This window comes from Desmodus rotundus, chromosome 9, assembly GCF_022682495.2.
Source record: "Desmodus rotundus isolate HL8 chromosome 9, HLdesRot8A.1, whole genome shotgun sequence".
In the NCBI taxonomy this organism is placed as follows: domain Eukaryota; kingdom Metazoa; phylum Chordata; class Mammalia; order Chiroptera; family Phyllostomidae; genus Desmodus; species Desmodus rotundus.
The window spans coordinates 36,026,506-36,146,007 of NC_071395.1; the positions used below are offsets into that span (position 1 = coordinate 36,026,506).

General features: G+C 41.9%; 3 protein-coding genes and 1 pseudogene across 9 annotated transcripts; 2 read left to right on the forward strand and 2 right to left on the reverse strand.

The window, feature by feature from the left end:
• Positions 1-326: 326 nt before the first annotated feature.
• PBK (PDZ binding kinase) lies at positions 327-23,534 on the forward strand. Of its 4 annotated transcripts, XM_053911855.2 has the most exons (9): positions 327-396; positions 2,742-2,819; positions 6,996-7,089; positions 10,508-10,650; positions 11,374-11,543; positions 12,991-13,120; positions 15,911-16,084; positions 16,571-16,799; positions 23,288-23,534. In XM_053911855.2, the coding sequence occupies exons 2-8, from the start codon at positions 2,762-2,764 to the stop codon at positions 16,768-16,770; spliced, it is 969 nt and encodes a 322-aa protein (XP_053767830.1). In that variant the 5' UTR covers positions 327-396; positions 2,742-2,761; the 3' UTR covers positions 16,771-16,799; positions 23,288-23,534. The 4 variants fall into 4 exon arrangements, with proteins under 4 accessions (XP_053767830.1, XP_045058317.2, XP_045058318.2 ...); XM_045202382.3 differs by lacking the exon at positions 23,288-23,534 and having other exon boundaries at positions 16,571-17,255; XM_045202383.2 differs by lacking the exons at positions 327-396; positions 23,288-23,534 and adding an exon at positions 405-790 and having other exon boundaries at positions 16,571-17,256.
• ESCO2 (establishment of sister chromatid cohesion N-acetyltransferase 2) lies at positions 18,032-42,827 on the reverse strand. 2 transcript variants are annotated; one of them, XM_045202381.3, is made up of 11 exons: positions 42,533-42,599; positions 41,591-41,659; positions 39,986-40,814; positions 37,246-37,336; positions 33,305-33,362; positions 30,436-30,562; positions 29,221-29,352; positions 28,251-28,340; positions 27,220-27,363; positions 25,346-25,521; positions 18,032-21,543 (listed from the first exon to the last, which is right to left on the reverse strand). In XM_045202381.3, exons 2-11 carry the CDS (start codon positions 41,641-41,643, stop codon positions 21,411-21,413), a joined length of 1,833 nt encoding a protein of 610 aa, XP_045058316.2. In that variant the 5' UTR covers positions 41,644-41,659; positions 42,533-42,599; the 3' UTR covers positions 18,032-21,410. The 2 variants fall into 2 exon arrangements, with proteins under 2 accessions (XP_045058316.2, XP_045058315.2); XM_045202380.3 differs by lacking the exon at positions 42,533-42,599 and adding an exon at positions 42,654-42,827 and having other exon boundaries at positions 18,033-21,543.
• A 1,628-nt stretch (positions 42,828-44,455) lies between these two features.
• On the forward strand, positions 44,456-84,114 carry CCDC25 (coiled-coil domain containing 25). 3 transcript variants are annotated; one of them, XM_053910992.2, is made up of 9 exons: positions 44,456-44,579; positions 49,298-49,384; positions 53,797-53,836; positions 59,395-59,446; positions 64,197-64,272; positions 69,588-69,691; positions 69,907-70,109; positions 77,380-77,425; positions 80,836-84,114. In XM_053910992.2, exons 1-9 carry the CDS (start codon positions 44,552-44,554, stop codon positions 80,863-80,865), a joined length of 666 nt encoding a protein of 221 aa, XP_053766967.1. In that variant the 5' UTR covers positions 44,456-44,551; the 3' UTR covers positions 80,866-84,114. The 3 variants fall into 3 exon arrangements, with proteins under 3 accessions (XP_053766967.1, XP_024424596.2, XP_045058313.2); XM_024568828.4 differs by having other exon boundaries at positions 49,298-49,345; positions 80,836-84,107; XM_045202378.3 differs by lacking the exon at positions 59,395-59,446 and having other exon boundaries at positions 44,465-44,579; positions 49,298-49,345.
• Positions 84,115-113,880: 29,766 nt separating this feature from the next.
• On the reverse strand, positions 113,881-115,109 carry LOC112312299 (tubulin-specific chaperone E pseudogene; annotated as a pseudogene).
• Between the last annotated feature and the right edge of the window lie 4,393 nt (positions 115,110-119,502).

Here is a 119,502-nt window from a genome sequence, read left to right on the forward strand (position 1 = left end):
ACTCTAGGCTAATGCATTTTTAATTATGTTTCAAAGCCAAATAAATTTGTAATAAAAATTTATATAATAATCATTACACATTCTTAGTAGAGTATTTGTAATTGAGGAAGAATTTCACCCTTAAATACAGGCACATTCTTTTAAACCAGATTTCTCCTCTAAAGGGCTGGCAGCGGCTATAAAAAGTCTTATTCTTTCCTGCGCTTCTCTTCCTTCCATTCGTCTTCAAAGCATCCCTGTTTGGTGATAATATAGAACAGATAAGAAGAAAGAGCAAAAAGAAAAAGGGCGAATACGACCAGTTTTGACCTTCGCGCCACCCCGTAGTTCGCGGCCGCTGCGGGGGCGTGCGCGCGCGTTTGAAAGTGAAAAGGATCCCTGTAGCAACGACTGTTGGTGAGTGTTTTGATTTGCAGGCCGGACTGGGTTCTTGTTGGGCTACTCGGGACCAATTTGAAGACATTCTTGGCCTGGACCTCTGGCCAGCCGGATCTTTTTCTATCTGGAGTGTGACCGCCGCGCCCTGCGGCGCTGGTAAGGGGAGCTTTCTCCGGCCCCCGACTGCGCGCCGGCCCGGGTGCGGGGTCGAGCCGAGGACACGCCGCCGCTTCCCCGCTCCCCGCCTTCCTCCGCCCCCGACCCCCGGCCGCGGTCTCTGCGTGTGCTTTCGTAAAAGCTCGAGGCCTCGGAGGAAAGTTGAAGACGTTGGAAATAAGGCGTTAAACTGGGAATTGTCTGAGGGCCGCCGTTGCGACCCAAACTCGAGTGCGCATCTGAATCACGGGGAAAGGTGGGGATTTCATGAAAGAAATTGCCCTTTCTCTAAGCGAAGCCTGGCAGTCTCTGTATTTTTTACGGACGCTCCATAGGCGAATACGTTGGTTAGACAAGTTTGGGGAACCCCTGATCTAGCAAGTACCATTGTTTTATTGCACAAATGGCGTTACTGATACCGGGGGCCCGGGCGAGACCTCGGGCTGCGGGCGTATCTTAGTTGTGCCCCAGCTCCGGGCATGGGGGCTTGTGCCTGGTGGAAACAGTTCATTACTTCAGCCGAGTGAGTCTCAGTTACAATCTTCTGGGAGGCTAGAACTGGTGAAAGATTTCTGGTGGGAATGGAGGCGGTTGGGGGTTGAGAAAGGAGCGCGAAGCAGTTCCCTACTTTGCAGCCCTCAGCTAATGTTGCTTCCAGTCTTCAGATGAGCTGACTGCGCAGGTGGAGGAAGGATTGTAACAACCAGCCCTCTATAAACTCCTGGGTTAGGGATTAGGGAATGAACAGCCTGTGCCTCTACCCCCCAGGAAGCCTATTGAGGGGGGCAAGCGTAAAGGACCTTAGAAATAATCTGGTCAGAACTTTCCCTTTCTGTGATTCTGTGTTTTTCCTCTATTTTGTGTCTCTTTTCTCAGTTATCTTTTTCTCTCGTTCTTTTGTCTTTCCTTTTTTCTACTGGCTATCTTATCTACACGTTAGCTTTGCCAGTAGTATCTGTGTATTTGTTTAGTCCTAAGGTGGCTTAGAAGTTCATGAAAAGGGGACCTTCTTTTGTAAATTAAGGCAAATCTGAAGACAGTGGTGATTGTAGCTACATTTTTAAAAAAATGAACAAACTTCTTATTGGAAAATTACAGCTGGGCCTTTGAGATGATTTCTTTGTTCTTGGCCCAGAGTTTTTAAAGATGTTATTTATTAAGGGCTCTATAAAAAATTACAGTAAACGTTCTCTGCTTCCAAATTTTCCATAGACAAACCAAACGAGCTTACAGACATGTCAGAACAGTTTGCTCTACAATAAATACCTTACTGTGAAACCTAATATTTTTTAAAAAGTGGTGAGAAATATTTTTGTAAATTAAGAACTGTGCTACAGAAGAAATAAAAAGCTTGCATGTTATGTGCAGTATGTGCATTTTATTTGCATAGACAACTTTTATAATAGCTTATTGAGATACAATTCACATAGCGTACCTTTGAAGTATATAATTCAGTGAAATATTCAAGTCTAGATTTGAAGATATTAAACCACTACCTAATTTAGAACACTTTCATCACCCCGAAAAGAAGCCCCACACCCACTGGCTGCCACTGCACATCCTCCTTTTCCCCCAGCCCCTCGCAGCTGCTGATCTGTTTTCTGTCTGGATTGGCCCATTCTGGACATTTCATGTAAAAGGAATGAAATATGTGGCTTCTTGTGTCTGGCCACTTCCACTTAGCACAATGTTTTCAGGAGTCATTTATTGTATATACCAGAAGTTTATTCTTTTATTTCCTTTTATGACTGAATAATAATTATATTGTATAGAATATGTATTTTGTTGAATAATATTCTGTCATCACCTGGTGGACATTTCTTTTTCCTCCTTTTGGCTATTAAGACTAACGCTGCTTGCATAGACCATCTCTTTAAAGGGTACAAAAGACCTGTTAACTATTTCCAGGAAGTGTGAGGAGGAGACTTACTCTTTACCTTTTTGTTCTAGGTGATTTTTTCAAACCAAGTGCATGCATTTTTAGTTAAGACCCTAAAAATCCCAATTACTAATAGTATGGTCTTGGGTAAGTAGTTGTACCTCTGGGTTTCAGTTTTCTTGTAACATTGGACTAAATATTTGCCATGGTCTTTTTCAGTTCTCAAATTTTATGTTTATATGACAAAGTGAGTGATAGTATTTTTTTCATGAATAAGTGTTGTATTCTTTATTACTGCACTATGACTTTCCATTTCTTTTTGTGTTAGGGCCTACAGTGATTATTACGATGGAAGAAATCAATAATTTCAAGACACCTAGCAAATTATCTGAAAAAAGGAAATCTGGTGAGATATAAGAACTTTTATTGTTATAGCTATTAGAACTGTCTTATTGTAGTTTGATGCTTTATCGTACACAGTTTTAGAGTAAGTGCTCTTTATAATGTTGATCTTAACAGATTAGGTTTATTTTAGAGGCCAGGATATGGTTATCTGTGAGCTAATTTTTTTGACGTTGTAACAAATTTGGAGGTTCTGTCTAGTGAAGAATCAACTTACCCTGAACCATTAAGGAACTCCTTAGGTTTTCATCCTCTCAAACGGGCATTGCTCTTGTGAGGGAAACATATTTTTAAGGCAGTTCAAAGGACAATCTTGTTAACAAACAAGAACAATTGGATATTGATATGCAAATCAACCCTTACCTCACCTATACACAAAAATGGTCAACATTATAAAAGTTCTTGGAGATAACAGGAGAAAATCTTGTCACTCATTTCTAATACATAGATTTTTGTGTACGGACCTGGTGTGCTGCAAACGTGCCAAGCTCACTTATCTGGGAGCTTTTTTATCGATCACTTAGGGTATTGTCGGTTGTCCGTAGTTGGTAATGTTGTAGATACAGACAGTTTTACTTCTGTTTCCTCATCTATGTTATTTTCATTTCTCTTTTCATTCCTGATGGCACTGGATCCAGCATCTTTTTTAATAGGAGAGGTGTGAGTAGATCTCCTTGCCTTGTTCACATGAAGCACAATATTGTATTAGCTGCAGGGTTTTTGTTTTGTTCTTTGTAAGAGGCTGTTTTTAGAGTAGTTAGCGTCCTAGCGACAGTGAGTGGAGAGTATGGAGATTTCCCAGACTCCCCTCCTGCCCACAGGTGGAGCCCCTCCCAACCCCGATTTTCACAGATGCCCTTCATCAGGGTGATAATCAGGGACTTGTCTCTAATTCCTGACTATTATCATCATGAATGTGACTTGGACTTTCACAGAGTTTTTTCAGAATCTATTGGGATAGTTTTTTTCAGTTTGTAGGTATGTTGAAATAAATTTTGTTAATTTTCAAATGTTAAACCAGCCTTTCACTCCTGGGGTAAAGCAAATTTAGTCGTGATGTATTTTATATATTGCTTGATTCAGTTTGCTAGTATTTTCTGTGTGCATGAGGGATATTTGACTGTAGCTGGGGTTTTGTTTTGGTTGTTTTTTTTTTTGAATGGCTGTCTAGTTTTGGTATCAGGGTATTGTATATTCATAAAGTAAGATGGGAACTGTTTCCGCTTCCTGAAGAGTGTAGGTGGAATTGATGGTATTTCTTCCCTACCTGGTAGAGTTCACCAGGAAAGCGTGTGGTCCTGGAGTTGTCTCAGTAGGAAGACTGAGCTGTGACTTGACAGTTAGTAGAGACTGGGCTACTCAAGTTATTTCTTGCCGTGTGAGCTTTGTTAGTGTTTTTTCAGTGAATTTGTCCATTTCTTCTAAGTTGTCGAATTTATTGGCATGAAGTTATTTATGATGTACTCTGATTTCCCTTCGACTGTCAGCAGGGTCTGTGGTGAAATCTCGTTTTGATTTCTGGTGCAGATATTTTATGTTTTGTGCCTTGGTCAGTCAGATGTGGTCGGTTTATCTATCTTGGTGAATGTTTGTTTCTTGCACTTGAAAGGTATTTTCTGTGGTTGCCGGTGTGCTGTTCCATAAATACAGTCGCGTGGGTCTGGTTGACTTTTCTATGTGTTTTGTTCACGTCATCTGTATCCCTGCCGGTCTTCTGTCTGTTCTGTTACTGAGGGAGGTGTGTCTCCAGCTGCAACTGTGGATTTGTCTATTTTTTTTCTTTCCATTCTATCCCTTGTTGCTGTGTGTATTTTGAAGCTTGTTATTACCAATGTATACATTTGGGAAGGTTATTTCTTTGATGAATTTATCCCTTTACTATTATGAATTATTTTTTATCTGGTATTGTACTCTCTCTTTGAAGTTCACTTTATGTGATATTAATTCAGCCACTCCAGTTTGATTTGTGTTTGAATATTATGTTTCACAACTCTTTGCTTTTAACCTATTTGTGTCTTTATATTTAAAGTGGGTTTATTATACAGCAAGCGCTTATGTCTTTTATCTATTCAGGCAACTTTTGCCTGTAAGTGGACTGCGTAGCCACTGTCCACATGTGATGACTTAAGTTTAGGTTGAAATGAATTAAAACTAAATACAATTATAAACTTAGTTTCTCAGTTGTACTAGCCATATTTCGAGTGCTCAATAACCACGTGTGGCTAGTGGCAGCGGTACTGGACAGCAGAAGTAGAACTTGCCCATCGTGATAGAAAGTTCTCTTGGACAACACTGTACAGACCGTTTACATTTAATGTAATTCTCTGTGGTTGGATTTGAATCTATTATTCTTCCATTGCCTCATAGCAAATTGGTGATTTCCTTATTTTTTCCTAATATTTTCTCTGTGTTTCATTTTTGGTACTTTTTGTTGCTTTGTCTTAAAATTTTAGTGATCTTTTGCTCTATGATGGTGTTATTCTTATCCCTTGTATTTTTCCATTTCTTTAAGTACCATTATGATCTTTTTTTACTTCTCTGTCTTAACGTGTTATGCTCACATTTTCCTTTACATTATTGAGAATGTTTCTAAAGATTTATATCGTAAGGCTTTTACCTTCTGCTTCTACATCACTGTCATTTTGTGGTATGTTTCTCTTGACTTATTTTTCTCCTGGAGTGGGTTATATTTTCTTGCTTCTTTCATACCTGGTAATTTTTTTTATCGGTAGTGAGACATTCTACATTGTTGAGTGCTGAACTTTGTTAAATTCCTTTGAAGGGTGTGTGATTTTGTTGTGCTCCACCTACAGTTAAGTTTTCTGTACGTTAACTTGTTTCTTTTGAGGCTTGGCTTTTAGGCTTTGTTCTAAACTTTTTCCTTGGGCTGAAACTTAGCTGCAATAAATACTAAGTCATGACCCTTTAGAGGACTTTACTCAGTGCCCAGTGTGTTACAGAGTTACCACACTCTGGCGGGTGGTGACTATTCCTAGCCCTGTGTGATCTCCATAATGAGTTAACCTACTGCTGGGGTTTGGTGGTCTCCCCTGTCCTGGGGAGCGTCATGTCCCTTCCATGTGCAGAAAGTACGTAGATGCTTAAAGGAAGACCTCTTTTCAGATCTCTGAGACTTTCTCCCCTCTTTTGTGGCTCCCTCTTTAGTTCTGTGCTCCATAAACTCTAGCTAAGAAGGTCTTCTTGACCTCCGGTCTGTCTCCTCAGTTGACAAGACCTTTGAGCTGTGTTTCTTTGTGCCGTGGCCTGGAAACTGCCTTTAAGCAGTAAGTTAGGGCGGTGATAGGGCTCACCTCAGTTGTTTCCTTCTCTCAAAGATCGCAGTCCTTCTCTGCCTATTGTCCGGTGTATAAAGATGTTCTTTTTTGTCAAGTTTTCTAGGTGGAAATTCCAGGAGCAGTTAGTTATCCATTAGCAAAAGTAGGGCTCCTCCGTCTTGTATTTTATGACTGTATAATGGTCTTTAATGTAGATATAATTGTGACTAATGATGATTATTTAGGATTTATTTGTTTTCTGCAGCCACAAAAGTGAATCCCGATATTCAAATATATATGCTTGCGTGCATGTGCGTGTAGGTCGTCTTTGGGCGATGCTGTGCTTACTGTAGGCCTCAGCAAACTCTTTGTAAAGGGCCAGAGAGTAAGTAGTTTAGGCTTTGTGGGCCACGTAGGGACACTATTAAATATTCTTTTTTACCTTTTTTTCCCCCCTAATTTTTAGAGAGAGGGAGAGAAACATCAATGTGTGGTTACCTCTCACATGCCCCTGAACTGGGGACCCAGGCTGCAACCCAGGCATGTGCCCTGACTGGGAATCGAACTGGCGACCCTTTGGTTTGCAGGCTTGTACTCAATCCACTGAGCCACACCAGCCAGGCGTTTTACCTGTTTTTTTCAATCCATTAAAAAGCAATTTTTAATTTGTGGGCCATATAAAAACAAGCTATTTGCTGACCCGTGCTTCAGTGTCACTGTAAGACAGAGCTCCAAAAGTAGACTTGGCCAAGGGGTCTCCATTTAAAATTAGGATGCAGAGTGTCACATTGCTCTCCAAAAGATTATGCCAGTTAACACTCTTAACAATAGTATGTTGCAAATGTTAGGATGCATTTGTAGAGGTCTTTTCAAGTACTTATTTTTTATTTCTTTCTGGCACTTAGCATTATGTTCAACTCCATGTATAAGTATCCCTGCCTCCCCGTTTATGCAGAAGCTTGGCTACGGCACAGGAGTAAATGTCTACCTTATGAAAAGGTGAGTAGAAGATTGGAGATGAACCTTTTTACATGAAACCGTAGTTCCCCTGCACTTGGAGACAAAGGAGTGTGAACATTCAAATACTTAGATTTGAGATATGTTCCTGATCCTATCTGACTGCTGTATTCCAGTCTTAGAACCTTTTATAGCTTTATCAGCACTCTGCCTGGAGTACTTTTCGTCTAGCTTTCTCCTGATGGATTATTAAAGGAGCAGTAATTCTCCTTACAGTTTTTCCTTGGTTTGTATGGGAAGGGAAGGGGAATCAGCCTGACGAACACAGCATGTTTTTAGGTTTATATTGTTTCTGTTGTAGATAGAAATGCTTTCTCTAATAAAAAGCTGGGGAATTGAGAGTAATGGCAATATTATGGAAGTGGGTATTCTTGAAGCACTTGTTCAGTTTAAACACCCCTTTGTGTTTGAACAGTCTTTTTGTGTGTGTGCCTAAAAACTCTTGTCTAAGTTATTTTGAAAAAAAAATTCTCATAGGTTTATGGCTAGTCTCTTTTTTTTTTTTTTTTTTTTTTTTTAGAAAAGTGTCTTTAAATGTAAAGTATGTTGTTAACAAAGTTATACTATATGTAACTTAATCAAACAGCTTCACATGGCTGATAATTGAGAATCAGCAGCCCTGCCTGGTCCTACCTCTCCTCGTGATGTGTCTGTCCGCGGGGGACTTTCGGCTCCCAGTGACCTGGAGGCTCCCTTTGCGTCTCTGCTAAATCAGGCCCTCTGTTTTCCTGTGTCCCGTGTCTTACTATTTCTTGGTTTGTATCTTGTTTTGTTTGAGGACATGTACCCTGTGAAAAAGTATACAGGAGCTACATTTTTGACAATTTGCATTTCTGAAAATGTTTTCATTTTACCCTCATAACTTGAATGGCCTTTTTTGTTTTTCTGGGCCAGAATTCTCATTTGGCAGGTCTGAATTGCCCTGTTCCTGTACGGTTCACAGGGATTCAGCTGTGCCAGTAAACCTCAAGCTAAGGACCCTCTGCTTTAGTGCCTTTCAAAGTTAGTTTTCAGTCTTGAAAAGCAGGGGGGATAGGGAATGAGCACCTGCCTGGTGATACGGAATCAGGGAGGTGTCTAGGTAGGAATCCACCTGCTTTTGGAGTAACTTTCAAGAAGTTCATTGGGCCTGTTAAATCATTTACTGTCATCTGCCTCCCAGCTTCCAAAAGTGTGTTGCTGCTGTCTCTTTGCTTGTTATTCCCACTCTTGTTGGTGGGTATATGTCTTAAAATACCCCTTTGCTTTTATTATAGTGAGGCTTAAGAGGGCTCAAAATTATATGTGTATGTTTAAGCTATCATTTCTGAAAGTATAATTTTAGTGTTAAATCAAGTTTGTATCCCTAGAGTAAATCCAATATACTGCAATAGTTTTGATGTATTATTTTTAAATATACTGATAGAGGCAGTTTGCTATGTTTAGACTTTTTGCATCTATGATATAACTGAAATTGGCCTGTGAATTTCCTTTTACTGCTGTTTCTGTCTGTTTTTTTAAATTAAGGTTATACTAGACTTTTAGCTCATTTCCTTTCTGTTCCTTGGAACATGGTGAATGATAGGTTCCTTGAAAGTTTAGTAAACTCACCATGAAGGCTTTGTATATTCACTTATATTGTTAAATCTCTACTCTCTGCCTAGTGATGTCTCTATTTTTTTATTGTAATATTATTTTAACTTCTTTTTTTTTTCCTTGTGCAATCTGATCAGAAATCTGTCTGCTTTATTAGCCTTTTCAGTAACCTAACTTTTAGCTTGGCAAAGTGTTTTATTCAGATTTCATAAATATGTTTTTTTGCCATTCTGTAGATTAGGATATGTTATGGAAAAGGTGAAGATGTACTTGATCACTGTTGACTCTAAACATTCAAAGGTTATGAGTACCCCTTGATAATTGAAAAAAATATATTTTTTAATAAAATGACATGAAAGAGGTTGTCCCCAAATGCTGCTGTTATCTAAAACTGGAGGTGTAAGAATAGTTTAGATAAATCTGTAGATGACAGATGTATATCTATTAAGAAATCTAGTGATCCTTTGAGTACATTTTTTTTTAAAGATTTTATTTATTTTTAGAGAGAGAGGAAGGGAGGGAAAAAGAGAGGGAGAGAAATATCAGCATGTGGTTGCCTCTCACATGCCCCAACTGGGGAACTGGCCCCAGTTGTGCCCTGATTGGGAATCGAACCGGCGACCCTTTGGTTTGCAATCCACGTTCAGTCCACTGAGCTATACCAGTCAGGGCCATGTTTTTTGTTTTTTTTTTTTAATTTTTTTAAAAAGGGTCCTGCAGTCATGGAGCTATGTTTATGAGGTAATACAAAGCTAAATGGATTTTTGGTTCAATCTATTACGTTCTTATAGATTGACTTTAACTTTTGAGGCTGTTTACTAACTTTTGTGCTTATATGCTTTGTACACTTTGCTTTCATAATTCACTGTCCTCATAAATAAATGGCTACCTTGTCAGGTAAACCTTTCTCCAACTTTGTTATACCTGTTTGTTTATTTAGGTCTCAAAACATTTGCACTTCGAATATTAGAATGGCCAATCTTCCTAGAAAATAGACAGCTTACATTCATTTTCTTTTTTGTATCTTTATTATTATTGCTTTAACTCTTGTTTTTGAGCATGCAGTGAAAGGTATGTAGTGAATTAGTTAGTGGCAAGGCACAATATTCGTTGAAGAACAGTTTGCTGTTCTTTGGATGACTACATATGTGCCAAATATTTCTTGTATGTCTCTTCTTTAAATTATTTCTTAGAGCCCTGACTGGTCTAGCTCAGTGATTGAGTGCTGGCCTGTGAACCAAAGGGTTGCTGGTTCGATTCCCAGTCAGGGCACATGCCTGGGTTGCAGGCCAGGTCCCCAGAAGGGGGTGCGTGAGAGGCAACCACTCACTGATGTTTCTCTCCCTTTCTTTCTCCCTCTCTCCCCTTCTCTAAAAAAATAAATAAAATCTTTAAAATAAATAAATAGTTTCTTAGAGATTAGTGTTTATTACTTTAGTATTCTAGAACTTGTCTCAGGTACATATAGTTAAGTGTTTGATAAGTAGTTGGTAGTGCAGTATGCCTTAATAAAAAAATTTAAAAAGAGTAATCTTGAAGTTTAAAATTTATAACATTCCATCTTTTTCTTTCTTATTCTCTTTTTATCCCCTCCTTTCCAGCAAATAGATATTGAGACTATTCTTATAATCAATAGATATGTCAGCTATTTATCTCCATTAAAAAGGAAATGTAGCAGAGGTGTTGATAGTATAGAATTTGTAAATATTTTTTTTAAAAACAACAAATCATTATCAAGTCCTTTTCAAAATTTGGAGGTTCTTGTTAGTCCCTTGAAATATATTATAATTATTAATCTTTATACATTATGATTATTTTTTTTAAGATCTCCAAGAGGTTTGTCTTATTCTCCTTGGGCTGTGAAAAAGATTAATTCTAAATGTAATGGTCATTATCAAACTATGTATCAGAAGAGGCTAACTGATGAAGCTAAGATTTTGAAAAGCCTTCATCATCCAAACATTATAGGTAAGTTTAAATTTATTCGGTAGCAGTATCTGGTTTATTACTCTATCAGAAACAGTTTATATAATTTCTTAACCAGTTTTAGTAATAAAAGTGAAGAGGATGGTGGTAGAGTTTGGTAAGAATCAAATTAATCTGAACATTCTAAAATAAAAATTATATAATATTCTTAGATACTTAAGTATATACTGTATTTTTTGGACTATAAGATGCTCCCCCCCCAAATTTGGGAGGAAAATGGGGGTGCATCTTATAGTCCAAATGTAGCTTACCTGGCGGGGCAGGGGGCAGTGTTGGAGCAGGGGGTTTTTTCCTATTTTCCTCTTCTAAAACCTAGGTGTGTCTTATGGTCCGGTGCATCTTATAGCCTGAAAAATACAGGACTTAATGGGAATAAATAGTCATGCTGGTACTGTGCAGAATTTGGGAATATAAAATGATCTCCATTCGGATAATTTCCTTGTGTGCATTTTTAATATAAGTAGGGCTCGTGAACCATTATATTTAGGAAAGCATAAAATATTTCAAATTTTTAATTTATGATACTATTTGCAAATGCTGATGGCATTTTAAATTAGATCTATTGAATTGGTTTTGTAAATAATAACTGTTTCACTGTATATTTGTCAGTGTTAATCCAGGTCCATTTTCAGTCACAGCTTTATATAAAACGTAAGAACGGTTGTTCTTCCCTATTCTAGTAAGAAAATGTTGTGTTTCTTAAAGGTTATCGTGCTTTCACCGAAGCCAGTGATGGTAGTCTCTGTCTGGCGATGGAATACGGGGGTGAAAAGTCTCTAAATGACTTAATAGAAGAACGACATAAAGACAGCCAAGGTCCTTTTCCAGCAGCCATAATTTTAAAAGTTGCTTTGAACATGGCAAGAGGGTTAAAGGTAACTATGCCATTACATTTTATGTGACTTTTATGGAACAGTAATAAGCTAAGTACTTTATATACCTAATTACATGGTAGGATTCCCCCCCCACCGCCTCCCAAAAAGGGGCTGCCTTCAGTGAAAGTTGCCTTATGGAATCTTTTATATTGCAGACTGCACTATTTTCTCAGTCAACAGAGCTGATTGTTTGAGCCTTTGCATAGCCTGAAATAGCCCGAGTCAGGTAGTTTTGCTTACAGAAGATCGCATGTTAGATTTAGTTAAAAAAGGATTAAATTTAACATAAATGTACTGATTATGCCTGAGGATGTAGCCTAAGCCCCTATTGATGTAAACAAGTCTCTTAAAGATTGCTTTATGGGTTAAGTTTTGAGCATGTAGTCATCTACAAGTCAGATGAAAAAAAAGCTCTCACTTCCATGCAAATAAATTATTGTGCCTTTAGATGGACACAGTGTTAGAAATTTTTGATTCTATACCCCAACTAACTTAAACAGAAAGTACTAATGTTCCCAGAAAACCGTTGAATGATTCAAAAGCAGACCATATGACGTTACTGATGTCAAAGTTACGGGTTAAGAGTTCAAATAAAATTGATTCATGAAACATGAAACTAGAGAATGGCAGTATTTCTAAATATGTATCTATTTTAATATGTGTATAAAGAATCTTCAGTAGATAGGATAAATGAAATCAACCATTTAAATTATTTAATAAATAATTAAAAATGTATAATATGGAATTAATAAATTATGTTATAAATGTATTCAAGCATATTCTCTTTTTAGGCAGCATTTAAATTAAGCACAATGAGTGTTTTGGGTTATATTCCAAGAATTGCCTCTACATCATTTTCAGACCCAGTCACAGTAGATGCCCAAATGCTGATGAATGAACAAATAACTGTTCCGTAGGATATTTTGATTATGGATGAGTATCATTAGCAATTCTCAGAAAGGGTTAATGTGTAAAACAAAATAGTCTTAGGTTATATTTCTGCTTCCTCTGTTGTGAATTATGTGGAGCCCTGAGTCATCTGTTGTTGTACGTTACCTCCGTTTGTTTGAAGAAAGTATGCCTCAATGTGAAGATTTCAAAATTATTCCTGAAAATTTCCAACCTCAAGTAAAGTTGCAGTATATTTTGATATTTGCTGTAGCATCTTTTGATATGAAAGTATGTAAGATGGGTTCGTAAATAAAAAGCTTATCTTTAAATAGGCATCCATTCCAAACAAGTCTTTTTAGATTTCTGGTCGGTATGGCAGACCAACATGGGGTGTTTCCTTCTCGAGCTTCAAATAATTTGAAGTGATGGACAAGTATAATCCTGTAGTTTAGGAAGGGAATTCAAATTATATTTGTTTGAAGGCCATTTTGTTTATACAAATATAAATATATAATTGTATTTTTGCTCAGATGTGTTACATTTTTCACTATTTTAGTATCTGCACCAAGATAAGAAATTGCTTCATGGAGATATAAAGTCTTCAAATGTTGTAATTAAAGGCGATTTTGAAACAATTAAAATCTGTGACGTAGGAGTCTCACTACCACTGGATGAAAATATGACAGGTGAGTATTCTAACTTTTTAAATTCGTTTTTATATAATTTTAAAGTTTCTAATTTTTACATATTTAAATAGATAAGTTCACATTCTTTAAAAGTCAAAAACTATTAATTAAAAAAAGTAGAATAAAAAGTATTTCTCCTGTTTCAGCCTCCAGCCTCCTCTCTTGCTGTATATACAATATAAATTATTGTTTTGTTACTAATGTATATTTTAACTGAAGATAACTTTAGGAACTATTTCTAACCTAGATTGGGGTTTTTAAGTGGTAGAAGATCTGGGAATAGAAAATAAAATTTTAATAAGGTTTCATAAAGGAATTTATTTAATACCAGCACAGTGACAAGGTTTGGGAAAAGGAGAGGACGCTGGAGTGGAAATAGGAGGGCGGTGCAGGTAAAGGCCAGTCTCGTGCTTGTTGCTCCCCGTCCCACCCCACTCATCCTTCCACTTTACTGTAGACACCGATCGTTCTCTTCTTAGGGAGTGTAAGATACGTTCTTAGGGAGAACCAAGGGACAGTCTTAAAAAGAAAGCTTTTGCTTTCAGTTATTTAATAAATAATATTTAAATTTTCCTCTTTATTTGAATGTTGTTTAGAACATATGTACACCTTAATTTCTAGCTAAAGTTAACGTTTACAAGTTGAATTAAAGGAAAAAGTAGTCATGAACCCTCAGGCTCAATAACTGCTACAAATTTGAAACTAGAAAATAAAAGAATTTGTTGAAAAGAATAAAAATAAGATTTTTAGCATAATTTTCTCAATCCTTAATACATTAAATAGATAAAACTGAGATGTAGAAGATTGAGTAGGTAATAAGGTCAGTCTCTGCAATAGAATATTTATTAAAATTGACCATATATATTAGGTTACAAAAGAAAACTTCACATTACAAAAAGTGGAAATAGCTTAATGGTTGACATTCATTGTCCTCAGTGCTATACATCCAGATATTATAATATAATTGGAAACAAAGAAACCCAAATGTGTTAGGAGATTAAAATACTTGTAATTGAGTCTTAGTTGGGCTGCTCAAGAAAAAAAGACCACAAATCACAATATTAGGAATGAGAAGTTATTGCCACAGATTTTGCACACATTCAAAGATCTGTATATTGTTACAGAGAGCTCCGTGCCAACAAATTTGACAACTCAGATGAAAAGAACAATTTCCTTGAAAAATACAATTTACTGAAATTGATATGGGAAGAAATAGGAAATCCAAATATTGCAATGTGAAAGAAACATTCCCCCAAAGAAAACCCAAAACCCAGATGCTTTTCACGTGAATTTCTATCAAACATCCAAGGAAGAAATGGCAATGATTTTAGTTTTTTTCAGAAAATAAGAGGAGTAGGGACCACTGCCTAATTTCTTCTGAGACCAGCCGAACTCATCAAAACCTGACAAATACATTATGAAAAAAAATCATAGTCCAATGTCCTTCACAAACATAGTTACAAAAATCCTTAACAAAATATTAGCAAATTGAATCTAACAGTATGTAAAAAGGATAGATAGTACATCTGACCGACGAGGTTTTAACCCCAGGAAAGAAAAGTGAACATTCAGTGGTCAACACAATTTACCATATTAACAGATTCGAAAACTACATGGTCATCTCAACAGATGCAGAAAAACCATTTGACAAAATCGATATTCCACTCATGATTAAAAAAAAAACTTGCTAAATAGAGAAAGGAACTTCAGAAAGGGTGGCTACAGGAAAACCTGCAGGCAACATTGTACTTCCGTAGAGGACAAAGGCAGCATGCCTGCTCTGGTCAGTGTGAATTAACACTGTCCTCCGGTCCTGATAAAATCAAGAAAAAAATAAAGGCCATCAAGATTGGAAAGGAAATGAAATTGTTCATATTTACAGTTGATATGATTGTTGACATAGAAAAATCTCAATCTACAAAAGAACTATTAGAATTAATAAGTGGTCTGTTATATGTCTACATATAGTACCAAAAAGCATAAAATATTTAAGAATAAATCTAACAAAAAAGTCAACCAGGTACAGAACACCGTAAAACATCACTAAGAGAACTGAATGAGGTATAAGTAAATGGAGAAAGATCATGACTGTGGGTTGGCAGATGCAGTACTGTTTACGATGTTAATTCTTCCCAGACTGATCTGGAGATTCCATCCAATCCCAACCAGAATTTTAGCTGGCCTTTTCATTGAAATTAAAAAGTTGGCTGAAGCTTAGATGGAAATGAGAGTGCATCTGTATCATTGCGGGGCAGAAGCCAATATGTGATTAGACCCTTCCCCTTCCCCTGAGTTAGCAATCATAGAAGCATAGAAATGGTACTTTGCTCAGCCAATAATATTGAATAGCATAGTGTGAAAACTGAAGCAGCAGACACAGAGATTAAATGACCTGCCTGCTTATAAGGTAACACAGCTTGCAAATGTCTTTGAACCCAGGCAAGACAACCTGGCTCCGGAGTCTGTACTCTTGACATCCACGATCTCTTCATATTCCTGCCACTTTCTAAGAGAATTGCTGTTTCTGTACACCCTCGCCAACCATCCAGCTTTTTGAATATTTATCAGTCTGATAGGGATAAAGTAATTCTTATTAATGAGTGTATTTTTTTCATGTTTATTGGCTATATTTAATAACTTTTAAATTACACGTCAAATCATTTTCCCTGTATTATTATTATTATTATTATTTTTTTGGTGGCGGGGTAGGGGGAGTGGTTTGCTTGCCTTTCTCGGTGATTTCTAGTGCTTGCCCTTGAGACAATTTCACCTGTGTTTCACTTGTTTCAGTAACTGGCCCTGAGGCTTGCTATATCGGCACTGAGCCTTGGAAACCCAAGGAGGCTTTGGAGGAGAATGGCATTGTCACTGACAAGGCAGACATATTTGCCTTTGGCCTTACTCTGTGGGAAATGATGACTCTATCTATTCCACACATTACTCTTTTGGACGACGATGACGACGGTATGATTATATTTTTAATGTAAATCCTAATCTGTTTGGTTTGAAGTAAGATTAGTGTATATAATTATATTTTATTTTTCTATTAAGTTTTAAAATGAGCAAAGTGTTTGATTTAGTGGCATGAGGTATAGATTATATTAATACTGATGACTAATTTGGTGCCGCCTTGGTTTAATCTTATACAGTTGAGATATAGATTAGTTCAGAACAGGGAGATAAACTGAGAAAATTCAGAGGAGCAAAAAGTTACTTTAAAAACTCCCCTTGCCTGAGATTAGAAAGCTGTCCTAGTAAGGGGCTGATGACCATGGATTAAATCCATGACAGTAGCTAATCTGCACCGTGGCCGAACAATTGAAGAGACTGTGGTTGTAATGAAAAGCATATTGGGTGATAAGTTCTTGTTTCAAAAGGGTGAGTTTGAGCAGTTGGTAAGTTTTTTCCGTGATTTAAAAGTGATTTTGTTTCAAACTCCTTCATGAGCAGATAAAACTTTTGATGAAAGTGACTTCGATGACGAAGCATACTATGCGGCTTTGGGAACTAGGCCACCTATTAATATGGAAGAACTGGATGAAACATACCAGAAAGTAATTGAGCTCTTCTCTGTGTGCACTAATGAAGATCCTAAAGACCGTCCTTCCGCTGCACACATCGTTGAAGCATTGGAAATGGATGTGCAGTGAGCTCATATTCGTAACTGCCTGAGCTTCAAGTATGGCTTACGCATAAAATTGTTCTGTTTATTATAATATATTTATGTAGTTACTATGATAATCCATAATTATTACTCTTTGAAAGTGGCCTATTTTAGAACCATAGCACCTTGTTAACATTTGAAAACTCTCTCTATTATAAAGGTATTTCATGTGATCAGCATTTGATATCATAGTGGGTTTTCTATAAAGTTTGAGAAACTATTTTGAATTTTAGAAGTATTACAACTTCCTCATAGAGATTTAAAACAATAGCAATATTTGTCTAACGTTAATATGGGTAGAGTGACCAATAATTTTATTAATCTTAAATATTCTATTTTAATGGCTCTATTTAAATTAGCACTTTGCAGTACAGAATGTGTCTACATTTGCTTGTCTTTTAAAACATTAAACTTTGCTGTTCTTTCTGGGCTGGTGTGCTTATTAAATATGGTTTCTGGGAGCTGAGAGACTGTGGCTCAGAAGAGTAGCCCCTTGGGTGTTTCCAGACACTCTTGGTGAAGGCTTGTCTTGCCCTCCTGGTTCTCCCCAGATCTTTGGTCTTTGCTTTCATTTATTTAGTGTATTCTGTACTGAGATCCCTTTTTTATTTACTTAATCTAAAGCTTAAATTAAGCGTGTCACAGTTCTGGTGTGTAAAAATAATTATAGTATGATAGAAAAAAAGGACACTTTAGTTACCAGAACAGTATTATCTATTTCATCTCCATTGATCTGAGTGCGGTCATTAGAGTTGCTGAGTGAGTGAGTGGGTTTCTCTCTTGGCCTTATTTTGTTAATCTGTAAAATGAGGGTGATTTGGATCAGTAGTTCCCATCTGTCAATCACAGCTGCCCCTGGGAAATTCTCAGTTATTGAATTGTGCTTGGCAGTCTAGCCGGGCATACCGCTGAGCCACCTCTGTCAGGGCTACAGGGTTCCTATTATGTGAGATTGTACCGAGCAATGGTACACAGATCATTAATAAGCATACCTTCTATCAAAATATTAATGTGACAGCCCTGGCTGGTATAGCTCAGTGGATTGAGCCTCAAAAGGCTGCTGGTTCAATTCCCGGTCAGGGCACATGCCTTGGTTGCCGGTCTGTCTGGTCCCCAGTTGGGGGCATGCAAGAGATGACCAGTCAGTGTTTGATGTTTCTCTCCCTTTCTCCCTCCTTCCCCTCTCTAAAAATAAATAAAATCTTTAAGACCTACAAGGTGAAATTTTAAAACAATAACATGACACAAAAGTAATGATCAAAATGAAATTAGAAAAGATTTTTAATGAAAAATATATATTTTTGTGGGATGTGGCTAAAGATGTGCTTACTGAAATCTGTAGTCTTAATATTAGAAAAGTCTGAAGGCCCTGGGGTTTTCACTGCCAGGTCACAAAGCAAGACTTACCTTGTCCTTAAAAGCCTTGAAACCTGGCATTGACTTGGCCTCTTTATGGATGAAAGTCCTTTGCAGAATAAGGAGAGTTCAGAGTTCATCCGTATTGAATTTTGGCTATGTCATGTAAATTTCCTCCACAATCATCATATCTAGTTTCTAAAAATTCTTCAGCTGCTTTCACATCAGTACCTGCAGACTCATCACTCACTTTTACATTATGTAATGGATAACAATTTTTTTTTAACTGTGCATTTAATGTCATGTTTTGAGGAATCATGATATGTGGAAATATTCACAGTATAAGTAAAAAAATATATAGACATGAAAGTCAATAGCCAATGTGAGTATAATTTTGGAAGGAGGAAAGAAAAGAGGGAATCGGAAATGAAAAACAATATATTGATAGACATGCAGCAAAAGGTTAACAGTAGTTATCTCTGTTTACACTGTCAGCACTGTCAACAGCCTCCCATACACACACAACAAAGAATTATATGTCCCAAAACAATTCTTTAATCATTTAAACCACCCAGAGCTAGCAGTAAATTCAACATTGTGGTCGGGTCCAGCCTTTCAACACCTCAAGCAGAGTTTTTGCTTTCCAGTGATCATCCTGGGGCTGGGCGGCTCATGCCTGTCTGGTCTTCAAGCCAGGCTTAGAAGTTTCCCCAGCTTTTGTTAGTATTGCCTTCAGTGAAGATTCCTTAACAGCTTCCATCATTTTGTTCTTGTTCTTCAAGAATGTGGCTTTGGTGGAGTGGGACATATCTGGCTAGTGAGCAGTAGCGATCATTGATTTTCCACCTTTGTAGTCCTTCCTTAATCACTTTAAATTCGTTTCCAAGTCAGTCACTCAAGGTGGCCTCTTATTAGCAGTGGATTTGAGATGCTTAAGGACCGTGATGAACAGAACAACATGAGATTAAATCAAGAGAAAAAGACACAATTGAGAAATGCGTTTAAACACAAGATTATGTGAGGCTGCTACTGGAGGAACAGCATACTACTTTATAGTATACTTTTTAAAATAAGAGTACACTGAAATAGTGGTAAAGTGTAGTAATACACAAATCAGTAACAGTCACTTACTATTCTTATGTACTGCACATAATTCTACGTGCTATTCGTTTATACTATTAGCAACTCGGTAGTATTTTTTATACCAGGATCACCACAAAAACATGAGTAACGTGTTACGCTGTGATGTTATGCGATGTTGCTAGCTAGGCAATGGGGATTTTTCAGCTCCACTGTAATCTTGTGGGACCACCATCATATATTCATTGTGGTGTTGATTGAAATGTCAGGTGGCACATGACTATGACTATGTACTTGTATTATATTTTCACTGCCCTAAAAATCCTGTGCTCCTCCTACGCATCTCTCCCTCAGCCACACACATTTTTACTCTCCAGTTTTGCCTGTCCAGAATGTCATGTACTTGGAATCATACAGAAGGTAGCCTCAGATTGGCTTTCATGTGGTAATAGTCATTTATGGCTCCTCCATGCCTTTTTATGGCTTTTTTAGTGCCGAATAGTAATCCATTTTCTCGATGTAGCTGTTTATTCATCCACTGAAGAATATCTGGGTTGTTTCCAAGTTTTGACAGTTATGAATGAAGCTGCTATAAATAATTGTGTAGGTTTTTGTGTGGATGGATATGTTTTCAATGATTTTTTTTTTTACAAAGAGCATGTACTGCTCTTTTTATAGCCACAAAAAAAAGAAATTAGTATATTCAATTGTATGAAAATAGATGAAGAGAGTATTGAAAAGAATTTTAATTGATCCATCACAAAAGCATTGAACAAATAATGTTAATAAAATTTTTAAAATAAAATTTAAAACAAAAAACTGCAGAAAATAACATAAAAATGTTCGCATAATTACATTTTAACACTTCCACATTCTTTTGGAACTCAGGCTTTTAACTTTTGGTACCATGTTAGCTTACAGGCAAATAAAAGAACATAAATGAACATACTCTAAAGTTATAACCTGGAAAACTACTTCCATAGAGAATTATTGCCAGATAGCAGTCAAATGTTTTTTAGATTCAACAATCTGAATAATTCTTTGCTTTTCAAAGTAGCCACAAATTGTAATAGCAAACTTATTCTTAAAAAGATTAAAAACATTTAGCTGTATTTACATAAGATCACGTTCTCTGGCCCATCGGCCTAGGTATACAGGGTCCGGCACAAATAACACCCTCTTTTTATTAGAGTCATAAGCATGTATTTGCAAAACATACTATCACACTCAAGCACACCATATGACATTTTAGGTGAAATGTTCAAATTAAAACTAAATTATCACACCCATATTATTACCCTCCCAGTCACACTCAAGCAGGCATTACTTCTGCTAGACCCTGTATTTACTCACTAACCTTGGTACTGACACAATACATTTTGTTAGGTGTCGCAGGACAAGTGAGATGTATTGCAGACATGCAAAACTATTTTAAGTGTAACCAACCTTGTGAGTCATCTAATCCCCACTGGGGCATCCATTTTGTTGTGAATTTTAATTCCCAGTAATAACTTCACTAAGGATAAGTAGCACAATTAGCATACACCAAAAATTAAATTACAATAGTGCAATTACTAAGTTTAGTTTTAATTAAATCTGGTGAGAACTGCTTTTGATTAATGATTTTTAAAGAGATTAAAACAAACTATAGAATTCTTTTGTACATAAAAGCATATGGAAGTCTTTACCCTCTAACCCCATTAGAAATTATAAATTTAAAACTTTATAAATATATTCAAACTGAGCTACCTATAAGGTGAGGATTCTGGGTACAGAATTCAGGAACTACCTTTAAACACTGGGCATGAAAATTATGTCTTTAAATTTGCCTGTTTGCTTCTGACTGAGCATGAGATAATCCTGGTTCAAAAGTGCTCCAGAAAAGGTAAGCAGTCAGTCACATTTCTGTTGAAAACCACCTTGTTTGTCAGTGTTCTTATGTAAGAAGTAATTTCCCAGATATGTCTGCTGAGTTTCATAATTAAGGATTCAGAGTGCTACTAGTATACATCATCCAAAGATTTCTCCTCTGAATCTCCAGATACTTTTTAACAAAGCCCTGACTTTTCAATTCATAAGGAACAGCAGATTGTGTGTGTGTGAACCTCGGTATTTTTAACATTTGCTAAATAGTTATATAAGTTGTCCGAACTCATCCATATAGTAACTCTTCCATAGTTGAAACCAGCTTTAACTATTAAAGTTGTATACAAGGAAATTAGGGGTGTTGCAGTACTTGGTTGCAAATAACTTGCCATCCGGTGTTGGGTCAGAAAATGCTATTTCATCAGTGCTGAGAAAACAGCCAAACATGAAGCGATTCCTAAAAAAGAGGAAAAGACAAAACAATGGAACCAAATTAAATTTTGGTTAAACATTAGCACAATTTATTTTAAAGCAATCCAAATATAAAAATTAAATCTCTTTAAATAAATACTTAATTGAACGTTTTAGCCCGGCCAGTGTGGCTCAGTTGGTTGGAGTGCCATTCTATAAACCGAAAGGTCACCAGTTCAATACTGGTCGGGGGTACATACCTGGGTTGCAGGTTCAGTCCCCTGTTGGGGAACATACGAGAGGCAACATTGATGTTTCCTTCCCTTTCCCTCTCAAAAAATAATTTATACCTTATTAAATGATCAGATCACTTAGTGCTTTATTATTTTTTTAACCCTCACCCGAAGACAGAAGCATCGACCTGCTGCCTCTTGTATGCACACTTGATCCCTGCAGCCTAGGTATGTGCCCTGACTGGGGATCGAACCCACAAACTTTTGGTGTACAGGATGACGCTCCAACCAACTAAGCCACTCGGCCAGAGCATGAATTAATGCTTTAGATTTGAGATGGAAGTCTAATATTTCACAGAACAGAAAACTGAGGTCCAGAAAAATTCTGCTAAGACAAAGGGAATCATACAAACCATCCAGCTGACTAGGTGATCCACAGTAGCAAGCAACTACTCAGAGGCAATATTGCTGATTAAAAGCCATAGATAATAAAAACCAAAGAAACCCACCACTGATTTTAACCAATAACTGTATTCTTTTCAATTATACCACATAACTCAGAGCTTTAAGAGGATAAAAACTAATCTGCACTTTGACTACAACTCTCCTTGATCCAGAGCTCAGTTAGGATTAAAAGAAATAAAATGAAATGGTTGAAAGAATTCAACAAAATTGAGGGATAGTGTATAAAGTAACTGGCCTGTACTCTTCAATGTCATAAAAGACAAAGGCCAAAAAACTGGTCCAGGTTAAGGGAAACGAGGACTAAAGAGAGATGACGACTGAGTGCATTATGCGATGCTGGACAGGGGAAAGAAAAGGCTATAAAGGACATTTGAGACAAAGGCCCAAATTGAAATATGAACTATACATTAGACAAAAGCATTACATCAATATTAAATGTCCTGAATTTGATCGTTGAACTGTGCTTATGTAAGAGAATATCCTTGTTCTTAAGAAATAATTATACACTGAAGTACAAAGTAAATGTTAAAACTGGATGAACCTGGGCAAAGGTATATGGGGGTTCTTTTTACTATTCTTGCTTTTTTTTTTTTTTTTTTTTTTGAAACCACTTCAAAATAAAAACTGAAAGGATTGGATTCAATTAAAAGTAAAGCTTCTGGTATCCTTACTATATAAATGAATAGTGTTTATTGCTGAATGTCCACAGCGAAATATTGGCTTGATTAAATAGTTCTTACTGTCTTTATTAGTGATATCAGCTGTAGAATACACTACATCTGTGGTTGAGTCCTAACTGTCCTTTTACTAGCTAGCTTATCAGCGTAAGTTTGTACTTAATAATCCCACCTGAGCCTCCCGTGATTCTTATGTAAAATCACTAGGAATAATATTCTACCCTTGTGAGGATTTAAACATACATTGCCTGTACAGACAAGGGAAAATCCAGCCTAAGGCTCCTCATATACAGGCTAGCTGTCAATTGTTACCTGTATCTTCAACTCGGACATGTCAGAAAAGGTATGTTCTCAAACGAATGTATTTTATATTCCTCTGTCGAGGGCAACTTAACTTTTATTCATTATGGCTTAGAGATAACCTGCTGCCTTAGTACTCAAAGTATGATCTACAGACCAGCAACACTCATCATCACCGGAGAGCTTACTAGGAGTCTCAGGCCCTACCCTGACCTGCGGAGCGCACCTGCATTCTAACAAGACCCCCAGGTGATCCATACGCACTTTCAAGTTTGAGAAGCACTAGACCACTTCCTGGTGGAACTAGGTAAGATACTGGCATTCTACATATAAAGTTATGTATTTCTTCATATCAAATATAGGAAATGAGATTTCATAACTATCCAATAAAAATCTCTGTAGACACCAATTTTTCTCACTGCCCTGCTTTATAAAGTGTATGTGGGTGAGTAGGATTATGACCAAAGATGGGATCCCCCCAGTGGTCCTTGGTGTTCTTTCTTAAAACGTGTATAGAACTCAAAAGGCTAGAATGGTGCTACTCAAAGTGTGGTTCTTGTTCTGGTCAAAGTGTGCTCCCTCACTGGTTTGTAATCTGTTACCAAGTACAGAAGTTGAGAGAGTAAGTGTCGTGAAACTCACCCATCCAGTCTAGATTAGGTAAATTAACATGAGCAAGAAATAAGCTCATTTGTCACATTAGAAACTTTTAAATATTAATATACAGTGTTAATGCACAGGAGTTTAAAATGGAGAATTGCTATTTGAGATATAGTTCATATACTGTAAAGCTCAATCCTTCAAGGTGTACAATTCAGCGGCTTTTTAGTAATAGTACAAAACTGTGCCACCATCACCAATATCTACTTCCAGAACCCTTTCATTACCCCCAAAGCAACCCTGTACCCAGCAGTCATCACACTCCCATCACCCTTCCCTCAGGCCCTGGAAACTACTAATTTACATTCTGTCTATGGATCTGCCTATCTGGACATTTTCTCTAGGTGGAATCATTCAATATGGGGTCTTTTGTGACTGGCTTATTTCAACTAGCATAATGTTTTCAAGGTTGATACACCACATTGTGTATGTCCATTAATCATGAACTTGGTTTTCATGCGTTTTTGGCTCTTAAGAATAATGCTGTCATGAACATTCACATACCAGTTTTTATGTGGATTTATGCTTTCACTTCTTTTGCATATACAGGTAGGAGTACAATTGCTGGGTCATATCGTAACAGTCTGTTTCTGAGAAACTGCCAGACTGTTTCCACAGCATTCCTATAGCAAAGCAGAGGAGTCTAATTTCCTCTTCATCCTCACCAACACTTGCTATTTTCCCGTTTTTTGATTAGTCATCCTAGTGGGTGTGAAGTGGTGTGAAGTGGTGTCTCACTGTGGTTTTGATTCATGATTTAGTTCGGATAACTCGTTATGTTGAGCAGGTTTTCATGTGTTTACAAGCCATTTGTATTTCTTTGGAGAAATGTCTGTTGAAATCCTGCCTGTCTTTAAATTAGGTTGTATGTCTTTTTATTATTGTGTTAAAAGAGTTCTTTTATTCTAGATATAATAGACCTTTATTAGATAAATGTTTGCAAATATTTTCTCCCACTCTGTGGATTGTCTTACTAATTCATTTTTTCATTAGTTACACTTAAAAGAGTTATAATAAGTCTCTATTAATTGCTTACTATCAATGGACATGTACAATTTCTGTAATTCTCTTTTTAAACTTTCATTTTCTTTTATATTTAATCATTAAATATTTATTGAAATGTTAATTTTACATCTGTTGAAACTGAATAAAATTAGGGCTTGTATTTTCCTTTGTTTTGTTTTCCTATTTTATTTTCTAGAAATTCATCTTTATTTTCTTTTATTAAAGTGTTGGTCTGTAACAAATTAAACTATTCCTTCACCACAGGTAGTTTGAAAAGCACTGGGTTATTATGTTTCAGACCTGGGAAAGGGAATGCTGTGTCCTAAACTGAGTAAATTTAGTTTCGTTTTGTGGGGTTTTTTTCAGTGCCAACACTTGCCTTACTTAGCCTGACTTTGATAGAATTTATCTAGAAGTGTCTTATCAACATCATTCCCTTTGGGTCATGAGCTGGGAATGGTTCTGGGAAAACCAATCTGGGTCCATTTTATTTTATTATATTTCTTACCTAAGAGTGTCAACCAGTCGTCTTGCAATGCGCTTTCTTCTCTTCAGTCTGAAGACCCAGATTCTACTTATCCCACAGACTGCAGGTACCGGTATATCTGAACATTGCCAAGCCCTGTGACATTCTTTAGAGTTTGGGGATTCTGGACCAGTTGGTTCAGACAGGACACGGAAGGCCTGCAACGATACATAGAAGCATCTAGAGTTAACGATACAAGTAAGTTCACGTTTCTTTTTAAAAACCATCCCTTAAACAAAACTTAAGAGTCTAAAATTAATCTTATTATCCCTTCACCAAAAATGTTAAAATTCTTTCATATTTATTGAATTTATTCTTTTATAGTCACACAATGCTTGAAAAAAATACTAGTGGTGTTGAGATAGTCCCAACATGCCGGTGTACTACATACCATTATGAAACTTCCCCCTTTTATTAAAAAGAGAAAAAACTGTAAAAAAAAAAAAATCAGACTGATTTTTAGTACATAAAATACATAACTTCTCTTATTCTCTCCAACCTAAAATGTATATGATATTTTTAAAAAACTGAAAACACTAAAGAAGATTTTTACATGTTAACTACAAAATTTGGTTGGCATCTATGGTTTTTTTAAGAAAATATTTTATTTTGAAATAATTACAGATTCACAGGAAGTAGAAAACTACTATAGAGAGGGCCCAGTTTCCCCCAAGGGTTACATCCTCCATAACTATGGTACAATATCACAACCAAGAAGTCAACGTGTACAATGTATGTGTATAATCTCATGACAGTTCATTATGCCAGTATTCAGTACTCATTTCACCACCACTCACTCAAAGTACAGAGGTACTAACTGTATCATCACAAAAATCTTCCCCTTGCTACTACCTCTTTAAAATCACACCAACCTTTCCCCCTCCACAAAAAAGTATAAAATAAATTTATGCTAGCTTCATTTCATGACACATATAAGTATTTTAAAAGGAAGGAGACCTAAGTGTTGAATATGATACAGATAGAAAGAACACATTTGAACTATAAATCTCTAGCTAAAGATTACCCTGTAAAGTCCTTGAAGGCAAAAACTACATCTCTCTATTGTAGAACAAGGTCTGGCAACTTTTTCTGTTAAGAGGCCAAATTATAACGATTTGGGGTCTTTGAGCCATGTGGTCTGGGTTGCACCCACTCTAACTTGCCACTGTAGCACAAAAGCAACCGCATGTGACACAGAAGTGAATGAGCATGGCCATGTTCCAGTCAGACTTCATTTACAGAGACAGGTGGTGGCCACATTTGGCCCACAGGCTATAGTTTGCTAACTCCTTTTCTAGAACATTGAATAATTAGTACCTAAAGTAGATTCTAATTAAGGAACAAGTAACAATTTTGGCAAATATACAGGGGTGAGCAAAAGTCAGTTAAATTACCAGTCATTATTACCCAAAAGATATAAAGATACAAAATAACAACAATAATAGGAAAAAAAGAAGACTAATAGGACAAATAAATAATACAATAATAAGTAATAATACAAAAATTGTGTACTTACGACTATAAACCTAGTTTTGCCCACCCCTGTATTAACCTGCACTAAGCTACATATTCATTACCTGGGATCTACAGATTTGCTTATTTTAAACCACTATACTTTGTAGGCCAGGTACAGAAATGACTGCATGAACATGAGACTGACTTAAGTTACCTTGCTTTTATAGTGCAAAATACAAATATTAACAGAAATAAATAACTTCAGTTATTCATATGGTCAAGGATGTTTCAGCAGGAAAAAAGTCACTTATGGTAGTAGTCTTAAATGCTGTTGAGACTTCTCCCAACTGATTTATTTTGCTCACAAATTATGCCAGTAATTTAAAAGACTTACAACATACCTGTGTGATAGGCTCTGCAATTAAACACCCAACTACTCTCCTTTCATCAGATACGAAGAGAAAAGTTTTGGTTTTGTTTGGACATCTGGGAACAACTTGTTGGAAGCCCAATTCACTATCGACAAGTTCTTGGACATCTTCTACCTAATGATTTTAAAAACCAAAAGAGATGAATTTGTTTTAAAAAGTATAAGAGAAACTATAATTATATACACAAAATTTATGATCACTATCATTTTAGCCTCTTTTATCACTATTTCCTAAATCTACATAACCTTCCCTGCTCCCAATTATTTCACTATTGATGCACGTACCTGCCACTTTGCAAACCGGGTTTAAGAACCTGTTTTAAAGATTCCTTTCAGCAGAAAGAAATTCAGACCCCTGGGAGGGAGAAGGAGTATGAATGCCAAAACAGGTTTTGTTTCAGCTTTATTCTTTGTTTACTGGGGCTAAACACCCAGCCAAATACATGCAGGCAACACTAACACAAGAAGTAGACTCTGGAGCCACTCATCTCTCAACACTGAAAAGTTTAGTTTATCTTTCACAAGTGGAAGGTAAAGGTAAAGGATAAGCTGTTGTCTTTTTTTTTTTTTTTTTTAAGATTTTATTTATTTTTAGAGAGAGAGGGGGGAAGGGAGAGAGAGAAATAGAGAGGGAGAGAAACATTGATTGGTTGCCTCTCATAAGTACCTCAACCAGCCGGGGACTGAACCTGCAACCCAGGCTTGTGCCCTCACCTGGAATCATAATCCAACCAGCGACCTTTCTTTCTGTGAGACAAGGCCTGAACAGCTGAGCCCCACCAGTCAGGGAACAAGCTGTTGTCTTTAAACTCCAACAGCCATTCCTTTACTTGTCTTATAATTCTGAGTTCAGTTTTGTATGAGCTACTGTGAAAACCATCCTTACGTGTGTACCAGAGTGGACTGCATCAGCAAAGGCGTTTCACTTTTCAGCACTGGTGATTTCTTGGTGGGGGAGGGGAAGCAGGAGGAGAACGAGGACTAAAAAGCTAGTGTTCGTACCTTTTTGATAGCATAACTTGGATCGTGTGGCAGGACCAACACAATTTTCCCATCCCAAAACTCTGCTACTACACGTTCTTTTTTCCAGCCCTGCCAAAGGGTAAAAAAGTCACAGTTTTAATTTGAAGAGGAAAAAAACTTAAAACATTAAATAAATAATTTAGTTTGGAGGACAAAAAGAACAGCGAATGATTAAAAAAAACAAAACAAAACAAAATCCAATTAAAAAATGGGGACGGGAAAATAAAAGATGCCTAAAACAAAGTGCCCGTCCTCAAGTGGCTGGCGCTCTGTGGGGAGATGTGTGCATACATAACCTATTCTAAAACGAGGCAAATGAATGCTCTTCATGGGAATATGTAGGATCCATCGTACCTACTAACTTGGAAAAAAATAAATTATTAGGAGTGGGAAAGGGGGGGATGGGTAGAATAATAAACAGGCTGAAAATATTATGAAGCTATGAGCCACAGCAATAAAAACAGTGGGGGGTGGGGAGAGAATGCACTTGAGTAGCAGGTACAATCATAAAGATAAGGGCAACAATAGGATGTATTTGGACCAGAAAGTTGCTTGATAAAGAGACCTCTCAGAAAAGAAAAAGCCTGGAGAAGTCATAGAAAAGCTGTTCCCTAAGGCTGTCTCTAAAGAAGATGATCAAGTGAGGACGAGGCGGGCATCCTCATATTTGAATTTTGTATCTTTGTTCTGCTCTGCTCAGAAAGCTGGAGGTAAGAATGCAGGGTATTCACTTAACCTAGAACAATTCTTCTATTATATTGGGATAGACAGTTTAAAATGGCACTTTTTAACTTTTAAATACTGTTAGCCTCAAATATTAAGGACAGTAAAACTGCAGATGGTGAAATATTTATGGATACGTAAGTCTTTCAATATTTAAGCAAAAGGCGTGTATCTTTTCAAGCAGCTTTACTTTTAGGACAAACTGAAAGACTGGTTTCTGACTCACTGTGTATTTGATGCCCTCCATAAACCTGTGGTGGTACTGGGCGTGCTGCAGCTCATCCTCAGGGTTGGAGGCGGTGTAGATCATGCCACAGGACTTACACATGGTGGCTCCGAAATGCTTCTGGCCTGCGTCCTATTACGGGGAGGGAGGAGCCGTCCAAACATATCACAAATAGCTCTGCATTTAGTTCACATAACCATTCCTTCACATTTGTCCTTATTTTTCTTCTATGCTGGCACAAGTGAGATACTAAATGAAAGTCTGGGTCGTATATCTCTTCCTTCCCTGCCCCCCAAATAAAATGAAAAAGAAAAAAGCTAAAAATGCAATAAATTAATAAAAGAAACAGAACTATCTCTGGAATGGACATGTAAAAAAGGAAAAAATCAAGATTCTTTACCTAGATAGACCCATAGTTCTAAGAAGGAATAGATTAAATTAAAGTTTATAGCTAAGATGAACAATGGAAGCTTCTTTATTAAGCTCTTAAATAGAAACCTAAAAAAGCCTGTTTCAAAGACAAAGGGCAAAAGTCTTAGGACTTTTATATTCATTATATAGTATTTTTCCCTTGAGTATTTAGAAATATTAAGATTCTTTGCCCCAAGAGTTGATAAAAATAAATATGATACATAACAAAAATTAAGGGAAAGCACAGATAAATTAACAGGGAAAGTCAGGAATATTTGATGTCACGGCTTACTAATGAACCCCATTCTATCCCATAAGGCCTTGCTCAGTGTTACTGGAAATACCAGGTTCTGAACAGTCTCAGGGCCAGAGTGAATACTTTATGCTTTGCAGACCACACGTGATTTGTCACACTTTCTTCTCCTTTTTCCCAACCTTTACAAAATGTAAGCCATTTTAAGCTTACAGACCGTGGTCTATACTTGGCTCATGGCCAAAATTTGCTAAACCCAAGTCTAATATAATGTAGCTATTCTCATTAAATCTTTTGCTGATCAACAATAATCTTCCTTATTTGAAGACAACTTATTCATCAGCTTTCTGCTAAATTACTAGCATCACCCAACACTATCAATTTGAAAATTCACTTGACTACCTTTAAATGCTGCCATTACAACAAAGCTGGCATTTACAAAACTCACAATATCTATAACCCATGTTAACGATGCTAAGACAGCATGGCTGGTTTCGTGTTCTCTATGTGAGAGCCACGTACAGGAGGAGCGTTGTTTTGAATCTACTCACAATAACAAGCTGGTCTTTTGTTTCTTTATTTGTATCTCTGGCATTAGTATTCTTCTGTGTATTGATCTGTTTCAGGAAGTTAGTAGGTGTGACGGATCCCACAGGAGACTGTTCTTCAACTACAGGTCTTGAAACAGAAAGTTGATAAATGTTATTTAATAATTTAAAATGTTTAGAGAATTACAATGAAAAGAAAACCTATACGTATATGACATTTGTAGAGCACCTGACAATTTTAGTGCTTTCTAGAGACAATAACTTGATAAAGCAATAGGACTAGGAACAATGAGAAGCCTCAGGCCCACTCAGGATCAGTCATTTACTGAAGGTAAAGTAACGACTAGAGAATGGCGCCAAGACTCAAATCCCCGTCTTTATAACTCCAGTTCCCAGGGACTTTCATCTGTGGTATCAGACGCGCATGTGCAGGATCTCTCTGTAATTTGACTCACTCATAAAAAATGATCTTTTGTTGGCTTTACACCTCTTAGGACAATGTTTACCCATGTAGGTATACAGAAATTCCTGGAATACCACAACAAGTGAGTAGACTCGAATATTAAAGCCCACAGATCCGTAGGAAGTCAGCCACCAGCATATATGACCCAACAACTTTTTACCTGGGCAGTGGTTGAAGCTAACACATGCACTGGTCCTCATACCTAAAGCAGCACCCTACTATTCTCAAATTCTTAGGAAAAAATGTTTTTGGCCGATAGATGTTGTCAAGGCAACCTTTTCCCATTAGGAAAGAATGTAAGGATTATCTTATAGAGGTTGCAGATTGAAGTCCTCCAGCCCAAATTCAGCTAGCAGATAAGTTTTGAATGACACACAGTGTTTAAGACTTTGGATTAGTTTCTAGTATTTTAAAAATGTAGGGATTTCACTTAAAAATGTGTATTTCCAATATAGCAAGAGAAACCATAAGATCACTAGACCTCTATTTCTTCAAAGAACCTACTAGATGAAGCTAAACAGCCCATGCCCTTTTACATGGGGCATGCATTCTCCAGCTGGCTCCACTCTCCACCCAGTTTTGCTGCTCTGTGGGCACTGAGTTTGTAACCCTTGCCTTGTCATAAAAAGGACCTTGGTTTTCCAAGGAACAAAGGAATAGATATCTCTGAGAGTAGAGGTAAAGAGAAAAATAGACAAGGAAACAAACCTAGTGCCTAAAGCACGAAATTCAAAAAGAAAAAAACCTGACAATAAGAAAACACTAGGTGGGAAAAACTATCTAAGGCTTGAAGCTAAGCCAAGCTGTCTTGTCCTGTGATCATTTAATTAGAATGGCTTTCAAACTGACTTCACTAACCTAGGGTAAGAAATGTATTTTGCATCATGACCAATGGAGATACACACATATAACTTTAAAAAAATGTGAGATGCATTATTCCATTTAAAAAATGCTGGATATAATGCCCTTAAACTGCTTGGACCAGCTGCTGATGGTAATTACTTAACACCTGTAATATAGAAAACACGCGTCTAGGTTGCTGACCCCGGTCTCTATGCAACCTTTGCTACGTGACTCAGCTCATGCCCACAACCGCTTTACTTCTGTCTTAGCAATTTTAACACCTTACTATATGTATTTGTTTACATGCCTGTCTTCCTCTAACCATAACTTCCTAGATAGCACGACCATATGTTATTCATCTTCACATAACTAAAAACTCAGTATAGTTCAGTACCACATAATGCTCTATAAATGTTTGCCAAATGAAGGAATAAACCAAAAAATGAACATGAGACTGTAAATCCAGAGACTCTAGTCTACCTAAAGTAAAACAGATTAAACCACAAGAAATCTATTGTCGGACCTTTTGGGTTCTTCTACATACATAGCAATTTCAAATGATTCAACCAATAGTATCCTAATATCTCCTTATGCTAGATTAAATTAGTTTACAACCTTTATCAGCTAACTGTGATAGATTTCAACCCTTAATAAACAGGCATGAAAGAAGAGAGATGAGAAGAGGGAAGAATGAAAAAAATAGGACTGCAGCCTTTGAAGGGGGAAAGTTGCCCACCCAACCCAGCCTCTGAGGTGGCTTTAAGGTGAGGAACACCTACGAGTAGGAGAACTTGGCTAGGAAGTTCCTTGCTCAGTGCCTGTAGTCATTTACCATTAAACGGGGAGAGAAGCAGTAAAGCTGCTTAGGAAGGTGTTCAGACTCTAAGAAACTTCTTTTTCAGAACTTTCCACCCATCAAGCTCACATTCACCCAGGCCTCCCCACACCCTACTCGTAGCTTTGACCAGGATAGTGGTAGCTTCTGCTGGGACTTACAATAGCATCAAAATGCTGCAAGTTACTAACTCCTCTGGACAGAGTTTTCTTATCTATAAAATGGGGTTAATAGTGGTACCTACATCTAAGTCTGTAAATGCTCATTAAACATCAATTTTTACTAACACATTACCACCCAGGGTAAACAATACTGCCTAATGCGCTTTGATTCAAATACGGATTCTAGTCTTGGCTCTGCCACCTAATAGTTCACAACTGTGGCTGAATTACTAAGTTTCCTCAGCTAAAAACGGAATTGATAAGAGTATCTTCCTTTTAGGTTGTTGCGAGGATTAAGTAGGATAAAGAATATAAACTACTTATTATGGGCCAGGTTCTACAGAAATATGTTAGCAATTATTACTCAAGCCCAGAAAGATCTTTCTCTTCTCCCAACTCTTAAGTTCTTAGGAAGTTGCTATGAAAGGGTATGATTTCATCTTCTATTCTTAATATCCTCTTGCTAGAGAAGGAAAAACTGTTCTCCAAATTAAGAAGTTTAAGAAAGAAAAAGAGACCCATTGGACTCATAATTAAATAGTCATGGAACATTAAAAGAGCAATTCCTACCTTTTTGTACTGACTGGAGATGCACTGAAGATGGGATAGACAGTGAACTCAGAAGAAACTGGTAGGGGAAAAAGTGACAATAATTTGCATTACAAAATAAACTCAAAGTTTTCTAGCTTAAGATTTTAAAGTCTAATATGACCGAAATACATTATTTGATTTCAAGATTTAACAGTAATCAAAACAGTATGGTATTGGCAAAAAGACAGACAGATCAATGGAATACAACAGAGAGCCTAGAAACAGACCCTGCAATATAGTTAACTGATGTTTGACTAAAAGTCAAAGGTAATTCAATGGAGAAAAGACAGTCAACAAATGGTGCTGGAACAGCTGGACATCCATATGCAAAAAATGAAAACACACACGTTAGCTCAAAATGGATCACACATCTAAATGTAAAATGTGAAGCAATAAAACTTCTAGAAGAAAATATAAAAAAGAAAAATCCGCACAAACTTGGATTTGGTGCTAAGTTTTTACATAAAACACAAAAAGCACAATACATGAAAGAAAAATTAAGCTGGACTTTATCAAATTAAAACTTTTTGCTCTGCAAAAAAACTTAAAGGATAAGCCACAGACTGGGAGTAAAAACTTGCGATCGTATTTCTAATCAAGGACTTGTACCCAGCACACAGAAAGGCATCTTAAAACTCAGCAATAAAAAAAAAAACAATTAAAAATGAGCAAAAGATCTGAATAGACAGTTCACCAGGCATACATACAGATGGCAAATAAACACATGGAAAGATGCTCTGCATCATTTGTCCAGTGAAAAGCACAATGAGGTATCACCACACACTATTAGAATGGCTAACATCAAAACACTGACAGAGACAAGTGGTGGCAAGAACAATGAGTCACAGGAACTCGTACTCATTACAGGTGGAAATGCAAAATGGCATAGTTGTTGTGGGACAGTAGTTTGGCAGGTTTTTATAAAGTGAAAACTTAGATTTGCACACAACCCAGTAATCATGATTCTGGGTATTCACCCAGGTGCTTTGAAATCGTACGTCCACAGAAAGACACGCACACAAATGTTTATAGTAGCTTTGTTCGTAACTGCTACAAACAGGCAGCAACCAAGATGTCCCTCAGAGGGGAGATAGATAAACAGACTGTGTGGTATATCCATAGTTTAGCAAAAAAGGCACTGGACTATTGATGTACACAACAACGCAGAGGAATCTTAAATGCGTTTTACTAAGCAAAAGAAGTCAGAATTGAAAGGCTACAGGTTGCACAATTCCATTGGTGGTAAAACCGTAGGGACAGAAAATAAATTAGTGGTTGCCAGGGGAATGGGAGAAGAGGCGGTGGCGACCACAGAGGGTACACACAGGGGAAACTGCGGGGTGAGAGACTGTTTTGTGGAGAACTAGAGTGGTTGACACACGGCTCTATGCACTGGACAAAATCCACAGAACTGTACGTAACAAGAAGGGAAGTGTCCTGCATGTAAAAACCAAAACCAGGCGTCGAGGGCTCCTGAGATGCACTGCAGACCGTGACAGATGAAGCTGACTGTATTAGAACTGTGCGGCACAGCTACTCTGCAGGCGGTAGGGAAAGAAAGGGAAGCTGACCTACGTAACTTTACAAAACGCTGTTTTGACTAGAAATTGTAAGACTAAAGACAAAAGAACCATACTTTATTTCTGTAGTTGGTACATTTGTTTCTCATAGATTGTGAATTAACCATTTTAAAGCTGTTCTGCAGGTATGGGAATGAAGAACGAAGTAGGTGGAGAGTAAATGGTGAGAACTAGGTTTTTCACTGTCTGAGGGAGGTTACAGATAAACAGGAAAGGGATAAACCCTGTGGTACTGGATTAGAGTCAGAACATCAAATGTGAACTTACGTTTCTTTAGTACATATACAGATGGAGAGATACAGAAACAAAGATAGCTGTGTGTACATACATGGGCTAGGATACACACATGTATTTCCTGACTGTCTGCTGAGGGGGCCCAGAAACAATGGCATGCCAGTAGCAATGAGCATACTGAGCCCAGGTATTGGTTTCTACATATTATTCCCCATAGAAGAAACCCCGATTCCTTGGAGAAATGGTTAATTCTAGGACTGGGACAAGGAAAATACAAGGAGCCTGGAGCATCTTACTAATGCCAAATAGTAAGGAAGTGCTCAAAAAACCAAAGGATGGTACATGCCAAAGAGAATGACCTGAAGAGATCTCCCAATGGTCTGAGCATTAGAATAAATAATGTAGTATTATATTATAACCCAAAATATAAAATAAATACTCATGAGTCCATACTGATAAGAATCCATGAGTCCATTCATTTATCTAAAGATTAATAAATGAGAACAAAGAGACAACTCTTCCCTTCAGAAGAATTCCAAATAAAAAATAAATATTTCCCCCCTCCAGGAGAGGGAGCTCAATCCCCAACCCTCCCTGAAAGGGTGGGCTAGACTTACTGGCTTGCTTCCCAAGACTGGAGTATGGAACGGGAAGAGTAACTCACAGTGGGAACCTGGCAAACCTCAGCCCAACCAAACGCTGGAGGTTAACATCCTCTGTCATGTCACAGGGACACCAGCAACCCCAGTCCTATGTGATGGGAAGGGTACTTCACCTCAGTGGCATTCTTCCCCAAAACTCATTACTCCAAGTTTAATCACAATAAAGACATCAGACAAAACCAGATTCAGGGACATTCTGCTCAAAAATGTCAAGGTCGAAAATGTAACCCACCCCACCATTCTGTTGACATTGTGTCTGTAAGTGCTGACTCTGACTAACACGTAGCTTCTACATAAACAGCATGTTTGTATAAGAATCATAGGAACTAACTTCAAAAGATACAGACTCCGGCCTTTAGGCATCCCAGCTCTGGGAGATTTGCTGACCTTAAACTGTAATACCAAGAAGATGCACTCCAGACCGCCACTTGACCAGTTTCAAGGTCCTTCTCAGAATGGACTGTGCTGGGCTGTGCTGGTCTGCACATAGAGAACTTTTCAACCCCCTCCCCTTGATCTCTTTGTTGTTTTCCCTCTCCCTCCTTAAAAAACCTCTGCCTGTGCTGAGATGTTAAGATGGGCTTTGGGACGAGTGTCCCCCATCTCCACAGGCTGCCAGCTGTCGAATCAGCCATTTGTCCGAACACCAGTACCTGCCTCTCTAGTATTGGCTTTTGAAGTGGCAGGCAGCCAAACCTGTGTTCAGTATCAAAAAACAAACAAACAATGAACAAATAAACATGGAAACAAGGAAAAGACAGAGAAAATGTCACAGAGAAGAGACTAAGGAGACGTGAAAAGTAAATGCAGTGTGGTGTCCTGGACTGGATCCTAGAACAGAAAGAGGGCATTCATGGAAAAACTGGTGAACTCAAAGTCTAGAGCTTAGTTAATAGTCATGTACTAATGCGAGTTTCTTGGTTTTGACAAAGGTTCCATGGTAATGTAAGGTGGTAACATTGGAGGAAATAGGGTGAAGGATATATACAGGAATTATCTGAACTATCTTTACAACTTTTCTATAAATCTAAAATTATTGCAAAATAAAGCTTATTTTTAAAAAGATTAAAATTAAAATAGTAGTTGATTAGAGAAAAAAAACACATTGAAAGTGGGCAAACGTTTAACTTTGCACTGAAAAAATAATTAGAGCTCACTGTCTACAAACAAGGCCACGACAGGTGAGAGTCTGATCTGCTCTGGCTGGTCATGTAGCCCAAGTCTGTCTCCTCACCTATAAAACATGCACGCAAATCTGCTCCCTGGGGTGGTTGTGAGCATTAAACGATAAACTACAGTTACTAAGTAATGAACTTTCATCATTTGTACACTACCTTCATGGATTTTGCCATATGCTTTTGCCAAATTATCCTATATAATTTCATATTGATACATGTAATGAAGCATTGTCATAATAAACTTATTTTGAGAACTTTTCTCTTACCTGCCTTGTTCTCACTGTGAGAATCTTCCAAAGGAGAACACTTATTTTCATCAGGTTTATGTACCCTTGAAGAAACTACTCCACTTGAATCCTGGTGATAATGAATAGGTAAAATTTTAAAAAACCTGAAATTCTTAAATCATTTTCCATTTAGTGAATAAATTCCAATAAATGTTTCTAAAACTAAATATCTAGTTTATCATGAATTATTTTATAACATGATTTTAAATCCTCAATTTTCAGCCTATTTTAAGGATAATTTCCTCTGTTTACTAAATGTACATAACCTTTTAAAAGACAAAGAATGCATATTTAAGTGTGTAATTTGTCATCCTATCAAAAATGTATTTATAATTCCTGACAAAGATTGCAGAATGGAGATCATAGAACATCCTTTCTATAATAAATTGAACAAGGAAAATGAGTGAAAATGGCAAAAATTTCCCCAGTAGCCACCATACTAGAAAGGGCCAACCTTTTGTCATAAGGTTTAAAAACAGGCAGCCAAGGAAAGAAAAAGAACATTCTTAAGTATTTGGAGAGAGTTCTAACTCCCCCTTTTGGGTAGTAGCTGGGAAGTGGGAAAAGCAAAGTAGAAAAAAATTCTGACAAATTTCACTAACATTACTAATTTGGTGAGACTTAGGGAATATATAGCTTGGGGAAAAGTTCTTTTGATTAAAGTACAACTATTCCAGACCATATCTCAGTAGAGATGGGACAAACCATCACTTTGCCATTTCTTAAGGCTCCATCATGAGTTGAGGAAAGGCTATGCACCCAGTAATGAAAACAGGATTCACCCCTCACTAGTAGAGATGAATACAAGTAGTGGGTATTTAACAAAATCTTGAGAGCTTCATTCCACAAATTTAAGATGCACAAAAGCACAGCTTCTCAAACTAATGATAACTAGACAGAATCCAAGACCCAGCCCCTTAAAATGAAGCTCAGAAAATAAGGCAGAAAAGAGCATTGCAGATAATTCGTCATGTCACTGTATTAAACAGACATGGAGATAAAGGGTTTTTGTGTTGTTATTGTTTGTTTGTTTTGGCAGAAACCGTATGAAGAACTAGTAGAATTAGACTGACATTGCTTAGCCAGCAAGAACATGTTCCATTGAACAATAATACAGAATTGGCAATACTTGATAGACAGGAAGAAACATTTACAGTGGGAACTGCAAACTTCCATGCCTACAAGGGCAGCAGGTAAGTAAGATTAATAGCAAAACTGATCTAATTCGGTACACAGGTGCTGATGTAGTGAGGAAAATGAAGAACTCATACCTGTCAAAATGGTAGGTAGCCTGATACTCTGTTCTGAGAGATTATTGCTATGCAGGAATCAGGGCTTAGCTTTGCCAGACCTCAGTTTTTCATGATACACTAGAAATCTGTTATCTTACATTTAAATAAAGAATGCTGGCTCAAAATTTTTCATGTATAGACACAGCAAAACATTCATGGCTGGATCTGGTTCACTGGCCACCAATTTACAATGTTTGTCCTTGAGACTGGAAATTTAGGTGACTAGAAGAGGTATGATGTGGGGCTGAATTTGAAAGGAGGCAATGAAGAGAAGAATGAGAGAAGGTAAGTGAGGAGATAAAGAGTTTGAACTGCTCAATGTATAAGCCTCGGTGTGAAAGCCTATCATTTCTCCAGCTGCAAGGACTGTGATGAGGATAAATCATCACAGACATGCAAGCCCCAAACTGGAAGACAGCCTTTCTTAAAGCCTGTTGCCTCCATTGCTTTCTGTCCCTAGCTACCTGAGAACAAACCAAAAGTGCTTTCTCTGATGAGACTACTGATAGGAAGTCAACAGAAGGGGAAGACCTGTACTGCCTATTATGGTAGCCACCAGCCACAAGTGGCTAATGAGAATTTGCAAGAATAATTCGCTAGACCCAATTCAAATGTGCTGCAAGAGAAAATAAACATTGATTTCAAGGACTTAGTCCATCAAAATGTAAAATATTGGATTAATGACTTTTTATATTAGTTACACTGAAAGGGTAACAAAATATATTGAGCTAAACTTTTTTTAAAAACTTAATATGGCCACTAGAAAATCTTAAATTAATGCAGTTGGTATTCTATTTCTGTCTGACAGCACTAGTCTGGGCTAGCTGTGTTAAATTTCTGAGCAAGATTGAAAAAGCATAGAATGGCAACAATGAAAACATACTACATAAAGTAAACAAAAAACCCAACTGTACATTAACAGTGATCATCTCCAAGTACTGGGTTTGCAGACAATATATTTTTTTATACTTCTGTATTCTCTAGATTTTCTAGAATATTCCAGTACTTTAAATAATAAGCAGAAACAACAACAACAAAAAACAATCAATCTGCTTATTCTCTGGAAACCTACTACATGAATTTTGTGATTTCTACTTTCTAAAAACACTGACTACCAAATAAAAGTTGTTAAGCTTCTCTGGACTTTAGTTTAGTCCTGAGGGGTTTTAATAAAACGTAAACCTCAATGCCAAAGAAATCATGATAGGCTCCGTTAAGCCAAAAAAGGGAGAAAAGTCCCATCTTTCCACCCTGCCTCTGAATTCTTTATAGTGATTAAACTATACTATTTGGATTCATAACAGCAGTCCTCTAGACCGCAAAGAAAATAAAATTTTGTTCAATTATGTTACATGTATAGCATGTATATTGAAGTTTTGTTATATAGCCAACTTAGTTTTTTAAATGATACATTTAGCTTTCTTTACCTTTATTAGTCTCTCATTTTTACTTCTTGTACCCAGCAGCTCCATGTTCAGTTCCTTTTCTACTAACAAGGACTTTGGCTCTTGTTTTGTCTCAAAACCTTTTCTTTCACCGACAGTCTCCGCATCAGAATCTTTAATCACTTCTGACTTATTCTCTTGAGTGAGTCCCAGGATCGGCTTATTTCCCAGAGACGGTTTTCTAAGAGAGGATTTTTTCCTAACAAAAAATGCTGCTCCACCCTGAAGTGTGACTTGTGGTTTGACTTTTCGGCTTAGAACTCTAGGAGCGGGCAGATTAGTCTCAGCTGAGTAACAGTTGTTCTCTTTCTCCGCACTTGGTTTGTAGGCCACTCGATTTTGCACGGAATTTTTAGAATTCTTTGATACAGGCCTGACGCACTTATAACCTGGTTGACCCTTAGCAGTTAAGCTCTTCCGTGGTTTTTTGTTCATCTTCTTGGAGCGAACCGGTTTTCCCTGCATTTTTTCTGTCACACTGGCAAAAGACTTAGCTTCATTATTAGTTTTTAGACAAGTGGATCTACTCTCTTTTATCATCTTTCTCTCCAATGGATTGAGGTAACACCTATTTTTGTTGTAAAAGGATACAGCAGACACAGAAGATTTAAAAGGTGAGCCTTGATTTGCAGATGGTGACCTATTTTTTTTAGGTGTTTGGAGCAGACTTGAAATGACATGGCCTTGTTGAGAATAAGGCACCTTTTCTTCATTTTTATCACTGCTTTGGCAAATGTGTTGTTTATTAGGTGATGAAAATACATTTTCGGTAATGTCCAAAATTAAGTTCTTTGATGGAATGTCCAATAGGCTATAAAAAAAAAAGAAAAAAAAACAAGGTCCATTGATAAGAATTATTATTTTGCTTCAGTTTTTGTCAATTTACTGCTAAGTAAGAAACAACTGTACCTATAGGTCACACTGAAAACATTACATCTTCTTCACCAAACATCCATCCCTACACATTACCTATTAGTTTAACAGTAGGATTTCTCAAATTGTTTTCACCAAGCAAAGCATTCAAATAGTTTTCAAAAGATAGTATTTGTGAAAACACTGTTTACAAAGAAATTTTCATATACGTGTGTATGTGTATGTTTTAAAACTATTTTAAAGTCCTGGCCATATACAAACTATAGCTCGTATACTTTCTTGAGTGGTTCCAAGTCTTCTAAAATGGTTAATTCTATGTAACTAGGGCCCGTTCTGTGGGGAGTGATCCGCATCTGGTCTGACAGACAGAAAGTGCCGAGTGCCCAGCCCTTCTAGACTGGCTTACTGACCAGCATGTGCTCTATGGGAAACACTGTGGTAAGAATCACCTAAGAGAGCAGAAAGGAGAAGGAAATGGAAGACTCGACATACATTTTGAAGCCACAGTAAACAGCTCTTTCTGTGATTCCCTACAAAAGCAGTAAATAATTAATTTTGAAAGCTTACAGTATCTCCAGACTAAAATTAGAACATGAAATATTACTATAGCCAGTGGAAGAATGGAAATTTTAAGAAAGAGAAGAGAGAAGGTAAGAAAGACAGGAAGGTGCATTTTTCTTTTTTAAGAGTTTCTACCCATAAGATGAGACTCACTTGTCACAATTCAAAGAATTCTGCTTCCTTTTCCTTGGAGTAAAAGCTGACATCTTCTTAATTGAACTCCTAAAAGCAACAGGACAATTATAATAACCAAATTCATCCAATGTGCATAGAAATCACTATATCAAAATTATACCTTAAAAGTCTGAATTACTTTTTGTATGGGTGATGGTCCATAAAGATCCAAGAAAAGGGTTTCTTTTTTAAGCAAATCACTGTAATAAAAATTTAAACGATGAAGGTAAAAAAAATAAAAGGAAAACACTACATTACAGTAGTGATTAGAACAGGAAATAAGTTTCAAGCTGGAAAATGATCTTACCAAGAAGGAAATATTTTTTACCCTATTTCAAGGCACACTGTCCCCTTTAATTAGCCCGCTTAGTTCACACCAAATTTAAACATTCACCTTCTGCAACGACTCCCTTGCCATTGTCCTCCCCCCACCCCACCCCCGCCACTGCTGTCCTATGCCTCCATTCCATCTATGCTTCCTTAATATTCTCCGTTTAACAGATTTTCTTGTTGGTGTATCGGCAATGAAACCATTCCAACTTTCATCACGAGTCCAGCAAAAAATACTCTCCAGTTTTACGAGCTGAGGAACCCCAACCAAGCCGCTAGTTTCCTTTTACAAAATACCCTGACCTCCTTAGGCTACTGCCAATAAACAATCTTGCACCTTAACTCGAGCAGATGGCATGTTGCTCGGCAAAGTTTCCCCTTCCCCTTCCTTCGGACCGGGTCTGTTTTGTAAAATGACACATGCGTGACTTCAAAGTTAAACAAACAGAAAGACCAGGGTCTCTGGGAATTAATGTCAGCTGCGGCTTAAGGGAAGACCCTTCTAAGGCTGAAAGAGGAAGTTTCCTCTTTCAGCCTTAGAAAACTCAAGACAGGAAAACACTGGCGTCAGGAAGATAGGAACCAGGTGACCTGGAAGCGCGGAGAACCGGTCGGTGGCTTCGGTCCTTGACATTCACCCTCACCACGTTCTATAGAATCCCCCGTCCTCCTCAGGCTCCCAACCCACGCCTCGGCCCCCAGCAGCAATTACCTGCACCGCGGAGCCCGCGACCTCTCCTCAGTCAAGCCAGTTGCTCCGCCACTGTATTCAAATTATCGCGCGCCATGCAGGGTTGCAGCTGCTGTGTTCTGATTCGCCACTTCTCAGCGCTTCCAGAAACTGGCTCGATGATTGGTCGCTTGCCAGTTATTGCCCCGCCTACTCTCCAAGACTCTCCCGCCCTTGGGAGGCGAAACTCACTCTCCGAACCATGCCATCCACAATCCCTTGCGGTCGGGCCGGGTTCCACTCCCCGGGTCTTGTTTAGGTGTGTTCTGGGAATTGGAGTTTTCCGTAGAATAAAGACGCCCTCTTTAATATTCTGGGGTCACTTGGTGTAGGATGTTTTTGTAAAGTAGCCTCTCGAGATTCTCGAGGCAGTTATATTTCAAATTTGAAGCGTTAGCGTTCAACTTTTTTTTTATTAGTAGGATGTTAGGCTTCTAGCTCATTTTATTTTTGAAGTTAAATTCAAAAAATTAAATCATAGCACTATTATCTGCTATGTGCATTCTTGCATGCTTTATGTGTTTTAATTCATTTACTCCACACCACAACCTATGAGGTATGTATTATCATTCCAATTTTACAGAGAATAAAACCGAGAGCCTGAAAACAATCACTTACGTATAGGCCATAACTAGGTTCTTGCTTTGGGGAGCTGGAACGTTCCTAAAGTACCCATTGGTTGTTAGCTATTGCTTTTATCTGTGTGTAACCAGCTCCTGATACACTTTCCCCTTTTATTAGACTAAATCATACCAAGTGTAAGCATTTATCTTCTGCGACGGAACACCTTTAATTCTAAATAAGTTTAAGTGATGCACTTAACTTCCTAGAATGCAGTCAGAATGAAATAAAAACAATAGGTCAAAGCGAAGTGCTGTGTGAGCTTCAGCGAAGTGAGGTTATTACCACTTTACGGCAGGAAGATCTCAGGTTCACAGGTTTGAAATTTGCTCAATCTCACATTAACAATTGGCAGATCATAAAGGCAAAACAGTCCTAGTCGAAATCCCAGAGGCATGTTGCCTCTGGGGAGTATCACTAACAATTCATTTGAGTTGAGTGGTATGTCCTATCCCTTTCCTCCTGTTATTTTATGTAACGCTAGCAAAATAATCTGTAAATTAGCTGCTCTACTCATCTTTATCTTGCACATGAGGGAGGTGAAGCACAGAATGAACCCAAGTGTGGGCCTTCCAAGTGGTGGAGCTAAAATGAGAATTGCGGAGGAATTTGGGTTCATTAAAAATTTAATGAACTACCGAAGTATCAAGTACCGCGATTGGCTCGGTAAATATCCAGCTGTGAAAAAGGCACACAGTTTAGGCTCTCTGGGAGCGCTTGCGGGGGTGTGGGGAAGCAGATAACACCAACAAATAAGCCTCAGGACTTAACCACCCACTGGCCATGGCATTTTTCTTTTAGGACAGAGTTTCATGCAGGGTGGGGGGAGTTGGTAGAGGGGGCATAAATGGTGATGCAAGGAGACTTTGCTGGGTTGTGAACACACGGTACAATATACAGATGATGTATTACATGATCATGCACCTGAAAACGGTATAATTTTATAAACCAATGTTACCCCAGTAAGTTCAATAAAAAAGAAAAAAGGACGATGGTGTACCCCTTACCTCCCCGCCCTGTTTCCCAACCACCAGCTGTCCCGGCCCCTCTAGGGCCTTGAAACACCCTCGCCCGCCAACACCCCCTCCCCGCGGAGATCAAAAATGGCACTGACCAGCCGGCGTTGTGACGCGGCCCGACACCCGCCGGAAGTGCGCGCAGGACTCCAGGAAACCGGCGGCCTCCGCGTCCGGTCTCCTGCTCTCCCCGAGTTGGGCGCTGCTGCTCCTCGCCGGGGTCGCTGCGCCGTCGCCGGGATCATGGTGTTCTACTTCACCAGCAGCAGCGGTGAGTGGGCGCCACGGCCCCGGGGTCCCCGCTCCGCGGTGCGTTTCCTAAGCCGGGACGCCCCGGGCCGCCGCCGAGCTCGGACCTCATCTTAACGCGCCTCGCCTCCTCCGCGTTGGGCTCCTCTTCCCGCTCCCACTCGGTCCTCTGCCTCCTTCAGCCCGGTGGTCTCCGAGTGTCCCCTTGTCAGGGCCCGCGGGGTTGGGGGTGGGGTGGGCGGAGGGACTGTCCCCTCTGAGGTCTTCGCATCTGGGAGCGTTCTCTGGCCTCAGTCGGGAAAACTGTCGTTGCCTGGAATGGGGCAGTTTGTGGGCTTCTTCACACCCCATGTCGCGCCCCCCACCACCCTTGACTTTTATTCTGGCTGTGCCCTAGTGATTCTGCACTTGATAAACAAAGGAGACAGCTGTCAACAGCTCTGCCGTTTGGGACGTACGCCTTACCCTCCTAGGAAAGGGTTGTAGGGTCTCCAGCGTAAAATACCTTAGAATGGTAAGCAAGCCACTCACTGGGTAGACTTGATGTCTCAGATCTTGAAAAGTGACATATGATGATGTTTCTGATTTGTCGTTGGCAGTCAAAGAAAGCGTGCTTTTAGTTCCCAGGAAGTAAATACTGTGTGTAGGCTTGGTTTCTCTGCTTGTGTTCTCTGTGCTAGAATCAACCCCCAGTTCACTGCTACACCCTTAAGACAGCTCTGGCTTACCTTTTTCAAATGCCTTTCCCAATCTAGCTTCCACCCAGGGATTGCTTAGGGATACCTTTTCGGGGACCCCCTTAACATTCCGTGTATACCTTTGGTATCCGCGCTTAATGGTAATAAACGCTGTCTTCTTGAGAGTGTAAACCCTTGGAAGGCAGGGACAGGATCTCCTTACCTTGTTTCCCCTAGTATAGTGCCTGGCTCATAATAGACACTCAGTAGATGATTGTTGAGTAAACGAATGTTTTTTTTTTAATTTAGTCATAAGACACTATTCTATTGCGGTTGTCTTTGCTTGCTTGTTAAAGGCGAGCTCCATGTTGTTTGTGTGGGGTTGAGTAGAGTGGTACCTTCTCTTTAGAGTTGAGAACATTAAGGCCCAGAGATGTTGTAAGTCACGGTCCCCACCCCCCATCCCCTCCTACTCAGTCACACTGTCACATCTCATTTTTTTCTCAGTAGTTTAGACTTCCACAGTGTGCCGGATGCTAATATTTCTCTGCCTCTGTAGATTTGGTTTGTCTTACCCATATCATTAAAATTACTAGGAACAAAATTCACACTAGCCTGAAAAATCATTTTAGGCCCCCGATAGCCGGCCTAAAAGGACTTTTCAGTCCTTCCTCTGTACTGTTTTGCTCCTGCGAAGCCTGTCATAACTTCAGCATCTCTTTGTGGCCTCTCTACTCATGAAACTCCCCAACAACATGGATATCTGTATGAGCTCAAAAGGAAATAAAAAGTATGGGGGGTATAAGAACTAAATGTATTTTATGCTAGTTGCTTTAAAGCTATTCTAAATTCTTTGAGCCCCAGTCATATATGTACAGGTGCCCTTAGTAGGACAAAGTGCAACTTTTCTCACTGGCTGCCATTATGGTGTCAGAACGGTTTCCTGGTGGAAAAATATGTAGCCTCTAAGTGTAATAAAACCGCCCCCTTGTGCGGCAAATCTCTTAAAATTGCAAAGTTAATGGAAAAATATATAACTTTTCCAGTAAAATAGTAGAAAAGCTACACTTCCCAGTACAGAAACAACCTGAAATGCAGCATCTTCGGAACTGACTTCGCATAGATAGCCAAGCTTCAACCAAGTGGTTAGGGCCTAAAACCTTTTTTATAAAATGGGGAGAAAATTTCAATAGAAAGTTTTGCCTTTCCTTTTGTTTTAAGATTAGTATCTCTGGCTAAAATCTGTTCAATTCTATTCTTTCGTGTTTTCTCATAATGACATAATGAAACATTAGCTTTATTATATTTCCAGTGTCCAATTCAAGACCATCTGTGTTATGGACCCACAAAATACCTGCACTTTGCTCATTAAGAGGTACTTAGTCTTAGTACCTCTTAATAGCATCTGTCTTAGGATAGATTGTCCTGTGTTATGAAATGATCACACGGCCTCTAAAGTTGGGTTGGTAGCCATGCCTCAGTCCTCTATCTTCAAGATAACTAGTCCCCATACTAATGAACCCTGTTGTTTGGGTGAGAATAACAAAAGTACCAAAATAATTCAGTTTATTTTTTTTTCTGTATCTCTTTAACGTGGACAGGAGCTTAATTCCGAATACTTGCTCAGCAACCATGCTCTTTTTAGTTTTGACATAATTTCAGTCTTTCGGAAAAGTAAAAGCTTTCCTTTATATCCTTCTCTTAGATTCCTCAGATTCGAACATTTTACCTCCTTAACCACATTCTAACAGTTGCATTATTTAAATTTTCCCTTATATTTTCAGTTTTCTCCCTCTCTCCCCTTCTCCCTCCCTCTCCCCATACACGCACAATATTTTTTCCTGAACTGTTTGTTAGTAAGTTGCATTTTACCTCCAGATACTTAAGTATTTTTTTCTTAAAATCAAGGATATTCTCCTATTAAAAACATTCTTCGTTATCAAAATTAGAAAATTAATTTTGCAAACAATACTATTTAATTAGCTTTTACGCAGTGTCCTAATGTATTTATAACAAAGGAAAATGACAAATTGTTAGAAGGGACTCTTTAGTCTCTTCTAACCTAGAGCATTTGCTCAGTCTTTGTCTTCCATGCCACCTGCTAGTTGAAGAATTGTTCCGTAGAATGCCCCTGGGTTGGGTTTGTAGCAGTTATGTTCTTAATCGCCTCTTTCTGTAGGTCAGCCATCCAAACAGTTGTCTGCCATTCTCTCGGCTGTAAGTTAGATAACTCGGCCCACACAGGGACAGCTTTGTTTTATTTTAATCATTTTAAAGTCACTTTTGTTCTATAAAACCACCTGTATATTTTGTGAGCAAGCTAGCTAAGGTAACTATTGTTAACAGATGTATATCTTTCCACACATATAAGAAAATGGATGCATAGACTGAAAATATATATGTGAACATAAATATGCATAGTTAATTACACTTTCATTTATTTTTTACAAATTGAATCTTATTGTATATGGATATACAAGAATACTGTGGCCCTTTCTTTTTAATGGGTATGTAGCATTTTGTTTATGGATGTACTGTAATGTGTTTAACCAGTCTTGATTAGTGTTTAGCTTGTGAAAAGAACATCATTGCTGGCTGGAGTGTTTAATTAGCAGGATATACTCCTAGCGGTCCCTTTTGACCCTATAATGGGATATACTCCAGGATATGCTCCCATTTCAGGATCAAAAGGGCATACACATATAACATTGCCGTGTTGTGCACAGAGAATCTGAAACCCTGTTTAGTGTTGTTTCTGCCGTTCTGGCATTTTTTATATGCTATGCTAATGCCTTATGAAGCTAATAACATGCTCAACTATAGATAAGTATCTCTGTCAACTAGGCAATGCAAACATTCCCTTCGAGATTTCTCTCAACTACTTCCAAGTGATTATGGACTGTAGTCATTATAACTGCTAAGGAAGGAATTAGGAGTTTTCCCTCCCCAAGAGAGGCAGCTACAATCGATAACTTAAGGAATGTCTCATTACTGAACGTCCAGGCCATCCCGAGTTTAGCATTTGTAATGAAAGAGTGCCTGCTCCCTGGCCTTCGGAGTCCCGCTCCTGTGTTCTGTGCCCTGGAGTGACAGTCAGCAGACCGCCCAGACCAGCCTTGCACCCGTCTGCTGGGTCTTTCAGACCGAGCCCCCAGTGACTGTTAACTCAGGAGAGTACATTCAGATGGCATCCCATAAGTTTGTTAGACGAGCTTGGAAACCCATTACCCAGTTAGCATTTCAGTCAGGAAACTTAACTTTTTGTTTGACTCCAGATGGCGCATGCCCATGTTAAAACACACCGTCAGTAAAGTAAATTCCTAACGTAAGCCATACCAGAACATTGGGTTTGATTTAGGATAGTGGTTCCTAACCCTGACTCAACATCAGAATCACTTGGAGGTCTTTTAGAGGATACCAGTGCCTGCCCTCCAGAGATTAGGATTTGGTCAGTCTAAGTGGAGCTGGTGCGTAATTAGGGGATTCTAGTATGTGATCAGGGTTCAGAGCCAACGACTTAGAAGTTTAAGAGGCATATTACTCCCGAATGGGACAGGCAGCCCATTATAACTTGCAGCATACCTGAAATAGAATGTAATATTGGCCTAATTAAATTATGACAGCTAAAACTTGGCTAAGTCTAGGAGCCTATTTTTAAATGATTGAGGTGAAGGTTGGATTTTTCTTTTTTGAAAATTCTTTTGAAGAAGGCAAAATATAAGACTGAACAGGAATTGCATTGAACTTTACCCAGGAAATTAGGAAAGTAGCAATTTTTTTTTATAAGGGTCAGAAAACGTTTTCTGTTTGGGCCCGATAGTAAATATTTTAGACTTGTGAGCCACACTCCATAGTTTGTTCTTCCTTTTTTGCTTTTTTTCAGCCTGCTGAAAATTAAAAGTCATTCTTAGCTCCGGGGCTGTCCACACTCAGGGCTCGCTTTGGCCGATGGGCCATCCTTTTTTTGCCAACCCCAAATCTAAGCATTTGTCCCTCGTTTTTCCCATGAAACACTTTTGGTGATGAAATTATCTAACTACTTTTTATTCTTGTTTTGTTTTAGTTAACTCATCTGCGTACACTATTTACATGGGAAAGGACAAATATGAAAGTAAGTTTTCTAAAGCATTTGGCTTTGAAATTTCCAGAGGTAAGTGTTAATTGCCTTTTCCCTCTGTGGTTTGTTGAGTATGAGTTTTCAACTTACTACTGCTAACTACCCCATTACAAAGAACTCCAGGGGATTAACTTGCCTAGAATTTGGTTATATCAGGTAATATTTGAGCTAATTGGACCACCTGTTGTTGCTCATTAGAAACTTTATGAAAGTTTTGTCGTATCATTTGATTTAGGTTGATATGAATCGGAGGTTAACCTTTGCCAGTTTGGATCAAATAAAAATATTCTGTGACTTGGAAGCTGAAAAAGATCATTTCCTGCCATTTTCGCCACCTTTAAGATTAGTGGAAACATACCTATTGGTTTTCTGAGACTGAAGGTGGCTCTTTTAAGTCATGGAACGTTAACAGTTTTTGTCTAACTTTGTCGACCATTGTCTTCGGAATGAAATACCTTATTTCATACTGTATACACAATCATGTAATAAATGGTATACACTTTCATAAAGAGAAAACAAAAATACCCATGTTGTTTGCTATGCCCTCTATTTTCTGTTTCATTTCATTTTTTAAAAGCTAGTCTCAGCCTGCTAACCTAAGTTTTTAACCCACTAAAGAATTTGAACTAAATTTAAAAATAAAAACATCACTTTTTGACTGCGGGAGCGAGGAGGGCGACGGAAGTGAGGTTCAGCTTTCTTGAGCAGGAGAGCAGCGAGCTGAGAGCAGCGAGCTAGCAGCTCTGACCTCAGGCTGTGGAGCGCGGAGGTGAGGGAGAAAAGAATGGCAGTAGTACGAGCTCTTGGAGAAAGTGCCAGAATTACTCTTCTTCAGGCTTGGAAAACATAGCTGCTTACCTCATGGGCTAGTGTAACATTTTGGAAGAGACAGCTCCTAAATCAGTCCAGTCTGGGTTAAAATTCCAGCTCTTTAGCAAACTAGCTGTAGTGACTTAACCTCTTTGAACCTCGGATTTCTTAGATGTCAGAAGAAGACCATGGATGGTATTTACCGTGCAGGTCGTGAAGGTTATGAAAGAGCCTGGGGGAGGTGTCTGGGCCCTGGAGGGCACTCAGTAAGTAGCAGTTACCATACTGGAGCTTCTTTAGCTGCCCAAGCGGCCCCTCCCCGTAGCGGGAACACTCCAGGCTGGACGACTCTGCCTCCATAGTCGGACAGCTGGGTGATCACTACAGTCACCTTTCAATCCCAGGTATTTCGTTTTCTTTCCTTTTCTAAAACCACCAGTGTCTGTCCCAGGTGCACTTTGAAACTGACGACAGTTTAAACTTGATCCTTTAAAAGAGGCAAGCATAACATTCTTCAGTATGAGACATTTGACATTAATGACATAAATAAGGCCAAAAATTAAAAGATGTCAAAGAGTGGTGATATAATTATATAGTTAATATATGTATATTATATATAAAATACTTCCTATGCATATAATAAATGTGCATATAGTATATAGCATATATGACACCAATAACATGATATGTAGTTATATGTAGTTATAATCCAGATCTATATAAACAGCTTAGAACTTTGCTGTAACATGGTTACCATAAAGCAGAATCAGTATAAGCAAGATTGTTGCATCCTAGCCAAGAGAAGAAAACAGAATGGAATAATGTAACTCATTTGTAAAGTTTTTCCTTTGAATGAATTTATGACATTGATTCTAGATGTGACTTAATGGAGAAGCTGTTTGCAATATATCGGTTCTGGAATTTCATGTTTCTCCTAGTAACCCGTGTGTTGGCATAGGTAATGCGTATTCTCCCCAGAGCCCCCTCCTGATGAGTGCAGCTGAAGAGGGGGCGCTACCTTCCTGTACCCCATTGAACAGTAGGCACAGTTATGAGCCGTCATTGCATTTACAGCAGATACGGGTCCAAACCTGACCACATCTGCTTTTCTCTGTACCGCATCACGTGTGCGAATCCAACATTGAGGTCACTGAGAGGCTGCTAAAGCAGAGCTGCTTTGCGAGGTTGTGCGGTTTGGCACTCTGCAGCCCTGGGTGTGGGCGGGGGCGGGGCCGGGGGAGTGGGCTTTGTGTATTTCTTACAGGGAAGGGCTGCCTCCGTTCTGGCTCACGCTGACCGGCTACCAGTGGAGCCAACCGACCTGAGGCAGCTGTGCAGGGACTCTCGCACCTTGTCTCTTGGCCCTTCCGTTTTAGTTACTGTTCGCTGGGTCTCTTCGTGCCCGCCTCTGTGAGTGTCCAAACAGGGAGATTTAGTCTCGCGTTTTCACAGTATTCGGGTGGAGGCACGCACCGAAGCAAGTGCGGGCCAGTTTGGCTCTGAACCTAAATTGCTTTAAAAAATAAAGGTTATAAAAAAGTATGGGCAAAATGCATTCATATTAATAGCAAATACTGTGGAAATGGAGGAGGCAGAGAAAACTGGATTAGGGAAGGCTGAGAAGGCTTTGTGGGGGAGTAGATTAGGATGGGCTAGACTGCAAGCCTTTATGTTTTGTTGTTTTCTAATTTTTGTTTTTTGGAATCCTTTAAATGTCTTTTGGAGGAATTTGTATCTACAAATATGAATCTAGATATAGAATCTGTGTCTACATATGTAAATCTAGGTTCTATCTAGAGTCCGCTGGAGTGGTGTCTCGTTGTCCTTAAAATATGTGTAGGAAAAACCTATGTATAGTACACTTTTCCCGAGAATTCTTGGAGTCATTTGGAGGCATCAACTTCCATAGCTGCTTTGTAAGAAAGGTGTAGCATTTTTTAAGCACTCTGTCCCCTGGTGCTCCTAGCGCATCACAGATACCTCTAAGAGCCTTGATGACTTCAGACTAAGGGCCGGGTGGCATATAAATGAATTTCTAATTGAATTATTTACTTTCACTAAAAAGCTTCTGGTGTGTTCCTTTTACTAGTCAGCAGGTGTCAGCAGGGAGCCGAACATCACCTGTGGAAGAGGTTTTTAGATTTCCCTTTACTTGTTCTGGTTACCTGGTGGCTATTTGCTCAGCTTCCCACTTGAGCTCATAGAAAGCCCCTCAGAAACTCCTGGTGTCTGCAGTTGCTAAGGGGACCCTCATCCAAGGTTTATCTTCCTTTTGCTTTTCTGGGGAGTAAATACCCCGTTAAAGTCAGAGAGATTACCCTTTCTTGGGTACATTTAAAATCATCATATATGTATTATTTTGTGTACTTTACAATTTTTAACTTTATGTCTAATACTTTAAATAATGCTTCTGTATTCAGCAGTTAGTTACTAATTATTCATATGGCTTCTAGAAGTATAGGGCGGGGCAGAAGTAGGTTTACAGTTGTAAGCAGGCAAAACACAGTTTATTCTTCCATTATTTACTAGTTGTTGTATTATTTTCCATACAAACAACTGTGAACCTACTTTTGTCCCACTCTGTATATGTGAATATAAACTTTCTGTGGTGATACAGATCGTTAGTTTTAAAAATGTGCATAAATTTTGAATACTTGCCTTTTAGAAATACACCTTAAAGAAATAATCAGGGATATGGACATATTTATTTAAAAGTATTTATTGAAACATTTATAATTGGAAACAACCCAAGTGTCAACATTAGTGAGTTTATCCGTATGATAGAATTAAGTTGTCATTGTTTCCAGAGAACTTTTTAAAATCTTGTTTTATTTCTACCTGTCATACATAGTTTAAAAACTCTAACAGTGCCCTGGCCGGGTAGCTCAGTTGGTTAGAGCATTGACCTGATGCGCCATGGTTGCGGGTTTGATCCCCGGTCGGGGCACATACAAGAATCAGTTAGTGAATGCAGACGTTAGTGGAACATCAAACAGTGTTTCTCTCTCTCCCTTCCACTCTAGTCAATTTTTAAAAGTTTAAAAATTCAACAGAATGCTTGTAATAAAAACATGAGTTCCCTACCCCATCCTTTCCAATACCTATGTTCCACTCTTCTATTTTATTTTAGGCGATTTTTATTTTCTTTTTTATATATTTCTGGTGTTTGTTTAATTCCCTAATTTTCTACAGTTTTAAAAGTCAGGTTTTTTTTTTTTTTAAAGAAGTGAAATGCAGTCCATTGGCTTTAAAATTTTAACAAAACAATTTTAACATACAGATATTATTACAGTGAATGAATTTTCTAAGACAGCATCCATCCTCAGCTGCTCTGTTTTGTCAGCTTTATTTGTCAGCTTTAAATAGAAATATGTTTGAACTTTAGATTACAAGTATGATTATAAAAGATTATCACAGTTATAACTGTCCACTTGTAAAAACTATTTTTACAGAATTTTCAAGCATCAAAGCCTCTCTGAATTGCTCTTCATTAAGGGAGGGAAAAAGGTTGTGGAGAGGGTTGTGGTTCTCTCCTTTTCCGATAAACTCTGGCATATCTTCATTTGAAGGGGTTTTTTTTGTTTTTTGGGTGTTTTTTTTTAACCTTTTCCTTGTTCTCTTGTATCTCCCTATAGATGAAGATCTAATAAAGTATGGCTGGCCTGAAGATATTTGGTAAGTAACAATTTTGGCTCTGCTTTCAGTGGATCATTATTTACGTTTTTAGACGTGGTCTGCCACCTGACTCCTGTGATAAAAACTAGCACTCCCGCTTTGTATGTTTGTTAGGGATGTGCAGTGGTGAGTAGCTGCCTGCCAGTTCCCTTCGTTTATAATTACCATCTAAACCGGAAATGGTGTCGCAGGGTTAGAGCTCAGACCTGTGAAGGCCTCCAGAACATAGGCTTTCTCTTTGTCTTCCGTGTGTCTCTTATAGCCAAAAAGTTCATTTAGCTTTTTCCATACCATGGTGCTAGTAGTGCTCAGTTGTCTTTTAACTTCATTTGAAACAATTTTGTTAGATTGTGTGGTGACAGCTGTTATATCAGCGTGCATTAAAAAAAAACCATCAAAATTGGTAAATTTTTGTGCAGTCATTTTAATATTGAAGATGGAAGAAGATATACAACATTTTCAGCATATTGTGGTTTCTTATTTCAAGAAAGGTAAAAGCACAACCAAAACACAAAAAAGACTTGTGCAGTGTATGGAGAAGGTGCTGTGACTGATGGAACATGTGGAGAGTGGTTTGCGAAGTTTCTTGGAACTATTGGCATTTTGGCCAAATAATTCTTCGCTGTGGGGCTGTCTTGTGCATTGGAAGATGTTTAGCAGCAGCCGTGGCCTCTACCCATTAGAAGCCAATAGCAGGAGATGGCCAACATACTCAAAATATCCAAATCAATAGTTATTGGTGAAAATGAAAAATGTGTCTTTTATTTTACGGAAAAAACTACACGGACTTTTTGGCCAGTGCAGTAAGTTACTGAGGCCACGTCAGTCACACACATTCAGGCCGCTCTTGCCGAGTGGATGCACGAAGGCTGCACAAGAAGCACTGAAGAAAGTAGACACACTCTGCCAGGCAGGCGGACAGCAGAGCGTCTGGCTAGACCGAGCTCTAGAGAAAAACAGACTGGGTTCCCTTTGTAACTCCCTCGAGAGTTTACACCTGTCTTGGTCCAGCCCCCACCCTCTTTCTAAAATAATTTGTGGAAATTTAAATAATACGTACTTTCTCAGCCTCTTTCCAAGATAGTTGTGCTGCTCTCAAAACATAGTCCAAAACACAGCAAAGTAAATGAACGAAAAAAGACCTCTTTATTCTAGTTGAGTTCTACTCTTTTACTGACTGCCTTAGAACACCATGTGGGTTTTTCTGCCGCTCAGACCCAGGGCCTTTCGGGGGTGCGCGGACTGCTGGCTTTGTGTTTCTTTCTTGGAACACTCTCAGACTCAGTTTACCTACTCGCTCTGCCTTCAGCGCCCACCACTCATTCTGACCCCTGTGATGTCGCTCTCCTGGAGCCTAATTCTGCCCGTAGAGTGGGATATGGTCTCCACAGCCCCTAACACCCTGCCACATGCTCGCCCTGAAGATATGCTCATGGACCCTGTTGCTTTAATGAGAGTAACAGTGACATTTATTGAGCACTTAACTCTGTGCCAAATCCTTACGTGTTTACCTCCATTAATAATACATTGAGTCCACAGCAGCCCTGTGAAACAGTTACTGACAGCATGCCCGTTTTTCAGATGAGGAGACGAAGGCTGAAAGAAACTGAACGAGCCTGCTCTGGGTGTCGCTGGCCCCTCCAGCTGGCTGTGGTTCTAAATCAGCGCTTCTCCATCCCTCCAGGCTGCTGCCCTTTGGCTGCAGGTCATCTCTTTCTTCCCTCAAGCTGTGGCTGTGGCTCTCTCTGGACCCCTTTTCTCCAATTGTGGGCCCAGGCCGTTCACTTAAGTCCCTACAGAGGGTAGGCTGCCACTTTTTAGAAGAGTGGTTGATTTTCAGTGAGGTGCACAGCATCGAACATTCAGTAGGAAAAATACGACAGAACGTAACTGAGGCTACCCCTAGACTCTGTTTGCGTCCTTTTTCTATCCCCAGCCCTGTCTGCAGGCCCCGCTGAAGGGCGCCGCCTCTCCTGCTCCAGCCTACCCCATATGAAGGGGCTACTCCATGACCCCAATGGAAATGCTGTCCTAGCTATCGCCCTCTCAAGTCCACATACCAGGAACCAAGAGGCACTAGGAACCTGAGGAATTTTAAAGTTTTTTTTTTTTTTATCTGCCCCTGTCCCAGCACAATGGCCCGTCATCTGAACTCGAATACGCCGTCATGGTGGACAGTTTGCACTGCTGAGGGCTTCTGGACTGGGTGCAACTCACCTTCCTAGGGCCCTAGACTATGAGCTCCAGGAGGACAATGGTCTGTTTCGTTTACTACTGTATTCCCAGTACCTAGCACGGGACCTGGCACATAGGCATTCTGTGACTGTTGGCTGACTTCCTAATCGACTAGCTCTCTGCCTGTCTCGAAATGGTCTCCACTGGACATTTCTTCACAACAACTGCTGGTTCTCGCCATTCTGAGCACCTGTTACCCCCATCTGGACTCTTTCACCTGTCCTGAAAGCCCAAAGATCTCTAGGCTCTGTCAAGGGGGATCAGAATGGCTGTACCTGTTATGTAGTTACCTTTTATACATTTTTAACATGTCAGGTTTGAGGCAGAAATACCTGCATAGAAAAGGTTATATATTCAGATGCACCCTGAAAGTCAATTTACCTGACATTTAGGAAAAAAATAAGTGGAAGAGAAATTTCCAGTTTATAACGCACACCCCATGTATTATGATTTGGGTTTTTTCATTGCACGGGCGCTGACTCCTGGAATACTACTTAACCAAAGCGGTGTCCACTGACACCTAGACACCCTTTACCCTCTGGCGCTCTTTAACAGTCTTGAGATCAGTGACTGTTGCGGAAAGTGACTGACTGACTTCCAGAAGCTATTTGAGGTTTGATCAGTTTAGGGCGGAAGAGCCCTAAATTGAGACCTGTTCTGGTGTACTGGTGCGTAGACTCTGAATCTTGGGAACGTTCCAGGGCATGGTGGGAAGGATGCAGTTGGTCTACATTCCAGGGCAGGTTTTCCTGGCTCCCTGCCTCGCTCTGGTGCCTCACCTCTGAATGTCAGCATCTGAGGTTATACCGGGAAACCTCCTGAGGTGCCTTTAGGCAAAGGATTTTTCTAGCATTAAGTGAGCATGAAACTAAATTCATCTTTAAACAAAGGAAAATCGAAATTGTGTTTATTGGCTCCAGCCTCCCCGATGAGTAATATTTCCAGCGATTCTACTTGAGGAAGTTAAACAACCCAGCTTCTGGGGCCCTGCGTCTCTCCATCCCTAGGTCATTGATTCTTCCATTGAAGTTTGTAGTCTCTGCCCTCGGTAAAGGTAATAGTGATTAAGCAGGAAGAGAAAGATGACACAGAAGATGGAACTAGTGGGCATAATTTGAACTTCGAGTAAGCATTTTGGGACGTTTGGGAAAGTTTTTTTTAAGGAAACTTAATCAAAACAGTTTATTTACAGAGCTTTTTTGGTTGTTTTACATTTCAACCGAAGACACATACTTTGACACACCCCCCAGCCCTTCAGGTGGGTGGGGGCGTGCGTACGAGCCTGATGTTTCTGTGCGTATTTCAGTACTCCCACTACTTATGTGTGAATCCATTAGATATATATTGAATTATCTGTGTGTTTCTTTCTGTAACATTTTACATCAAAGACCTTTAAGGAAAATCAGAATACAATCGGGCCCTTATGGGTACACAGGAGAGTTGTAAATAGAGAAGAGGTTTCAGGCAAGTTGGAATGGGAGAAGTCGCTTCTCATCGAGCTTGCTTACTAATGGGGTATTTTCCTAAGATCCCGAGAGAGGGTAATGAGATACATAATTTCTAGATTTGAAAAAAAAAAAAAACCCGAAACATTTTCGGGGGGGAAAATGCCTAGCTTAAGATGATAATCTGTAGGAATCTCTTACATGGGAATGCAAATGAGTCAGTGAAGCAGTTGGAAAAAAATAAACTGAGATGTTATACTCATGTCTGGTTATCAGTAATGGTTACGAATAAAACCTGGGGTCGTCATAGGCTGCCAAAAATGCATAATATGTTTAAGTATTCAGAGTGACTAGCAAGATGCTCATCCTCTTTAAAGAGGACTTTAGAAACAGCCTAATCTTAACCTTTATATGGAACCACACTGTGAATGTGTGACCATTGCACTTCTATAAAAATACATTAATGCTAAGGAAATGCCTACAGAGGTGTATGATGGTAGGTAATGGTGCCTCCTAGAGTTTGGCCACACGGTCTTCAGTCTGGTAAGGTCCAGACTAAGGAGGACATGGCTAAAGTTAACAGAATGTGTTATTGTTGTTTGGTGCTGGGGTTCTGGGGCATCTCTGGGTGTTGCAAAGAGAAAGTCAACTTCATCTGGTCCATTGCAAATATGAAAAACTTAATATCCCAACTGTTCAACCAAGTGGGAAAGAAAGTACATTTAAAAAGATTTATGAAATTTGTGGATGATAGTCTTTTTTTAATATATTTATTGATTATGCTATTACAGTTGTCCCATTTCCCCCCCCTTCACTCCACTCCATCATACCCACCCCCTCCCTCCCACATTCCCCCCCTGTAGTTCATGTCCGTGGGTCATATATATAAGTTCTTTGGCTTCTACATTTCCTATACTATTCTTACCCTCCCCCTGTCTGTTTTCTACCTACCATTTATGCTTCTTATTCTCTGTACCTTTCCCCTCTCTCTCCCCCTCCCACTCCCCTGTTGATAACCCTCCATGTGATCTCCATATCTGTGGTTCTGTTCCTGTTCTAGTTGTTTGCTTACTTTGCTTTTGTTTTTGTTTTAGGTGTGGTTGTTAGATGATAGAGTCTTAATGAAAGGTAAATTTAGGACATCAGGGCGAGCAGGCATTCAGAATGTTTTAGGGCTGTGTCATAAAGGACAGTCACCGTGCTGTCCCAGGAGACATATGTTAGCACCATCGCTGCGTTTAAGGCCGGGTGCAGTGTTGGACTGACCCCTTTTATGATGTGTCTGTTTACTGCCTTCGCTGCTCACCTATTCTTCCAACTCTGCTTGACATTCTCTTTGCTTTGCCATCACTTGGAACTCAGGATGTCCCATCTCTTTCTCTAAACTGGTGCCGTCTCCAGCCGGGGGGTGTTTCTGTCAGTGGTCCAGCAAGCCTCCCAGGACTGCGGCCTTGGAGTCTTGCGGGCTGCTCTCCTTCCCCTCTCTTCTCAACTGAGATTCCTTTCCCTGTTTTCTCTAAGTCCTGCGCTTCAGTCAGGGACCCACCAAGTCTCAGATTGCCAGTGAAGCCTTTGGTGCCTGGCAGGGCGGTCTCACTTAAAATAGCACCCGTCCCAGGGCTGTAACATTCACTGTCTCCTGCCCTCGTCTGGACACTTAGTCCCACCTTAGTCCCACCCAGCCTCAGGACTCTCCGTGTGCGTCTTATGTCTCCCAGTTGGTAGTGAGCCCTGCGGAGGCAGTGACTGTGTTCTATACTCCCCATGGTGCTTAGGCCCTGAGTTAGTACTTTCGGGACAGGAATGCTTTAGATGCAAATGGCCCGAGGAGATGGCTGTCTTGTACCTCTTGCTAAAAGTGGTTTTCATTCTTTGTAGGTTTCATGTGGACAAAATCTCTTCGGCTCATGTATACCTTCGATTACATAAGGTAACTGGACTTAAACGTGGATTCATGACTTTCCCTTTAGTGACGAGCGTCACATCTCGTCCCCTCCTTTTTTCTGCAACCGATTGCTTAAAGTAGTGTGTACAGAAGGCTGAAGTTAGCAAGTAAAGAGCTGTCTTCCCCTGACCCAGATCATCACCCAGGGAAAGTCCGCTGATTGTTGAGACTTGGACATAGTACGAACTTCCCAGGTAGAAGCACTGCCTTGTCCTGCCAGGTCACGTGTGTTCTCTGTCACCTCTGCTTTCTCTCCCTTTCATTTCAGTTGACACTACTGCACTTACTGTCTTCTCCATTGGAGATCATGCTGTGGTTCCTGTTTTTCAAGCTCATGTGATTTTCCTGCCTCACCAAGGGCAGATGATCCCAGTTATCAGGGGCTTGGGGAGGTTTCAAACAGCGTTATAATAGTAAAGGAAAAAAATGTTATCTTCCCTAGTAATGTAAAACCACTACTTTTCTAATGTGTCTTTACATCCATCTTATTTTTTTAATTATTTTTTTAAGATTGTATTTATTTATTTTTAGAGAGGGGAAGGGAAGGAGAGAGAGAGAAAAACATCAATGTGTGGTTGCCTCTTGCACGCCCCCTACTGGGGACCTGGCCCACAACCCAGGCATGTGCCCTGACAGGGAATTGAACCGGCTGGCCACCCTTTGGTTCACAGGCAGGCACTTGATCCACTGAGCCACACTAGCCAGGGCATATGTTATATTTTATGTAGTTGAAATACAGGGTATATGTACTTGTTATATGTGTTGCTTTATAAAAGGTTTTATTTTGGAATGATTTGAGATTTACAGAAAAGTTGCGAAGAGAATACAGAATCGCCACGTGCCACACACCCAGTTTCCCTCATTGTTAACAGCTTACTTTACTGTGGTAGGTTTATCAGAACCTAGAAACCAACACTGGTGCATTACTTTGAACTAAACTATTCTGAGTTCATCAGTTTTCCATTCACTCTCTTTCTGTTCTAGGATCCAGTCCAGGGTCCCACGTTGCATCTAGTTGCCATGTCTGTCTGGTCTTTGGTCTGTGACAGTTTCCCACTCTTTCTCTGTTGTTCGTGACAGTTTGAGAAGCATTGATCCATATTTCCTACTGGGTTTATCTGATGTTTTTGCCAGGCACAGACTGGAGTTTTGGGTTTGGGGGCAAGAATAGCACCGAGGCTCTCACCTGACACAGAGCAGGGAGACACGTGTGTGTACCAGCCCGTGCATCCACATGTATCTCTCCATCTGAATCCCCACCGAGCTAAACACGAGCTCATACAAATGCATCTGACAAATCCATTCCAACCTTTCTGCCTCGCTTGTCTGTCATTCCTTCTCAGACAGTGAGCAAACCTGGCTCCCCCACCGTTTATGTGCTTATTTGTTTGACTCCAGTATACATGCAAGTGGTTTCAGATCTGTTAACCCATATTCCCATATGAAACAACTTTATCAACTCATGTACAGTGTTTGTATGCAGTTGTGGGGTTTTTTTCTTTTTTGCCTTATAGTTTCCAGTCAGAACAGTTTTTCAAAGTTACTGAGAGGCTCCCCCGCCCCCAGACTCCTTCGGTGGTGGTGTGTCCTACACTCCTAATAAGACGGCTCTCTGTCTCCGTCGGCATTCCATCCTGGCTTCCCCTGGTTGATTGCATCACTTTTTAAAGTGACCGTTTATAAACTTTTTCACGTTACTTTTATTATTTTCATGTTTATTTTTGTGGCTGACCGCTCTGAGTTGGCAGTGTGCCACAGTTAATGACCGCGTATACCAACATCCAGGTTATCTACGGTTTCTAGCGTTATGACTCCAGCAAGAAATGCCTTTTTATGAACTGCTGTCTGCTTGTCTTTTGAATTAGTTTTTAGAGTAACTCTCAGAAGTGGAATTACTGGGTCAAAAGATCTAAACAATTTGGTAGCTCTTTTTATGCCGGATTGCCCTCTGAAAGTATTCTGCTAATTTAAAATGCTACCTGATAATTACAGGTTTTCCAAACACTTTAGGGAATTCTATAATTAAAAAAAAACCTTTTGATCATCTTAGTAAATACCTGACACTCTTTCATTGTGGTCATAATATTCCTTCCTTAATTTGCCAGCAAGGTGAAGCACACTTTTGGTTTGAGGCCTGCGCTGCAAAGGGAAAGACGAAGACTGTGAACTCTGCGCTGGCATGAAGTTCTGAACTCTCCTACGCTGCTTCTTGCCACTTTGGAACTATTTTAAGTTTAGAAGAAATAGAGTGTGGTGTTACCACCTTCCCCGTTAAAGTTTTTCCTTTGGGTTCTGCTGTGTTAGAAAATGGAAGTAATGGTGGTTATCCCAAGGTCATATTACCACCAGTTGTTACCGTATTTTGCCATGTACAACGCACACTGACATTTTGGCGTGCATTAGACATGGGATTATTATACCCATTATTATGCCCATGGTATGGAATCATCATACCCACGTATAATGCGCATCCTTATTTTTCCTTCAAAAATGTGGGCAAAGTGTGCATTATACACAGCGAGATACGGTACTTGTCTGAGTAGAAGTTTCAATGTCATTTTCTTTTGGAAGCACACAATGTGCTCGGTAAAAATATATTCTCTTTAAGGAACTCTTACCTGGGTCATCTCCTGCAGTAAATGGCATAGCCCTTTATACCTTGTAGGGGCCAAGTAAGTGTTGGAGATGCAGTAGGACTAAGCGGTTCAGAGCCCAGACTCTGGGTTTGAACCCTGGCTCTGCCCCTTGCTGTGTGACTTCAAACAAATTACTTAACTGGGCCCGTTTTGCCGTCTGTACAAAGAAGCTAACCGTGCCTACCTTGTTGGGGCCCCGTGAGGACGAAGTGAGCTCGCCTATCTCACGCACTTGGAATAATGCCTGATACATGCTAAGCGCTTATATGTGTTCATTCTTTTTTACTGAATTCAGTTGGATTCAACCCAAACCTTGAAGATCATAGGTGTTCAGTTGTGCTCTTTCCTAGGCTTTTTGATTTTTGAAAACCCATAGAAAATATCTCACTTATCTAGAGGTTTCTTATCTTATTAACATAGATGGCACAAAGCCCACAGTTCAAATCCTGACCTTTACATTTTGAGAGTACCTTAGCCTGTCTCCACTCAGTTTGTTTACTCTGATTTTGTGCATGATGCTAAGCTGAACGAGTTTTTTCCCTGCTCACATTGTATCAGAAGTTGCAAAACAGGAAGTGGAGAGTGCTTCAGGAATGGTGACTGCCTCGGGTAGTAAGGGGGGGTATTGGGACAGAGCCTGACATCAAGGCCAAGAAACTGTTTTCACAAGAACTCCGTAAGCACCGTACCCTGGGCCCAGTGCTTAGAGCATGGTTCTGGCCCTGGGCTTATCTCCCAGCCCTGTCACTTAACCAGATATATGGGACCTTGGCCCACTTACTTAACCTCATTAGGCTTCATTTTCTTCATAGGTAAAGTGAAGATAATAATTACTATCCATTTCATATGTCTATTCACGTAGTACCTGGCGTGTGGTAGGTACTCAAGAACTGGTAGCTATTGTTTTGTTTTTTAATTATTCATTCTGATTTATTTAGCATAGGGTCAGTCAGCTCCTGTGTATTGTAAAAAGCCCCTGAAGGCATCACTATTACCATATTATAGCCTAGTGTAGTGGCTGATATTCATAATGATGACATTGTGTTCTTCAGACACTAAACTCAGGATCCTCTCTGTGGTTAGGGAATTGCACAGGACGGGATATACCCCTTTTTCTTTTTTAATTTTTAAAAATGTATTGATTTGAGAGGAGAGAGAAACATCTGTTGTTCCATTCATTTATGCATTGATAGGTTGATTTTTGTATGTGCCCTGACCAGGCATTGAACCCACAACCTTGGCATATTGGGATGATACTCTAACCAACTGAACTGCCCAGTCAGGGCTCAAGATACATCTTTAAAGTAGGGACACATTTTAATCACGTAGTTTTGGGTCAACATTTATGTATTTGAGAGATTCCCATTTAAAACATTTAATATAAACAAAAAAAACCACATGTAGAAACATAATGGAATACCCTTAATTTACCTAAAATATTTATGTAGGTAGAACATTTCTTTCCCAGACAGAAGTGCTTCTGTAATCCCTTGCCTAGTAAGAGTCACTACCGAGTTGATTTCCATTTGCTCTTGCCTCAAATATTTTTGTTCTTCTGGAAGGGCTTTGCTTATTCAGCTTTGACTTTGATACAGTATCTGTAGAGGAAAGAATCAATATTATTTCTCCCTTATGGTGGATGGTTTTATTTATCGCACCGAGAGCTTGCTTCCTGATTAGGGCTGAGGATAGATATTTGAGATTCAAAACTATGTCTGTTTGGGAGGAAGGTCATAAGGGACCTCATCTAAGAAGGCATCCAGTTGTCTAGAAACCTTCCCCACAAGGTTTCCAGAAGTAACAATGAGAAGAAGAAAGTGGGAGAAATTACTGAGTTAATATTACAGTGAATATTTTGGTAGTTTTCTTTCATACCCTCTGTTGGTATTTTTCACTTACGTATCAATATTTTCTGTATTGCTGCCTTCTTAGTTTAAAACATTCCTGTAACAGACTTCATTTTTCAATGCTCTGAAATACAATTGTAGAGCCCCTGCTTTTAGTAAAATTGTGCCTGGTGAGGCAGCAAAGCCCAGTGAGCGCTCCAGCGTCGATCAGTAACAAAGTCCTGGACCATTTGGTTTACTTTTGTGTTTCAGGGGGAGAAGATAGAAGACATTCCAAAGGAAGTATTAATGGATTGTGCCCATCTTGTGAAGGCCAATAGCATTCAAGGTCAGTTTTCCCAGAAGTGTTTTCAGAATTAGCACTGATTTCTCTGTGTCTGGAATGGATTACATTTTAGGGAGCACGTTCCTGACTTTGGCTGGAGCAAAGGACTGGCGTGTTCTTTAAGGCGGCAGTCGTGCTACCTAATACGGAACTAAAGACTAATCTCCCCGTCCCTCGATGTTTATGGCCCTCTCTCAGCTCCTTCTTACCTTGTTTTTCTTACCTCGAATAGTAGGTTGTCTATACCTGCCTACCCTTAAGGTTATTTGTAGAGAGACTTTTGGAAATAAGGTTATGTTAATAGCTAAGGAAGAAATGTGTCTCATAGCTTTATTTTTAATGTTGTTTGATGTTTTCATTTCCACTATTTGTCATTAGATACTAGAACTCAAATCTCCAAATCACTCTTTCCTGCTTTTTCTTCTTCCTTTCTCCCTTGCTTTTGTCTCCCTGTAAACTGTGAAGGTATCAGCTCAGTTGACCTTTATCTCCTGGAGAGTCTCATTTCACCGATCTGGGGTAATCCGGGAGTATCAGCTGCTGCCAGTGTTCTGGGGTGATTCTGATGTGCAGAGGGCTTGAGAACAATTGGCGTTAAGTGTTTTAGGAAGGGCCTGTGATGCTGGGCGTGGTGCTTCACCTCTGCTGTACGAGATTTAATCTGTCAGTAGTGTGAGTTAGAAGGACAGTTATTAAGGTGGAGGTGGGAGTTAAAAAGGGGAGCCAGGAGATGGTGTTCTGCTAAGAATGTTTGTGTTAGTGGATTGGATTTTAGGTATAGGACATAGGCCTGGGTAGTGTAGAGGTAAGTTTGGTTTGACAGGAAGTTGGAGGAAGATCCAGAGGGTTGGAAAGAAAGAAGGTTTGGATAAAAGATAGCATGGGGCAGACACATAGCCAATAGCAGGTGCCGGGGTTGGTGGTGACAGAACAGGAACTGGGGGTGTAGCCTCTTCTCCATTGCGTAGACTGCGTTTTCTGAGTCTAACTCGAGCAGCTTTAATGTTTCAGGTACCAAGTCAAAGAAAGAGGAAGTCTTGTCTTGTAGAGCCACTGACTTTTAACTCTATAAATTAAGTCGCAGTTAGTGTTAGGACATTCCTGTTTTAAAATTTTTTGATCCTCACTGAGGATATGTTTATTGATTTTAGAGAGAGAGGAAGGGGGAGAGAGAGAAACATTGATGTGAGATAGAAACGTCTATCTGTTATGTTACCTCCCATACGCCCTGACCAGGGATCAAACCCTCAACCTAGGTATGTTCCCCAACCAGAAATTGAACCCACAACCTTTTGGTGTACAGGAAAACGCTCCAACCAACTGAGCCACTTGGCCAGGGCAGGACATTCCATTTTCTTGCGGAGAACAGTGTCTAAGATTTCCAGTTAAGATACTCAGTTATTGACATTAAAAATGGTGTAAATTAAAACCATCATTATCTTCTTTCCTTGTGTGTTGCAACCTCTCCTGCCCTGGCTAGCAGACGTGACTTTCTTAAAGGGGCTTCTTGGCCCGGCCTTTCTTCTTAATCTCTTTATAGATTACTAGTTTTAGAGAAAACGGGGAAAGAAGAAGAGACTTGACATAGAATTCTCTTCTCCCCTCGTCCCCCTTTCACAGCCGCAGCTCACTTAGCAGAAAAAGGAGCGGGGCCTAAGAGTCTCGCTGTGGTGAGTGAGTAGCAGAGGGCACTGAGGAGTGAAGAAGAGTGTCTTTGCCGTGAGATTTGCTAAGCACACTCCATTTGTGTCACTGTGGAGTTAAAATATTTTCCTCCACGGTTGACCACCTTTGGCGTTCAGGATCAAGGAAGCTGGTTCAGCTCGTTTGTCTTCATAGAATCCGGTGACCTGTTTTCTATCCATCTTCTACTCTCTTTCCAGATTAAACCTTCTAAAAGCTTAGAGACTTTTCATGACACCCCACCTTGTCTATACAATGAAGTCCAAACTTCTTACGCTGGCATTTTAAGCATCTTGGATCTGACTACAGAACTCTTTTTCCCCTCACATATGTCACACTCCAGCCAAAGCAAATATTTGCTGTTCTTCTACCCTGTGCCTTTGCTTTTACAGTCATGTGTCGCTTAACGATGGGGATACGTTCTGAGAAGTGCATCATTAGGCGGTCTTGTTGTATAAACACCAGACAGTGAATTTATACAAACCTAGACGGTGTAGCCTCCTGCACATGTAGCCTGTTGCTCCTGGGCTGCAAACCTGTCCAACATGTGAATGTAGTGAATAGTGTAGGCAGCTGTAACACAGCCGCAAGCATTTGTGTATCTAAACACAGAAAAGGTGCAGTAAAAAGTGTGGTATAAAAGATAAAAAGTGGTAAACCTGTGTAGGGCACTCAGCATGAATGGAGCTTTCAGGCCTGGAAGTTGCCCTCGAGTGAATCACTGGGTGAGTGGAGGCCTAGAATGCCACTTACACCACTGTAGCTTTTATAAGTGCTGTGCCCTTATGCTGCACCAAGTTCATGAAAAAATATTTTTCTTCAGTGTAACCTTAGCTTACTGTAACTTTAACTTCTAACTTTGTAATAATAGCTCAGAATACACACTGTACAGCTGTACAAAAATATTTTCTATTTTTATAACCTTATTCTATAAGCTTTTTTCCATTTTTAATTTATTAAAGACTTTTTATTTTTTTACTTTTTAAACTTTTTGTTAAAAATGAGGACGGTAATACACACATTAGTCTAGGCCTGCACAGGGTCAGGATCACGTCTGGTCCCACAGGGGGGTCTTCGGGTTCAGTAACACGCACAGAACTGTCGGCCCCTATGATAACACTGCCTTCCCCTGGACCACCTCCTGGAGGACCCGCCTGAGGCTCTTCTTCAGGAGGTGTCACTCTTTTCAGGAAAAGGTCCATGGTGTTTGCTTGGGTTTTTTTTTTTTTTTTACAACACAGATTTGCTTATAAGCAGATAACGCACCATAAATATCCTTCTCTGTTAATGAAATATTTCCATGGTTGGGGTCCATATTTTCTAACTTTTTAAGGCTCTTATTGAAGTTTGCAAAGCTTCTGCTACAACCTCCTTCGTTGTGAATTTTCTTGGAGGTTCTTCATTTTCTTGTTCTGAAGTTTCCTGTTCTCTTGCCTCTTCAGCTCTGCATTCCTATTCCAGTTCCAATAACTCCTCATTAGTCAATTTCTCAGGAGCCACCTCTAGGAGCTCCTCAGTGTCATCCTCATCCACACCCACGTTAAAGTTGGCCGATCTCAACCATGGCCTTGCGGGTTTTTTGCAACCTCCTCGTCCTTGGCAAACTCTTGGAAGTCACGGATGAACCTCTTGAGCGTCTTATTCAGGATGCCGTTTGTACATCAGTAGGCGATAGAAGTTTTTCAGCTCCGTTACAGTCTTGTGGGGCAAACTGTCTGGGGCAATCGCAGATAGTTTGTCATTGACCAAATCATTGTAATGTGGCGTGAGATTGTATCGTTCCCTCTGCTCTCAATTTTGTACTTCTTGTCAGTCATTACAAGTCCAGATCCAACCTCAGGTTCAAGGTCCACATAATAGTTGTAGTAATAGCTAACATTGAGTATTAATTATGTGCCTGGCACTTTACAAACTGTTCCATTTATCAACCCAGATAAATTAGAGATTATGATTGTCATTTTATAGATGGGAAGCAGAGCTTAAAGAGAATGAAGGAACTTAGCCCAAGGTGTCAGAGCTCTGACATGTAGTAGAGGCTGCATCTGGAGTCAGTCTGGCTTTAGAAGTCTTCTGTCTTACCCGCTAAGCTGTATTAACCTCTCACGGGCCTTTCCCTTCCTCCCTTTGAGTGCCCACTGCCCCTCTGTATCACCTTAGCGCTTTACCTGTGCCTTTCCAATGCTTGCGACTGCTACTTCTAATTGCAGTTGTTTGTGTACTTTTCTGCCCGCCTTTAGTCTTAGAGGGCAGGGTCCCTTGTCTAATCCATGATTGGATCCCCCTTGCACGTTGGAGATTTGTTAAAAACTCAATTTTGAAAAACCTACAGAAAAGTTGCAAGAAAAACACAGCTCTCATATACTCTTCACTTAGATTCAACAATTTTTCCATATTTATTTCCTTTCTCTCTGTAACACTCTCATGATTAACTTTTTTAGCTGAATCATATAAAAGAAAACTGTAGATCATACTCATCATTTCTGTCCCGAGGACAGGATATTTGCTGAAGGAACTGCATTACAGTGATCAATGAAGGAAATTTAACATGGATCAAATACTGTTACCTGATATGCAGTCTGTACGTACGTTTTCCCAGTGTCCCACTGCTGTCCCTTTGTAGCGTTTTTCTGATTCAGGATCACCTGTTGCGTTTCCTTGTGGTGTCTCTAGTCTCCTTTTATCTGGAGGCTCTCTTTGTCTTTCAGCACGTGGGCACTGTTAGAGTGGAGGCCAGCTGTAGGATATCCCACCATACGGATTAGTCCAGTACTTCCTGTTAAGTAGGATAACGTCATTTGTCAATTTTCAGGCAGGAATGCTTTATAAGCAACTAAGGTAGTGGTCATCAGATTTCTCCCATGTATGGAGTCATTTAATAAACTAGAAAATAAATTGCCATCTAATTTCAAAGGGTTTTAAAGAGTGTCGGACCAGCAATCAAACTGTGATTCTTTGAGCTGCCCGGAGGCTGTTGGTGTAGAAGGGCGATGGGAGGTGGGGTTGGGGAGGGGAGGGGAGGAGGAGCAAACAGGGGACCTGGCATCCCTTTCATCTGGAGCATCTCTGTTTTGATCACCTTGATCCGTTTTTTTAGTAAAAGAAGTTCCACTGCTAAAAGAAACAACAACAAAAACCCCAAATTTTACTGCACTGTTGAGTTTTCTCATGTTTCAGATGAGATGAGAGCCATGAGGACTTGCCCGAAGTGACACAGCTGGTGTGTGGTAGGGCCAGGACAGAGCGTGGTCTCCTGAATCCCAGGCCGTGACTTTTCGCTTTGTCTTGCTGCTTAGCCTTCATTGGACCAAGGACTCCTCTGAGGATCTGAGCAAACCTGTGTGGGCATTTTCTCTGTAACTTGCATATAATAAACTTGCATTCAATTTTAGTGAGCCTCAGAAGTCCCTGAAGCAAACCCTGGACCCCACTGTAATACTTCTGCTTGAATTGTGTTTGTCAACTTTACCATTTGCCTTTTGTGGGGTTTTTTAAGTATTTTGTGGTTTGAAACACTTGATGCCTTGTTCAGGCTAAGCTGCTTCCTTCACTGGATTTCCATAACTGGCCAGTGGGTAAATTTGACACTTTGCTCAGTGTCATCCTGCCTGCATGTTGAAGACCGTCTCTCTCGGCAGGCTGCAAGATGAACAACGTTAGCGTGGTGTATACACCGTGGTCTAACCTGAAGAAGACAGCCGACATGGACGTGGGACAGATCGGCTTCCACAGGCAGAAGGATGTAAGTGTTCTGCGCCACCGAGGGAGGCGGGGTCCTACCACCGAGTGGAGCAGCATCTTTTCTGTCTGACGTCTCTGTTGTGAGTTCTCAGCATGTGATGTATGTTTTCTAAAGGGAATTGAGCTGGGTTGCTAAGCCCCTGGAAAGGCTCTCCTCCGTTCTGGGGGATAACCATGTAGTAAAGATTCACTGTTACTCCCCTCTCTCCTTCAAAGGTAAAAATTGTGACAGTGGAGAAGAAAGTGAATGAGATCTTGAACCGATTAGAAAAGACTAAAACAGAGCGGTTCCCAGATCTAGCAGCAGAGAAGGAATGCAGAGACCGTGAGGAGAGGAATGAGAAAAAAGCCCAAATTCAGGAAATGAAGAAGAGAGAAAAGGAAGAGATGAAGAAGAAGAGGGAAATGGACGAACTCAGGTATGTTGGACCTGTGGAATTGGTATTGACCTTGAAGAGGCTTCACTGTGACTTTAATCAGAGATTAGCCTGTGAGAACGATATACTGAAGAAAAACCAAAAAAAGAATGATGCACTCCTGGAGGAAGGGACATAGAACGAGCTCAGAGCTCTAAGTGACTTAAAGAGACATTCATACGAATGTGTTGGTCAAGTGAATTGCCCTTCTGTAGCAGCAAGATAGGAGAGTGTGCAAAATAAAATAGCCTATTTTATTCTTGGATAGACAATCGTAAGTAATCTTCAAAGTGCGGCCTGTAAACACCTTCAGGAAAAGGGTGCTGCACTGTGTTCAACGTTGACAAGCTGTGATAGCTAAAGAAAGTTGTTTCAGCTCTGAAGGCCAGTGCTAGTAACTCTGAAAGGTGGTTTTTAAAACCTCTTTTTTACATTTTCAAAGTATAAAGTAATGAATGCAGTGAGGTCTGCTCCACAACACTGCATTTTAAAATGATAAATAGTAGTTAAGATATAGTTTGGGTCTTGAAGTATAAGGCCATGAGAACACTTGACTATATTAGTTTTCTATTGCTATTATAACAAATCACCACAAATTTAGTGGCTTAAAACAATATAGGTCTATTATTTTATAGTCCTGTATGTTAGAAGTTTGATGTGGTTCTCACTGGGCTCAAATCCAAGCGTCGGCTGGGCTGTGTTCCTCTCTGGAGCTCGAGGGGAGACTCCATTTTCTCTCCCAGCCCTTAGAGGCCGCCCGCAGTTCTTGGCTGTTCACCTCATCTTCCATCTGCGAAGCCAGCAGCGCTGCATCTCTGGCCTTTCTTCCACAGTCTTGCCCCCTCTTCCATAGTAGCTTCTTTGCTTTTGAGTTCCAACGTGGTGACCTTGCGTTCACCCAGGTAATCCATGATAGTATCTCCTCGTCTAAGATCCTGGATCACATCTGCAGCTAGTCCCTTCGCAGTAAGCGGCAATGTATTCATGGGCCCTGGGGATTAGCCTGTGGACATCTTTGGGGAAGATCACTATTCTGCCTGCCACACTGAACTGTGTGGGTGGTGTATATGGTTCTCTACCTGAAGAGGCCCCTTGTTTTTCTGGTGAAAGAAGGAAGTGGATCCTGTGACTTCTAGTCACAGAATTCCTAGGTTTTCCCACAGTTGTCCAAGTTATCTTGTGTTAAGTATACCAAAAAGAAAAAGAGGTTTCGGTGTCTTACTCCCTTTGGGGATGGTGCAGTATCAAAATGAGCTATCCCGCCGTGTTCTGACCCAGTTTCCTTGAAACCCGGATTATTCATCATTCCCATTTTCTAAGCTGCATCTAGACACTTGTAGTTTTTCACTTTGTTTCTTTAGGCAAATTTTTACATCACTCCGGTGCATGTATATGAAAAGGAAAATGTAAGTGGGATAAACTGAAGTCACTTTTCTAGTCCATGTTTTCCTATGCAGTTTTATCCCTTCTGCTTCATTTTTAATAAATTATCATGGGCCTCAGAAAATCAAAAACAGTCGGTGTGTTTATTTCTGTGGAACATGTGCCACAGATATGACTTCCACATGCTGTCCAAAGTAGGAGAGCGTGAAGCAGGGCTACAGCATGAGGAGCCGAGTCCCTCACGCACCGAAGGCCTGCTTGGCATGGGCAGAGCTGCGGTCGGCATGCCGTATTCTGCAGCTTTTGTGAGATTCCAGCTACACGTTCAGGCTTCTGATGTTGTTTAATCCGTGTTCGCATTCCTGGTGCTGGCATCACTTTAATTTCTGTCTTTGACTCTTCCACCCAAGAGATCAAATGCCATGCCTATAAAATCTTCCCATCCTAAAGTCTTTGGCTTGGCTTTTTGACAGTGAAAATACCATTGAATTTCACCAACTATTGATTCTTTTATTTGGACCATCTGGTAAGGAATGTCCACTTTAGTTGCTGTGATTGCTTAAGAAATTGACTTTAGAATCTTTGGGGGATTCCACAGATAAATCAAGAAAATATTCTTATCCCAGGCAGTATCCCCAGTGTTTCCATATGATTTCAGTGAAAAAGTACTTAGCCCAGTATTTTGAAGAGCTACATTCCAACTTCTTTCCAAGTCTAAAACTATTATTTACACTCTGGACCCCGTTCTAACTTTCTGAACAAGAATTACAGAAAGCTTTGTATTTCTAGTTTCTACGAGGGGCAAAAATGGATGGAAGTGTCCTTGTCCCTGTCTAGTCCGGGTTCTTTGACCTCTAGTCAGGATCACATCCATCAGCCCTCTGCCCAGACGTGAACAGAGCAAAACCTGCAGCAAAGAGACTGCTGCCTTCCTTCTCTGCTTAAAAGAGCAGTAGCCCCTGGAGCTCCATCGCGTCCTCGCAAACAAGCGCTTTGCTCCTTGTCCTCAGCGTGCAGAAATTGTAACGATCTGTTCGTGTAAACAGGTCTACATATTGCTCGTCCTTTTTTAGGTAGTTTTTATAAATATTTGGGTTGTTGGAAGGTTAGGTAGTGGCAGTATATTAACACCTTCTGTTAATCATTTCACTCATTTAAACAATAATGAAAATTGTCCCCTCCTTAGACTTCACATTCTCACTTACCCATATTGTTCGTTAGCTCTTTAGCTCATATTTGCCCTGTCAGCCTAAGAGCCAGTGGGGTTTTAGTTTAGAGAATCCGTGCACAGGGCTGGGGGTAGGGAGGGAATGCCTGTTACGCTGGAAGCCATCCATAGAGTTCAGAGAAAGTAGAAGAGACTCAACATAGATTTTGGAAGTCTTTGGAGTCCTGGAAGTGATCTTTCCTGGAGAGTTAGAGAAGCAGGACATCTTCCCTTCAGTCTGCGTCTGGTTTACGACAGCAAGCTTTGGGAGAAGTCCTTTAGGCTGGTGCCTGTCCATCTCCCGTAGACAAAGTCAGCGTGGTGTTTGTCCGTGTTTGGTTTGGGAGTGATTGTTTTGTTGTTCGCTCGTGTAAGTTGACAGTCAGCTCAGGATCAAATCACTCCAAGTGTGGCAAGAATACCGCTGGCGGCACATGAGACGCGTTTAGGCGGCAGGTCCGTGGACGTCTGTTAAGAGTTACATGATTATTTTAATGGGTACTAGAAAAAAGCAGCACAGCATCCCTGTGATTTAATGGATGGTGTTGCTTAGAGCTAGGCCAAGTGTGAACAAGGAGTGGAAATAAAGTCGGCATAAAGATAACGTTAACACTAGTGCAGGGGACACACAGACACGGCAAACCAAACATGCAGAGGACACCGTCTCCTCCTGGCATGCTGGGGAAGAGAGCGCACAGCTCCCCCAGTGAGCCGGGGGACGTTGTGTCAGCTGAGGAGTTGAATTTGTACAGTACACAAAAGTCCAGAGGATGCTTTTGAGAAATGTAAAAATTATATTCAGTTAATGATTTGCAAACCAGGGAACATAGCCCTCAGTATGAACCGGGAATTCACTCCAAAATGGGATGGAGAGGGGAGGGGAGTGGCGTGTGGATAGGGCAAGATTTCTAAAGACAGACGCTACAAGGGGCCGATGGTTGAAGAGATGGTTTGCTACGGGAGAGGAGACCCCAAACTTATATCACTTATTTTCTGATTGGTGGGGGCAACTGGACTTTCACTGGTTGGCTGACTCAGCGGTCAGGCAAGTGGGGCTGTGTGATAAGAATAATGGGTGATACATGGTGAACCATTTCTGAACACCCTAGTTTCAGCCCAGGTGTGTTGAACAAAAAGGGTTTTTTGGTCACACAGTCACAGTACAGGGAGTGTTATTTACTGACAGTGCAAAGAGTCTGACTTCTCCGACAGTACAGTTAGCACGGGGGCACTTGCTTGCTCTGCAGGTGGTGTAGGAACCCAGCGAGCTGTGATGTCAAAGTTCTTGTAAGTCCTCAGTGGTTACACTCGGTGATGTAATCCATGAAAGCTTACCTGCCCTATTTTAATTTTGTGTTCTCCTACTGGGCTTTTGTGGCATCGTGGCACACTTCATTAGCATCAGAATCAAGCTCACCGTGTGGATACTGCGATAAGAGTCAGGGAAGTGTAGGTGGTAGAGGACAAGTGAGGAACAGATCAGAAGAGACGGGTGGGGTACTGGCTCCCGAGGTAGGGGGGTTAAAGTGGGAGGCCAGGAGACCTGCACTGGGATCTCAGGCTCCGGGGATTGGAGTCCGAGAAGGACGAGACCCAGGTGAGATGGCAAGTCACACAGGTTCACGTGTCATCAGTTTGAATGTCGACGTGAACTTGATTTGGGGGCAAAGATCACTTCTGCAGGGAGGTTAATGTGTGACAAATAAAAGGTTATAGTTGATAAAGGGCAAAGTAGGAATTCAAACGCAAGTCTGTGATTCGGAAGTCCATACCCTGCTATACCATGCTGCCGGTAAGGCAAGGAATGAACAAGTTGGCAAGGCCAGCGTCAAGGTCATGCACAGGGAAATAAAAAGAGTGAAAGGTTTTGTTCAGTCCAAAGTTTCACGTTTTAAGTGGTGAGGAGCCATTATTGGTTTCTTGAGCTGTCAGGAAGAAGTAGGCTTGTAAGGATGGTGAGTTCAGTGGCAACACGTAGGGAGAGGTAATGGTGAGACCATGGGTTAAAAGGATGACATAGTCTGATGTGGAAATGACCGTTTTAATGGTGCCTCCTTTTGTTCTCTGGCACACTACTACTGCTGCCTTCCATAAACAATGCTGGGTACCACAGCTCTTCATCTAATGATAAGCCCCTTCAAAGAACACTTATATGCATCCTGTGTCCCCTTATATGTGACCCAGTGCTTGCGTGTGCAGTGAGTTGCGTAGTCAGCATCTTATGGACAAATAAGTAACGGAGATTAGCTTCCCTGACGCAGTCGGTGGTTCTTGAGCTGAGTCGACACTGCTAGTTAAAGGGTGTGGGGTGGGATGGGGCGCTCGAAGCAAAGGGAACTCCATGTGCAGAGACCCTGTGTGGGAGGGGGCAAGGCACGCAGGACTGAAAGCAGGCCCACATGGCTGGAGCAGCTGGCCTGCGGGGTCGCTGAGTCGAGGTGCCAGTCCGTGAAAGGCCTCATTGACCGTGTTCGTCTTCATCCTGAGAGTTTTGTGAGGTCATTAAGTAAGGGGGACCATGATAAGGGTTGGGTTTGGAAAGGTTACTTTTCTGACCTGAATGGAATGGGAGCCAGGTGGGTCTGGCTAGGCCAGTTAGGAAGCTATTGCTGTTGTCCACGTGAAAGGCAGTGCTACCTTGGACTGTGGTGGCCACGTGGACGTGGAGTGATGTGGATTGATGACAAGTAATTCTGTAGATAAAAGGACAGGATTTGAATGAAGAAAGATCGGATCGAGGGGAGGGCAGAGGAGGGATGACTCCTGCGTCTCTGGTTTGTGATGTGGAATGGAAAGCAATGCGATTCTTTGAGCTGGCGGGGCGGGGTGGGCGATACTGGAAAGAACCCAATCATCCTTGGTAGTGGGGAAGACCACGAATCGGGTGTGGGTATGTGCATCTGAAAATAGCTTGGAGGCATCCAGAAAATGTCAGACAGGCACTTGGATTGATGGGATAGATGGAGCTCAGAGGAAATGCATGGCCTAAAGAAGGGTAAATTGTGTGTTGCCTTCAGGAAGTGGGAATTTAGACCCAGCGGTTCTTGAACCTAGGTTGTAGACGCCCACAGTGGGGCACCTGAATCTATTTTAATCTTCGCAGGTGATTTTAAAGTGCAGCCAGTGTTGGGACTTTCTATTCTAACCTCTTTTTAGTCAACATGTCTTTCTCTTTCCGCTCATGCAGCTTATTGATCTTTCCGTTTGCGTATTTCTTATAGATTCCACTTCCTGTTACTGATATCTCCCTCTGCATGCTTTCTGCCAGCTTGTCATCTGTCTCTAACTGTGACAATTCTCCTTCCCTCTAGTCCTCAATTTTCAGTTTTTATAGTTCATACTTGCATGTCTCACCATTACTTCAAAAGTAACATGTCCCAAACCAAGCACATCTTCTTTGCAACATTTTCTCATTCCTCTCAGTTGTAGCATTATTTCACCCAGGCTAGAAACCTTGATGTCACGGTCAGTTCCTCTCAGATCTGTCCCTTCTCATCAGCAAGGCTGTTAACGCTGCGGACTCGCTCCCTCGGGTTGGGAGATTGCAGTAGACTGAGTGAACCATGAGGGCAAGAGTGTCAGCGACCTGGGAGGCAGACCTGGGTTCACAACCAAGCTTTTCCACTTGTTAGCTGTGGGACCTTGGATAACTTCCTGAACTTCCCTGCCTCTGCCTCCTGGGCGTACAGTGGACATGATGCACTGTCTGAGAGGGTGGTTGTGGGGGTTAGCAGTAGCTTATGAAACACATAACACAGGTCCTGGCAAATAAAGGATACTTAGTAAATGGTAAATACTGTAATTATTAACTGATCTTTGCTTTAATCTCCCTTCCTCTCTCCTGTCTGCTACAGGTTATTCTTTTTTAAAACACTGGTATTATATGTCTCTTTTGTTTCTTTGTGTATTTCTAATAGAAACTTTTTGCATATCTATTGTTGAATAGATCTTATTTCCCCTCCTGGTAAATTCTCTGGGGGTTAGGCTTTGTTTTATTCATCCTTTTCTTCCCATCCCATCCTCCACCCAGGCTCAGCACAGAGTCTTATGTATTGTGGATATTTAATCCTTATCAAATCTCACATGTCTCTCTTCTCCTCCACTGTGTATTGTGTCAACTCACACAGTTAGGACAATATAATCTGGCCGACACATCCAGCCCAATTTCCCACTACTTTGCTCTCAGACCCCACTTGAGTTGGTTTGAAATGTCCTTATGGATACGATCTACTTACCTTTGTTCCTGCCATCCTCTGGATCTCCCCCCTCACTCATCCCCACCTACTGGGCTCAGTTTCGCTCCCACCTCCTCTGAGAAGAGTGCCCCCACAATCGTGCCCACTTGGATGCATCTCCCCCTTTGAGCTCCTGCACCCACAGTTTGGGCAGTATGCTTCAGCTGTGAACCATACCTGCTCTTGGCCGTGGAAGAATTTCCTCATTTGAATAATGCCACACAGTTGTTGCGGAGGTGACCTGAAATGAGCGTTAGTGAGCGGTTCATAGCCAGTGCAGTGCAGTGCACCTCCTGGTGTTCATAGATATTTTTCTGTTCTATATTGCAGTCTCCCTGAGGTCAGGGATCCCCCCTCCCCAAAAGACCCTCAGCGGTGCTGGGTACATGTAATGCTCACCTAATACTTGCCAGCTGTATAACTTTATTTAATTTTTTTTTTCTTCCAGGAGCTATTCTTCACTAATGAAAGTTGAGAATATGTCTTCAAATCAGGTATGCTCAAGTTATTTGCTCTTATATTGTACCTCGAAATAATTCACTGGGAGTTTTTGGCAACTGCGTTCCTAGCCAATCCTGACTGACACGTTGCACGTGGTCGAAGCGCGTCAGCAGCGATAGGGCCCTCGGGTGCCCTAGGCCTTGCGCCTCCTTCCTTGTGGGCTTCCTCGTGTTTGTTTTTAAGTAGGTCCCCTGGTGTCATGCGCTGTCTGCTGTGAAGTGTGGGTCTGTTAGTCCTCACAGGACTTTCCCAGGCCTCATTTCCCTCTGTGCTTGCTGCAGACAGGCCAGAGTGCCTGTAAGGATTGGTGTTCTATATTGATGCGACTGTGGAGTCTGTATCACAACTGAGTGGCAACACACTTAACCGCCTTCGACTAAAAAACAAAACGGAAGTATTAACCCTTAGATCTTACCTGTAGTCTAGCGACTGCCTCGGTGGTGTCCGTGTCCCCGGGACCTGGGGAAAAGAGAAACGACAGTCTGTGCTGTAGTGCTGAAAGGTCTGGGCGTCAGCCCCTGGTTATTCTAGACAGTTCTCCGTGCAGAACTGAAACTGAGTGGGTCCGTGTGCTACACTGAATGTTTTGTAGTGTAGTTTACAAGTATGTGCTGTAGATCTGTTTTCCAGTGCACCGGGCACTGGTTGCATGTGGCTATTTAAATTTAAGTTCATTAAAATTAATGACTCAGTTTCTTACTCATATAACTGCTTGTGGCCAGGGACTACTGTGTTAGTGCAGAAATAGAACATTTCCGTCATCGCGGAAAGTACTATTAAACAGCACTGCTTTGACACTCGGAAATAATTGACAGAATTTAAGGTCCCTTAAAGGTCATCTAGTCAAACCCCATATTTAAATAGTGCATGAATCGGAATTGTTAATAGGACTTTATATCTTGTTCATATCTATATATCCTTCTAAATTTAATTAGAACAATATATTTCTGTCTCTGTGAAGAACTAAATTTAACGAGGCTTCTTTATGGTCAGAGATGTATCTTTATAATTTATGCCTGAAAAGTTCCAGAGTAGCATTATGTAATTAAGTACAGCCTTGAATTTGAAGTTTAGTGACTTAAGCTGTCATTTACTAACTGAGTGAGCCTAGCGAAGTTATTTAACCTCCGAGGGCGTGTCCAGCCGCAGTGAAAAGGAGACACACTGCCCAATGGGGCCGCTACAGGCTCAGGCACGGCACGCAGAGAGCGCTTCTTGACTTGGCCACTCACTGCGAGTGTAAACGGTCGTCGTTATTTCCTATTCCTATCGCCCACCGGATACCAGCATTACAATAGACGTATTTAATCTCTTCTGGGAACCATTAGTAGTAGTTTAACAGTGAGACAGAAGTCTTCGCCACGCCCCAAGTCCCATGTCCTTGCCGTGACAGTCGTGGCTTGCGGAGGGTCTCTGTTACTCAGCGGCCACTTTCCAGCAGAAACCTGGCACCTGTGTTGTGTTATGATTTTAAGCATTTTCATTCATGTCGTTATGGATTCTCCAAGTTTTAATGTTCTAGAATTGTGGAGTCAACACACAGCACACACACCTGTGAACATACATATACATGCAAACACCATGTGATTATCGACAGATGTTAAAAGTGCCGGGATTAGGAAATCAGATGTGTGGACCAAAGGATCACTAATCCTTGTGCTTTCCCTCTCCCGCCTTTGCTTGCTACCCTGCTCCTGACCCCCCGTTTGGACCTGGTTCGAGTTTCCCAGGGAGTTTCGCACTGGGTGCTTTGATCCTTTCTTGCGTTGGAAGGGCTCCTCGAGCTTTTTCCCACACTGCAAAAGCTTTAATTCTCCTTGGAGCTGTCTTTGGCAGCGTGATCAGTGGGTTTTTTCAGCTAAATGCTGGCATTTATGTAAGATAATTTTAAATTCAGCTTTACCAGTGGGAAAACTGTTAGTCTTCCAGTCTGAAGCTGGTTTGAATTTTGTTTGTGCTCTCCTATTTAGATTAGTTCTCTTCAATCTGCAATTTCTTTCTAGTCTTTCTAAATCTGGTATCAGGAACCATAAGCAACTACTTTTAACATTTTATTTGCTTATCATTTTATAAGTGGATGACAAGAAACCTATTTTTGCTATATTGAAAAACATAGCGACTCCTAAAGGGAATATGAAATATAAAAATTGTCCTAATAAAGTCTCGGATCTCAGATGTATATTTAAAAGTTACTGTAATCCCAAATTACAGATTCTCGGACACACAGGAACTCTCCGCGAATGTATCGCACCACCTTTATAGGGAGTGATGCGTTTTCGTTGTCCCAGGCTAGGTTATCTTGGTGAGTTTTTCACTCCAAGCGTGCGGGATCTAAGGCTACACGGGAAGGCTCGGCCTCGCTCATGCTCTTCAGTTCCGCGCTCTAGGGCAGTCGCAGGTTTAGTGCTTGCATGGGAGTCAAACGCTGGTGTGCTGTGGCCTCAGTTTATCGTGCTCATCGAAGAGCCTCTCACAGAAAACTGCTGAATGAAACTGGAGATTAAGCCAGACTTCACAGAAACCACTGTTTTCTGCCTGGATCTCATGTTTGCCTACACACCTCACATAAGGCTCAGATAAGAAGGAGAAAAGCATGTCTGCCCATAAACCCACGTCCTCTCTTTCTCTAACAACTGAGCGGTCATGCAGTGGGAAAGCGAGAGAAACTGAAACGAGTGACGTGTTCCAGTCGTGACGTTTTCAGTCAGTTGTACCGGAACGTATACTACCAGCGAGTGTTGGCCTTCGGAGCAGCTTTCTTAGCGTGTGCAGTATCTCAGAGAGCGTTCTGGGCACTACTTTTATACTCGTTCTTCAGGACTTGTTTAACAGGCACACAATCAAATCAGTCCATTTAAGCTGTGGAAGGATTTTTGTCAAAACCTTGGCAAGCCAGGTAACTTAGCAACTAGTCTGTGGCTTCCTAACGACTTTCCCTAGTTTAAAAAAATAGAAGCCATCTGTGAAGTCACAAACATCACAGATATGTGACAGCCTTTGCAGCTCAACGTAGTGGAATTTAGGACAAAGTATTTTCGCACGTCAGCATGGTTGGCGTTCGGTGCGACGCGGCATATCTGGTGAAGGGCACTCGAGTTACCTCGTCACGCCCTGTGTTCGGCCGGCCGGGCCTTTGTCCATAGTTTGGACGTCGCTGGCCGCCTGTCGTGTGATCTGGGCCACGTAACGGCGCCCTAGGGCACGTAGCTGCTCACCGTCTATTCCGAACAACTAGCAGTTTGAGATAGAAAAGTCACGAGTGAATTTATTTATTTTACTCTTTTCTTTCTCAACTTGACAACTAGGCATAAGGAGGCTTGTTACTTAGCACTTAATTATAAATTTTACAAATTGAGTTATTTGTTTTGAAGGCTTATTGGTTTCACTTTTTTGTTTCCTACAGGACGGCAACGATTCAGATGAATTCATGTGAATGGAGAAAAGGACTTTTCAAAGATGCGAATTTAGGGACGTTTTGATTTCATCCGTGTTCTGAGTTATAAAAAACAACCAACCAAAATTCTACCTTCAGTCTACACAGATATCAACTTGGGAGTTTTTTTTTTTAATTGTTCTGTTTTTTGCTGACAGAAAAGATCAGATATATATATATATCAAATATAGTCGGACTTGAAGACAGCATGTAACTAACTGTAGGAAAGTGAGAATATATGTGCCAGAACATGTCTTGTAGCTCACAGAAGTTGGCTGTCCTTGTTCTTGGGATAGGCTTTAGAACAAACCAGCTCGGAAAAGTATTTCTGGTATGTGGCCTGTCTCTGAAAACAGATGTCTTGAAAAGCTTTTTATATTCTTAAAATAGCTTCACTTCTGTGAAGAAGAAGATGTTGGTGAGCAATATATAGGAATGTCCCTTTCGCCCTTGATTTCCTGATTAGAAAAAGAAGCATGTGGGTTCTGAAGATGATAACGATGTGACCAGAAGATGGCTGGCTCTGTTGTCCACGTTCCATTGTGTTGTCTGACGCAACTAGCAGAGTTGTCCTTGCCTCTGAGCTCGCCCTGGCTTCTGCATTCGACACCCGTACAGTCCCTGAGTGAGGCCTCTACCGAGGCACCATCAATCAGTTGGTGTTAGTCCAGGGTGGGACTTGAGGCAGTGTTTGCCTGTGCACCAGTGACTCCGGCCACACAGATTGCGACCTCCAGGCCCCAGAGTCGTTTCTCAGCACTGGGGGGGAGAAACGGGGAGGGACGCTCCCTGAGTCATTGTGAGAACGTAGGGCACCTGATTTTTGTCTTGGAATGCAGCGTAAAGGGCAAGTCCAGGTTGTAATTACGATTTTAAGAAGATTAAGCATTTCATTAGCCAGCCAAGTAATTTGTTTATTTACCTCGAAATAATATTTATTTCGAGTTGTAACCCCAGAGTTCAGATTTCCCAATTGTAGACTCAGTAACGTAATATGTTATAGTTCATTCTCATTCAAACTACCTGCTGTCCAGTGTGATTCTGAATAGAAGACACATTTGTATTGGAACTGTCAGGCAGCCCCTATAGAGAAAAACAAAGCAACACAATCAAAGGGAAAGAGGTCACAGCCTGCAGGTCAGGAGGCATGTAGACTCACCTAGCCACGCCCAGAACCCTGCGTGCATCCTTCTTGTTCTGACCCAGCAACGATGGCCTCCAACGAGTTTTTTCTCTAATAGCACTTTGGGACTATGGCTAAAACCAAAAGACTTCCATGTTTCTTTTTATTCCAAGTTGGTGTGTGGGGTTGAACTGGAAATTTTCCCTGAGGTGTAGGCCAAATTTTGAGACAGTATGGTAGACAGCTCCAGAAATTAATGAGTGTGTGTGTGTGTGTGTGTGTGTCTAATGATACTCAGCCCAGAGTTCTGTGATTTAAAAATATAATAAAGACTTTTTTTATTTGGAAGGACATTGATACATGAATTCTTACAATTCGCTTATTATCCCTATCCTCAGGCTGGTTTTGTGGGGGCTCTGGCTGTAGAAAACAAAAACCCCCACGGTCTGTCACAGGTTCAATCTGGCCCGTTCTGTGGAGGTGCCATCTCTCCCACTGATAAATGCGTCTCTCCCCAGATGCCCCAGTCGAAGCTGGTGAGCTCAGCAGCTGCGCTCTCCTGCCTGGTTACTGGAACCACTTCTTTAACACCCTGCTAAAACGGGGAGGCTTTTCCTCCAGCAGCACCCATGTCACCTCAGCTTTCTAGTCCTCCTGAAGGACTCCTGTACCCAGCATAACAACATCCATAGACGGAGCTTTTGAAGACGACATCTATCTTTACCGTAGTGTAAGAGATCCGAGGGTCCGAATTTAAACGTGTTGCAATTCAGCTTTCCCTGGTTTAACTGTCACAGCCTCCCTTCTGAGTTCTCCAAGTTGAAGTCCACGCTCTCAAAGCGTTTCAGCTGCTCTGTGCTGCTTCCCTCCTTCCCCGGCCTGTGTGTCTGGTAGTTTTCCCCGCGGCTCTCTTGGGCCCGGAGAACGCAAGCATCTTTTCTTCTGAGAACACTGATTCAGTGCCAGTAGGTCAGGCTGTTGGCACTGAAGTCACCTCGTTTCTTGCTGTTGGCGTGTTTCCTAAAGTGCCTATAGGAAAATTCCAAATTATTGGTATTTTTATGAGCTGTGCCCTTGATCAAATTTGTGCATCCTGAGGATTTCTCTTTCCAGTTCTGTCTCCAGTTTTCACAGCTCGGCTTCATCTGCATGCGGGGGAGGTTCACAATGTCATCTCATTTCCTTCACAAACTACTCCATTATGTTTTCTATAGCTTTACAATTCATTTCTTATCCAGCTTTGTGGACCTAGGGTCACAGTCTCTGGGCAAGAGAGCTTTGTCACGGTGCTTGCGAAGTTCGCCACACGTGGGAGGTTTGTACGTTAGCAGGCAGCGACGGGCTTTAGTTGAACCCTTTCGATATCCTTTGTTATATCGTTTTTAACTTTCTCGAAGCATGGGTTTTGGTGAGCTTTATTAGTGCCAACGGTTTCCGCCACTCAGGGAGGGGCAGGGCACCCATGCAGCAAGGTCAGAGAGGGAGCGTTCAGCTATGGCCTCCAATTTAAGAACAAAGCACTTCCTTCCACTCGCGCATCTGTCTGAGAAGGGGACGCTCTGGGTTTCCAGGCTGGAAGAAATGGAACACTTGTCCAGTCTTTCTTGAGCTGTGACCTTGAAACCTGCTCTTTGTCTGCTGGACTTGAAGTACGGCATCGTGTATAACACATCCCATGCTCGGACTGATTGCAGGAGGAGTGGGTGACCTTTCGATTGTAAAGGAGACTGTAAAACAATCAAACTGTAATTAAAAAATGTAAAATTAGAAACTCAAAGTCCAAGCCAAGTGACAGTCTCGACCCCTCGAACTCCCGCCGGTCTGTGACAACTCAGACCTGAGGACAGCTCTGCTGGTGCCCAAAAGGCTCACGTTCAAGTTGCGCTGAGAGAGTCTCTGCCGGGCACACATGGGCCTAGCACGGGGCAAGAGACTTCACGTGCATTCTACCATTTCACAAATGAGACAGTGTCAAGTGCGTATTCATCGTGTCCTGGATGGATGATAAGCGAAATATAATAAAGCTTATAGTTTGAGTAGAACCAAGTGTGTGTGCGTGTGATTTCATTTTCACCTTCTCCTCCAGGACTCAGTCTCAGGAATGTGCAAGCAGGGAGAAGGAGGTCCTCAGCTACCCGAGATGATGCCTTCAGACTGAGTTTTGCTCCTTAGCAGGAGGAAAAAGAGCAAATTAGAGCAAAAGGAAGGTTACTCAACGATTCCAGGAAGAGAACGTAGAACCTGGACCTCAAGGACCATGGGGTTTGAGCTCTAGTGTTTGAAGTTTACAACATCACCCACCTCACCCCCAGGTTCCTAGGATTCTGCCTGAGATCTTGACCACGCGAGGCTGCCAACGGGAAGACCTGTTGGAACGGCATCACTGATGAAGGCAGTGGCTCCGGACCTGTGTCCTGTTTGTGATTCTCCCCTTCGGTGGTAGTGCCCGTGCTGAGGTCTCTCGTCAGTACGTCCGCAGAGAGGCTTTGGGGCGGAGGGAGCCGCAGAGACATTGCAGTGTCTCCCAGCTGTGAACACGTATTTGAATATTGGCGGGCATTTCTCACTAGTCAGGACAGTACCTGCATCCTTTTGTTTTTAACAGCCTTGGCCACTAGAATTCTGGGGTTAAGTTTTTGAGTAAATCAGCCTATGTGGGCAATGCAGGTTGAAACCAGAGTTTTCACACAGAGAAAAATGCAGAGATCCATGCATATGCTTAGTGGACTCTGGAGTCCACTGACAATGTAAATGCCTGTCAAATGCCGTGTATTGACTATGGTTTGTCATTAGAACGGATATACCTGTGGTTTTGTGTCTCACCTTGATTGCTTCATTTTGTCTTTCTGATTTCATGGGTGTGTTGATTATTGGAGGAACGCTGGGCTTTCTATCTTCATGGTGTGACTAGCTCAGCACCGTAACCAGACGGAATGAGAAACACATCCCTGCCGTTGGCAGGCTCCGATCAGTGCTGACGGGGCACTTTCTGCCTTGTTGCCAGTGGGCAAGGAGGCTGGGGAAGGGAGTGCTCGCCTGTGTCGCTTGTGCTGGCTCCCACACCTGGTAAGTGGGCGTCAGTGCTTAACGCTGAGGAAAAAGAAGGAATTCTCCCGAGTCAGTATTATTTTTCATTCCCACATCAACCCCGTCCTGCAACCACTGCAGTGAAAACACAAGACAAATGGCCTGACATTTCACGTCCCGCCTAGATGAGGCCGGGCTTCCTGCGCCCTTGCTGGTGTTTTGCTTTCTGCCTCAGCGGTTTTGCTTTGCATGGAGAAGACTAACATTTGCTTATCGTTTCTGGGACATGCTTTTGAGAACAGGATCTTTCTGGTGTTACAGGCTGGTCTGTTGGTCTTGAACCTTCTTTAGCTCTTTGTCAGATTCAGGGTCAACAGGTCAAAATTACAGACTGGAAAAAGTAAAGAGAAAAGCATTAGAGGCAGTGCCCTTTTATTCAGCTCTGCCTGGCCAGAATTGTGTTCATTTGTGAAGCTCTTGGCTTCCTTACATCCCTGCAAAACACTGACATTTTTATTTTATGGTTAGTGTACTCGGCATCAGTGAGGCTTACATAACTTTTCAGTGCTAGAATTGCTTCAAGACTCTAGAAAAGGGTGGAAGGTCTAAAAGAGACAAAGCCTCAGTTTGGTGACAAACTGCTTTACTGCTGCCCGTGGTTTCCTTTTCCAACAAGAAGGGAGGAGCTGGTCCATATTCCCGCCCCAACGGCCCAAAGGGAAGCCCCCACCGCTGGGCCCCTCTGCTGTGGTGGGACGCATTATGCTGGTATGTCTAAAACCAGTTGTCGGCTGGGGCTTTGTAACAGCAAAACCTCGGTGAGCAGAACAGCACATGGAGTCCCTGGGCCGTTTGCTGTCTCACTTCTATCCAGACAACTGCTCATGTATCGGGATCAAAGAGGGTAAAGGGAACCAAACCTTCCCGCGCTCAGCATGCCGCTCCTCCCTCCATGCAGCTCTGGCTCCACCGGGGGAGTAGTCCCCTGGATGTCCCAGGGTTCCAAGTTGGGAAGAATGCTTGAAATGTTCTTGTTTAAAAAGGGCACAGATTTTTAAGGCAGTGGAACTGTTCTGTATGATGCTGTCATGGTAGGTACATGTCATTAAACATTTGTCCAAACTCACAGAATGCCCAACACCAAGTGGCCCTAATGCAAACTGGACTCTGTGTGATTATGATGTGTCCGTGTAGGGCCATAAATCGTAACAAACGCACCGCTCCAGTGGGCGATTTGATGACGGAGGGGGCTGTGTGTGTGTGTGGAGGGGTAAGTGGGAAATCTCTGTACTTCTGCTCAATTTCGCAGTGAACCTAAAACTGCTCTAGAACACAAAGTCTCCTTGAAAGAAGAAAAGGGCACATAGGGTGGTCGGTGTGTCCAGTTTCCCTTCTGGGAGGCAACCAGTCTTACCTGTGTTTTGTTTTGCTTTAATTAAAGACAGCAGTTCTAGATCTGGACTCAGTGAACGTGGGGATCCTGCCTGCTTCACGGCCTGGGTGCACCAGTGGCTCAGCTGCTGAATTAGGGGAGAGGGGCTTCTCTCTTCCTTTGTATCCTGGGGCATTTAGTCCAAGAAAAATGTCCAGCCACTTCCCACACATGACACCTGGCTGCTGGGGCTTAGGGACGGTAAGGAGTTCAGAAACTGAGAGGATCCAGAGGCTTAGGAGTGTCCTGGTGTCCCACCCACTAACAACCTCTGCGTGTAAACCAAGTTACAGGACAGGCTGTCCGTGAATAAGCTCCTGTGTTCCAATTAAAATCTGAGCCCTAGAGAACGAACCAAGGGCAGGAAGAATGCCACTTGCTTTCATCTCAGTTTGTGCTTCAGGGGGTAGGGCGGTGGTGGGAACAGAACTGGCCTCAGGCAACTGAAGATGTCAGCACCCCCAACTCCCCCTTGGTTTGTTCTCTCTCCCACCCCCAGCCTGCTACCCCAGCTACCCAGAGGCTTAGCACCTCCTCTTCCTGCATCAGAAGGATGGGAGAAAAGGTGTAGTGTGGGCAAGGAGATGCATAGCATGGTGAAGCGAAGGGAGCCATACACCTTTCCCACCCCTAGATTTTACCTTTAGGAGTCTGGGTTTTAGAGTACAACTCAGCTACTTTCGCATGTGCCTTAGATAAGTCAATTGTCCCCTCTGGGCCTCCTTGTGCCCACTGGAAAATGTGGAATAGGACTAGAGCAAGGATTATAAATTCCAGTGCTACAGGGGTCAGGCAAGTGATGGAAGAGAGGGCTGGGGAGGTGCGGTGCCTCTGCCCCGGCTGAGAAAAGCCGTGGGGGAATGAAGTTTATCATAGAAGCCAGTGAGTAACTGATTCATTGAAGGGGCTGGGCGTGGTGTTGCAAGGAAAAAGGAAATGGCTTTTTCCTCCACTTGCTTTTTTCACTGTTGCTCTGACTTCTCTGCCCCACCCTTTGATAACATCTTGGATGAATAGACCCGATTCTGTGACTTGCTGATCCCTTCTCAATACGGGGAACAGTTCCATTTTAAAATTGCAACTTCCTTTTATGTATTAAAAGGCCCAGTCTTGTTTAAATCAAATTTATAATCACAATTATAATTCAACACATCAACTCACTTTCTAGTTCAGGTCTGATTCTTCATTCTGCCTCTTCTAACTGAACCCCCATGCTTCCCTCTTCTCCAGCAGCCGACTTCTCCAGAAGTGGGGCAGAGGCTAGAAAGGTAGGTTTCAGGAAGCTTAGGGCTTAGCTCTCCATGGGGTCCAAGGGTAGCGTCTTTTGTGCCATGTAATCTGGTTATGTGTGTCTTGCAATCAGACTGTGGATGCACTCAAGTACTAACTGCTCTCAGCTTTGAGACTTGTGAATAGCCAGCAGCAAATTACATTACAAATCTGATTTTAAAGTCAAAGTTCCCAATTTGTATATGTTAGCTCAAAATTACCCGACACTGCTGGCCCAAACCAGGCCTGTCTATGGGCTGGACGTGGCCGTGGGCTATCAGTTTGAGGGCTCTGGGTTAGAATGGGTCCCAATGTCGCTTGCAGTCTTCATTACCTGTGAATGTGTGGTTTTCATAGATTTAGCAAGAACCACCTGGAAGTCATCCATGCTTTACCCTCTTAGGTAGCACCCCCACACACAAACACGCACACACCCGGGAATCCTGGGTGGCAGAGGCCCCCTGGAAACGCGTTACCCTGAGGGCCTACCTCCCGTGCCCTGGAGAAACAGACGAAGGGAAGGGCCAGCAGATGGCAGAAGAGAATAGCACGGGTCTCAGCTTCCTGGTCCTTGTGAGTCCGTATTGTGATCTCGCAGTTTGGACAGGAGATTGGACACAGGACCTAGGTCCCCTCTGGCACTAAAAATCTTAAAGCACGTCTGGAAAAGCTATACATCTGGGGTAGGACAGGGGGTTCAAAGCTCTTTGCCACTGAAATCTTGGAATTATGAGGCAGACAATGCCTAAACCCTCTAAATAATACCATGTTAAGATTTTAAAAGAAAATGGCTGTCAAAATACAATGCTTAAATTTAAAAATAAATGTCTTTTGTTTCAGAATCAGCTTCTCGCTTTACTTTGCAGGCATAAGGCACGGGTTTCTAGAATCGTAGCCTGGGAAGGTTGGGAGGGACTGGGAGGACGTCTAAGCCAAGCGTACACTCTTCGCCCTTGACAACACCCTGCACCGGAATTCCTCCAGTCTCAGCACGAACACTTCCAGCAACGGGAAACGCACGGCTTCATACAGCCATCGGCCATTCGAAAGTGACTTTACTGAGCCAGAGTCGGCCCCACCGTGACGTCTACCCGTCACTCTGTCTCCTGGAGCCCCATGGGGCAAGTTGAATTCTTCCACCCAACAGTCTTGAAACGTCTGAGGACAACAGTCCATCGCCACCTGTGACTGCTTCCGAACGACTGCTTCCATTGGCAGGAAAAGCAGGCATCTGAGGACAGAAGGGGGCTCCTCACGTCACATGGGGCAGCTCGCCCCAACTCTCCTGTCTTCCTAACTCCCAAGAAAGAGTAGCTCCCTGACTGTGCACAGGCCCACGTGACCCCAGCGGCTCACACAGGGCCAACCAGGGGTGGGGGTGGGGGCGGGGGGGGGGGGGGGTGTGCAGGGGTGGGGGCGGGGACTGTTTTCCCCACGAGTAGCCCAGACAGCCTGACTGTTTGACTTACACTGTCAGCCACATCCTCGGAGTCTCCTCTGCAGGTCACACGGATTGGACTGCTGTTGGGACTTTAGGGGGTTTTTTGGACGAGAGGACTTGAGATTTATTCCTTTTTTTTTTTTTTTTTTACTGTAAAATATAACAAACATCCAAAAGAGTACATGGAAATATATATCCATCTTCAAGAATAATAATATGAATACTGTACTCTTTCCCTAAGCTAAGAAATAGGACAGGCTCCCCCCCAGCCTCCCATTCTCCTCTGTCTGGCCTGACTTGTGTGACGATCATTCCCTCTCTTCTTCCTGGCTCTGATCCCCTCCATGCATTTCTCAGAACAATACGCCATTTGGTTCTGCCTGCTTTGAACTTTATATAAATGGAATCTAATTGTAGTTTTCTTTCGGTTACTTGTTTCTTTCACTCACTATTACGTGTTTAATGAATTCTCCCTATTAAACAGGTTGTTAGAGTCTGTGGAGTTCATTCTGGCTTTAATCATTTTCTCTAGCATAATCCCCTTTACAAATACCACCTACATATTTATAAGCATCCCCTCTGTATTGTCATCCACAAACACTGGAAAAACACAGAGAGGGGAAGGTGTCAGGGTAGTGCTTTCAGAAATTTCTAGAAACATTCTTTCCAAGAAGACTCAGTTATTCAGCCCTCTTTGGGCACAGTTATCCAGTACTTAATCCTCTAAATTTTATTTTAGTCCAGATTATATTTACTTCCTCAGATAGTTAATCAAAACACTCCTTGATTGAAATCCAGGTAAAATATATTTATGGCATTTTCCTGATCTACCAGTCCAGCAACCTGGTCAGAATGAGGCTTAGAGACGTCGTGATGGCTCCTGGTAATTGCTGTGCCATCTTCAAAATAGCAAAGCAGCGCTTTGGTCTCTGTAATTTTGCCTGAGATTAATGGCAAGCTCACCGAGCCCACAGTTGTGGGAAATAGGCCTTCGGAAGTCAGAACTACTCTTTCTGACCTATTGCTTGCCATGGTTTCTGACAATTCACAAATAACACTTGCTTCCCTTCACAAGTTTTCAGTACCTGGAGGGTCCTCTTTCTGGGCCAGGAAGTTATGACTCAGAGAAAACGAGAGGCAGCTAATCCACTGAGACAAGAAAGGCATTTTTAGTGCAGAGAAGGGAACAGGACAAAGCTCTTAATGACTGGCTTCCGGAAAGTTGTAGCTAAAGTAATTTTAAGAAATTGGCCGTGGAAGTGGGTTTAAGAATCTGACGGTGAAGGGGCAAGGTCGAGATAGTCACTGGAGTAATGAAAAGCATGCTGTTATGAGATGAATCAAATTGCCAAAAGGCAGTGGTTGAGTTGGGATGATTTTGTATTTGGTCCATTTAGCATGGAATAACTTTCTCCACCAGCCAAGGAACAGGAGAGGTGAAAGAAGACAGAATATGCCAGGGCCCAGGGTATACCAATTACGGGAGAAATTTGGCTGAGCTTAGGCCGTTTGTGCGGGCAGCCTCGAAGGGGCTGAGGAGCTCCAGGTCCTGGGGACGGAAGTCAGATGGAGCAAAAGGAGGCGTGGACTGGGAAAAGGGGGACAGGCTATGTGACTGGTGCCCTGAGGAGAAGTGAGTGGGTTCTGGTTAGGGTAGGAAAGGGAAGGCACAGAGTGTGACACTGGGTGAATGGACACCAAGGAGAGTGACAGTGTGGCCTGGGGAAGTGGGGTGCGTGCTGCTGAAGACAGAGCAGAGTGATGTCAGGAGGGCGGAGCAGGCCCATGTGGCATGTCCCTGTGCAGGTGAGCACCACTGGCCATCGGGGCATCCAGCCCACACGCTAGGAGCCCGAGTCACTGGAGTTGAAGGGGCAAGTACCAGAACAAGATGTGAACTTTGGAGGAGTAGGGAGACAGTGATAGGTTCATGGTCTAGAGGCAGCAGGAGGGAACACAGCCGTTTCTGACATGACCACAGAATGCGATGGCGGTGGGAGACATCCCCACAGCACAGGGGCAAGCCACTCTGGCCAAGGAGATGGGCGAAGGAGAAAAGGGGGGTGAGAGTGAATGGAAATTCACAATGATGAATCCAGCATGTCTGGGCTTGTGTCTGGGCTCAGGGCGTTGTGACAGGAGCTCTGGGAGTCAGACGTTCGGGCACAGGGCTGCAGCTGATGGTAGAGTTGCCGGACGCAGTAGGGAGCTCACGAGTGGATTTCCAAGGAGAGATCTGCAGATAATAGGGATGAAGGCACAGAGTTGGGAGGTCTGCATGACGGCCAGCAGGGAACTTGTTGAAGCCTCACACTTCCCTCTGGGGTAAAGATGTTCTGCTTTCCGTAGATGCAGAAGCCCAGAGTAGATAAGAACATAAGCAGTGAGAGCTCCGGAAGCAGGGGCTGCCCGGGTCTTCATCTTCACGTCCACAGGAGCTCCTGTCCAACCTGGAGAGTCCATAGCAAAATGGGTTCTCCCCTTGGCACAGTACCTGCGAGCTTTTCCAGGACATGCAGAAATGGGAGGCCTTTAAAAACACACAATGGCTTCCAAAACCAAATTAGAAACCAGCACAATCTAATGTATATTTGGCTCATGTGTACAAACGTGTTACTGGCATGCCATCCTCGTGTTTGGATTTAGCATTCATTCATGAGCATTTCATTCTATTTTACACTTGTAAGCTAGCGATGCCCATTGATTGCCGAGACATCTGAAACATCTGTAAACTGAGTCAGTCAAGGCCAGACAACATGTGGACGGTCTCTGAATGAAGGCTGAGCCCGAGTCCTGTGTGTTCCTGGCAAGGCCCCAGCCTCGCCAGCTTTCTCTCAGCCAAGGCCGCCAGGGCCGACCTCATCTTATCAATCGTTGCCGAAGGCCAGAACACTGCAGCCCAGGGTTTTCTGAGCAATAACCAACCCTACTCTCACTCTTGCTTTATTTTTCAGTGAAAACATTGTTTTCTTGCTTTATTTTTCTCTACAGCATATATCTGCCATACTACCTGGGGTTTTGTTTTTTTTTTTTTTTGTATCTACTTGTTGAGCTTGATCCCACATGGGCTCCACAAGGGCAGGGATTTTTGTTAACTCTGTACCCCAATACTCAGGGATGCCGCCTCAGAGTAGGCATGAATTTTGTGGGAAAACAGGGAAGTGCTCTAGACCACCGGTGGCAAACACAAGCCCCGCTGGCCGAATCCGGCGCTCCACCTCGTTTTATCCGGCCCTGCACCTTGTTTCCACCCGGTGGCAGCGCTGAGCTCTCGCTTAACTGTTAAGGAGTAGTTACATTTACACAGTCCTAAAATCACATTCGGCCCTTTGAAGGCAACCGCGAGGCTGAAGTGGCCCCCGGTGAAAATGAGTGTGACACCCCTGTAGACGGAGGGAGACTGGAGAACGTGACTGATAAAGGCGACACGGGATTACGGATTAGATTTTCATTATCAGGACACTGCGGAGGCCACGGCAAAACGCCTGGAATGTGGTGTGACTGGGACGTGGTGGCGAAGGATCGGTGCTCATCTCCTGAGGAAAGTGTTTCTGCTTGTCGGAAACACAACTGAAGTATTTGGGAGTTACGTGTTATTCATGCCAGCAGTTCACCCTCACATGGTTTGGGGGGCAAGTTCTTGGTGCTTCCCTTGCAACTTTTTCATAAGTTTGAATTTTTTTTTTCAAAACTAGAAAACGATACCATCAAAGGATGTATATTTCCTAGGCCCGTCTATTACAGGGACTCAGAGGCTGTGATTAACCAGCAGCGAGTGTCCCCTGTGCTCAGATTATCATTCCTAAGTACCAGTCTCCACCGAAAGGAATCGGAGTTTCTGAGAGGGTGTTGGGTCAGAGGTCCAAGACAGGAAACGCACGAGATAAGCCGAGAACATTTTATCATTCCCGAAAGCAAGGAAACTTTCCAGGACAGCTGAGTTTGGGTCAGAAGAATTTAGGGAATAACCTGAAGAAGACAAAGATGGAACTATCTGAGCACAAATAAAAATCAGTGCAATAGATTGAAACACATCAAAATTATTAAAACCCGTGAGTTCATAATAATAATAAAAAGAACTTATAGGTCATCTTGGGATGATAGAGTGTGGGAACCAACTCATTCTGAAAACTGGGAATCAACAAAGAATTCACTCGGCCTTTCCTGTAGGAACTGTACTCATTAGTGGAGGAGAAAGTTTCTCTTTCAACAAACTCCAGCTGGTAAGTGAATATGCGATGCTGGAGTCGCCCCTTTGTGAAGCTTTATGAGCTAATGGACCGAGACAATGATCTCCAGTGTCCACCAACATCACAAAAAGAGAGACCCGTAGTCGGGAACCTCCTAATGGGGCAACATCATGTGCCTCTAAAGCTGTGTTGCTCTCAACATCGCACCTCCCGTCTCACTATCAGTTTACAGGAAATACCTGGGACTAGAACACGATGTGACCAGCATGATTCACAATATGGGATACTCTAGGAAAAATGACCTGGCTTCTGTAACAAATGAAGTTTACAAGAAAATAGAAAAAAAGAGGGAGCGGGAACTTATAGATTCAAAGAGACTTAAGAGATGTAGCAACCAAATGCTATGCGAACATTTGGGGGAAATCTGAACACCCAGTATTTAATGATGGTATGGATTTGCTCCAAACAATCCACTTGTAAAGATGGGGAGTGGAGGGGGTAATGATACAGTTGAAGGAAGTGGGGCCATGAGTTGATCTTTATTTTAAAAAATCTGTGTGATCAATCCATTGTTCTCTACTTTTGTCATGCTTTAAGTTACCCACAATACTTCTAAATGTCATCAAACCCGATTGCCTATGAAACCCAATTGCCCATTGATTTCTGCCTAGGTTTTCCCGGCTCGGGTGCCTCCCACCTCACCCAAGGGGAGCAGGAGGTCCTCGGACACAATGTGTTAACAGCATCCCCTTTGAAAAACCAAAAAGCCTCCCTTCCCCTTCCACCCAACGGTAAGGAAACAGAAACAGGAGAAGAGTTTGAGGCTCCTTTCGCAGGTGGTGTAAGGTTTTAGATTTCAAGCCTGGAACAAGAACTGTAAAGAGCGATTATTGTGAGGCTCAAAAATCTGAGATAATGTAGGTGAAAGAGCTTGTATGTAGAAAATGACTCGCAAATGTAGGGCGAGATAGTTTTTATTTTCAATCCCTTCTCCCGAAGAGGACTTTTCTTGGCCCCAAGCTATAACAAGAATATAGGGAAAAGGAGTATGGGGGAAATATTCAAGCCTGAGAGAAGTCTCCCTTTGATTTTCTGCAACCACACACCACTGAATTTGCTGACCTAGGGATCCTGACATCTGTGTCCTAGGGCAAGAGCTGCCTGGGCCAGCGGGGAAGGAGGTCTGCAGGGAGTGAGGGAAGGAGGGTCAGTGGGCGAAGCATATGAATCAGAGTTGGCTGGAACCAGGCATCAGCACTAGGTTGGCTGTGCAGATGACACAGCTGGATTTTCTGGCTCTAGCCCTGGGCCGGCATCCACACCTCTGGGCACAGAGGGCATTTGGGGAAGTCAAGCAGCTGCCCGCTTAGCAAAGGGGCTCCACTGGTTGGGGGGGATCTGAGGTTGGGCAGGTGATTCTGAGCTGGCTTCCATGGGGCTTGAAGTATCCCCTCAACCACTTCCCCACCCCAGCACTGAATCCCAACATTATCCAAAGAGACGCATGTTTGAAGTTTCTTGGCCCCAGTTGGGTGCATTAAGGAGAAAACCAGGATGGCATGGAGGCTTCGGTGGGTGTGTGGAGGCCATAGCATTGTGGGCGGGATGCCAGGGCCTTGCTCCAATCTTGCCTTTGCCTGGCCTGGTCACTTACCCCTCCTCCCTAGGTCCAAGTTATCCCAGGTCTTGAGTAGGCCCTAGAAATGTTATAAAATCTCATTTTCTTCAGCCCTGGCACCCAGAGAAATTCGGGCTGAGGATGTTTTGTGGGGGTGGCGAGTGGGAAGTGTGAGGGAGGCAGCTTATTGGTGCTCTCACTAATGGCTCCCTTAATGAGCCAAGGTGTGAGTTCCGTTTGGGACAAACCCAGAGGACACTGCCCTCTGGGGAGAAGTCAGGGCTGGAAGTTCAGATTATTTTGCAGCTTTTGAAGCAAACATCCACTCAGAAAATATGATGTCACCAAGGATGATTTGATTACTCTGTGGGGCGCTGGCAGCAGACACCTCTCCCATCTCCAGCTCGTCCTCCTCAGGAGAGAGACAAGAAGAACCTCTTTTCAAAGGCAGAACAATGCCTCTGCAGGGGGTTGGTCCAGTGTCTTCTGGCCCCGTGCGTGCGTGCGTGCGTGTGTGTGTGTGTGTGTGTGTGTGTGTGAGAGAGAGAGAGAGAGAGAGAGAGAGACACCCCCACACCGGAGGGCTGAGGCAAGCCCATGCAGGGGCTCTGTAAATGCTCTGAGCTCTCCTCGCAGCTGGAGCCACAGCTGGTTCTGGGAGCGTCTTCCCCCCAGGCCAGCCCAGCCCAGGGTCTGTAACAGTGGCCCTAAGGAAAGCCCGGGGCCCTTGGCCAATACTTCTTTCGCTGTCCCTAAGGCCTTATTCTTTGAGAAGCCCACATGGAGCCCCCAGAATCCGTGAGGGGAGTATTAACTCTTAACGTCCATACTACTCTTTCTCCCTTTCCTCTCTCACCCTGTTCTTTTTTGCTTTGATTCCTTCCATATTTTGGATGTTCCTCTCTCTCTTTTCCCCTTTCCTCTGCTTCCTCTTCTCTTCTCACCGTAAGCTGATATATAACACTTATCTTTTATTCTATACCAGCCCCTCATTTTTCTAAACATCTTATGTGCAGTGTGTCATTTAATACAAGTTTTTCCCTTCAAATGTTTTATACAAGGAATGCTTGCTCATTCTAAAAAAAAAAAACAAACAAACAAACATTCAGGTGAGCAACAACAACAAAAAACCTGCAAACAATTAAAGTCACCCCCTGATCACATTGGTGACATTTTGGTGTATGTTTTTCCAGTTTTCTCTGCAAGAATAACCCCTTCAAAACCTTCTGTTAGATTCTTTGGAAGTCAGAAGTCCTGGGTTTGTGACGGAAGCTCCATCTTGAGCAAGTCACAGCCCCTCCCACCCTCGCTCCCACCCTCCCAGCCACCGCCTGGACCCCGGCTTCCTCAGGCAGCACCTGCCCGCAGGTTCAGGCCTGGCGGTGTCTGGGGCTGCCACACCCAGGTGAGAGTCAGATTTTCCTCTCAAGGAAGCCTAGCCACTTGCCTTTTGCCACCATTTTAAGGGTCAGACCTGGATTCTCGGCCCAACCATACACCCCTTCCATCCCCTCCCTCCTCACCCCTGACTTCTCAGCTCTCGCTTTTCTGCCAGCACATTGGAAATTGCTCCTGTTTGCCTCCCCACCTGTACTAACAGACACAAAGTGCTGCCCCAAGCACTTTTCCCGAGTTCTAAGTGTCCTGGGCCAGGCACAGGTGCTGCAGGAGCAGGATGGGTGCTAAGTGTTGCTGGGCTTGGCTGCTTCCTCCACTGATGCCCCCGCCCAGCAGTGCACTCGGGAGGCTCCTCTCCTGTGTGGCTTCGGGCTGTTTTTCCCTCTGGAGGATCCCGGCCAAGTTTCCATGGCCCCGTGTTCGGGGACCCTGGGCCAGGGCTGTGGTGTGGGTAGCTTTTGGTTCCATGTGGGTTCTCAGCAGGAAGAGCTTTCATGTGGGTGCCAGCTGGACTCCGGGGCCCAGCTTCGGGCCCTGGCAGGGCCTGCGGAGGGAGAGCTGTGAGTGTGATAAACACTCTCTGTTTGGGAGCCGGTTGGTGGGAAGGAAGACAAGAGGACTGGGGGGTGGGGGCAGCAGGTCAGAGTGCCCAGGCTGAGAGGAGAGGGACTGTCCTGACCCTGTGGCAATAAGACAATATGGCCCTCTCCACCCATGAAGAGGCCTTGGCAGAAACACGAGGAAGAACAGTCCGCTGGGTGGGGATGGAAAACAGTTTCTAAAGCCTGCCTTTGCTCCCTCTCTCTCCCCAGGCTCGCTGAGCCCGATCAGGTCAAGCCTCCAGCTCCCGCACGGACACAGTGGCATTGTTTCAATAACCCCAGCGCCCTGCCCCACTGAGAACTGAGTTCCGACAAAGGAGGCCCTGAGGGACGGGCCTGAGAGGACAGAGGCCCAAGGTCTGGGGACACAGGGTCACTCCCTCTGTTGCTCTCTCCTCCCTCCCACCCATTATTTTTCTACCGGAGACCTGAGAGGGAAAACAAGCCAGCCTCTGGAAAACCTGAAGGCTGTTTTTGTTTACCTAAGGGCACTTTACGAGCAAACTGCTCCCTGAAAGGTCAGCACTAATCCCAGGCAGCGCTGGGACTGGGGACCGGGTTTGGTAGGTGGGGGGAGAAAGAAAACTGTGGGCCACTTTGGGTCAGATGACTTCACCAGAGCCGGAGCCGGAGCCGGAGCCGGAGCCAGGGAAGTGGCAGGCCAGGAGGCAGGGAGGGGAGCTTCCTGTAGATGAGGCTCTGGAAGCCATTGGCTGCTACATAAAATTTAAATAGGGCTTGTTTATCTGCCTTCCAGAACACCCAAGAGCATGGCTGAGAGGCTGGAGCTGGGAACCCTGGGCAGGACACAACCGCTTGCCATCTGGGCCTGGGTCTGCCGCTACCTCTGGCTCCGCCGCCCTGGGCATCAGTGTGTGAGGGCACCAAGGCAGAACAGCCTTGAGGTCTCTCCTAACCCACATACTGTAGGCTTCCAGCAAACATTACTAGGCGTACAACACGTACCTGTTGTGATACTGAACCCAAAGTCCCAGATAAGGTGACCCATAGCACCAGTTTGCCTGGGACTCTCCCACTTTGACACTGAAAACCTAGACGGTTGGCCATGCCAGCCCTAGACCTCAAGCAGCTGAATGACCTGAGATCGGTGGCAGATGTATAGTGAAAAGCATGTGACACGTGGTCTAATAGAGGGTGTGCAAAGGCATGGAGCTCGTGGAGACAGAGAGTAGCTCTTGGCCAGGGAGCTGGGAAATTTCACCATGCTGACACTTGTGAACCATGGGGACCTAGGGGTAGATTTTTTTAAAAAACCAACTGAATTGAGGTATAAATTGTATATGATACAGTGTACAGTTCAATGAATTTTGACAAATGCATTTACTCACGGAACTGTAACCAATCAGAATACTTCAGCCCCAAAACTTCCCTAGGGCTCCTTTGTAGTCAGTCCCATCCTAACCATTCCACCCCAGGTGACCACTTACCTGGTTTCTGTAACTATAGACTAGTTTTACCTGTTCTAGAACGTCACGTAAGTGGTGCGATAAAATCTGTGCTCTTCAGAGTCTGACTTTCTTTGCTCAGCATGATATTTTTGAGATTCACCAAAGATACTGTGGGCATCAGCAGTTGGTTCCTTTTTTGTACTTCAGAGTACGGATATAACCATGATTTGCTTATCCATTTGTCTGTGGATGAACATTCGCGTTGTTTCCAATTTGGGTTTTTTGCTATTATGAAAAGGCTGTTGTGAATATTCCATACAAGTCTTCGTGTGGACGTATGTTTTCGTATCTCTTGGGTGAATAGCTAGAAGTGGAATGCTGGTTAATAGGTTAAGTAAATGTTCAATTTGATAGGAAATTGCCTAACTTTTCCAAAGTGGTTGTACCGTCTTACAACTATACAGTCAGTGTATGTGAGTTCTGGTCGCTCTACATGCTTGTCAACATTTAATATTGTCCGTTTTTAACATTTTAGCCATTCTAATGATCCCTCATAGTTTAAGTTGAATATCCCTGGTGATTAATGAAGTTGAACACCTTTCATTTACTTACATGTCATTCATATATCTTCTTTTGGAAATTGTCTGTTCAGGTCTTTCCCCTATTTTAAAATTGGTCTGTATGTCCTTTTTAAAATGACTTTTAAGAATTTTTTATATATCCTGAGTGTATGTCCTTCATTTGATATATATATATAACAAATATATATATATATATAAAATATTTTCTCTTAGTCTGTGGTTTGCCTTTTTATGTTCTTTATTTTTATTTTTTAATCCTCACCCAAGGATATGTTTTTTATTGATTTTTAGAGAGAGAGAGAGAGAATGAGAGAGAGAGAGAAACATCGATTGGGGGGATCTAACCGCAACCCTGGCATGCTCCCTGAGTGGGAACGAACCCGTGACCCTTTGGTGTATGGGATGATGCTCCAACCAACTGAGCCACTTGGCCAGGACTCCTTTTTATTTTCTTAAAGGTATATTTTGAAGGACAAAGAGTTTTAATTTCGATGAAGTCCAATTTATCAAGATTTTTGTCTTATGGCTTTTGACTTTTATATACTAAGAAATCTTTACCCATCATAAGGTCATGAAAATGATCTCCTACGTTTCCTTTGAGAAGTTGTATAGATTTACTTCTTATATGTAGGTCTGTGGTCCACATCAGATAAATATGTTCAAAGAACTGAAGGCAAATATGCTCGTATGACTGACAAAATAGGGGATCCCAAAAGAGAGTGGTAGGTATAAACAAGAACAAATGGAAATTTTTAAGTGAAATTTATAATAAACTGAAATAAAGTACTCACTGGACGAGATTAACAGCACATTGGAAATGGAAAAGAACAAGTCAGTAAACTTGAGGACAAATCAGTAGAAATTATCCAAACTGAAGAGCAAAGACACAGCAGGAGAACGAGCAGACCCTCAGGAGCACATGGAAAAATATCAAATAGTCCAACGACATTTATGAAATTGGAGAGCAAGAAGAAAAACTGAGGATAAATACAAAGGAAACCACACCTATGCACTTACCAAAGGGCTCAGCACCAAGGAGAAAGAGAAAAGTTTGAAAACACCCAGAGAATGAGACACACTGTATACAGAGGAACGATGTTATGAAAGGCCACTGACTTCTTGTGAAAAGCAATGGAGACAGGACAGTGGAATGACATCTGTCAATAGAATTTTAATCCAGTAAAAATGTCCTTCAAAAGTGAGGGGAAAACAAAATATTTTCAGAAAAATGAAAGCTCATAGAATTCACAGCCAGAATATCTGCATTATAAGATTTACTAAAGGTTATTTTTTATGCTAACAGGAAATACCTGGTAGAAATGTGGATTTATAGGAAAAAATGAAGAGCAGCAGAAAAGGTAAATGAGTGGATAAGTATTAAAATTTATGGGATTTTTATCTTCTTTGAATTTTCTTAAGAGACACCTGACTGCTTACGAAAAGTTATAAGGTTGTAGGGTGTTTATAGTGTATCAGGAAGATATTATAACAATAGCATGTTCGATAAATGCAGTTGTGCTGCTGTACGGTTATTAGTGAAGTGGGAATGTCAGGTGTGAAATGAGAAATTGGAAATGTGGCCCTGGCTGGAGTGGCTCAGTGGATTGAGTGCCAGCCTGCGAACCGAAGTGTCGTTGGTTTGCAGTCAGGGAACACGCCTGGGTTTCGGGCCAGGTCCCCATTAGGGGGCACGTGAGAGGCAACCACACATAGATGTTTAAAAAAATAAATAGGAAATGTGAAGTCAAAATTATGAATTATAAAGTGTGAAGGCGTATAATCTTTAATAAGTTAAAATGCGTATTATTAACATAGAGCAAGCACTAAAATATAACATCTATTGCTAAGAAGCCATTGGAAAAAAATTAAGTGGAATATTAAATTTTTTAAATTAACCATGAGAAGACAGCAAAGGAACAACAGAAGAAGAGAAAGCAGAAGGACAAAGGAAAAACAAATACGAAACAGTGGACTTGCAGCCTAACACACCGAGTGTTACAGTAAGTGTTGAGGGACTAAACACTCGAATTAAAATTCAGAGATTGTCAGGCTAGACTTTTTAAAAACACCCAACAAGGCACGGTCTACATAAGAGGAACTTGAAATGCAAGGATGGGGAGAAAGTACATCACAGGACGGCGGAAGAGGTGGGACAGGGAAGCGTGCGTGGGGAAGCTGGCATGGCCACAGGAATGACGGAACAGGAAGAGCAGACTTCAAGGCATGACAAGACATAAAGAGGGAAAAAAGAGATAATGAGTGATGTGTCAGAATAAAAAATATTAATTTAACAAGTTACATTTCTATAAATTGAATAACAGAGCTTCAAAATTATGAAGCAAAAATAACAGAGTCAATGAAAGAAACAGACAAACTCACAGTCACAGGTGGGTATTTCAGCCCCCTCTTTCAGTAGACGATGGAATAAGTAGGACCAAAACCAGCAGATCAGTAAGGATACAGGACATCTGGAGCAACTTGAACTAATGGATAATTATAGAGCATCACACCAAACACGGCATAATACACATTTCTTTCAAAGAAATACAGGTCATCAAAATAGAATATATCTTGGATCATAAATTGTCTCAATAAATTTTAATAGATTGGAATCTTACGTAATATGTTTTCTGATTACAATGACAATAAAGTAGAAATCTATGAAAATAAAATACCTAGAAAATTGAAAATCCCCCCAAAATTTGCAAATTAAATATCATACTACAAATAACACCACTTTAGTTAAAAAAAAAGTCCTATGTCTATTACAGAAATTTAATTTTTAATTTTTGTGTATAGTGAGAGGTAATATCAAGGTTTATTTGTTCCATATGGAAAAAGTCATTTGTTTGCAAGACTCTCCTCTCCTTATCGAAATTCTTTGGCACCTTTGAGGAAAAGCAGTTGATAATATATGAATGGGTCACTCCCAACAGATGGTAAATAGGCAACACACTCTCTCTCTACGGCTGGCTTCCACTCCTCCTCATGTCTCCTGTTGTCCTGGGTAGGTCAGATTCACAAACTAAATCCTAAAAACCTGTGCTTACCACACTGGCGGGGAGGCAAGCTTCGTATTGATCCAAGCTTCTCATTCCCACACATTCCCTCCCCTGCTCCTTCTCAGCTGTTCACTTCTTCAACTAGCGGCTCATTCCTCGTGTTTTTATACATGCTTTTTCTCTACTTCTTTTCCTATTTAAAAAAATATTTGTCTCTCGGGTCATATGAATGTGATCTCTATATCTTTGTCAATTTATATGTATATAAATCAGTTTATAGGTAGAGATCAATTTACACTTACAATATATTACATATTTACATATATTACATTGACTAACCTACACAGGTTGGTGCACATGCATATGCCTGGTGAGGGGCATCTCCACACATGTCGGAGAGAGTGTATGTGACATAGTTTCTGTGGAATTAGTTGGCAAAGCAGAGCTGGAGAACATCCAGGGCAGAGAACTAAATGTACTATAAGCACTGGCACTAAAATATACCCTTTACATACAAATTTCATTTGATCCTCATTACTGCTCTATGAAGTCAGGAGTCTTACACTATGTTTCAGAAGGAAAGCTGGGGCTCCGTGAGGTAAAAGTAACTTGCCCAAGACACAGCTGGTAAACAACAGCAAGAATTCGAACCAACATCTCTCTGGTTCCAATGTGGACTCTTTTTACGATACAGCACTTTCTCCCTAGACAGATGTCCAGAAGTGTAATCAAAGGGCACACAGCTCCCAGACTCGGGAGTCTGGAACGAAGGGAAGACGATGTATGGGCAGTAGACCCACGGTCCAGCATTGCTTTGATGGAAATTGTCGGATCACAGGGTCCCGTATGACAGTCTCCCACCGGAACCTGAGTGGTCTGGGAGGGTGTGCCATCATGCCTGGGAGAATGGGAAGTGGTCAGGGAGAACTTACCCAAGGGGGTCAGAGATTTAAGTAATTGAAAATTGCAGAAAGGGAATCAATCATAAGACTCCTAAAGAGACGGGCCCAAGATCCAGGGGGAGGAATAGAGCCCTCAGGTAATAAAAGGGTCATTTGGTGCAGACATTTACGGGAACCCACAGTGGGCAGGGCTGATGAAGCAGACGGAGCTATCCTTCCCAGAAGTCACTCTCCCGTGGAGAAACAGGAACTGGGCCAGCGCAGCGGCCCCTCGTCTCAGCAGGGGGTGGCAGCGTCACTGACAGTCTGGGTGCACCGAGCTGTCGAGTTGGAAACGTTAGCCTATTACACAGTATACGGAAACTCAGCAGAGCTTCACGACAAGCGCAAGAAGAAGGGAAGGGGTGGAGGAGTTTGAAAAGAGAACAAAAATAAAGGGAAGAAAGAATCTCAGAGATTCTGCCACTCTGGCCAAGAACAGAGACCGAGCTGGGGGATTAAAAAAAACTGCGCTCCCTAGAAAGCTATAGTCTTGAGTGAATGTACTGATTTGCTACACTTCCCCCAGTCTGGATCAAGTGTACTTACACCTTGCTTTAGAAAGGCAGCCCGGCTTCTTTACTTATTAAAATTTTACAGTAAAAACAATTGCTTAAAACAGTCACAAAATCCAGAAGAGGCAACAGAATATACAGGAAACTTAGGTCTGCCTCCTACGTCTGCGGCCCAGTTCCTCAGTTCCCGTCCCAGAGGCAGCTTCTGTTCCCAAGCTTCTATGCAGCCCCCAAAGACATCCTCAGAAAACAGCTCTGCATATATTTATGGCTTTCACACAAGTGATAACATGCCGTACATTCCTTTTGGCTCCTTGCTTTTTACAAGTGTTAACTTTTATGGTATATTTCAGAAATTATTCTTTATCAGTACACAGAGAACTCCCTTCTTGCTTTTTAACATCCTTGAACATACGTCATTTTGAGAAAGAGAGAGAGTACAGGAATGGACTGGGAGAGTGAACGGATGTGTGTGTTTTAAAATATAGGAATGGTTGTCTCCACTCATGAAAGGCGTGCTGGCTGCTCGTTTGCAAACAGGTGAGGCCGGCCTGCGAGCTATCTGGGAGGAAGCCCGGCAGAGGTGCTGTTACCTATGTTGTTTGTCCCGGCTGTTCCAAGGATGCTGTGAGGTGTGAGGTTAAGGAATTTAAACAAAATCCTATGTTTTGTCCAAGAAAGTCAAGCTCAGCAAGGCGCTGACAATTCCAGATTAACTGGGTAACTTCTGATCAGCCTGTCAGATACCCTAACACAGGGAAAGGTTGCATCTCTCTGAATAAAGGATGGAGATAATTTGATTTCTGCAAGTATGTATGTATGCTTCATGATAAATAACCTAAATCGGCTTTCTTATCCAGGTTGGTCTTAGGTGTGGGCCCGGGCTTCTCAGCCTGAGCAGAGCTGAGACAGCACACCCGATCTGTTCCCATCCCACCAGGTTCTGAGATGCCCTGAGGCCCCGAGGTGACCCGGTGGAGCCACCCCCAAACACAGCATTCCCAAGATGCTGGAGCAATTAAGTGTCTTCTCAGTGCCCACACACCCGCATCTAAACACAAGAGGACTTTTGTTTCCAAAGACAGGGCCTTGGGAAGCCTGCTCTCCCCACCTGAGTCCCTCCTGCGTGGTGTGGGAAGATCAGGAGGTACGAACGAGACACGGCTCAGTGCATCAGTGACATCGCATCGGGTCATTGGTTTAGCTGGGAACCGCCACGCAGTAAGCACGCCTTTGATCAGCAGCTCCCGTTTCATTTCCTCGTTCCTCAGGAGTTTCTACCTCCAGCCTGGCTTAAAGCATTTCCCACTTAGCTTTCCAGATGCCAAGGTAACCAAAGCCGTTCCCACTGCCCCCCACGTCAGCCCTTTGGTTGGAACCTGGGGAGTCTGTAGACCCCTGAACCCGGAGAGTGGCTCCCCTAGACACTTCCAGAACTACCTTATCAAATTTTCCTCCCAGGACCCTCCTTGGCCGTCAGGACACACTCCGTTTAGGAGCTGCTCCTGACTTTCAGGCTTTTCTGATGGACTGGTTTGGTCACTGGCATTTTCAGAGTATTCCCCACGGAATTCCAGCTTCTAAGGAAGAGCCTTGGGTGCTAAGGAGAGCCCTTTAACCACACGGTTTCCTCGCCTTTAAAAAAACCTGTGAACTATATATCCCACATTCAGAAAAGTACAAAAACACAAAAACATATATGTACAGTTTAAACATGATTATTTTTTAAAATTTTTAAAAGATTTTATTTATGTATTTTTAGAGAGAAGGGAAGGGAGGGAGAAAGAGAAGGAGAGAAACACCAATGTGTGGCTGCCTGTTGCTCGCCCCATACTGGGGACCTGGCCTGCAACCCAGGCACGTGCCCTGACTGGGAATCGAACCGGCAACTCTTTGGTTTGCAGGCCAGCACTCAATCCACTCAGCCACACCAGCCTGGGCTAAAAATAGTTATAAAGCCAATACCCATGTAACCTCTACTAGGTGAAGAAATAGAGTATTGCCAGCACCCCACAAGTCCCCTTCGTGGCCCTCCCTAGTCAATTTTGTAACTGACATTCAGGGAAGACTTCTCCTCCTAAACAAGTCTGAAAAACAGTGAGTTAATGTCCTTCCCGAATGTCCCTCCAGCCACATTCACGGCATTTAATCGAACATGTTGCTGTCGTCTCTCTAGCTGTACGAGGCTCTGAAACTGGGCTATCCCTGACCCCTGCCTTCCACCCCACCACCCGCCCAGTTAGGAATAAGCGTTAGTAGGTAAAAATACTCAACAAAATGTACAGGTGAGGGAGAAGTTGTTTGCTGTGGCAAATCTTCCCTTTGCCTTTTCTTTTTTTTTAAAGAAGTATTTTTTGGTTTTCAGTCACTATCAAGGACTTTGGCATTTTTTCCCTTTAACTAAGGTCCTTTTTATCCCTGTCTTCCTTTCCTCCCGATCCTAAGTCATGCCTGGCCAATCGGTCATGCGTACAACACAACATTTTGATTTTAGAGTACGAACCATGCACAGGTCACTGATTACAGGTGCAGCGACTGGGCACAGAACCCGTTTCTGTCCGTCATTCTTAGCAAGACTACCTAAAGCACAGGAGGCATTCAATAAGTAGTTTTGAGCAAATAAAACTTTTCTTGGACCAGTTTCTGTTGTCCAGCCTTATCCCAGCCTCAGAGTTTCCTTCCACCTGAAACCAACCAGATTCCTAGCTGTTCCTGGCTCCTCAGTTGTCTGAACTGAGTACCATCCTGGTCTCTTGGCTGAGGCCTTGACAGAATGGTCCGATTTCTCACTCTTTACTTCCTGGTTTGCCGTCTATTCAGGATCCACCCAGAGCGGAAACCACACCAGTTATCCAGTAGAGAGGACTAAATACAAAGAAGTGCTGCCTGGCACAAAGTTTATTGGAGCAAAGGCAAGGCGAGAACCCCAGTATGCATGGAGCTAACCACTGGAGGCAGCAGCTGCCACCTCCAGGGCTGGGGAACAAAGGGACGAGGTTGAATGATCAAAACTCCAAAACTTGGAGGAGGGGCCTGTGAAGCTAAGGATGGGGGCTTGGCTCAGCTAATGTTGGGGTCTTTGAGCTCAGAAAAGAGGATCCAGACCCTGAGAAGGGGCACCTGGCAACTGGTGCTGGTGTCTCCAACAGGAGGGGGTATAATAAGGCTGTTTCTGTGTCAGACACACTGAGAACTGGATTCCGTTGCAGTTACTAGTAAGGAAGGGAGGTCTGGCTGATGCTCACAAGAACCAAAGGTTTCCAGGAGGCAGACAGGAAGGAGGGAGCCCCTTCTCCCCCTCCAGCCTTGCCCTCTGCACCTAGTGCCCGCCCTGGGCAGGGCAGAACCTGGAGCCAGGTGGGTAAGAGAACTGAGGCCAGCATCATAAAGTAGGTATAGACGAGTGCAGACCTTGGGACTGAGAGAAGATAGCTTAATAATAACAGCCCCTGGTGGTCAGACAGGTAACTGGCTCCCCTGAAACCACCAGCTGAGGGGCTATATTTGGTCTGCTTCAGCCCACAGAGAGGGAGCACTCGATCCTGCGGAAGCAGAGATGACGCAGGAAGCACAGCGCCTGCCCTCAGGGACTGCCTGTCAGGCGGGAGAGCTCATCTCATACAGATTATCACAGTGCAAGCAGTCAGTGCGAAAGGGCCCCTGTCTGCAGCTCGGCTGTCCCCATACTCCTGATTTCTCCTCCTGGTCTTGAAGAATTCATCAGGGAAGGGCCCCCTGCAAAGGTGGCATTCAAATGGAGTTCTGAAGGATGAGGGGGAGTCAGCCAGGGGGAGGTGGCGGGGAAGAGAGTTCTAGGCAGCGAAATCCACAAGTGTTTCTACCCTGAGAAGGGAATGGCTGGCCTGTTTGAGGCAGATCAAGGCCACTGTGTCTGGGGGAGTGAGTGAGGGGCGGAGGAACAGGTCAGAGAAATCGGCAGAGTGTGGAGCAGGCAGAGAGCCTCGTGAGCCTTGTTAAGGGGTTTGGATTTTTTTTCCAAGTGTGATGGGAAGCTGCTGGAAAGGTTTAAGGCATGGAATAGATGTGGTCTGATTTACACCAAAACAAAGCCCCAAATCCTGGTTGCTCTGCAGAGAATAGTACCACAAATGGAAGAAGGAAGACCAGTGTGCTGGGAAGTGGGCTGTGCACCTCGCACCCAGCAGGTCACCTCCATCGCAACAGCCCCCCAAGAGCTTTCATTATCCTCACTTTATAGACACGAAAGTGAGGCTCAGTAGGTCACACAGCTGGTCGGAGCTGACATCCAAATCTGGACGCCAGACACATGCTGTATCCAGGCCCCGCCAGGCTGCAGCTTCTTTTTCTGTTTCCTGTTCAGCAGGGAAGAGAAGGGGCCCAAGAAAATCTTCTCCACCTGTTTGGGGGCCAAGAGGAGGAGAGGGTAAGGATCCTCTGACCGGCAAGCATGTAATCATGTGAAAGCCAGCTTATTAAGTCCCTGTGAAAGGTGAATGGCAAAATAGAGGGTGTTGACTGAATTAGCTCATCACTGTAGAAAACAAGAGGCAAAAAATATCTCAGACACCATGTGCCTTTTATGTTTTATTACCATTTGTCATCTCCTATGCCTTTTACCATTTACTTCTTTTTCTTTATTGAAATTTATAGGCCCTCCATGCTGAATGCACATGACCATAGCAGCAAACACCCTTGTTTTGTTTTTAGCATTGAAAAAAATTTTTTAATTACAGTTGACATACAATATATTAGTGTCAGGCAGATACCCTTGTTCTTGGTCCTAAAGAGAATGCATATTCTCTCTCTGTCTCTGTCTCCCACCCTCCCTCCTTCCTTCTTTTCCTCCCTCACTCTCAAGGGCATTTTATTAATGAATGTAGTGGAAGATGGCAGGAAGGCTGGTCTGAGGGGAGGAAGTGTGGCTATAATCAGGGTGTGTCACTGTCATCAGGCTCTGAGTCTGCTTTCCTCCTGTGGCTTCTTCCTTACACAGGGTCTTATCTCACTTTTAGGCAAATGGCCACAGCCATTCCAGGCTCCTGGTCTCCTGACTTGGTTACCCCATAAAGAGAAAGTGCCTCTTTTCCAGTATTTCCAGCAGAAGTCTGCAGGCGACACTCTGGCTAATGGGGTAACACGCCCATACCCACAATTAGTGTGGCCGGACCCGAGTCACTGGTCCACCTCTGGGGGGATGTGGCTGGTGAGGTCAACCACGTTTGAGCAACATGAAGTGATTATAGGTCTTTATACAAAGGAAAATAGGGGTGCTGCTACGTGAAGACGAGGGAGTGGCTGCTCGGTAAGCTAACAGCAGCTGTAGATAGCGTTTGAGCTGGGTTGGTGGGACACGCAGGACGAAAGCCTGGAGATACGTCAGCACACATAATAATTTCTTAATGATCTAATAACAAACCTGTGTTCAAATTTCTATGATTTCCAAAAACAAATGTCTTTATAACTTGGTTTGTTTGAATTAAAATCCAAACAAAGTCCACACATTGCATCTCTGAAGTCTCTCTCATCAATAAACTTTTACCTGAAGATAATTTTAATGGACTTACAGCATTATATTAGTCTCAGGTGTACGTCATAATGATTCGATATTTGTATATATTGTGAAATTATCACCATGGTGAGTCTAGTCAGCATCCGTCACCATACAGTTACAAACATTTTTCTTGTGATGAAAATTTTTAAGATTTACTCTTTGGCAACTTCCAAATATGCAAAACAGTATTAATTAATGATAGTCACCATGCTGCACATCACATCCTCAAGACTTACTGACTTTATAACCGGAAGTTTGTACCTTTTGACTCCCTTCACCTGTTTCACCCCCACCCCCATCCCCTGCCTCTGGCTACCACCAGTCTGTTCTCTGTACCTATGAGCTTAAAAAAAAAAAAAAAGTTCCACATATATATGAGATTGTATGGTATTTGTCTTTTTCTATCTGGATTATTTTACTTACATAATAACCTCAAGGTCCATCCATGCTATCGCAAATGGCAAGAATTTCCTCTTTCTTATGGTTGGGTGACGTTCCGTTGTGTGCACATACTATATCCTTATCCATTCGTCCATCAGCGACCACTTGGGTTGTTTTCACACCTCAGCTATTGTAAATAATGCTGCAGTGAACGTGGGGGTGTAGATACCCTCTTCTTCTAAAAACACTACCCTAGTGTTTTTATTGTCTTCCGATAAGTACCCAGAAGTGGAATGTAAGTCTCTCGTAATCTGTAATATTTCCTCTACTCTTCACTTTTCCCATGGCGTTATTTGTTGAAAAAACTGAGTCACTCTGGGTTTGCCTGGCCCACATCTCAAGACCAGGAAGATGATGTGAACATGTTTCTCTCTCTGGAGCTGTTGGATGTAAACTGGAAGATAGATCTAGAGACTTGATTACAGTTAGGGCCAATTTTCTTTCTTTTTTTTGGCAAGTCTACGTAGGTGGTGCTGTGTACTTTCTATTGCCTCATATCAGGAGGTATGTAATGTCTGGTTTTATTAAAAGGAATGATTTCAGTTTTTCACCTTTATGAAAGATGTTTGCTGTGGACTTTTTGGTAGATATTATATTTTTATGTTTAAAAGTTCCCGTCTATTCTTAGTTTGATAAGACTTTTTTTAAGTCATGAATGGATGCTTAATTTACTAAGTGCTCTTTTTGGTGCCCCTACTTACCTATTTTCTTTTCTGCTTTTGGTAACAAGGGTTTCGATCCTCATAGAATAAGTTGGGGAATAGTCTCTATTTTTTCTTTTCTTTGGAAGAGTTTGTGTTAGATTGGAATTGTATCTTTTCTTTTTAATGTTTTGGTAGAATTTACCTGTAAGTCTTTGTACATGGACCTAGTGGGGAGTTTTTTGTTTGTTGGTTGGAATATTTTAAAATATTGATTCAGTTTCTTTAATTATTTCAGAATATTCATGTTTTCTATTTCTTGAGTCAGTTTTGGTGAGTTAGTTACATTGTCCTGGGAATTTGTTTGTTCCATCTAAGTTTACAAATGTATTGATATCAAATGTTCCTAACATTTCCTCTTAAGGTCACCTTTTTCATTTCTAAAAATCTTTATTTTTGCCTTTTTTCATTTTTCTTGATTGATATCGCCTAGAGTTTATCAATCTTATTAGTCTTTTAAAAGAACCGACCTTTGGCTTTCTTGATCATGTCTATGCAGAACTTCTTTTTCCCATTTTGTTAATTTCTGCCCTTTGTTATTTTCTTCTTTCTGCTTTCTTTGTGTGTGTTCTGGTGCACTCCTTCAAACCTTTTAAGTTGGTACTTAACTCCTTCATTTTCGCCTTTCTTCCTCTTTTTTTAAAATACAAATGTTTTTTCTCCAGCTCCCACCGCAGCCACATTCCTCAGCTTCTGAAATTTACCCTTTTCCTTATAAAATAGCTTAAAAGTATTTTCTAGATCTATTTCAACCTCATTTTTATTGTCATTTCTCTTTTGACTCATGAGCATTTGGAAGTGAATTTCTATTTTTTGATTTTTAAAAAGTGATCGTTAATTTACACTCCGTGACACGCACAGATCAAGCGTCCAGTTCCGTGGCTGTCATCAAATGCATGCGTCTCTATAAATCACACACCTGTCGATACACAGACCATCTCCATGGCAACAGACACTTGTCTTCTGCTCTTTCCACCCCCCCTCCCCCGCTCAAGCTGACGCAGCAGCTGTTCTGATCTTCAGCGAGGCGGCTTCGCCTCTTCTAAAACTTAACAGGAGTGGAGTCACACTACACGTGCTGTGTGCTCTTTCATTCCTAGCTTTTCTTCAGTGTGGTGTTTTGAGTGTTTTCTCTGTTGTTGCTTGTATTTTTTGTTGTAATTCTCTCTCTTCCCCTTCTTCTTCATCCTCCTCTCCCCCCCTCCCTTTGTCCCTTCCCTTCTTCTTCTTCTTTCTGAGAAGTTCATATTTCATTGCATTAAAATACTGTCATTGATTCATCCCTTCCTCTGTTGATGGATATTTGGGTTGTTTCCAGGTTGGGGCAATTATGATGAGGAAAGTCATTATGAATGTTTTTGTATCGGTCATTTTGTGGAATATGTTTTTACTTCTCTTGGGCAAATACCTAGGGGTGGAAGTGCTGAGTTACAGGGTGGGTGCATGTTTACTTTTATAAGAAGTTGCCAAACAGTTTTCCAAAGAAGTTCTACCATTTTACACTCCCGTCAGGAGCATCCTCACCAGCACTGGACATTGAAGTCTTTTTCAATTTAACTATTCTAGTCAGTGAAGTGTGATATCCTATTTGTTTTTTATAATCAATTTTACTGAGGTATAAATTGCGTACAATAAAATACACACATTTTAAATGTATAATTTGGTGAATTTTGACAAATATATATGCCTGCACAGTCTACCATCTCTAATCAAGGTATGGAACATCTCCATCACCTCAGGAAATTCTCTCATGGCCCTTTACAGTCCAGTACCCCCCACTTATGCTCCAGGTCACCACTGACCATATTTCTACCACTTTTGATTTGTCTTGCCTGCTCTAGAATTTCATGTAAATGGGATCGTACACTTTGTACGTTCATTTGGTATGGCTTCTTTCATTCAGCATAATTATGTTAAGGTACACCCATACTTTTTCGGTCTAGCATTAACATTTTCTTTTTTTAAGATTTTATTTATTTATTTTTAGAGAGAGGGAACGGAAGGGAGAAAGAGAGCGAGAGAAACAGCAATGTGTGGTTGCCTCTAACATGCCCCCTACTGGGGACCTTACCTGCAACCCAGGCACATGCCCTGACTGGGAATCGAACCAGCGACCCTTTGGTTCACAGGCCAGAACTCAATCCACTGAGCCACACAAGTCTGGGTAACATTTTCCTTTTCATTGCTGAGTGATATTCTATGATATGGCTGTACCACAACTTACTTATCCATTCTCCTGAAGATGGATATTTGGTTTGTTTTTACTTTTTGACTATTACAAATAAATCTTCTATGAATATTCTTGCACAAATATTTTCTGGATACATGGTTTTGTTTCTCTTGAATAAATTCCTAGAGTGCAGTGGCTGAACCACCTGGTAGGTATATGTTGAACTTTTAAAGAAACTGCCAAACTGCTTCCCAGTAGTATATGAGAGTTTCAGTTGCTTCATATCCTCACTAATGCTCACGTGGTTGGTCTTTTTCATTTTACATATTCTGATAGGTGTGTAGTGACATCTCCTTGTGGTTTCAATTTGTACTTCCTTGATCACTCATGATGTTGACCATCTTCTCATGTACTACTGTCTTTTGGGAAGTGTTTTTTGAAGCATTTCATAAATTTTGTGGGTTGTTTTATTCTTATTACCGAGTCACAAGAGATACATATTCTATTATAAATTATTTGTCAAATATTTTCTTCCAATTGTGTAACATACCTTATATACTAACTGAATCACTTAACGTGCAGATTTGAATTTTATGAAGTCTAGGTTATCAATTTTTTTCTGCTATGGTTAATGTTTTTCTTGTTTTAGCTACAAAATCTCTGCTATCCCAAGATCACGAAGGTATTTTCCTGGTTTTGTCTAGAAGCTCTATAATTTTAGCTTTTGTATTTACTCATCTTGAATTAACTATTGTTTATAGTATGAGGTAGGCGCCAAGATCTCTTTTTTCCCCCGTATGGATATCCACAGGCCCAGCACCTTTCTGGTGCTGTTCACATTTATATGCTAATTTATTGTTAGGGGAGCGAGAGTAAAGGGGAAAGTGAGCTAGGAAGGAGGAAACACAAATACCAAATGGTGTGCTTCTGAGTCAACTACAGGTTCACCAGAAAACAGCTGGTTCCACAGTCGCGGGGAAATCTGTAATGCGCCGCTGGGAGCAGCTACTGCCTGACTCTTGCCGTCCACTCTCTCATAGTTCTTAATCCCTTCACCTTTTTCACCCCGTCTGCCAGCCTCCCTCCCCTCTGGCAACCATCTGTCTGTTTTCTGTATCTATGAGTCTGTTTCTATTTGTTCATTAAATTTGTTCTTTAGATCCCACGTATAAGTGAAATCATGTGGTTTTCATTTTGTCTTTCTCTGTCTAACTTATATCACTTAGCATAATACCCTCTAGGTCCATCCATGCTGTTGCAAATGTTAAGATGTCATTCTTTCTTATGGCCAAGTAGTATGGCCGTTTTTTATCTACTCATCCATTGATGGGCACTTGAGTTGCTTCCATAGCTCTGCCTTTTAATTGGAGTGTTTAGCTCACTTACATTTAATGTAATTATATAATTAGTTTAAGCCTATATCTTTTTTATTTTTCAGAGGCTTTATTATTGCTATTATATACAAGCCTAGAAGTGGTCTCTTCCTAATGAAAAGTACCACCTTTTCTATACTTAGGGCAAGTTATCAAGCCTTTTTTCTTTGCGACAGCAGAGTTGTTCTAATACAGCAGGGAACCCCAGTCATGGTAACAGTCTAGCCTCTGAGCTTCACTAGGTGGCTGTCACCACCGCACCAGCAGACAGTCTCCATTTTCCACGGAGGAAAACTGTAACGACTGTTGGTCGTTTTCTAGTTCAGTCTCTCTGCCAGGCATTTTGGGACTCTCGTAGGACAACAGAAGGTCGGACACAGGAGCTTTGAAAAGACATGACAGCAGTCCTTTCACCTTCTGAATTGTCATGGAGTCTGGTAGTTGTTTCTCTAGGACTTTCTGGTCCAGATGGGGAGGACATTTTATCCTCAGTGTTGGCAGCTGGTTTTTCTGAGCAAACACAGCTATGTTTTGAGTTCCCATCTTCAGGTGCACCACACTTGAGGCAGAGCGCCTGGTAACCGGGGTGGGCTGCTAGGAAATCCTCGTTCAGCCTGGTCTTGTCTGGATCCTGATGTCCACCCGCCTTTTTCCATTCGTTTCCGAACACTTTTCTGTACTCAGGCTCAGCTCCACGCCTCTCCTCGGGGAGGATTTGGCATTTGTTCAGGGTCTGCAGCTGACCAATCTTGGCGATGACGAACTGGCAGGTGGGCTGCGCTCAGCTTCCCTCGGTCAGGGGGTTTCTGCGGCAGGACAGAGAGCACAGACGCTGCAACTTACCCGCTCGTTGGTAGATGACCATTGCAATGTCTGATTGTCATTGACTACAAGGCTTTGCAAGGAAGGAAACATTGATGTCTTGTACCCAATCCCAGCATCTGGGAAATGTAGAGAAGAAATCCCAGTGTTACAAAGAATTAGTTGTTCTAATCTGGGCAGATAAGCTATTAGAAACAGCTGATTTTCATCAATTAACTGATTATGGGAAAGTTCTAATAACTTGACCACGTGTAGAACATCAGCCAGCCTCCGCCACGTTATTCCCGTCCGGCTGAGGACTAAAACCTTCAGTGCAGGAAACGCTCCGGCTGGAGACGGTGAGCCAGGGGAAACCTCAGCGTATTGTCCTTTTGCTGTCTTCTAATAGAGTCAAAACCAATGGTTTCCACAGGTCTATTTGCAATTTTAACAATTTGCTCTTTTCCATCTTCCTCTGGTCCATCTTTTAAGACATAGCAGTTCTTAACTGCAGTAAGAAAGTCTGCTCCAAAGTTTGCTGTGTTTGGACGAATAAAGGATCTTCCAGGTGGGTGGCTGTCCGTGGCCCGCCGGTGGTCGGGAGGCCACTCCTCGCACGTGCTGTGCCGGCACAGCACCTCTTTTTTGTATTCTATTTGTCCTATTTTTTTGTTCATTTACACTCGTTCTCATCTATTTTTAGGTCAATTGAGTATTTATAGCATTTCATGTTATCTTATGTATTTGCTTTTCAACTGTAGCTCTTGGCCTTATTTTTTAGTGGTTGCTTTAAGAATTACAATATACATGCTTACTTTATCATAAGCTGACCTCAGATAAAGATAGTTTTACTTCTTCTTTTTCAGTCTGGGTATCTTTCTTTTTTTCCTTTTACTGCTTTATTGCATTGGCTAGGGTCGCCAACACATGTTTAACATAGAGTGCTAAAAGTATATATCCTTGCCTCTTTTCTGATTCCAGAAAAAGCATTAAGTATTTCACCATTAACTATGATGTTAACTGTAGGTTTTTGTCTGTTTAGGGTGTTCTTTATCTGATTGCAAAATTCTAGTCCTAGTATACTGAATTTTTTTTTTAATAAATGAATTTCAGATTTTTAAAAATGTTCTTTCTTACCTATAGAGATGACCATAAGGGTTTATTTTCTATTAATGTGGTGAATTATACTGATTTTGAGTGTTAAAACGACTTTGCATTCCTGAAATAAAACCCATTCATGATTTATTATCCTTCTTGTGTATTGTGGATGCAATTTGCTAAAGTTTTGTCAAGAAATTTTGCTTCTGTGTTCCAAAGATATTGATCTGTAGTTGTCATATAGTGGCTTTCTTTTCCTGTAACAGGTATCAGGTCTTGTTATCAAGGTAATGCTGGCTTCAGAATGAGTGGAAAGTGTTCCCTCCTCTTCTATTTTCTTAAAGAGTTTGTGAGAATTTGTATTATTTTTTTCTTTAAATGTTTGGCAGAATTTATCAGTGAGCTCATTTGGGCCTAGGATTTTCTTTGTGGGAAGGTTTTTAAATTAAAGTTTCATTTCTTTATGAGTTATGGAGCTGTCTACATTTATTATCATCTGGTTTTTCTTGAGTGAGCTGTGGGAGTTGTGTTTCTCAAGAGATTTCATTTCATCTAAGTTGACTACTTCATTGGCTTAAAAGTTGCTCATATTATGGCCTGATTATTCTTGTCATGTTTGGAGGATATGTGGTAATGTCCCCACTCTTGTCATTGATATTAGTAGTTTGTGACTTCTCATTCTTATTTTTGGTCACTATCACTAGAGGTTTATCCATTTATTGATCTCAAAGAACAAGCTTTTTGTCTTAGGAACTTTTCTCTATATTTTCATTTTCCTTTTTTCTTTTATTTTTCTCTTTATTATTTCTTTTCTTCCATTTATTTTGTGTTTAATTTGCTCTTTTTTCCTAGTTTTTTAAGGTTGATGTTTAGGTTATTGATTTGAGAGCTTTTTTCTTTTCTAATATGAGTTCGATTCTATAAATTTCCCTCCAAGCACTACTTTAGCCATTTCACACAAATTTTGACACATTATGTTTTCATTTTAATGAAGTCCCAAATATTTTTCAGTTTGTCTTGTGATTTTTTTTTTGACCTAAGAACAATTATAAATAAGTGTGTTGTTTAGTTTCCAGTAATTTGGAGACTTCACAGGTATCTCTCTGTGTTTATTTCTAACTTAATCCCATATGGTCAGAGAACACTCTGGACGGCTTGAATTCGTTTGAGCTTATTGGCACTTGTGTTATGGCCCACACTATGCTCTGTCTTGGTAAATATTTTATCTGCACTTGAAAAGATTGACTATTCGCCTCTCCCTGGGTGCAGTGTTCTTCTCGCACCATCAGGTCACGTGGGTTAATAGAGTTGTTCAAATCTCCTATATCCTTACTGCTCTTCTGCTGAGTTATGCTACCAATTATTGAGAGAGGGATGTTGGTTTTAGGCTTTGTTTCTCTGGGTCTAAAGTCAGCTCCCAGTCAGCTCACCGACACCCACAGATTCTTACCCTGCACAGCTGAGCCAGCCACTTGGGGAACTCTGTGCAGGGTTCCGGAGCTCTTTTCTGCACAGCTTCCTCCTGCCCAATACCCCACCTGGCATCTAATTCCAGCTGCTTCGTCAGCCTCCATCTCTGACCTCTGTTCTTTCCATGCAGTGAGCCCATTGCTCTGTGTCTGGGCCCCGCTTCCCTGTGAGGTGGTTTGAACAGTGGTCCCAGGCAGGAGCTAATGTGAATGTGGAGCTCCCCCGTCCTGCACCAAGTACGGTACGTGGCAGCTCGTTGCACCTCAATTCACTGTTTGTTAAATGAGTGGCCAAAAGCAGGGGGACCCCACGCTGCCTATGAAGTTATTAACTGTTTCTGTGTCTGAAGCAAGGGAGCTCTGTGAAGCTGAAAAAGGACAAAGATGGATAATGGGGAGCAAGAAAGTTCCCAGTTAAACTTGGCGGCGGGAGGTCAAGCATCTGGGGCATTTGTAGGTTCTGGGAGTTCAGAAGAAGAAAGAACCATCAGATTGCCAGTCTGGGTAAAACCATCATGTGAAGATTCTTTCTTCCTTTCCATATGAAGTTCTGCCTTATCCGACAGACAACGTCTGAAGTGACGGAGCTGGCTTCGGACAATGCTGTTCAAATATTTTCATCACACCCCCATTAGTAAAAAAGTTGTGTTCATCTTTTAGTCTCCTAACATATATACATTTATTTATGTATAGGTTATTTTCTATACTTCTATTATTGGCTAGAGTCTTAAGGCATAATTGCACTTAGAGTGGTGTTATTATTAAGGATAGTACACATTAATTCATCTTCAAACCGTGTGCTTGGTCATTCCAAAGGTTTTGTCTGACTTCGTGTCAGATCTCATCGTGTGAAAACAAAGTGTGACCCCAAATGGATGAAACACAATACAAAGACGTTCACATATGCAACAGTTTGTTTCTCGCCCTGGAGGGTTGGTTTAGCTGGGGGCCCACCTGGACACCTGGGGTTTAAGGAAAAGGCCCCAGGGAGGTGCCCGGCCTGGCTGAGGGCAGCACCTGGCTTTCCTTCTCCTCCACCCAGCCTCCAGCTGTGGCAGTGGGAAGCATTCTTGTGTCTAACTCCTGCACTGCTCTCTCTGTAATCCCTACTTACCTGTAGTGACAGGGCAGCCAGGACGGGGGACGCTCTGAGACGAGGGGCCTGGTGATGGATGTGTCACTAGCTTACTCTGGGACCTCGACCAAGTCTGTTTGTGTGATTCTCAGCTTTCTCGGGTATAAAACACAGGCTCCCTAAATTCCCAGTCCCAACCATTCTGTAAGAAGTAGTTCAGGGCAGCTGGCTTCCCTAAACGCTGGGTTCAAATCCATGTAACATCTACGTGGCCTTCAACAAATCACTTTACTTTTCTGAGCCTCATTGTTCAACCTATAAAATGAAAATACACTGAGTTTGTAAGGATCAAATGAGACAGTGTCCTCCCCCAAAATAATATTTTCCTTTCTTTATCTCTTACACCTGTGGTTCTCAAATTTTATAGGGGACATAGGAATTCCTTGGGGAATCCTCCCCCTGACTCCTCCCACTCCACCCCATTTCCGTGATCCTGAAGCAGTGGGTCTGGGGTGGAGGCCCGTAGTCTGCATTTTTATGGGCCCCTACGTGGCTATTCCTACTGAGAGTACAACCCCAAGCTCTGCAGGTCTCCTGCCACATCAAACACGGAGCCTTGCGGTTTGAAGTGTTGAAAAGAAAACAAAAGGACTGGACAGGTGAAGGCAAGGAAAACAAATGACTTGTGCCTCTGCAGGTCAAGCAGTCCCCAGGGACCGCTGAGTGAGGTGTGCCCAGGCAGTCCCTTGTCAGCCCAGCCAAGCCCCACCCTGCTGGAAAGTACAGCGCGGTCAGACCTTGTTTGTCAGCCCTTGGCTCTCCGCTCCCCTGGCTCTGTTTTGACAGGTGTGTCCAGGGCTGGCACAGCAGACGGCCAGCACAGCCCCTGCCAGGGAAGAGTGGCTGGAGGAAGGGGGTAGTGAGGCTGTTGAGGAAGAAGGATGGGGACGCCTGGGGTTTCAACGGGTGTCCACCAATGTACCTGAGGCCTGTGGCCTCCAGGAAGCCCTCTTGCTCCCCTTAGAAGGAGGCCCAGGAGCTCCTTCAAGGCTTTGTGGCTCTGGCTGGGTTTCAAACACCCCGATGGTGAAGGCCCTGATTTTAATCCAGCGACTAAACCCTTCAAGCCATCACCCCTTGGTATGGGGTCAGGCTTTATCACCTTGGCCCTGGCAAGTCCCAGGAAAGTCACCAAGCTGGGCCAGGAGGAAGAGCACGTGGTTAGAATTGCCAAACAGAGGAATCCAGCACATTCCATGGGACTCCCAGAAGGAGTCAAGCCCAGGCCACTCTCCGTTTCCTGATAAAGAAACCGAAGGTCTGAGCAGGGCCACACTGGGCCTACGGTCCCATGATGAGTGAAGGGCCAGCACAGAGGAAGCGCGGCCTGCCCTGGTCCCGTGTCCATAGAGAGACCCCACTGAGGAG

What these genes read in the sequence shown, in the direction of transcription:
- PBK (XM_053911855.2), top strand. Translation starts at nt 2,762, where the DNA reads ATGGAAGAAATCAATAATTTCAAGACACCTAGCAAATTATCTGAAAAA. An exon ending in ACATGGCAAGAGGGTTAAAG is followed by an intron (nt 11,544 to 12,990) that starts GTAACTATGCCA and finishes TCACTATTTTAG; the next exon opens with TATCTGCACCAAGATAAGAA. An exon ending in ACTGGATGAAAATATGACAG is followed by an intron (nt 13,121 to 15,910) that starts GTGAGTATTCTA and finishes CACTTGTTTCAG; the next exon opens with TAACTGGCCCTGAGGCTTGC.
- ESCO2 (XM_045202381.3), bottom strand. Translation starts at nt 41,643, where the DNA reads ATGTCAGCTTTTACTCCAAGGAAAAGGAAGCAGAATTCTTTGAATTGT. An exon ending in CAAGTTATGCTATCAAAAAG is followed by an intron (nt 27,364 to 28,250) that starts GTACGAACACTA and finishes TAAAATCATTAG; the next exon opens with GTAGAAGATGTCCAAGAACT. An exon ending in TTGCAGAGCCTATCACACAG is followed by an intron (nt 25,522 to 27,219) that starts GTATGTTGTAAG and finishes GTATCGTTGCAG; the next exon opens with GCCTTCCGTGTCCTGTCTGA.
- CCDC25 (XM_053910992.2), top strand. Translation starts at nt 44,552, where the DNA reads ATGGTGTTCTACTTCACCAGCAGCAGCG. An exon ending in TGGCTTTGAAATTTCCAGAG is followed by an intron (nt 49,385 to 53,796) that starts GTAAGTGTTAAT and finishes ATCTCCCTATAG; the next exon opens with ATGAAGATCTAATAAAGTAT. An exon ending in AGAATATGTCTTCAAATCAG is followed by an intron (nt 77,426 to 80,835) that starts GTATGCTCAAGT and finishes TGTTTCCTACAG; the next exon opens with GACGGCAACGATTCAGATGA.